Genomic DNA, 121896 nt, shown 5'->3' on the forward strand with positions numbered 1-121896 from the left:
AAAACAAAACATAAAACTTCAGATAAAAAATATAATCCAGGGACTCCCTTCTCCTGCACCTTGATTAAGGAAAAGGTTTAGGAAAGCTGGTCATATATGTTCATCCATTTGTATTTGACAGAAATCACCACGGATTAACTTTTTCCAAGGAAAAAAAAAATAAAATCACCCTGCAAGACCCCAGAACTATAAACTTGTGTCAGGATCAGTTAAAGATGTGCTAATAGGGTTACTCTGCTTATTTACTTTTTCTTTATAGTGCTGATCCCCACAGATGAAGCGAGAGGCTTGTCTCCAATGCTTCAATGGATTCTTATATCTGAAATAAGGGTTAGCAGGTGTTTCCCTGTGGACTTCTGGACAGCTGTATGAATTCAGCTGTCCTTGCTGAATTGCACAAGGTTCCTGTTGGCCCCCCACTCCAGCCTGTCTAGGTCCCTCTGGATGGCAGGCCTAGCATCGAGTCCATTGACTGGTACCACCATCCCAGTTTGGTGTCACTGCCAACCTTGACAACAGAGTCCTTGTGCTGGTTTTGACTGGGGTAGAGATAGTTTTTCTTCACAGTAGCTAGCATGGGGCTGTGTTTTGGATTTGTGCTTAGAACAGTGTTGATAACACAGGGATGGTTTAGTTACCACTGAGCAGTGCTTACACAGAGCCAAGGCCTTTTCTGCTCCTCACACCACCCCACCAGCGAGGAGGCTGGGGGTGCACAAGGAGTTGGGAGGGGACACGGCTGGGACAGCTGACCCCAACTGACCAAAGGGATACCACATACCATATGATGTCATGCTCAGCATATACAGCTGGGGGAAGAAGAAGGAGAGGGAGGACGTTCGGAGTGATGGCATTTGTCTTCCCAACTAACTGTTATACATGATGGAGCCCTGCTTTCCTGGAGATGGCTGAACCCCTGCCTGCCCCTGGGAAGTGGTGAATGAATTCCTTGTCTTGCTCTGCTTGTGCGTGCGGCTTTTGCTTTACCTACTAAACTGTCTTTATCTCAGCCCATGAGTTTTCTCACTTTCACTCTTCCGATTCTCTTCCCCATCCCGCTGGGGGGGGGGAAGCAAACGAGCAGCTGCATGGGGCTTTGCTGCCAGCTGGGGTTAAACCATGACAGCTCTTCACCACTTCCTCCAGTTCACCGATAATGACGTTAAACAGGATAGGTCACAGGACAGACCTGCAGTACTTGCTACCAGCTCCCAGGAAGAAGGTACATGACCCATTAACCACGACTCTCTGAGCTCAACCATCCAAAGAGTTGCTTACCCATTTACTTGTCCATCCAGACTACAAATTCCCAGTTTAGATGTATGAATACTATGGGAGACAATGTTGAAAGCCTTGCTAAAGTTGAAGTGAACAGCATCCATCTCATTGAAGTTGAAGGAAATGAGATCCAGTGCTCTCCCCTCATTCACAAATCCAGTCATTTTATCACAGAAGGCAAACAGGCTGCTCAGGTATGATTTGCCCTTGGTAAAGCTATGCTGAAGGCATGTGCCCAGAAATGTGCTCCATGGGGACTCACTCCATGATTTTCCCAGGGTCTGAAGTGAGGCTGACTTACCCATAGTTCCCTCGATTGTACTTTTTGTCTTTTTTTAAAGATGATCATATTGTAGAATCATAGAATTGTTTAGGTTGGAAAAGACCTTTAAGATCATCACGTCCAACCGTTAACCTAGCACTGCCAAGCCCATCACTAAACCATGTCCCTAAGCACCACATCTGCACGTCTTTTAAATCCCTCCAGGGATGGTGACTCAACCACTTCCCCGGGCAGCCTGTTCCAATGATTGACAACACTTTTGGTGAACACATTTTTCCTAATACCCAATCTAAACCTCCCCTGGCACAACTTGAGGCCATTTTCTCTTGTCCTGTCACTTGTTACTTGGGAAAGAGACCAACCCCCACCTGGCTACTCAGGTAGTTGTAGAGAGCAATAACATCTCCCCTCAGCCTCCTCTTCTCCAGGCTAAACAACCCCAGTTCCCTCAGCCACTGCTCACATGACTTGTGCTCTAGACCCTTTCCCAGCTCTGTTGCCCTTCTCTGGACACGCTCCAGCACCTCAGTGTCCTTCTTGCAGTGAGGGGCCCAAAACTGAACACAGCACTTGAGGTGTGGCCTCACCAGTGCCGAGTACAGGAGGACAATCACTCCCCTATTCCTGCTGGCCACACTATTCCTGACACAAGCCAGGATGCTGTTGGCCTTCTTGGCCACCTGGGCACACTGCTGGCTCATATTCAGCCGGTTGTCAACCAGCACCCCCAGGTCCTTTTCTGCCAGGCAGCTTTCCAGCCACTCTTCCCCAAGCCTGTAGCATTGCCTGGGGTTGTTGTGACCCAAGTACAGGACCTGGCACTGAGCCCTGTTGAATCTCATACAGTTGGCCTCAGCCCATAGATCCAGCCTGTCCAGACCCCTCTGTAGAGCTTTCCTGCCCTCAAGCAGATCAACACTCCTGCAGAACTGGTGTCATCTGAAAGATGCTAATAAAAGACCCTCCAGCAGCTGCTTGATGCAGAGCAGAAGTGCTTTACCTGTATTTTCAATGGAGGGAATCTCTGCTGTCCAGAAAGATCAGGTGTAGGTCCCGCATACAAAGGAGCAACCCGCGCTGGTAGCATATCTGAGTCTGTGTCTCTAGTTTCTACTTCAAGCAAGAAATTGATCTAAAAAGCCCTACATTAGAAAGGATGAGGTAATGAACCCTCCTAAAGTTAGATGAAACATTTAAAATAAGGTTTACATCAGCTTTAGCAATAAAAATGCACCTCCTCTTCTTGAGCTTTGATCCAAACCTTTTCAACTATTCCTCCAGAAGTTCGTTTTCACCTTTTATACCCTAGTAGCATTAGATAATAGATCTCTTCACTTAATGCCTGAAATATTTCCTGAAATATGAGCATCTGACATTTGCCGCAATTACCTGTAAAAAATACTATTGGTTTACTCATGGAAGTTAATAATTGCGCTTTTTTGAGAAACTTGCTTAGCAATTGCTTGTCAGTGAGTTGAGGTCATATATAAATTTGCGTGCTTCTGCTCTGACACAGCAAGTGGGTCCTTGGCCTCTGACTTGCACAAAGAAGATTCTTTGGCTTCCCTTTAAACCTCTGTGGACACAGGTGATACCTCCTGGCCAGCGGTACCTTCTGTAAAATAACATCCGTAGATGAGAGGACACTTTGGTAACCCACTTCTAACAGTTCTTCAATATTGTCCCGTATGGTACGACACAGTTCTGGCTTTGCAGAATTTTACTACTGCCCTTGCACGTGACAGTCTCCGGTCCTCTCAGCAAAACTAAAAGTGCAAAAGTGTCACATATTTTGTGTTTAACTTTTTTCGGAAATGTGATGCTCTATTTCCCTTGAAGCTACTTAGATAGAAATTAAATCCTTTAAATCCTTTATGGCCCAGTAAGGATGACTTTTGATATCAAAGTCCAGCTGTTTACTTTGGTATTGTAGCCTTACTTCCACTCTCTCTCTTTTCTTTGTGTTGATTCTAAGGGCTCAGCACAAGGGAGAACTCATGACACCTTCTATATTCCCAGGAAAAAAAAAAAAAGAAGAAAAAAAAGAGAAAAAAAACAAAAAAGAGTGTGGATAATAAAGATTGAGAGCAGTATCGTTAATTTTAATTTAAAATTTTGTCTTCTTGAGGCTGTCTCCAATCCAAGCAGAATACGGTCAGCAGATAAAAAACTGAGACAAAACATAAAATCAATCAAATTCTGATAAAGCATGGAAATGAAAAATCAGGGCATCCAAACAATCATATTTCTGTTCTGCAGTGACACGATGCCAAAATGATATGATCCCAATCAAAGTTTTTAAGTAACTGTGACCATAGATTAGACTTGATTAAAGTTTAAGACATGTTACATTCATTTTCTTCTACTTGCAATGTCCTTCGGGGACACCTACAAACTAAAGCATGCAAACTCAGGGGAGTTTTCTGAAGATTTGCCCTTAATCTTTTAGTTGTTGAATAAAATCACTCTGCGGAACATGTATCTAACAATTCATCTTTTACTGGTACGGCTCTCGATAAGTTGTCTGTTCCCAGAGTTATAAGACTGAAGAAGCTATTATGAGAACGGAGCATTTTATTTCAGGTGAAACCATGCAAATCTCAAGGAGAGAGGAGGCTGGCAGAAAGAAAAGTCCCCTGATATATATCTTTTAATTAACATAGCAAAACATTCCTTTCTGTATGCAGGTAAATCACTTACACACAATTCACTTGGGCTTCTCATCCTTATCACTAAAAACCTTGTTTTTGCTAGTTTGATTTATTTTGGGGAAAAAAAAAATCGAACTAGTGAAGTGTATTGTGTGATGAGGGAGTTCAGGATGTATGGCATCAAGGGGACAACAGTCATTTAAATTGCATTAATTCTTCCACAAAGTGAGAGTATAAAGGTTATTCTATCTGTCTTACCCAAGTTTTACAATATTTGCTTAAAAGATCCAAGTTTATTTTAAGTACATATTATTATTTTTGTTACGATGCCGAGTTACCAGCCCTAGATATGTTAATCTCTTAGGGCCTTACCTGACTTGTCAGCAAACAAAATGCAAGAGATCTCTCCGTTTTCTTTGCATCGTGATCCTTTCCCCAAAGCATGAAGCAGAAAGAGAAGTTCAGGCCCAGCTCAGCCAGTGCCCACGTAGACAAATGACATACCACCAGTATGAAGTCACCTACTGCCCGCACCTTCTGCGGCTCCCCGGGAGTCTCTTCCAGCCCTCAGTCTTGGCTGACAGCCGTATAGGAAGCCTGACTTATTAAAGTAAGCTATCGAAAATAAAAGTCACAACTTAAAGCAGCTTAAAAGTGAACGATACTGGACTACATTTGATCAACAATCTGAGGAATTGCCTTGAAACACTTTGAGGGGACGGACTCAATGCACAGGCGCATGGTGCTCACAGCAGACTTGCATATAAACCCGAACTCCTGTACTGCAGGGAATTCTGCCATTACAGACACGTTTTTTTGCTCCCTGCTTCACTAGTTACCGAAAATTTGGATGGAGGTTATATTCTCACCCCAACAACTGAAAGGAATTTTGACTTCTACAAAGCGTCCATCCATCTGACTGGTGTTATTTCCACGCCCTCCGTTATTGCAGCAACTGAGAATTCATGATCTCAGGTTAGATGGACAGCACGCAAAGCCTTTACAAATGGTTATCTGAACTACCAAGCTATTTTGGAGAGGCCAGCAAAGCCAGGAGTCCTTCTCAAGGATGTTAAGCCACAATGTTTGCTTACGTTTCTCATGTAAGAGCTGGAAATTTAAACGCTGGTGACAGTTTTGAAAAGTTTGGTATCAAGCACCTTCTGTCATGTTCTGGCAGAGCTGCAAGAGCGGTGAGGTCCTGCAGAGGGGCGAGGGATGGTAACACCACCGTTGGCAAAGCTGCTTACAAAGTGAACCCAAGGACCCATTTAACCCACCAATCGGGCTTCACATATCAACAACTGGAAGCCCGCGACCGGGGAGAGCCACCGGCCCTCCACGCTCCTGTCCTGGCCACTAACACGGCTCCCCTGCTGTGAGGAGGGACAGAGGTGCGTTAGTTATTTTGTACTACTGACAACAATAAACGCTTCCTGGGAAAAGTAATCTAGGCATCCTGAACTCAGGAGAAAACCTTAATACTGTCTCTCAGCTTTTCCTGTAGATACTTCATTTGCTCCAGTGCTCTTCATTGCTGCGTCATTCCTCCTACTTGTTTCATTTGACACTTCAGTAATACCTGGGAAAGTAAGAAGCTGCGCGAAGCATTATTAGCTTGATTATTTTTTGACGTTACATTGAACGCTCGCACTCCGTTTGATACTCAAAAGCAAAAAATTATTAGCTCTTTTGAGCTATGGGTAGCACAAGGGTGGATTTTTTAAATGTACACAGAGCACGTAGGCCGTGAGGATGGTAAGTTGTCTAACTAAAGCAACAGAATGCACTCCCAAGGATATTCAAATTTTTTGAAGCACTTCTGAGAACTTTTTTTGTATTATATTCTGTGAAACAGCTTACAATATTTTGTCTCTCTCTTTCATTGTTATTACAATTTAAAAGATTAACTAAAAATACCCTGGCAAAAAATGAGACTGGTGGAGCAGTCCAATTCAATTGTATTTATTCTGCATGCTCTACGAAATTAGGACACACTTAATCAGCAACTGTGCTTAATTAGTAAGAAACCTATTTAATCCTAATGATACACATGGCCAGGGTTGCTGCTGCTTAATGGAGACAGTAGTTCTGCTTAATTGGGATGCTTTCAGGTGATACAGTGGTTGAAACTGATGAATCACCATGAGATTCAGATGTTTTCTCAAACCTGCAGATGATGTCCCCAAATCACAGCACTGTCACGCTGCTGGGCACTATAAGGGAACTTGTAAATTAGCTCATCTATCACACAGAAATAACAAAAATTGGCTCAAAGGATGGCAGTTTCTCATGACCATTAAATTCACACTGAATAACTAAGAAGTTGTAAAGACATTTTGTTAAGACAGTGGTTTAGACAAGACACTGAAGCCAGAAGAAAGTTTGCACGGTACGCAGCGCTTGGCAGTGTGTTAGCACAACATCAGATGGCTTCACTTCCATCAACAGCGAGCTTAGTGCCATGGCAGACTCCCTCGCATCCAACTCAAGTAATTAATTGTGCCCATCGACTGAAACTAGACCTGCCAAACGGTACCGTGCCCGTCCCGTCAACCCTCAGGGTCAAGCAGCAGAACAACGCTGCAGCCCTTAACAAAGGGAAGTCGGAAAATAACACAAGTCTTGGGAAAATGCGGAAAGTGATGTAACTCCAAACTGCTTCACAGATGTCTTTTGCAAAAAAACCCCTGAAATATGGGAGACCACAGCCAGCCTTCAGTAGGTGGAAATATATTAAGGGTGATACATACATCGCTCTGCCGATCCACCTTTAGCCAAACTTTCTTACCATACTCCTTTGCACCTTTGTTGTTTTCTTCTGGCTTTTCACATTCAAAATGTCTTGCAGAACCGAGGCAGAAATTTCATGAAAAAGGCTACAGTCAGAAACTGTGCCTGCACTAGTTCCTATACAAAGTTTCACCAGGGTTTCACAGGTACAATCCTGCTAAGTATGGATGTTCTCAGTGTAGGCTGGCAGGAGGACAACAGAACGGCTGAGGCAGAAAGGACCAGAAACAACGGGATTAGCCACAACAACAGCAAGTGGAGGGAGGGAGGCAGGAGCAGGAAAGACTGGTAAGTGCATAGGGAGAATGGAAAACGAGAAGGCTTTAGAGAGAAAAGAGAAGGGTAATAGAGAAATTACACACCAACCCTACACCACCTCAGGAGCAGGAGACCCAGGTTTGGAGCGGCCGTTTGCCCAGGGCAAAGGCAGCTCGGTGTAACATGACAGTCTGTAGCGACTGGAAACACGCCTGCACGTGCACACACACACAGGGTACCTACTGAGAAGTAAAACGGGACTTCTGCTTGTCACTGTGAGCGTGTTTGTCTGGCAGGGAGTATCCACGCAAGGCGATGGGGCGCATCTTGTCGCTGTTCAGTACATCTTTAGAAAACACTGAGCCCCTTCAACTGGATCCCAAACCTTGTCTCCCCTACTTCCAGCAGAAGGACCTGCTGGAACACATCGGGGAAAAAGCAGCATCACTACAGTGGTATGGTGTCACTATCCAGGAAGCAAACCACACAATTATAATTAATTAAAAAAACCAAACAACCAACCACCCAGGTCACCCATATGCTTACAAGACTCCTGTTTGACCACCAGATTTCACAGCCTTCGCTTCCACGACCTTCCTACTGCTGGTCCCATCTTCTTCTCGCTCGCAGCCAAGGCCCGTGGGGGTTGAGGCCAGGAAATCAGCTCAGCCAGGACGTCGGCCCCTCCAGCCGTGCAGGTGAAAGAACGGCCTGCCCAAGCTTTGCTGGGAAGCTGAGTGACACAGGAGCCAGATATCTGATCTAACGCACAGCACCTTGGGCATAGCTAACGTATTTCTGTATGAGGCGACCATGAAGAGTAACAATGCCTACCCTGGAATGGCTGCAATACTACTTTGAAAATGTAACACAAGAGATCTTTCTGCTGATAACAAACATGGAATAATTTATATCTGTAGTGTAAACGCATGAAAACAACTGAACAAGGCCAGCTCTATACTATTGATTTTTAGACAAATGGCCAGGCCTGGCAGTGACTGCAAGCACAAAATGAGTAGACTGGGATGGAAAGTTAAATGCTATTTTGGCTCTCCTACGACCCTGCTGGTCATAAGGTCTATGAAGATTCATTATCAGACCTGTAATTTGGTTACCACTACAACAGTTTCAGGCTTGCTATCAGCAGCTTCCTGGAGCTGCTGAGATTAAAGACAAAAATTATTTTTTTTAAGCTATATGAATGATCATTAAACATGATTGCTAAAGCAGCAAACCGTCAAAGTCGTTTCATTTATTTCTTAATATCACAGCTGTACAATTTTCATACATACAGCAGGAAATGCACATTGGTTACACAATGGCATTTGGCTGCATTTCCAAGTATAATACAGTAAGTGCAACTCCACTTAAAAATGTACATTTATACAACTTAAACAAATTAAGGATTGCTACGCTACTATCTGTGACAGTATAAAGCTTCATTTATGTTAAGTCTCATTACTAAACCACTTCCTGGTTAAATATAAAACATATTCAATCATTTTAAAATGGCCCTTGTGGTACTTGGCCAGCATATAAAATATTTGCTGTGTAAAATTTAATGATTAACTTTTTTCTTTTTTTTTTAAAAAATAATCCTCTAAGCCTATTTAAACATTTGCTATTGAACTGTTATACTGACACTTTGTAGCAGGAACCAAATTTTACCCTCCTTTTTTTTTTGCTCTTGCACTGCTTATCACCGAAAGAAGTTACAGTTGTAATGTATTGCAGCTTTATTCAGATACAACCAGATGGCTCAACTATTTAACAATTTTTGCTCAAAAGGTAAATAACATTTTTCATTAAAGAAAACGAAATTACATTTCAGAGATAGTTGTCATCAAAATTTTAATGGGTAGAGTGCTACCAGCACTGAAAAAAAAAAAAAAATATTTTATCTTTTAAGATAATTCAGTTTAAACTCTTTATAACTTTGCTTTTGGAATACATTGGTCCACAGACCACATTCTTGTTACAGTTTACCAAATGAAAAACAAAATCGCTTATTGCCGTCCCTATAACAGGAATGGTTCAGTTTTAAACCTCCTTTAAAAATATACATTTTACAATCCTTTCACCTCAACAAAGGCGACGCTGACAATAAATACACTGGTTTGGTGGTTTTATTTTCTTCGCTACGAAAAGTCTACAAACTACCTGTTGTAGGCCCTTTCTTTTTTAGACTTCTCCAATGCCTTGTCCATAGTTTTCTCGTTTTCTCCTCTACATTTGGGGCAGTACCATTTGCCCTTTGGTTTATGATTGAGTCCCACGCAGGAAAAGTGAAACCACTCGATGGGGCACTCATCGTTATCGCAGCCTATCATTTCTCCATAGGAGACCTGGTTGCACAAGCAGTATGTTGGCTCATTAGGGTCAATGGGAAGGTCTGGGGGAGAAGCTTCCCGCTCTGCTTTAGCCTTGGAGCGTTTCTTCTTCTTGGACGTTTTTGCTTTCTTCTCCTTTGGAGTTCCTGAGGTGATGTCATCATGATCATGATTATTTGAAGCGTTCTCTCGATTCTCATTATTTCTTTGCCGCCTCGATCTCTTATTGTTGGGCTTTTCGGCCTGCGTGATTGTCTCGTTCTTTGACTTGTCCTGGCTGGCTTTCCCGCTGTTTCCAGTGGTATCATTAGTCTCTTGACAAGTCTCAAACAGTTCCACGTGGCTGTCCACTTGCCTGGTTCTGTTCTCAACCAGCTCTACCATCTGACTGACGATTTGGATCTTCTCGTCCCCCAGTTCCTGACTCCGAATCAAGGCTCTCTGTATGCAGTGCAACATTCTTCTCTTTTGCACTGCATCTGTCTCTCGTTTAAATTTTTCATAGTAATCATCCAGGTCCTTCAGAATCTCTGCAAGGAAGAAACAAAAACCTATAAATATTTTCAACAGAATGGTGAAACAGCACCTTCCCATAGCGTTCCTTCCTCACAGCAACACCCTTTTTTAATGTACAAAGCTGAGCAAAGGCAGAATCCCTGAAGCTGCTATCTGATAAGTGGCTCATGACTCCAGTGGATTACTTTTGTTCTAGTCAGTCCTGCTGGAACAGAATGCAAACGGTGATTCAGGGGGAAAAAAAAAGTTATTAAATATAATTTTGTGCATGTTGACACTTCTTCCATTTTAACTTACCAGTAATTAAAAAGAACTAACTAAACAAATACATACACACCATCAAAAGTTCCAAAATTAATTGTAAAATTAGAGGGGAAATTAATACATTGTTTTCCTGAACATTTTCTGTATAACAACATTAATATTTTCAGTGAATGACTGAGAGTGGGAGAAAGAGAGTGGGAGAGAAAGCAAACACAAACCAGTGTAGAATTCAGATGCTGAATTACTTAATAATCACTATCATATGGCAGAAGAACTCCAAACTTAGGCTAGACCCTAAGCCATGGCAAGTTTCATCTGATACTGCCGAGTTATTTTTGCTGAAAATGTGAGGCCACTTAAATCCCTAGGAATACAGAATTACGATTACAATATCCAAGATGTCCAGATGATTTTCTCCCTAGACTTTCTGTAAGAGTCCTGTTGCCTACTTTTTAAACATAGAAATATAATCTCCGTTAAATATTTACTGCAAAGAAGGAGATGAAAAGGTTTGAAGATAACCTTAAAAATTATATGCAACAATTGGAGCGGCTAGAGCTTCCAATTTAAAATGCTAACACTGAAAATATGTCAGATCTTGAATTGCACCTCAAGGATGGTTTCAACAGCGTATAAGAAAGAACACTGTGCAAAAGTGTTTAATGTTTCAAGAATAGTTCTAGAAACATATTTTTAAGCAGATGTTTTTGAGTTTCACTACGATACTCAAATCAACTCAACCATACAGGACACTCAGCAGTTCCATACCAAGTCCTCAAAAACGTGCAGAATGTTTTTCCTGCATCTCCTTTCTTCTCTGATTTTTTTCTTTTCTCACAGGTTAGAACATTCTGCCTTAGAGAAGCAAAATAATCTGAGATATAAAATCTAACCTCAATTCACCTAACAGAAACCAGGATCTCATGTACATGCCAATGGCATTATCAAAACTGTCTCTGAATTTCACAAGTATGAAGTTACATTTTTAAAACTTTTTAAAAAGAAAAAAAAAAGAAAATGTGGTAACAGCAATTTATATATGCAACTAATAGTTATCCTCTGATTCAGGTTTTGTCTTGCCTGGGTAGATTTTTTGAACACACACACACACATTCCAAATTTCTTGTGAAGACATGGAAAGTTTATGCAAGTTTTACTTTAGTTTTCAGAGCTGCAGCCTTTGCTTCTAACACCAGTTAAGCACAATCTGTCAACAGGTACTGCAATATAACCTATCTGACCAAAATCAGTATTTCAATGTGCTATTAACTATCTCAAGCAAATGCCTTTTTTTCTAACTAAAAAAAACCACAAAACAAAACCCATGCACAAAAAAACCCAGCACTGAAAAATCCCCCAAAACACCCACCCAAAAAACCCCATCCCTACCACCACCACCAAAAAAACACAGATGTGGAGAAGATTAAGCAGATTAAGCATAGAAAGACTAAAAATCCAGTGTTAATTATTTTCAATGGCTGAAATGCATAAGTTTTATGTTCTAAGCTTTGACACTTGACTGATGAATCTGATATGTAGGCATCTTTCATGCAGAATATTCTCTCTCTCGATAGCACAAAACAATTCATGACATTGACTGAAGTCAGGCACTACGAAAACTTCGATTCTAGTACTGCTTATACACATTAACACTACAGCACCACACCACCTCCTGACACTGCTGGATTATGCAGGAGAAATAGCTGGCTGCAACAGCCTTGAATTCTGCAAAGCCCTGCTGAGCACGTCCTGGGGCACTGACACGTTTAGTATGTAAGACGCCATGCGAGATGTGCCTTTTCACAGATGCACGCCATCAGAAAGGGCTGCTTAGCATCGGTGTCAGAAACATGTTATTCAAGCAGTGCACTGAATAGAAGAAACAGCTTGACAGCTGTCTACTACAGCTTGGAGGAAGATTGCACCACCGTTCCTCATGTTCAGCTGAAGTTATCCGCCCAGAGGAGGCTGCGTGTAGAGGAATTTCAGAAAACTGCTTTCCCCTGGCGGGCTGTAACAGAAAGACCAAAAAAGCAGAGTTTTGCACGGTTTGCGCGTTATGCAATTGTTAACCAGCTGTGAAAGCACACGCCCAACATCACAAACGTCATTCAAATAACAACAATTAAAAAAAAAAAAAGGTGCCGTGTGTCGTGAAAGCTTTATTCCCAGAACAGTTCCGCAGCCCACACGGGGGCCGAGACACCGCCGTAATGGCTGCATGCCCACGCACCCCGGGAGCCCCCTTCCACATCGCCGCCAGGCCGGCCAGCACAGGGCAGGACAGCCGGGACCCCCGAAGGGACGGCGGGGGCGGCAGGCACCTCCGCGGGCAGGAGGGGCAAAGCCAGGCCAGGACGTCCGCGCTCCGCCGGGGCAACGGCGTGCAGGACACGGGTAGCAAGCAGCTCTCCCCGCCGGGGGAAGGCCCAGCACCCGGCCCGCCCCTCTGCGGCGCCACCCGCCGCCTCCGGGGCCGGTCCTGAGCTCCCGCCCCCGCCTCGCCCCGGCGGCTCCGCCCCGCGCCAGGCCCGGCAACCCGCGTGCTCCGCGGCTCGGGGAAGGAGCGCGGAGAAGGGAGGGCACCCGACGCCGCCATTACGGCGCGGCGGGCCCTAACGATCCTAACGTAAGGCAGCCCCTGCGCGCGCGCCCGCACACCGCCCGCCCAGGAAACGGCCTCCTCGCGCCGGGCCAGGGAGGCCGCCTTCTCCTAGCAACCAGCGCAGCGGCAACGCCCCGGAAGTGACGGAGCAGCTATTGTTCTCCGACAGGAAAACGGCGGCCGTCCCCCCCGGTTCGCAGCGTAAGAGGGGAGCCAGAGGAAACGGGGGAGGAGGGGCGTGGGAGGAGGCGGCCCGCCCACCTTCGCGCCTATCAGAGCCGCCGACGGGGAGAGCCCGCCCTGCTGGCCCGGTGTTCCCAATCGGAACCAGAAAGAAAAAGTAAAAAAAAAAAAAAAAAAATTAAAAAAAAACCCCAGCCAATCGCAGCGAACAGAGCGACCTTGCGCCCGCCCCCTCCAGCACCAGCGTGCCATTCACGAGCAAGAGGAGGCGGGAAGAGCAGCGGCGTCCATCCCGTCCCGACAACACGTCAGTCACACTCCGAACGCACAACCTTGGCCCGCCCGCTGCTGCCGCCGCAGCCAATCGGAACCCAAAGGCCGGGGCAGGCCGAGATATTCAAATCAACCCCACAGAAAAGTTGCTGCTGGAAACGTCACGAAGGGGCAGGACACAAGGCGGAACGGCCCGGCCCGAAGACCAATCGGCGGGAGGAGGCGGGCCGCGGGCGGCCCGTGGGGAGGCTTCCTCCCTATCATCCCCGCCGGGGGCGGAGCTAGCCGCGATATGCTAAGGCGGGGCGTTGATAAAAGCAGCAACGACGCTGAGTCCCCAGCAAAGCGCGGAGGCGCCCGCTGGCCGCCGCGACGTGTGCCCGGTGCGCGCGAGACGCGAGCTGTCCGCCCTGCCCTGCCCTCTCCTCCGCCCTCCCCCCCCCCCGCCAGCCCGCGCCCCCCGCGGCCGCCCGGGGAAGTTTTACCCGGCCTCTTCCCTCCCCGGGAACCACCGGGTTCCCTGGCGGGCTGCCCGACTAGGAACCGGGGGAATGGCAGGGCTCGCTGCCCACCGCCCCTAAGGCCACATGCACGGGGGCGCAGGGCGGTGCGCACGCCGAGGGACAGGGGGTCCTCCCCGCCCGGCACCCCGGCTGTCACCGCTGCCGGCGGCACCGAATAAAGCACTCCCCCTCCCCCCTTCCCGAGCGGACACCGGCAAGCAAGTGACAAAGCTGCCCCGAGCCCCGCACAAACTGGCCCGGCCTTCCCTTCCCTCCGCCCGTGGGGCATGGGGACAGCGTGCCCCGAGTGCCGGCAGCAGGGAGAGGGAGGGGGCACTTCAGCTTTCAGCCCATCCGTAAACCCGACCGTATCACACACACACCCCCCCCCGCACACCCCACACTGCACACGCCAGTCCCGTCCTCCCCCCGCCCCACGGAGCAGGGCTGTTTTACGGGGTGAAACGAAACCCACCGAGGAGGGAGCGAAGAAAGCACACCCTGCCCCCCACTCTCGCCTAACCCCCCTCTCCTCCCTCCCTCCCTCCTTCCCTCCCTCCCTCACTAGCTGCCTCTCTCCCCTACTACAGCCATAATGAATACTGTACATTCCTAAATGTTGTGCTGTAATCTCTCCCTGTCTACCCAGCACTTTCTTTCGTACCCCCAAACCCTTCCACCTCAGCCCCACGGCCGGGGACGGCCCCCCTTTGTGCACCGCACACCCCACTTCCCTGCCCCCGCCTTCTTGGCCAGCAATTTACACAGAAAAGCAGAGTCCTTGCTTAATAAGAGAAGCTGGAGACCTTTTGTTCCGCCCCATGACAAGAGCTAACGCTGCAGATCAGCCCCTCTCTCTCCTCGGATCTCTCCTCCTGGCTTTCTCCCTCCTCTCACCTCCCAAAAATAAAACTACCATCCCCGTGGGGTGCAGAGGGGCAAACGGAGCCGAGGCTCAGCTCTGAAGAAAAGAAAGGGAAAGACACCCTCCCCCCCCCGAGCCCCACACCACACACACGCACACACACACATATAGAAAGCACTTACCTTGATATTTGGCGTCAATTTCCCTCATCAAGGAGACATTTCTCTGCAGATCGAAGGGCATAGACTCGATGGAGTCCAGATAATCCTCCACATAGTTCACTAGGTGAAGCTGGTCTCCGTTTGCAGGACTCAACATTTTCATCCGGCAAAGAAAAAAAAAAATATCCTTCCCCACACCTCTCTCTCCCTGTGCGAGAGCAAGTGCTGCTCCCTCCAAAGACGGTAACCCCGATGAACGGCTCACTCCCTGCCCACCTCTCTCTGTAGCTCCCCCCCAAAAAAAACCGAGAGAAGCTACATCTGACTCCTCTTGTGTGAAACGGAGAGGGAGACACACACACACCCTCCGCTAGTCCCCTACAGCCAGCAGCAGCTGATTGAATGGCTGTCGTTGTGGGTAATTCACGAAGGAGGTGGTAGGAACAATCAGAGGGATTTGTGTGTGTGTGTGTGAAGGGGGGGGGGGAGGAGGAGGAGAAAGGAGGGGGGCTTAAACCAGCTCCTCCGAAACAATCTGGAAACAAAATGTGCTCTGCAAAGTGTCTGTCAGAAGCAGCGGCAGCCCCTCTGCATGCGCCAGCGCCGCTCTGCTCCGCTTCTCCTCCGCTCCCCCCTTCCCCGCTCTCCTCACCGCCGCCGCCGCCGCTGCTCCCCGGTGATATTAACGCAGCCTCCTCGCTCCTATACGCCGCACTTGATCCAACGTGGAAAACCCAAATACCAGTTTCAAACACTTGGGAAACATTCAGCCCCGCCACGCACGGCGCATGCGCACCCCTCCCAGCGCTGTATACACACACACACACACACACACACACACTGGCACACTCACCGCGCACACACACTCTCCCCCTCCCCCTCCCGGAACCGCGGCGGGGCGAGCGCTTCTCTGCATATTCATCGTCCCTCCTCCCCTTACTCACGTTTGGGGAGGGAAGACGGCAAGGATGCGGCCGTAGCGAGGGGGTGGGCGGCTCGGTGCCGGCGTAGGCGTGGGGAAGAAGCCCCCGCGGGCGGCCGGGCGCGGGGGGGGGCGGCTGACTGGGGGGAAAGGCGGAGGCTCCGGTGAAGTTGAGCGGACGCTGCGAGGAGCGGCGCGCAGGGAGGCTGAGGGGAGAGTGCACGGCGCGGGGCCGGCGGGCTGCCGGAGCTTGCGAGCGGGACAAGTTGGATGCTTTTGCGGTAGGGCACGGACTTTGGAGGAGTCTCTCGCCTATCTGCGAGCTGGTGGCGGAGACCGCCCTCACCCCAGAGCGGAGCAGCTCCGAGACCTTTCCTAGGAGGGACTCAGGGGGGCACGGGGAACCATGCGACGCCACGGCGCTGGCTGCGCTGCCACCCCGCTTTGGGGGCAGGGCTGTACCCGGCGCGGCGCCGGACGCTGAGGAGAAGCGTTGCCTCCCTCCTCAGCAGGCAACCGCATCAATCACCCCCGCGGCGGGTGACACCCGCCCCAGCCAATCACCTCTTCCCTTCTGTCCCGCCCCGCAGCTCTCTCGACCAATCCCCGTTAGGCGGGAGGGAGGGCGCTACGGTGACAACGCTGCCTGGGATACCGGCCGCGGCAGAAGGGGCGGTAACGCGTTGGCAGGGGGAGAGGAGAGTAGGGAGGGGAGGGAGGCGGGCACGCGCATGCGCACTGCCCGCAGCGCGAGGAGAAAATGGAGCCGTCGGAGACGACAGCCAACTACGTTTCCCAGCGGCCCTTGAGCAGCTGCGCGTGCGCGCTGGCAGGCGGGCTGACCGCGGTGCCCCTTCCCCCGCTCAGCGGTCTGCGGCAGGCGACCGCCGGGGAAGGGGTAGCGGCGGAGCGGGGACAGCGACTCGGGGGCGCTTGAAGCTGCGTTACGGCGTAGCCCAGTGGCGGGTTGCCGCCGCTCCGCCTGGGCGCCCGGTGGAGAGGGCTCCGAGCGCCTCCGGGGGGGGGGGGGGGGGGAGGAAGGGGTGCTGGGTGCAGTCCCGCGCCGCTCGAGTTCTGCCGCGGGGAAGGGCCGCTGTGGGAAGGCGTGGAGGCCGTGCGGGGGTTTTTTTTGAAACCGGCGGGTTCCTCCTCACCCCCCTCTCAACGCAGGCTTTCAGGCTACAGTAAATGGAGGGGGGAAGGGAGGCAGTCTCCGCCCCGCGCTTGAAACTGTTTCAAGCTGTTTCACAAGGCTGTGAAGAGTCACGTCCAGTTGTGCTTTTCGTTGCAATTTGCGATTTGACTTCAGCGGCACCTGGGATGCCACGAACCTGCCGGCTGAAACCAAACCCCGCACAACAACGTGAAAACAAACGCACAAAGCGTGTTCCAGCTTTTGCAGGGACCGCGGCGGCAGACGGAGGCGGTCTTGTGGGACACCGCTGTCGGTCACCTTTCCCGGGGCTGGGGCTCGCCGGGGGCCGCCTGCCTTTGTGTCCCGAAGTTGCTACTGTGGCGGTTCATACCCGGCAGCCGCCCCGCCGCCGGCCGGCCGGTAACGCCGGGGAGATCAGATCCTCCCCGGGCTCCTCCGAGCCCCGCCCCGCCTTCCCTTCCCGCGGCGGGGCGCCGAGAGGCAGCAGGCACACCTGGGGGGAGCAGGGCGGCGGTAGGGCCGGGAAAGCCCTCCTCTGCCGGCAATGCCTAGCCCTGCCCGCCCCGCTGCCTCTTCACTCAGCGGGGCTCCGTTCCGGCCGCTCCGCGCTCTCTCCCGGCGGCGGCGGGAGGCGGGGCGGGCGCTGAGGGGAGGCGGTGGCGGCCCAGCCCCAGGGCGGGCTCTGGTCCGGCGGGGTGAAGCGTTGTTGTCAGCGTCGGCGATTTTATCTCGTCCTTCATTAGGGAGATGCGCTGGCGTTTACCTGACGTTTCCTCTCGCGAAGTCCCCGGAGCCCGCAGACTCCCGCCGGGATCGGGGGTGTCGGGTAGCGAGGAGCCCGGCCTGGAAAACCTACCCCGCCTTCAGCGAAGCAAAACAGCGCACCCTCTCTGTTTTTCTTTTTTTTTTTTTTTTTTTTTTTCCTTTTCAAAACGTCACTGGCAATCCCCTAATTTAGGGGAGACTGACTCATCATTTCTAAATGCTCAGACTTGCTGGTACAGTCGTTGTTTATTGAGGCACTGACGTTCTGCTTCTTGTAGGGAACAGAGGGAGCAACGGCCTGACTAAGGACCTCAGCATCTGAACCCCATCTAAGTGTTTCTGCCGCTGTCATCAACTTGGTGTCTGAACGCCCGGAGCCGGGTTTTCAGGGGAGCACAGGCAGCTCTTTACCGATCCCTCCAGTGGGAGCCAGGCACCGAAATACTTCGAGAACCCGAGCCGATCTTCCCTAGCATAGACTAAGCCCATTTTGAACAGCCTCTGCCCCACTCCTTCGGGCAGACTTCAGAGGGCAGTTGCTCATTTCTGACGATACCTGTAAGTTCTCTGTTCTTTTCTTCCCCTCATTTTCTGCTTCTGTGAGTTGTGCTTGCTGATGTAAACCTCGAAAACCTAAGATCTTAAGTATGTAAATGATGATGAGTACTACAGCATCTAGGCAGCGCTCCAAGCCAGTGGTTTTTGGACCTGTGCACTCTGGTTTACGGTGGCATCAAGATGGAGTTGTGTAAAGGCACCACCAGCCTGGGAACACCTATTCTAAACTGTTGGCACCACCTGGGTAGTTACAGCCTGTTTTACACTTCCCTTGAAGAAGCTGAGCTACTTGTCAGCAATTAAAGGTAGTTAACAGTCCCCTGGCTAGTGTAAGAACTCAAGCCAATAATTATGACTCAGTAGAGGCAAGACATCTGAAAAGAATGCAAATGAGTCCCAAAAAGAGCCATTCTTGCAAAAAAGTTAACCACCATTCTAGACACACAGTAGTAATTACAGATACAAATAAGAAATCAGTTTGTGAAAGTACCTGCTAATTTACTAAACAAGAACTTCTGTCCTTCCTTATAGACAAAAAAAAAATCAGGTGCAACTTTCAAGCGTAGTTGTGGCCTGCTAGGCTTCAGTAATTTGCTCAAAGTATCGATAGGCTTGGAGGCACCGAGGATAGAGAGCTTGGTATCATCTGCCCCTTAAAAGTGCCATCAACTAGATCTTCCTCTGTTAACCTCTCATATGTTGCCAGAAAAGTGACAGGAAAGAAACCATCATCAGACTTTGCGCAAGTCCAATGGAAAGAGTGGGACTGAGCTCACCTGAGAATGCATCTGGTGTACACTTTGAAGGTCCCCTTTCACAGTGCATAAAGATGATTCTCAGTGCTTTGTGTAGTGTCAAATATACCTGTACCCAGAAATACCTACTCTCTGCTCCCCCTCTAGGCTCAGCAGCATGTTACCCATCGTTTTAGGAAGCCAGGGTGGGGGAAGGAATCAGGTATATCTCCAGGTTGGAAAGTTTTGGAAGATGTAGAGCTGACAGCCGTTGCCCATCTCTGCTCTGCTTTCTTTTGACTTTGGTTTCTCACCTCTGAACTGCAGTAGGTGAGAGATGGGAGATTTTGAATGCAGTTGTAGTTCTTTTTCCATATCAAGAGCCCATTTCTTACTCTGGTGGAGCACTCAGAAGTAGAGGTGTAGGGAATGATTGTCATGCGTCAGAGAAGGAAGAAACTTGTGGGCTTCATTTTCTTCCTATTTTCTGTACTTGACGGAAGGATAAACTGTCTGACTGTCCTCCTGCTTCCAAGCCCCTTTGCTCTGATTACAAGAAATCTTTCCTGTTTAGAACCCCAAATCTCTGAGGTTTTCAAGAGTTTCTTGAAGCTGTTACCTTACTAAAGATCTAAACTCACAGCAATGCGAATCAAAGGAACCAATAACCAGATCAACTCACAGAATTACTGTGTAACATACATGTTAGGTATATATAACATTATATAACTTACACTTCATATAACACATAAATATTCCAGTAATTATGTTTATTTTAGTCATTATAGTTATTCCATCTCATCAGCATAAAGTTCAGTATTCTTAATATGAGGAACATAAGATCCCAAACCTCCAAACATCTTCTACAAATGCAGATACTGAATATATAAGGATAGCTGGTACAAGGAATTCTGGCTACCTCCTTTCTCTGCCTTAGTTGAAAATTGCTATATGAAATACTATGTAATTACTTACAGCTGTGTCTCTATTAGAAAAGATAGTGTCTTCTGGTCGTTAGTCATTATACTTTACAGGTACAGACAAATCAGATGAGTTACTCCTAATGAATTGCTGTTTCTGCACCATTTAATAGTTTAATCCCTCCCTTCTACGGTTACATATGGAGTTGGGTTTGGTGGGGTTTTTTTCTTGTTTATTCTTTATCAGACTAAATTCATACTTACCTGGGTGATGATGATAGAAATGTACAAGTCTATTCATTTTGCTTTTGGTTGAAGGTTTTGAAACAAAACTGCAAAAGGTTAACCTGCAAGATGAGCAGAGCTGAGGTTTGCCAAGTATGAAGACCATCAGAGAAGACACTTTTGTGCAATACGCATTGTCTGTGCAGTGGACAGTGTACACTGATTACAGTATTTGGGGCAGAAATGCCTGTTCATGTCAGCAAATGATGTGGGATTAATGGATTCTAAAATCTGGAAGACAAATCTAGCTGAGTTGGTCCTTGTGCTGCTTCCCAGTAAAAGCTCAAGAACTTCACAAACTTCCCAAACACTCACCTAACATAGGCCTGCCATTCTAAACTTTTTGTGGGTTTGGTTTTTTGTTTTTCTATTAAGTCAAGTCCTACTTAAGAAAATGGGTATTTCACTGGATACAGCTCCTCATCTCTTCCTCTGCTTGTCCTGAGACTATTGCACTCGCTGCCTCTTTTTACAGCTGTTTTCTGGCTGCTGCCATCTCTTTCTTGCATCTACTACACCTACTGAGTTTAAACAGTGCTGGCATTGAAGCTGAGCAAAACAATCTGACAGGAACTAGTAACTGTGCCTTGCAGTACGAGGCCAAGGCAGAAGTACATCTGAGTTGTCCCAGCATGGAGTCAGCACAGATCAAGGGAAGCTTATTCTACGGGCTCCACATTCCCACAATGAGTTGAAGAGAGATGCACCTCAACAGTTGGAAACCACTGATGAAGGCACCAATCTGACCCCAACCAAATTCATACCAACCCTCAGGCTTGTTTCCGTAAACAGTGGTGCAGGACCCAAACACTTCTACCAGGTAGCATTTGTTGGAGCAGTCGATGGGTAGGTTGCTTGAACAATAGTAGATGGTGTTAAAAACTCAGGTCCAGCCTACTAGGCTTTTGCTAACAGCAGAAAAGTTTATTTTGTTCTTTATGTCCACCAATGAAATTTCTTTGGCAGTTTTATTTCATTTCACCAGAATCACTCTTTTAGAATAGGTATCTCAAGATTATTTCTCTTTTATAATACAGAAAACATCTTTACTTTGTGAATATTTGGGGGAATGGCCATTCAACATTTACAACATATCTGAGTCAAGCATTTGTAATAAGCTTGAGACAACTTTTATTCTCCTTTTAAAAATTCAATGAGATTCTTAGACAAATGGATAAGCACCTAGGTTTTATAAAAATAAAAGGACTATAAAAGGTAAGTCAAAATGTGTCTGTTATTACAGACCACTGCAGAGTGCTAAGAGAAATTCAGTCCACTGCAGTGGATTTAGCTTATCTTCACTTTTGGTTTGTAGTTTGTCTTTACAACCTTTTTCCTCCTTACTTTCTCAGGGTCAGCTTCCTTACCAGGTTCCTGAACTAGAATCTGACAAGGGCCACAGATACTGGAAATGTGCTCTTGATAGGCTGCATTTGTTGTGTTTTCTCCTCTGTCAACAATTCTAAGATGGTGTGGTTTACTTTTTTAGAAAAAAAAATGCAGCACCTGTAGCACTAGGGAGAAACCTGTAAAACCTTACAAAGCACATATCTCCTAATAACAAATAGAAAGGAAAAATGAAATTTTAGCTTAATTTTTGTTTATTTACTTATGACACAAAACATGCTCTGGGATTTGCTCACTGATCTTACCTCTTGGGGACAGATCTTGTAGGTAGTCCTGGTCTGAATAGCTGGGACTGGAAATATACATGAGGAGCCAGGTGAGCCAGAACCCCCAGAGACCCTCCCTGCCCACCCTAGAGGTGTTGCAGAGCTTCTGGTGGAGAGCACACACAGAGCTGTGCTTCTGCCCGATTCTCCCTTTCAATCAAGCCTGGAGGGTAAATGTTGCCTCTTGCACATGCAGATAAAAGGCATAGAAAATACATAAACCCATTCTAAGGCGTTCAGGACTCACCTCTTTACCTTAGAGCTTCAGTTTTTAGTTAAAAATACAAAGTTTTAGCCTTAATTGCTCCTCAGAAAAATGTGAAAAGATGACCTGACAATGTCAAATACAGAGCACTGGAACAGGCTGCCCAGAGAGGCTGTGGAGTCTCCTTCTCTGGAGATATTCAAAACCCGCCTGGACGCCATCCTGTGCGACCTGCTCTGGGTGATCCTGCTCTAGCAGGGGGGTTGGACTAGATGATCTCTAGAGGTCCCTTCCAACCCCTGCCCTTCTGTGATTCTCTGTGTGTCCCCTTAAAACAGCAGTTTACCTGAAGCTTGGATAGACACACCTCAGCGGGACTTTGACTCAGAGCCATACCACTCTGCAGACCACATCTCCTGCTAGCTATTCAGCAAAAAATACAGAAGTAACAGGAGTACACCAGGCCCAGGCCTGGTATTGATTTGGTCTACCCTGGCTTCTGCTGCTGGCAACCTCTAAAGGCATCTTCTGCTCCAGGTGGAAGCAAAGATGAGTCTCCTGACAGAGGCAGAAAAGCCTTTACTGCTATTCTGGCTCCCCGGTAAAGGAGCATGGTCTCATTCTGCAGGTCCCCAGCCAGGAATACGGGTATCAGGAAGGGAGGTAGTTATAGGTGGCATAAGTAGAGGTGTGCTTACAGCCACAGACTGTTTATTTCTGAGAATGTTAGTATTTTTAAAATACATAATTTATGGTTCTAATCCATCAAGATTAGTATTGCTTTTAATTTGAAATTATATTATTTTGGTACTTCAGTGCTTGTAAAATACTTTTCACTGAATTTATTCTACTGCATTAAAACAAAATTCAAGTGTGAACGATGTTAACTGTTTATTTCAGGCATTTAATAATATCTGTGGCTTTTCCTATCCTCAGAAAAATAGTGTTTTATAGCAGGACACAGAGGTTTCAGGACTAAATGCTGAAAGCCGATCTGGAGAGCATAGACACTAAGCCTTCTGAAACCAGAGGGGAAAGAAAAAGCTCCTGCATTCTTCTGATCCGTTTCATCCATGATAGCTAAACCTGGAATTACGGCTAAAAAACATCCATTGTTACTTAGTATTGATTTGGACTCTCTCAAAGTGCTTGGCACTGTGCAGAACAAAGAAGACAACAGAGTTAATGACAACTCTTAACAGGATGTGTGTTGAACAGCAAAGACATCAAAACTGGCTCACTATGGAAACTGAAGTAATTGGCCTGTGAAGCTTCCCGAGAAACATATAAAGCAAACATTTACAAAGGTTATTGGATGGTATCTTCAGTTTCATCTTAGCTAGTCTCAAATTAAGCAAGCCTATAAAATAAGTTTCTTATTTGATCAAAAAGTTAAGATTGTTAAATGAAAAAATATTGTGGAATGTGTGTATTAGGAAAAAAAAGGTAACATTTGTCACTGGTAGGGCTTTATATCTGATACTCTCTAAAATAAAGCAAGGTGTAGACAGACATCTGTTATTATATAAAAGCAATGATTTTAAATGATCATATTACATGTGAGAAAAATCTACCAAACCTGTTCCCAGCAGATAGAAGAGGAAACAACACAAGGACTTTGGTCAGGCAGTTCAGCACAGGCTGACCTATTCCCCGCAGCATCCAGTCAAGATCGATACTGCGATCCCTCGGTATTACCTTCCTCCCAGAGGCCAACAAGATGCTTTAGCAGGCGAGTAACGCCGCGGTCGGGGAGACTCGAAAAGGCTCCGCTCTGAACAGCCTGCTTGGAGGCTCGTAGAGGGGAAGACAGTCAGGAGCAGGGCAGACAGCATGCGCTGGAACTGATGGTTCACTCTGCGCGTACAAGAGCAAAGGTGGTCGCAAGCTGGAGCTAATGGGCCTCAACTTCAATATGTGACAAGAGGATGCTTCCTAAAAACGGCAGCGGACCTATGGTACTCCTTGCCAAAGGCTGGAGTTGATGTGGGTTTGCAGAGGCTGGGGAAATTAATGGTAGAGCAATCCAGCGAGGGAGGACAAAAAAACCAAGTCCAAAGCATTCAGCTGAGGAAGTCATCTGGTCAGGAGCTGGGAGAGTAGCAGGGAAAATATTACATATGCTTGTAGAGTTCTCACTTGTTTCCTTGGTACCTGCTCATAGTTACTTTTGGAAACAAGATGCTAGTTAAAAAAGACTTTTGGCACCCCTTCCGTTATACTTTTATTCGCTCTAGTTAAGTAGCTCATATTTTCCAAATTGGGTCAAGGCACTGCAGCCAGTTAAGCTCCATTTCCTTTGTATGCTCTGAAAGGAAAAAAAAAAATCCACAATGAGATGAGAGAAACATCATCATAAAGCACATGCCCTGTGCTTGCCCTGACACGGGAGAGGAAGCGGACCTTGACGATCAGCTGGCTAACGCACAGGGTACCTCACCCAGCACCTAGCAGCAGTTCAGGTCAATATCCCAGTCGGGTAGGATAATACACAGGGACACAGAAACGGGTGCAGAAGCGGTTTTTGAGACTCTATCAAATCCAGCTAGGGAACATCACACCACATTTTTCCTTCGGAGGCTAACAGGCTGCCTGCCGTTCCCTGACCTGAAAAGCACTGTAAAATAGATTCACCCCCGTTTGACCAAATCGACTCGACACAGCAGAGACCACTTTGTTAAATTACCACGTACTTCCTACAAACATCCCCACTAAAAACCTCGTTAGGAAGAAACCGTGCACTGATGCAATTAAACCGAAGCACAAGGCTGGGTACCCACACCCGCGCGGAGCGGAGCCGGCAGCCCGGGCCCACACACCCCCAGGCTCCTCAGCCGCGCCCCAGCCCGCCGGACTCACCGCGGGGCCGCCCCGAGGAGCGCCGTCCGCCTAGGCCGAGCTTCCCTGGTAGGCAGCGCACACAGAGCCGACCCCGCGCCCGGCAAGAGGTAGCGGCAGCCCGGCCGCGCCCCCTGTCCGCAGGCCCCTCCTCTTCCTGCCGCTCTGGCTGTAGTTACCGCGCTCGCCTGCTGTTTCCCGGTACAGGCGGCGCGGGTGTCGCGGCGGGTTGTGCTCCCTCCCCTCACTCCCTCCCTGCGGAGAGGCGGAGTTGCCGGCTCCTCGCCCGCCCGCGGCCGGGGGGGGGGCTGTAGCCATGCTGCGCGGAGCGGCGGTGGCGGCGGCCCGGCGATGCGGCCCCGGCTCCAGTGCCGTCCCCGGCGGGGGGAAGGCGGCGGCTCGGCGGTGTTGCAGCGGCGCAGCGCGACGGCGGGAGTGGGTGCCGCCGGCGGGGTGGCGCAGCGGGATCGTGGCTTACAACAGCCGGAGCCGGAGCAAGGAGCCGCTCGTACTGGCCGCGGAAGGAGTGGCGACCTGGTAGCGCCTCGCGGAGGGCGGGTGTGGGGCTGCCGGGCCGCGGGGCCGCGCCCGCCGGCCGGGCTGGCGGTGACGGGTGCGGTTTGCCTCCCCTCTCCGCAGGTACAGCTGCGGGCCGACGGTGTACGACCAGGCACACCTCGGGCACGCCTGGTGAGTCCCGGCTGTCCCCAGTCGCGGGGGGGGGGGAGGGGAGAGATGTCCCGTCCTGCGTGGGCTCGGCGCGGGTGGGAACCGCAGTAGTGTGTCCGGGTGACAGACCCCGTGTCCGGGTGACAGACCTCGCTGGGAGCCGCTGCGGCAGCGCCGGCACTTCGCCTTCCTGTTCCGTGCAAAGGGCAAAATACTATTTGGGTTCCTCCCTGCAACTCGCACCCCGGCCTCAGGAATCACGGATGGGGCTGTTGGTGCAGCTCGTCCAGAAAGAGACAATCGTGGGATGGAAAGTACGAGGAATGCGCACTTTTTTGCTAGGCAGGGGGAGATACTTCTAAGTGTATCGGCGTAACGTGACCTCTCGTGTAGAGAGGAGTTGGGGGCCTGGAGCAGAGCCTCCTGTCCCTGTGAAAGTACAGTTTTTGCCTCAAATTTAGTTTGGCTACTGTGTCAGTACCAAGGAAAAAGCTGTTCAGGGTTGACTATTTAAAAGATGCTTTTAAGGTTAACAGTTAAAATGGCAGTTCTTAAATTTCAGAAAGCCCAGGTAGCTTAAAGGCTTTTTTGCATAGTAACAGTTCAGTGGGTTACCATGTTTAAAAAAAAACAAAACAAACAAAACAGCTTTTTCTCTGTAGGTCATTAGGGTAATTGCGATAATAAATGAGCTTCATTATAAGTAATCTTGGAAAAAAATACTTTAAATATGCCAGAGAAGGTTGCTGCCAGTTGTTCTGCAGCACACCTGATGAGAAGACGTGCAGGGTGCCTGCAGGCTCCTGTGAAGCTGAGGGGAATTGCAGCAGCTCCTCCTTGGAGGAGCAGGGGTTTCTTGGATAATTACCACTTGCGTGAAGATCCGATGCTGTGTGTTTGAGTAATTCCATTTTAATTTAGGGCTTTTCACAGATTCTGGTCCTGTCTCAGCTTCATTCAGAAACTTGTGTGGAATGTTGCTCAAATGTTGAACCATCACAGTACTGCATAACTAGTTTCTGTAAAAGCGAAGTTTTAAAATACCAATCATGTAAAAATACTGTTGGCAGCCACTCCTTAAACGCTGCTGTACTGTTGTGTGTATGTGGTGGTGTCTTCTTCCTCCTTGCTTTTTTCCAGTCTTAGCAGAAAACTAACCTAACTTTTTACTGGTGATCTAAAAATCAAGAAACCACTATCTTGAATTATTTTGTTTGTACTTAGTACCTTCAGGGGAACTTTAAAAAAAAAAAGTCATAGCAATTTGTGTATTTAAATTGACAGTTACTGTAATACAGGCTATGTTACAGTTTGCCTTGAAATAATTGCAATTTAAAATCATTGCTTGAGAGGAACTATATAAAAAGATGCTAATACGTTTCTTTTCTCCATCACTCAGTTGAGGTTCTTCCCTGATGTGATGTAACAGGGGAGGGAACTGCAGAAGCGCTCCTGTCCCTTGGGGACAATTGATTGGTGCTGTAAAACTTTTTTGATCTTGTGATTTAGAGTTTGTGTGGAGAAAGACACTTCCCGAGACTGCTGAGCAAAAGGCAGTGTTCAGTGCCACAAGGAGCAAAATGGAAATAGGGAAACAGCATCTGCAGTGCGTTTCCAGTATCTGTCCTCTCTGGACGTGTGCGTGGTGCTCTTCTAACGTAACATTTCACTAATCAAATGTCGTACTGAGGAAGGAGAGATAAGGCATCTCCTTGCAGCACCCCGGGCTGTGGAGTAGAGTATCTTGTAACACCTTTGGGTGCTCTGCCCATTCTTCTCTTTGCTACATCAGCTACTAAGGGGTATCGTGGATCTAGAGCACAATGTTCATAGAGGTGGAGAATTTCACCTTTCAGTCTTGCATCTCTCTGTAGCTTTTGAATGTCTGGTTTTGTCAGCGGTTCTCCTTGTTCCCCTGCGTTCAGGCTCTTTTGATTAGCGGAGGGAGTAGGAAGGCCTTGCTCACTTTGCCAGTTCTCTCACCCATCTCTTCTTATCCTGTGTCTAAACTAAAAATTTCAAGCTTTCCTGATCTGGAGGTTTGGCATACGTTTGTGCCACCTGGGTTTGACCTCTTTACTTGCTGATTTAAGAAAGGTTATGGCTGAATATTGCCTTCGGAGTGGTGTATCATGCGGATAAGTCACTGTGGTAATACTCTTTCTGCTGCCTCTTTACCACCTTCACACGTTGTTCCTGTAGCACTGTTGTGCGGCAAGACACCTGAACTGAAGACCTTCCTCTCTTTTTCCCTCCAGTGTGTCAGAAGTCGGCTGTTCCTGACCACTGTCTGTGGTCTTGCACATGTCACTGTTGACGTCCTATTGCTCAGCTGATGTGTTCAGGATGGTGGAGTGCTCTTAATTTTCTTTTTTTTTTTTTGAAAATTTTTTTTTCCCCTCCAATAGCTAGGTCTAACTGTAAAGCTTCTGTAGGCCCAACTGAAGTGCATGTTGCTATGGGGGTCTACAGGCCAGGAAATGCCCTGAGAAAGAGTGTGAAGTCAAATGGAGTGACGGCTGTTGCTACGGTGCCGCTCTTGTAAAATACCATTGTTTTGTCACAGTCTTGCACCATGTTATCATTAGAATTCCTTTTTTCCCTTCTTTTTTATGTTTGACTTGTGGTAGGCTATAATGCAGAAATGAATAATGGAAATGAGCTTGAAATCCTTCAGAAGAATTTGAAAATAATGGCGTTATTCTTTTTTCTCCCTTCCTCCTTCCCCTGCATAAGGATTTCTTATTTCTCAAAGTAATCCAACTTTCTTTTTTAGTATGTTTTGCTTCCAGACTTCAAAACAGGTGCTCTGTATGCCATGATACAATATCCAAAACTTATTCTGTATGAAGAAAAACATCAGACCGGCAGATAATGTCACCTTTTCCCTCAGTTCTAAGGCTGGCCTTGATGTTGCTGGTGTGAGCTGCAGCCTGGTTGGCATCTGGGTTCCTGGCTGAATACTTGGAAATAAGAGTAAATCCAAGCATGAAAGGAGATTTCATTCAGTCCCTTGTGCCTGCTCTGTCACTCCCCTGATTTTTTTACTGGTGGTGTGTTGTGTTTTGTTTTTTTTTCTTATCAGTCCTGAAGTGGTAAGGGCGCTGCTTTCTGAGGTGTCAGGGCATCTGCTCTGGCTCTTGCAGTGTTTCTTCCATCCATTCAGGTGGAAAGTCAGAGAAGAGGAAACAGTGCAAAATTTGTGTCTGCTCTGGGAACGGGCACTGCAGGGCTGTAAATCTAATATCAAGCTTTTGATGCTGGCATTGTTCCTCTGAATGGGATCCAAAGAGCAATCTAATGTTCTTACGGAATCGTGTCACCACATTAGATGATCGTTACTTCTAGTGAGCTCATTAAAAACTATTTCCTTGGCAGCATGTTCCGCCTTTCAAAAAACCTTTTTCAACATGGGCATGGTGCAAACAACAACAAAAAGTATTTTTCTTCATCAAGATATTACAACATCCATAAATCTGAACCTTAATGCCACCTGGTCCCTGCAGCTAAGGGGAAGGATACAAATCCCTTTCCGGGGTTTGCTTATGCTGCTTTGCTCCGACAGCCCCGGGAGTCGCAGTTTGTGCGGTGCTGTGGGTGAAATAGGAACCTGTAGGTCTGTGAGTCTCCTTTTGGGCTTCGTTTTCTCCAAAACCAGCGCAGGCTGAAGTTTCTCATCACCTTGAAGGGCAGACCCAGAGCCTCTAGTCACCTTGTAATACCTCACCTAATAATTGGGTTTTACTCAATCAAAGCATGTTTTGAGAATTGCGAGTGGAGAGTCTGAGGGGCAGAAAGGGTTGGCACAGCCCTGTGCAGCTTGTAGGTACATCAGTCTAGCAGCATTAAATACTCTGTTTTGTGGCGAGGAGCCTGCATAATTTTGAAAATTTATTCTCAAGTGTAAATAAAACAAAATAACCCCCAGAGCAGCTCTTCTTTGCTATCAGGGAAAGATCTGTGGTGGTGTGTGAATTAAATAGTTTAGTGGTGGTTGGTAGCTGTAGTTGTTACTCAACCCCAAGCAAAGTTCACCTGAACCCTGTTTTATTTCTCCCTGTTCTTTTGCCCTGTGGCTTTTGAAAACCTGTTAGAATATCCAAAGCCTGAGGGATGTATTTCAAGAATATCCATCTGTCTGTACTGTTTGCTTTGAGAGTCTCCTGGCTCATGCATAGCTTCTGACGTGCTTCAGTGCTTGAATAAAGAGATGCAACAAAGGAAAACACTCAGAAAATTTGATGTAATGTGTCACTAATGCCAGAAGAGGGTAGGCCAGTTCAAGGGAAATTTGCTTGACTTTTGTGTAGGTGGTAACTGGTTTTGGAAAAGTACTTCATGCACTGAAGACCTCTTCATTACAAGTCTTGGGGTATTTAGATTGTCCCTGTGGCTGTTGGTTATTTTTGTTTACGCTTATTCCTACTCCTGCATGTTTAAAAGCTCATGGTTGGTTTGGTCTTTTTCTCTTCCAGCTCCTATGTTAAGTTTGATATAATTCGAAGGATAATGACTAGGTTTTTTGGAATAGAAGTTATCATGGTGATGGGGATCACGGACATAGATGACAAGATAATAAGAAGAGCCAACGAGGTAGGTGTTTGCTGCAGTCTTTGAAACAAACTTTTGGTATTTTCTATGTAGGGAAATTAACCTAGGTTTGTGGTTTGGTTTTTTTTTTGGTTTTTTTTTTGTTTTTCTTGAGTCGTGTTTGTTTTAATTAGTAGATAATACATGTTGAGATTTCTGGTCCCCTAGCATGGCTGTCATGGGGCTGGGCATCGAGAGCTGCGTGGAGGTCAATGGGCACAGAGCTGTGTGGTGGGGAGGGCTGTGTTGCAGCACCCACGGCCCAGTCCTCCTTCCCTCACCTCCTGCCGGGGAGGCCAGCGGGGAACAAAAACCCCGGGGTGAATCCTCAGCACGGTTAGAGAGTATCTTATCCCCAAAGCATCTCAAAACTTAGCAGCTAGAAGGCTTCTGGCTGTGTTCTGGAGAAGCGTTGTGTGCCCGTTGATGGTTAAAGGCAGTAAGTACATGCAGCATCGCCACATGTGAGGCGGAGGGTGGTTCCCAAAAGGTGCCGAGCACCATCTAGCTGCAACGTCTGTGCCTTGGAAAGCTTCATCGGGCTTGTCAGAGTTCATCGCCTACATGACAATTGATGTTGAGTGTATGGATAAGACTTGGTAAGAATGGGGCCTGGTGGCTGGATTCATGTGAAAATGATAGAATAAAAAAAACCCCAACAACCAGCGCAACCAACCCTTTCACTGAATTCTCAGGGTTGTTGGCATGATTAAAGGTTTTATGCCAATAAGTGGCTCTCAGCTGGATTTTAATCAAACCTTTTTTACCAGCGGAGCTTAGTGAATGATTATTCCAATTCTTCTCTTTTTTTCTTTGTGTTTTTTAAAATGCTTTTTGGACTCTGAAATGCTAGGAATATATTCTGTGTTTTGAATATTTTTTGTCTGTTTTGTTTTTCAATTCTATGAGTCATGTCTTCTCGATCATAAATGAATGTAGTGGATCAAATTGCAGTTGCAAGCTTTAAGCTAGTTTCTTGGAGCCGGAGAATTTGACAGCTGTCACTTTTATTTAATCTTTAAGTAAACAGTTACTATTGCAGTCAAATATAGGGCACTGCATTCAAACCAATACTAGCACACTGACCCTGTAGAAATACATGTGTGTTCCCTTAGTCCATTTACTTGCAGTTTTCTAAGGCAATAGGCCATCTTAAAAAAACCCAATGAAACAAAAAACCCAGGCATTTTAAATCTGTATGTGTGCATTGTAAATTTTTTTCCTTATTGTCAGAACATTATGGTGACTTTATGGTTGAGGAGGGGGGGATGACATGATGTTTTAAAATAATTTGTGTTTATTTACTGCATTGTTCGGTTGTATGAAGTAATCTTTTTGTGACTTTTTTTTTTTGGTGACTTTTTGAAATGCCTGCTCTGCTCTGCACATTTTGTTTGGATGGCCAAGGCCTCTACCTCAGCAGTCTGATCTTGTTGTTGGGACCTCTGTACCCGAAGCATTACAGTGGTGGGATCAACATGCCTAAGGCTGTTCCCCACCCTCTGGTGGGATTCATCTAGTCTGAAAGTTGGGCATCTAGTGTACAGTGAGCATGCTGCATGCCCTCAGTGGTCCTTTAAGAGAGAGATGAGTCTCTTTGTATTTTGAACATCTGTCTGGAAGGGAGGAATTTCCCCATCTTGCTCTTCTAGGCACCTTTTGTCTCTCTGTTGATCAAGGAAGCAGCTGAGCTGTCTATGGAGATGAGTCCTGTCGCTGGGGTCTGGAAGAGCACACTCTGGTCTGTAGGCAGAAGCATGCCTTCATTTCTCAGTGCTGAGCATCTTCCTTCTTTCATTGCTGGATGAGTGTCTGGTCTGTCTTCCCCAGAACTCCTGCCTTGGCCAGGAGCTTGTCCAAACAGTGCGCTCCAAAAATCAGACCCCTTAAAGATACTCCAGTAATGAATTGGAAGTGATGAAACTGGATTTCTTTTGTTAATGATTCAGTTACCTGCAAGCTGGAGAGACTGCCAGTATGTCTCCTCCCCAGTAGGTTCTCCTCAAAGAAGATATAAAAGCTCGCATTTGAAACACTTTGATGTCATGCTTTTGCTTGCTAGAGCAGGTTTTGCTGTCGTGCATCTTTCGAGCCCTGGCCTCTTCTGAATATTTGAGAACAAGCATCTCGTCACGTGCAAGTTGTCTCTTCCCTTTTGGGTTGCGCTTTCTCGTTACTTCTGCGAGGATCCCTGTTCCTGCCCCTCAGCCTGTCAATGAGAAACGCGGAGAAGGTGCTTGACAAGTGCCGCGCTTGGCAAAGCATGGGACTGACTTTCAGTCCATTTCCCCTGGTCGTACGGAGATCTATGAGTAACCACGATCATCTGAAATAGCTTATTTTTCTTAATCACTGAAAATTAATATCCTGTCTCATCCTGCAAGTCTCTGATCTGTCTTTCTGATGTGTCGGTGGTATCGGCGTCTCCTGCCAATAAGTCAAATGAATTTCACGTCCTGTGTTCTGTAGTATATCTTGTTGCTGGAAATGGAAGACCCTCTCAAGAGGAAAATAATGAGGGAGGGAAGGAAGGAGTTTGTTTTAATCTTCGGTTGCCTTAGCTTAGAAGATATGTATTCATATTTTGGCAATTCAGAAGCATAAATGAAATACTACTTTTAAGTTATAAATAACTTACATCTCTTCCTCTATGAATGTTGGATTAATAAGCCTTTCTGACTCTTTACCTTGGGGGCTCTGTAAGTCTTCCAATTAGCTATTAACTGTCTGATAAAAGATTGCAATATTTTATATTATTACTTTGATTTACTAATCTGTTTCTCTTTTTTTTTTTTTTTTTTTTTCAGATGAATATATCGCCAGTAGCTCTTGCTCGTATTTATGAAGAAGACTTCAAACAAGATATGGCTGCCTTAAAGGTACAAATACTTGAGCTTCTAAATTTAAGAGTCTTTTAAAGCAATTAGTTTGGTAAGGAATCTGACTTTGACAGTTTGATCTGAAAAAAATGAATCGATTGCTTGTGTGATAGTGTTGCTTGGAAACTGAGTGCTGATTTACTTTTTCATTCTTTTGGGAAGATATTGCACACTTTTTGGGTAAAGAAATGGAGGAAGATGCAAACTCTAGATTTGGAATGAACAAGTTAAATGTCTTTAGGGACACAAAATTTTTTTGCTCCATGCAACAGAGCCTAGTTTCACAGATCATATATATTTACTACAATGTAGAAATAGCCTGATCTAAAGCGTATGAAACATCAAATAGTCTTTTATTGACTTCAAGTGTCTTTGCTTCTTGTCCAAAAAACTTGTCAGAAGCAAGGAGTAAGCTACTGGGAGAAATGAGTGGATTATTTTTTTTTGCCACACCTGAAAGTTTTTCTTTTTTTTTTTTTTTGGTGTATTATCTTGAATTCTACTCGTGACTTTTTTATGGTACTTGCAACTTTTTTTTTTTTTTGAAAGTTAAAATTGAGGACAGTGTTCTTTAAAATTTGTTTCTTAGAGTGAAGGGACTTGTTAGCAGTGTATTCCATACAGGCTAATGAGATGTTACTCTTTCTTTGTTTTAAGGTCCTTCCTCCAACAGCATATATGAGAGTGACTGACAACATTCCTCAGATAATTTCCTTTATAAAAACAATAATTGCTAGTGGACATGCTTACGCAACCTCGCAAGGTAAGACTCGCAGCAAGGCAACTCCTTGTTCAGCACATGCACAGGAAATCTGTGCTCTTAGTAATCCTGTTTTGGGATCAGATGAGATACTCTGTGCCAAGCTTTCCTTCTGTTGATTAACAGACAGGGTGTGAGCAACTTGTTTGTGATGACATGAGTGGGCAGAGCAATTATTACTCAATTTCTGAGTTAAATGTAGCTCATTACTTAATATAATTGTTTACTGTAATGAGCTGCTATCTAAGCTCCTGTGGGGCAGTCTTGGCCTGGCATCTACAAGAGAGCTGGGGGAACCTCTTAACTCTAATCAGGAGGTGCTGTAAAAGATGTGCCTGCAAAGCACAATGTGTTGATTTTTTTTTAATTTTTTTTTTTTTTTAGCAGAGCTGGTGGTTGTAGAAGGAGTCGAGTGCATTATAACTGGAGTAGTAGTAGGCTACATTTCAGTCAGAGAGGGGGAATGCCAATTGTGCATGGGAACCTGGGGAGATCTGCAGAATACAAAGTTATCCTATGTGCAGAGTGAGCATGTGCAGCAAGGTTACTGGGAATGTGGAAACGTGCTACTACTACTGCAGTATTTCTGAATTTATAAATCAGAATTTCAAATGGGAGTTGAAGGGTAGTTTGTTTTGCTTTTAGGGAAATGTTCCCTTGTCATCATGAATGTGTCCTGTCTTTGCTGTAAAACTAAACATTTCTTTGCTTTTAGGCAATGTTTATTTTGATGTTAAGTCTTGGGGAAAAAGGTATGGAGTATTAACTGCTATTTATCCAGATACCCAAGCTGAAGCAGGTATGTTCATGACACCAACTGATTTGTATTAATGCATTGTCTGAACTCGTGATGTATCTATGCATAAACCTTCATTGAACAGTCTGAAACAGTTTTCTAACCTGTTGGGTATAACCAGCTTTTTGGTTAATGAAGACCTAGGGTTTTTTTTATTTTTTATTTATTTTTTTTTAGTATTTATCAAGGCACTCACTGTTGCTGGTGCAAGAGGAAACTTGTTGGTCTCTCTTCATACTTGGTTCCCCTTGTACCTTTGTTCTGGTACGCTAGAACAACTAAGATTCTTAATTTTATTTAAATACTTGGGAGTGGTACATACAAACTTCATAGTGAGGCGGTGGTCTCAGCCGTTGCAACTAGCCAGCAGTGAGGTAGTCAAGGGTAAATGCAGGGAAACATCTACTGTGTTGTCGTGTGGACAGTTGCAGCCTTCTGATGCACACTAACTAGATGAATTTGGCTTTTTCATTATTTACCACTGGCTGCTACTGCTAAGCAGCCTATTTGTGTGAGGATGAGCAACCTCTTGATACGCTGTGCTGGAGTGTGCCTATACCCTTGGCTGCAGTTGTCCAGCTGCTGAGCAGGGTTGCTGAGCCGCTCTGTAGTTTCCCTGCAGGTCTCCTGCATCCTTTGCATGCTGAAGTTCAATATTTCTTCATTGAAAAAAATCTGTTTGCAATTACTGAAAATGCCTGGCATGCTGATGCTCAGGTGAGTCGCAGCCAGAAACTTCTCACAGCTCTACTCTGGAGTTGTTTCGGCGTTACAGCTTGCAGAGGGAATGTGTTTTGTCGGCAGTTATTTGGAGGTAGTTACTGACTGCAGAGGCAGCCTCCTGGGCCGCATTAGGAAGAGCATTGCCAGCAGCTCAAGGGAGGTGAGCCTTCCTCTCTGCTCAGCGTGAGGTCAGGCATGCCTGGAGCGCTGGGTCCAGCGCTGGACTCCACGGTACGAGACAGACATGGACATACTGGAGAGAGCCCGGCAAAGGGCCATGAATACAGTGGAGGTGCTAGAGCATCTTTCATATGAGGAAGGGCTGAGAGGGCTGGGACTGCTCAGCCTGGGGAAGAGAACGCTCAGGGGCATCTTACTCATGTGGGCAAATACCTGATGGGGGGAGTAAAAAAGATGGAGCCAGCCTCTTCTCAGTGGTGCCTGGTGACAGGACAAGAGGCAATGGACACAGTTTGAAACACAGGAAATTCCATTTAAAGCTAAGAAAACTTTTTTTTTTTTTTTTTTTTACTCTGAGGATGGTTAACACAAAAACATGTTACCCAGAGAGGCTGTGGAGTCTCCATCCTTAGAGATATTCAAAACCCGCCTGGATGCCGTCCTGGGCAGCCTGCTGTAGCTGAGCTTGCTCCGAGCAGGGGGTTGGACTAGATGATCTCCAAGGTGCCTTCCAGCCTCAGCTCTGACCAATCAAGTGGTTTATCTGTTTTTGCCTCAAGTCACTTGCAACCAAATCTACTGTTATTTCCAAAGATTTTGCCTGTTGTTTTGCTTATAACAGAGAAGGTGAAGAGCGCTTTTTTTTTTATAGCAGTATACTCACCAAAAAAAAAAAGGATTGAGTAAACAGATACTGGTCAGTCAGAGCTTGGCAAACTAGTGACAGAGACAGAATGAAGATTCAGTAGATAAAACTAGGGTTATATTTCTGTGCCTTTATTTCTTAGCAATTTTGAATGATGAAGCAGGTGTAATGGGTTTTTGTAATGTGCTTCCCTTAATATTGCATGACGTTCTGTATAAGAACTCTGTATAATATCAATAAACTACAAGCGGAATGGCTCAAGAAAAATGACCATCTAATAGATTTCCCAAAATAGCTGTGAATCATCATTAAAATGTATTGATACTGGAATGCTCCAGGGATTGGTTCAGACCCAGCAATACACTGTGGTTTTGTTAGTGATCTGAAAAAAGTAGATGAAAGAAGTAAATCTAGTGTCAGCTGCTGATAAAACAGATGAGCAGTGTTAAATAAGGAAACTTGAGTTGTTTGCAAGCTGGATCCCTTCAAGCCGAATAGGTATATTGTTCTGCATCAGTCAAATATGAGGTCGTGTATTTGTCAGCAAAATAAAAAAGTCCAGAACTCTGTTCTGCCACTCCTGCCGGGGAGTGGCGTGTATCTGACTGGAGGTTAAGAGCCAGTGGCGATGAACCATCCTCTGTGGTACTGTGGCAAAAAGGACTACATCCTTGGCTGTGTAGTGAAGGAAACAACAAAGATAGCTGGGCAGGAGACATTTGTAGAGAAGCCATTGGTGAAAATGGCACTGGAAGGATGCTGTTATCCAAGAATAGTTTTGATTCTCATGTCCTTGCTGCTCTTGGTTTTATAGATTGTGAACCAGAAACTATTTGTGTCCCAGAGAAAAAAAAGTGGGTGTTTTTGCTTGGGTTTTTTTTGTCTTTTTCTTGTTTTGTTTAGGTTGTTTTTGTTACTTTTGCTGCTGTGGTGCAATCAGTTTGTCCTGGAGAAACTGGCTGAGAAGTAACTAAATGAACGATGTGAAAACAGAGAAGGCCAAAAGAACTGAAAGGATAGGCTGTATTAAAGAATCTTCAATCCATCTTTTTTAGCCTGCAGAAATCTAATTCAACATATTATTTTTTCAAATGCTTGATTGAGAAACTGGAAGCCCTGTATAAGAGGGAAGGGAGGAAAGTTGCAGGGAAAAGTTGAGTGAAATCAATTAAAATCAGAGTAGCTCACTAAACGCACCTTTCAACGTGATTTCATTTGCTCATTTTTTAAATTTTTGTTCTTTTTGTTTGAGACATATCCCACTAACAAATCACTTACTCTTGGCAGTTGATACTGACAAACGACACAGTAAAGATTTTGCCCTGTGGAAGGCTGCCAAACCTCAAGAGATATTTTGGACTTCTCCCTGGGGAAAAGGAAGACCTGGATGGCACATTGAGTGTTCCACAATATCAAGGTCAGATTTCTTGGATTTTAAATCTAGTGTTGGTTTTAGTTTTCAGTCACAGTACAATGGTAGCAGCAGTATTGAAAGTGGGGTTTTTCTCTTGATCAGTAGAAAGCACCAGTTTAATGTGAATACTTCCTGCAATTTGAGGTGTTACGTGTGACCCAAACAAACTCTGCTCTACTTTAATGGTGTAGCTGTCTTGCTGTGTTTTGGCACTTTCTCTTGAGACAGACTTGAGTATTTAAAATATGCTGTGCAGGATCATACAGTTGACTAGCAAGTCTTTTGACTTGAATTGGGTAACCAAAGTTTTAGTGAAAGAAATGACATCAGTATCATAAACCTCCTTTCCACTTCTTGCAGTCTCCATCAGACCTAGTTTAGCATGTTGTGCTGTGTCAGGAGGCCAGGGTATGGGATTCCATCGTGACGCCAGCGAGCATACAAGATCTTGCTGGCTTTATCTTAACAGCAGTTGTAGATATTCATGTTAATCATCTAAGCTTTATTCAGCTTTCCTTAAGTCAGCCACGGTATTAAATATTCTGATTTCTCTGTGGCAGTATATTCTGTGGGCGCGATGTGAATTGTGCATGGCGGCATTTTGCTTGTAGTTCGTTTAAATTAATTTTGCTCTTAACTTGAAGTTTTATTTTCTCCACAGGATGGTAGTACTTTGTCCCACACTGTGTTAACTTATGACCTATTAATTTGTATTTTTTTAAAAAAAAAAAAAAAAAGAGACTTTACATCTTCTCTCCTGGAAGATTGATAGTGGTACTTAGTTTTGCATCAGTCTTAAATCTTTTTTTGGAAGCTATTAACAAATTATTTAGATCTGTCCCTGTTTAACTTAAGTTTTCAAGCCAAGCTGAAAGTAGGTGGAAGAGATGCTTGAGGTTTCTCTTTCATATGCTTTGCTGCTGCACCTGGGGTTGTTAGTCATTACTACCTGATAGTGAAAAACATTTATAAGGGTGATTTTTCTGCCTTTAAATAGCTTCAGCACTGCCAAACAGTTCTTAAAGCAACTGAAGTGCACAAAACCATGCTGTATTTGAAGTGCAAACCTGTGACAGCATTGCACAGATAAGAAATGCCAGCTTATTATAAAATGGCCTGTCCGCTAATGCGGTGCTGTTTATAGTCTGCATTTCTTTGTGTAAAAACTTATTTTGCTGTGGCTGGATCAGGCTCCTGCCATGTAAGTAAGAGTCGACGCATGCAGAACATCAGTTTAGTAATCTTGGACTGTGAAAAATGGAGACCGTATTTTTGGTACGTTACTTAGAACATTTTGCTGTCCCAGTCGGCTGTCCAAAGCCCATTTTAAGCAATACCGACTTACTCATCTGTTTTGCCAAAGGTCTCAAAGCACTTTAAGTAGGCTAGGTGAGCTAATTTTGGCTAACCCACCCTGTTCCTGGGGATGGTGAAGGAGGAGGATGTTGGTCTCTAATGCAGCCCTGGAGGAGGGAACGACCTGCTGTGACTTAGGTCTGATCCCCTCTCTGGAGTTTCCCTTGCAGTGAGATGGGATGCTCCTCACACCCCTCAGCTGTTTCCAGATCTGTCTCTCTCCTCTTCCCAGCTCTTAATTGGGAATTAAGTTGGAGGAAGCAGCAAGTGGCCAGTGCTCCTCTGCAGGTGGTACAAGGGGACGGCACGAGCCAGGGCCACAAAGATCTGTGCTTAAGCTGGTTTTGGAGCAGATGGGAGGAAGCAGAGGGGCATGAGTTTGGGAAACGGCAACAGCCAGTCTTTCTTTCCTCTCTTTTCCTTGTTTTCTTCTCTTCCTGTGCCCCAACTGCTTCTGCAGAGCCATCGTGAACCAGGGTGTTTTGTCCCAAAAAGGGACAAAAGTATTATTTAGCCAGCTACGGGGAGCAGCTTGTTAACGTGACGTGTGGGAAGACTGTGTGTGTTTGTACACACACGTGCATGCATGTGTGGGGCTTGCCTTTTATTTTCTGCTGTGTAGACTTTGCATCTTCCCCAGCTTGAGTGTCCCTGGTTTTTGTGTAGTTAGTGCTGATTGACCTCCCTGTGAGTAGGTAAGTGTTGTCTTTGTTTAACAGATGGGCAAAATGAAGTTATTCATTTGCCCAACGTGACCTAGTAGGGACTTGCTGGAACAGTGGACAGAGCGTAGCAGCCTTGACTCCTGGGGTAAAATCAGAAAACGTCTAGGTCTGTCCTATAGATTCCCACATGAATACATTATTTCCAGCCACCAGTATTTGCAGAGAGGCCTGTGCTGTGCAAGCCCGTGGGTGACCTGCACAGATACAGCCGTGCTGTTGGGATGAGAGGAATGGCCTTGGGAGGTCAGAGGCACCGACATTTTCTCTTGACATTGTAACAGTATAGGACTAAGCATATTATATCATGACTGCGTACAGCATTGCCTGAATCCTTACAGAAAAGGTACAAGATAAAGAATAGTGAATTTATAGAAATGTTCATCACTTTGAAGTTGTTAGGCTTGCAGATGAAGGCAGCTGTCTGATAATGAAACGGTAGCAGAACAAGGAAAGGAGATGTCCTGCTTTTCTAACTTAGTTAAGTTAGAAAAATAATTGCTCCTACTAAGGAGAATTAATTGCGGGCAGATACGGGTCCCATCCGTACAAGTTCTGCTGCAGTTTTGGTATCCAAGATCTGTGCAAGCCCTTGTTTTAAAACTGCAATCATGAAATTGTACACATAAACTTATGATGTTTCATCTTATTCTTTTCTGTATTTCTTCTACAAAAGGCTTTTGTAGTGTTCTACTTACTGAACAGGAAAATATTGTTACAGTGCAGTGTTTGGAAAGCAGCTGGACATCCATACCGGTGGAATAGATCTTGCATTTCCTCATCATGAAAATGAAATTGCACAGTGTGAAGTGTATCATCAGTGTGAGCAATGGGGAAATTACTTTTTGCATTCTGGTGAGTAAAATACTAATCACCCAAGAGGCCTCTACAAATATAAGGGTTTGGTTTTTTAGGTTGGACATTTATATGGTAGGAAAACAGATCCTGTACTACAGTGACCAAGTTCCTGTCCTCACTAAGTGAAGAAATATAAATGAGAGTGAATCTTGAAACTGTAGAATGAATGCCTTTATTAATAGAAGTAGTTACAGTGAAATATTCTTGAATTTCATCTGGGGAAATCTCCAAATAACAGTATATGCATTGCCCATGTACAGTGTTTACACCTAATTAAAAATATGGAAAGAAGAATTTTTGCTGTAGAATTTCATTCCCTTTCATTTGAGTTTCCTCAAAATTTGAGAGTACTCTTTGTAATAGGCTTTCTCTTTTTATTGTATTTTGGCTGCAACAGTCCTGCAGGAAGGGGATGAAAATAGTTGATCTTTTCTATATGTGTTTATGTAGTCCTCCTAAAACCAGAAATTCCCACTGTCTTAGAACCAGAACCCACAGTATCTGAAGGCGGGGACTGGAGTTGGCAGGTGGGCAGGTAGCTGATTGTAAGGTTTTAAAAGCATTGCAAATAGGATAAGCTCATCTGATTCTCCAGTGTCTCTCAGCACCACTTGCTTGTGGGCCTAAAAAAAGTTTTCAGTAGCATGTGGAATCAAGTAGCCTGTGTTTATAAAGACAAGACATCTGTACTGCTGGAAGATGATAATGGAGGGAATGCTAAGGTACATGAACTGATGATCCAGCAAAGCTCACAAAGTTGTGATCTGCAGAGAAGTGTCTGAGCTGGGATGGCTTGTATGGTTTGAAATGTGAGGGAAGCCTTGCAGGCAGGCACTCTGCAGCAACTAACCACTGGACGTTCTGTGTGCATAATTCACATACCTGTAACTACTTACCTTCTCCTCCTGGGAAGCCTTTTTTTATCCACCAGTAGCATTATGCCTAGTGATGGATGTGAGAAACAAGACCAAGTGAGTCAGGTGCTTTGGTCTATTCTGGTCAGGCATGGTCAATGAGAAGTACAGAGAAGGAGATCTGTGACTTGTGGGCCACATAAAATCATGGAATGGTTTGGGTTGGAAGGGACCTTAAAGATCATCTAGTTCCAACCCCCCTGCTGCGGGCAGGGACACCCTCCACTAGACCACATTGCCCAAAGCCCCATCCAACCTGGTCTTAAACACTTCCAGGGATGGGGCCATCCACAGCCTCTCTGGGCAACCTGTTCTAGTACCTCACCACTCTAACAGTAAAGAATTTCTTTCTAACATCTAATCTAAATTGACCAAGTCACTCATTCATCGGCTCTGGAGATATTGAGTCTCATCACTATGGTCCCTTAACGCTCTCTGGTGCTCTGACCAGCTTCAGTGTCTCTCTCCTTTCCTATGGAGTGACTTGGTATTGGTGTAGCCCATAGACGTCATAGACCCTGTCTCTTCCCCCAGAAGTCACCTCGCTGGCTATGCCTGGCTAAACTGTACCAAAGTGCCTCCAGTGCAGGATACTGCCTGGCATTATGTAGAACTGCTCCTTGCTGCCTTTGAATGACTGTGCTTTGGTGAAGTTTGTGTTGTACAGTGCTTTGAACTACGTCGTTGTCTGATGGTAGTAGCACTGTTCCCGTTAATGGAAATTGTGAAACTTGTTCTTCCTGTTGCAGTCATGGTGGTTCTGGATGGTCTCCAAAGAACTGAAGACAATAGAAAGTCAGGTTCAAATCTGCAGTCTTTCTTCTTGTTGAACAGTACTTTGTGCAAGATGTCTTGGTGAACTCTGAGCTCCTTCCTTGAGTAAGAGATGCAGAGTTAAGCTTGTGCTATGCTCTGGGAATTACTTGAGCTTTCTTTTTATATGTATTTGAATTGAATGGGGTGAATATTGAATTCTAGTTTCGGTTTCCAGTGTAGAGCCTGTTCTAAATCAATAGCAATTGTCCAGAGGCTGGTGCATCCTCCAGGGTGTGCTTTGCTTCTGAAGTGCTGGGTAGTTCTCTGCTCTTCCACTGAGATGCACTGGTTACTGCCAGGTGGAGCCTTCTGTTGAAAACCAGTCAGTCTGACTTTTCAAGCCTGGAATTGAAACTATAGGGGAAATATTCTTTGAAATTAACTAACTAAAGAGGAGTCATTTTTTCTTTAAAAAAAAAAAAAAGAAAAGGAAAAGAGCTTAATTCCAAGGGCAACTTGTACACTGAGGTTCTCTAGGAGCTGACAGATTACATTCATTAAGTCAAAAAACTTTGCTGGAGGACGATAGTGTGAATTATTTAGGGCAAATGAATCAGCTTCAGAAACAATTTATTCTGGTAACAGACTTCAGAATTTTAGCAGGCTTAGAATTGGAGGAGCAATCCCCATTAGAGGAAGAAAATCCCTGCACTGGGGATAAATCTTCTTATAAGGACTCTATTTTTAGACTACTTGTATTCTGGGAAGAGTGCCAAGCCAAAGTTATGAAAATCCTTGTATTTTGTGATTCTTTAATGAAATCCTTCTAACTGCTGAAACTCTTGAAGAGGAATATTATTTCAAATTCAGATGTTACCTGTACCTTATTGGGAACACACAATGAAACTGTTTTAACCTTGGCTGCCTAAAGTTAAGTCAGTCAATATTCAGGCACGCTTGCGAAAGAAAAAAAATAATAATCGTACCTAGGCTCTTCCCTTTCTCCCAGGAGAAGCTTGTCTGTGGGTTTTATTTGAGTCGCAAGAGCCGCAGGTGTCCAGTGCCTCTGGCAGCCTGAATGTTCTTGTTGAGGGCCCCGAGTTTAACCACGCAGGGATGAAAATGGCCTCGCCTGCTAGCAGGCAGGACCAACACCATGAAAATGAGACTTGGGGTTGATTGTAGATTTCTGCTGTAGCTGGTTCTGGATCCATAGATCTCTTGGTTATTTCCTACCCTTGATAGAGGGTGTTGTGCGAACTTAAATTTCCAGATGGTCGGGATAGGAGCAGAGGTAGCCTTCTCATGGAGAATCCCTATTGTGTTGAATTATTGTCAGAAATAGCCAAGAAGTGAAACCGGATACTTTTCATGCTCGTTTACCAGGCCTGAACATGTTGCTTATGTATCCAGGCAAGCGTAATGGGGATTTTATCTGTTGCGGGAGAGAGAGGGTGTCAGGCGAGGCCGCAAAAGCAGCGCTGGATGGAGAGTAGCATAAAATCCAGACAGCTGTTTAGGCTGCTGAGCAAGAAATGCCACCTCTGCCACCACCTGTAAAAGCAGAAGCGTGATCGTATGTTGTCCAATTAAGGCTTTTAACAACATTTCTGAAATGATGCTGAGTAGTCTTTTATTGGCTACGTGTTCGGCACCTCTCTGCTGCTGTGAATAATTGATGTTTTCCGTCAGTGGTGGTGCCGTGGCTAGCACAGACGAGGCCCGGGAGCGTACAGCCTGACGTTGCCCCTCTCCTGTCTTGCTTCAACAGACCTTCCAGTCCTGAAGCCGAGCTCTACGTACTTTCCTAAATGCAATGGAGATAGTTACTGCCTCTTTCTTGTACCACAGCCCTGCAAACCAACGGTCCATGGTTATTGAAAGCTCTAGCAGTGCTCACGGATTGCATTTTAAAATAAGCTGATTGAAATTAGACATCATGGCTACATCCCTCCCTCTCCCTTCTTTTTCAGTCTCCCAAAGTCTGGAGGAATAGGGAATTTGCAGAAAATTGATTTTACGTGTAAGGTATTTTTTGAACCAGCACAATAAACTTTTGGCCAAAAAAAAATGATGTAACAGCCACCAGCAAGTAATAAGTACAGAAAAATTGTTTAGTTTCAAGAATATTGTAATGCAAGATCACTGGACGATCTTTAAAGGTCTTAAAATATTTCTGAAAAGTCAAGAGTAACAGGTAAGGTACTCTTCTGTAAAGGCTGGAAAGGGTTTGCTTGCTTGTTTTTATCAGTTTATTATGAATTCTCAGTAGGGAGACACTTCTGTTTCTTTCTTATTAATGTCTCTGCTCATGGTGGTGGTGTTTTGTGTTTTGTTGTTTTGTGTTGTTTTTTTTTTTTTTTAAAAACCACATTTTCGTTTCCTATGTTTTAAAATTCTCCCAGCAAAAGTTGAGGATGGAGAGGTGTGCAGGACTGTAGGCAAAGCTATTGAAAAAATATGTTGCATGTTGCATTGAAATGGTGCATATCCATCACAGCATATGCTGCCTCCAGCGTTTCCAGTGTCTCAGTGCAGTCTTTCTCATTCACTCCCTGTTCAGAGCACGCTCATTTATACTGATTTTTTTTTTTGTTGTTCTAGGGCATTTGCATGTTAAAGGAAGTCAAGAAAAAATGTCCAAGTCATTAAAAAACTACGTAACAATTAAGGTAATCTAATTCTGTGAATTGAAGCAATGTATGTTTGTAATACATGTAAATATTAATCACAGCTCTCTTTTGAAAAAACTTTGGAGCGAGTGCTTACGCTGCAGCAAAAGACCTGAAGCAGAGTGTTTCTCTAGTGCTGGCGTACCTGCTAGTGCAGATCTGGATGTAGGAAACCCCCTTGGAGTCGGGGTTTGCTTATAGCATGGATCTTGCTGAGCTGAGAGCATTTGTAAGAACAGCGTTTGTACTCAATACCAGCCTTCTGCATTGTACGTTTATGGTTGGACTCGATGATCTCAAGATTCTTTTCCAACCTAAATGATTCTGTTCCATAGTGATGGGTTCTTGTCTGTTTGCTCTTAATAGTGTGTGTGCTTTTGGGACTTGGAAAAGGGTGGACCTTTTTCCTTGTTCTGCTTTAAGTGAAATGGGGCGTAGTGTCAGCATTTTGTCAGGAAGCCATTGGGTGTCCTGCAACTGCACTATCAGAGAATCACAGAATGGTTTGGGTTGGAAGGGACCTCAGAGATCATTTAGTTCCAACCCCCCTGCCATGGGCAGGGACACCCTCCACTAGACCAGGTTGCCCAAAGCCCCATCCAACCTGGCCTTGAACACTGCCAGGGAGGGGGCATCCACAGCTTCTCTGGGCAACCTGTTCCAGTGCCTCACCACCCTCACAGTGAAGAATTTCTTTCTAACATCTAATCTAAATCGACCCTCCTTCGGCTTAAACCCATTACCCTTGTCCTGTCACTACACTCCCTGATAAACAGTCCCTCTCCAGCTTTCCTGTAGGCCCCTTCAGGTACTGGAAGGCTGCTATAAGGTCTCCCTGGAGCCTTCTCTTCTCCAGGCTGAACAACCCCAACTCTCTCAGCCTGTCCTCGTAGGAGAGGTGCTCCAGCCGATCAGTCTCTCATATTCTCCTTTATTTTTACATGGTGACCTTGCAACATTAATGTGTCCTGTTTTACTGTGCCCCAAAGTTTTTGGTGCAGCCCAGAGCAGGGTTCCTCTGCCACGCACGTGGGATACAGCTGTGCTTGGCACTAGGGTGGCTCCCGTGATGGCTGACACCTACCACTACAAGTGGGCAATTTCCCTCCTTTAGACAAAGCTGGAGAAGCTGTTTCAGCACATATGTTCCCCTTTGCCCTCTTGCAAGACTTAATTAAAATCCCTTTAAAAAGGAGTTCAATATGAGCTGCTTTTATTCTTAATTCTCCTGATGCTGTCTGGGTACAGTTAAGCCCTGTCTCCCCCAGGAAAATTACCTGTCGCTCACAATTTTCACAGCAATTTTCCAAGTCTGGGTGGAGAAACGACCATGAAAGCAATGCATGCAGTTAAAAGTAACTTATAAAAACATTCCCCTCCACGTCTGTGGTGAGACCTCTTTGTGTTGAGAAAACAAAAACTTCAGGCTGATCTCTCTTCCCTTGTGGGTCTCTGCTTTTAATTTCTGCCCTTGGATGTGGCTAACAAGTATTAGTCCTTTCCTGTAAGTGATTTTTCAGTCCAGTGAAACAGATTTCTTCCTGTACAGCCTTCCTGCATCTTGAAAGTTAAGCCCTATGTGGAAGTTTTTATTCCCCCTCCGAAAGAGGGGTGGCCTGTCCGAGACCTTCCCCTGCTCCTGCCACCGGCTGCCTGCATGCCAGGCTGTCACCCGGACACAGCCACCCTGCATCCTCCACATCTAGCTGCCCTGTTTTCCCTCCCCCGTGTCCCCTTCTATGACTTTTTTCTTTTTTTTTCTTTTTTTTTTAAAATAGCTATTAATTCTGACCCCCGAAATCGGGCATGTTGTGATAAAGCACGGCTGAGCAACCTGCTTTGAAAGAGCTGTGATACTTTTTCTGTACTCCCGTTTTTAATGAAATGCAGAATTGTTTTTTCCAGTTCAGATGGTCCTTTCCCAAACTCGAATTTATTTCTATACTTTACTCATATTGTTCTACCTCTGTATATTAGCATAAAGGTTCTAGGCACAGTTATATAGAGTTTATTTAAAAAAAAAAAATCAAACTATATCACTATCTATTTTTTTTATTTAGCTTGCCCTGATTGCCTCAGTTATTTCTATTTACACGAGAGACAGCACATTGCAGATGCTTTGCTACCTTCAGTGTTCAGACTGGTTTGGTAGCAGAAGCTAAATTTCAAAATGTACATCTTTAAGCAAATGACATTTTCCGTATTTTTTCACTTGTACTGAGTTCTCCTTATGATTTTCTATTTCAGTGGCACTTCAGTGTTACAAACTTACAATCACCAATTTGCAAATTAAAAAACGAATAAAAAACCCAAAACAACAAGAAAACAAAAAAACCCCAAACAAAAAGGCAGGAATACAATGTTCGCAGTCAATCTGCCACAGTGTCCAGCCTTACTGAGAGCAGAGTTGGAAGTGATTGAGTATTTTATTGGTGTACCTTCCAAGTATTGAAATAGTTCTTTATACTATTAGTATAAATTAATTACACTAGTATTAATAGCAATAACTTACTATTTACTGCAGTAAATTATTTGTAAAACTAGATAAATACTAGGGTGAAATTAATGAGGTTTCATAATTAACACAGATAAATTCTAGCAATATTAAACATATTTTTGTTCACTCTCTGTTTTCTTTCATATGCTAATCCTGCAGAAATTGGATATTTATTTTCTTGTTCAAGAATTTTTTTTTCCCATAAAATTTGCAAAACTCAGGAGCTGTCCTTTCCTGCAAGGTTGCATCTCAATATTAGTCTGATAATTTCAGTTTGGTTTTTTGCAAAGGTCTTTATACAGTGTATGTTTCATCATAATTAGAAAGTACTATTCACTGTTTCATATTTGCCATTGTATGTATATTTATGTCTTGTTCCACATAAGATAGATATGCGTGCATATCTACTACATTTCACTTAGTTTAGACTTTAAACCAGTGCTATAGTTTAAAGCTTTATGCCTATGTTAAACTACAAAGATGGGTTATTTGTCACACTAATTTGTCTGAAATATACTGTGAAACTAGTGTAAGGGGGTGGAACAACTCCTGAAGGAATTGTGTGATACAATACTAAAGCTGTCTCTTTTGTGGGTGGAGCTTAGGATTTCTTGAAGAAATTTTCATCGGATCAATTCAGGATGTTTTGTTTGCGCAGCAGATACAGCTCAGGTAAGGAGAAACCCCTTTATTTGCTGAGGCGTGCATGGCTTTCCCCGCACCGGCGATGCGGTGCCGGGGCGGCTGTCCCGGCAGTGCCATGGACTTCCCCTCGGGGGGTGCAAAGGTTGGCAGCCCTCGGCGGGGCTGCTCTTCTGCTCTTGTTTAGAAAAGCATCTTTACTGAGGCTAGTACTTAACCATTTGTCTAAATACCTTCCTGAGCTGCAGGTAACTGCAACTCTCAGTTAATTGCACTTTCAATTAATGAATTACCTCCATCTCTGATTTGCATCTGTCGCAGTCACTTGTATTTCAGTCACGATTGGCTGTTTTTGGAGATGTATCTAGGTAGAGCTTTGCCTTATGTTCCCGTGGGCTATGACAAGGGCTTGCTAATAACTTTTTTATCTCCCTGCTGTTTTATCATTTTTGTCCTGTGGAGTTACTGAGCATTCAAGCAGTTCTGTGGTGCAGTGCAGGTCGCTTACATCAGCGCTTGATAACCTAATGATCGTCTTAGCCTGGCAGAGGCTGCTGGTGGGAAGAGGTGTGGGGGTTCTGTCAGCTTCCCCGTCTACACCGCGGTGTTTCCAGCAGGCAGGTGCTACTTTGAACTGGAAGAGGTTTTCGTGTGGATAGTGGTTTAACCAGTTTATTGGCCTGCCAAAAGCAGATGGTAGCTCCCTAACCACTGCGGGGTCACTGTTGGCTGTCTTGGCACAGTAAGGGAATGGTGGAGCACAGGGAGACCCCTGCTGTGTTATTTCTGTGGGCCTCTACCTGCCTCGGATGAAGCACCTCTAGCAGCATGACTGGGAGAGCTGGTGTGCTTAAGGCTCTGTGGCTTTGCTAGTGTCTGTCAGTGTGCAGTCCTTTCTAGACATGCCATGATTGGACTGAGACGTCTTTTTAATTGTTAATACCTCTAGCTGCTTGCAGGAGCTGCCTGCCTGATCGTCCCAGTGGAGCCTCCCTCTCCTAGGCAGCCGAAGGCATTGGGAATGCCATGTATTCCTGAAGTATTTTGAAGCATGGGGTAGTAAAGAGACTGCTGGTTATTAACTGCTGACCCCCACCATGATAGGAAGGGAGGAGTAGATCCAGGTGGGAAGTTTGCTGCAGTCCAAGGCCCCGTTTGGAGCAGGACGGGGGGCAGGCAGTGGGGAGCACTGCCACTGTGGGGCGAGGTGGTGGGGCAGCGGCATGCCTGGCTGTTTTGGGGTGATGCCGCACGACAGTGGCACGCCTGGCTGTTTCCTCTGGGTCTCTCTGTCAGGAGATGAAATAAGTTGTGCACATATCAATGGCTCCCTGGCTGCAGCTGGGGGCACTTGGGAGTCTTGAACAAATGTGTATTTAAAACAAAAGAAGAAAAAAGGCTAATACTTACAACACTATCATACATATGTTTGTCCTGTAAACAGAAGCAGAACGGCTGGCAATTTCTAAGCTTGCCTCAGGGCAAGGAATGGCACTGGAGCCCTGCAGTGGAGGGCTGCCTGCACGCCTTCTCTGCTGCTGCATGTCAGCTGGCTGCATTTGAACCTCTGCGAGAAGGACCTGACCCCTTTTTCTTTTTTTGCCTTACTTCTAGGTTCCTGTGATTAAAACCAGAGGGCTGCCTGTGCAAATATAGGTGGCTTTGAAAGGATACGGTGGTGGTATGTCAGACCATAGTGCCAGTAAGCCAGCTGGCAGATAAGGATTGCTCGGAGGTCTGCTGTGCTTGCCACCTCCACCTTCTGAGGTGGGGTGTGGTTATTCGCTGTCCGAAAAAGAGCTGGAGTTGGGCTCTGCTGAGCCAGGCACTTCCTATGCAGCCTGTCAGTTTGTGTCCCTGCTATCAGTTCACTTAGGTCTAGTGTCTGGGGACAAACACGACTCCAACTGCCCCAGCCGCAGAGGGGCAAGGGCTGGAGGGGTATGTGCAGGGAGATGGATGTGTTTTGTGGGAGTGGAGGCCCCCCTCCCGTGGCATCATTGTCGCAGAGAGGATAAAGCTGGATGCCTTCCTCATGAGGAAGAGAACAGTTAGAGGGAAGGGGCTTTGATGCAGGACATCACCCTTCCGTAGCGCATCTCTGCAGGGGTCCCTCTGCTCCATCACCCTCTCGATCTGCTCAGGCTGGCAGGGTGATGCTGCTCAGAGTTAAGCTGAGCTGTGGGGCAGTGGTGGTGATCTGGGCCTTCTCTTTTGCCTGATGCCTCTGGGTGTCCCCTCCCTGGCCCGAATCACCACCCTTCAGCCCACCTGGGGCTGTTGGGAAAAGGTGTCTCCTAGGTGCCACGGGCAGCGGCGTGGTGTCCCACCACCAACGTGCCTGCCAGGCTGCCTCTGGGTGCAGCTTAAAAGGACACGTGTTGTCTCTGAAGCCCTATGGGACCCCGTTGTGAGGTACTGCTTTTCCTCTTGCATCTCATCAGCAGTGACTTCGCTTTATGCAGTTAGGTGGAAGGGCTGTGAGCCTGCTGCAGGCAGCGGGGTTCTGTCCCCAAAATGCTCTCCTGGTCACCAGAACCTCTCTGGTGATTTTGTGAACCTGAGTGAACGCTTTGGTCGCTCTGGTCTTTAATTACTTGTTGGTGCTAATAAACTTGTGTTTTTCTAATTTGACGATGTGGCAACGATGCCCTTGGTGGCAAAGGATGGAAGGAGTAGGGAGTACAGTGAAGATTTATAGAGCCTGTGCCGCGCTGCAGGTTTGCAGTGGCTGCAGGCAGTGGTTTAGGAGAATGCCATGAATCGGGGAAGAAGAATGGCTTTAATCGAAGCGGGCTTCATCAGGATAAACTTTCATCAAGTATTCCTCACAGAGTTCCTGTAACCAGGGTAATCAGTTGAGTAATCTTAGTGGATATAAATGATCTCTTTCAATACCTCACTGTTTTCTAAAAGTCTGTACATCTGTCTTTTTTAAAAGCTGAGTAAAGCTTAATTTTAAAACCAATGTTAATGAGGCAGTAATGCAGATTTTTAATTACACACAAGTGGAAAATCTGACAAATACAGGTCCAGGCTTACGCCTTAGTTTATACTGAGGTAAATCCAACGGAAAGTCTGTTTAAACAGTTAGACTTCTTTGGAATTTAGGCTAATGGAACCAAGATCAGCTATCACATCTGGCTGCTTCTGCCCTCTTAGATCTGTCCACTTGCTCAATCTGTCTGCTCTAAAGAGTCGGTGTCTGGGCAGCGTTGGGCAATAGCACAAAGCAGTCGGCTGTAACATGCTCAGGACAAGAGGTGAGATTGCTGTGGGAACTACAGGTGATGCTCGGTGCTGGTAAGATTAGGAATACACTGCAAGCTGCAGTTTAGATGTACCTTAGTGCAGAGGTGAGGCGTAAAACGTTGGAGCGATATTGCACTGGCTACGACTGGCACTTTGATTCAAGTAGTCAACTCTGGTGTGATATTGTGGGAAGGAATGCGTTTAAACTTAGGCCTGTCCTTGGTGGACACAACTTCCACCAACGTTGGGTGAGCTGTCTCGTGTGGGGTCTGAGTGCTGTTCTACAGAAAATTGGGTGTTACTGTACAAATGAAAAAAATAAATTATCTCTTGCTGATGGCAGCTCGCAGGGCCCAGTCCAGCACCTGAGGGCATAGGCAGGGCGAGAGGAGCCCGCTTAACCTGAAGCCAGCAGGAGGGGACGCTGATAGTTCCCGGAGCGCCATTGCAGGCTGCGGCTGGAGTCCCGCTGCGTGCAATGGGGGTGTCCGTGTGTGTGGGTGCCCTGTCAGGCGGGGAGATAATGTCGTCTTTCCTGTTGGTGGAAGAGAAGCACTGTAGGGTTAGGGTATAGTAGATCTCATCATAAAGCAGAGTGCTGCTTAGGATGCAATGAATCATTTACCTTAAGGTTTTGTCTGTCTTTCCAGTGACTGTAAAAAGCTGTCCTGGTTTTGGCTGGGATAGAGTTAATTTTCTTCCTAGCAGCGGGTCTAGTGCTGTGGTTTGGATTTAGGATGAGGATAATGTTGGTAACACACTAATGTTTTAGCTGTTGCCAAGCAGTCAAGGACTTCTCAGCTTCTCATACTGCCCTGCCAAGGAGAAGGCTGGGGCAGGGGGCAAGAAGCTGAGAGGGGACACAGGTAGGACAGCTGACCCAAACTGGCCAAAGGGATATTCCACACCATATGATGTCATGCTCTGTATATAACTGGAGGGTTGGTTGGGAGGCGAGGCAGCTCAGGAACTAGCTGAGCATTGGCTTCAGGTGGTGAGAAATTTTGCTGTGCATCACTTGGTTTGTATATTCTATTATTATTAATTAATTAATTATCTTCTTTTTCTGTCCTATTAAACTGTCTTTAACTCAAGCCACGAATTTTACCTTTTTCTTTTCAATTCTCCCCCCATCCCAGTAAGAGGGGGAAGTGAGCGAACAGCGGTGTGGTTGTTTTCGTTGCCTGCCGGGTTAAACCACGACAGAGGCTTAGGTGCGAGCGTGATGAATCCCATCCCAGACGTGCCCTTACGAGTTTAAGCAATTTGTGTTTTCTCTAACAGTCACCTTCCAAAATTGATACGGTCAATTTAGTTTTGATATTGTGAGGGAACTGTATATCTAGTGCAGAATCTAGACTGCAAATTTTTAGGTCCGTCTAGATTTTAGGTGCTGGTGAAGCAGCCCTTTAACTAGAAGTGCCTGTATTCCTCATGGATTCAGTGGTGAGAGTTAGGTCTCTTTGTGGAGGTCTCCAAATACAGATCGTGTCTACCTAAATTAAAATAGGAACAAAATTAGGGGTGAAATCAAAGGTATGTCTTGCCAACTGAAATCTGGGGGATGCTTAGAAATATATCTAATCCAAATGCTTTGGAGTAATAACCTCACAGAGAGAGTCAATAATGAGAAGAAAAAAAGTCAAGTAGCTATTTCTTCAGTCAGCTTCCAGACACCGTTTTGAATTAGTCTGATACCTTTCCAGTAGGTTATACTTTGTCATATGTAATGATTGTCTCTTATATTGATTTAATTCACCTAATGTGCATGAAGAACAGTGTTTTTAATTAAATATGCAATTAATTTTGAGAAAGGTTTGGTATGACAAATAACAACAAACTTTTCCTGGAATGACTTTGTCTCAGAATATCGTTCCTGTGCATGACAGACAACATCCTCTCTATTTTAACAGCGAAATATTTTTTTTTCTTAGGAGTAGAATTTAGTGACGAGAGCATGGATGATGCAAAGCACCTTCTTCAGGCAATCTCCTCATTTTTTAGAGATGCAAATGCTTATATAAAAGGACAGCTAGTATGTGACCCTGTCAGAGAAGACATACTGTGGGAAAGGTAAGTGCACCTCCTGTATCTTAAAGATTGTGATTGTGAGCAATAGTTTGCTGACAGGCTCAGAGGGCTGAATCGTGTTCCAAGTTCTGTTTAAGGAGCAAGACAAGAAGAAGGACTGAGAAGCAGTCTTCCCTCCAAGGGCAGGGTTTTTTTTCCTCTTTTTTTGCTCTTTTTTTTTTTTTTTCTAGCCAACTGCTTTTCCTCATAGTCTGTGATACTTAATTGTATTTTTTAAAACATGTGTTATTTATCTAGTGTGCCTGTCCTAACACAGGCATCTTTGCCCCTCTTGAGTGATGTAGAAGGCAAAGCTATGACCGAAGTTGTCAGGCTACCTGGTTCTTAAGTAGAAGTGTCCATTAGCGACTGAAGAAGAGGATGACTGGAAAGTAATATGCCTGAGGTACGTGAGCTTGTAGTCAAGCTGGCTGGCACTGTGGCGAGCAGCAGAGGACAAAAGGGGTTACTAAGAAACTGGCTGGGGACAGAGATGTCACAGGGAAAGAAGAAATTATGGTGGCTGTGACTGACAGCGACGAGGGGAATCTTCTTTGGAGTCCTTCAGGAAAACCAGGTCATCTTCCAGGAGAGAGATGTGCTGTGTGTTGGGTGCCAAGCTGAGAAGATGAGCTCTGGAGTTGGGGTAGGAGGGGTGTTGAGCGCCCTAAAGCGACGTACGTGCGGGCAGCTCCAGGCTGTAGGATCAGAGGGGAAACAGCCTGCACTGCGGAAGCGAGAGGCAGCTTCCTTGTGGTGCGGGCACCTCGCTGTCAGGGAGCTTGCAACTGCACCGACTAAGGCTTGCAAGGCACTGGAGCAGTGTTACAGGGAAGTGGAGTGGAATTAACTAGTTGTGGTATTTGGTAAAAGCAAGTCCTTCAGCAGGAGGCTGCAGGAGACTTGTTGGTGAGAGATAAGGCTGAGAGACACAAGGCACATGGGCAAGTTGAACTGGATTGTCAGTGAGGCACATGTGGGAGGGCAGAACTTGTGTACTGCTAGACGTAGAAACAACCAAAATGAAATGGAGCCCTTAATTGGGAAAATGGTAGAGAGGGAGAAGCTTGCAGGGAAGAGTGTTGGGAGGAATGAGTTAGGGCAGCAACCACCTGCTATCTGAGGGGAGGCAGGCATTCCAGGCAAAACCACTCAGAAACAGGCACAGCTGGGTTGAGGAGAGCCCGAGAGACACTAGGACAGCTCGAGGTTCACCAGGTAATCCTCCTCCCTGAGCTTTATCATGAAACAGCATCCTCGGGTCAGCACTACTGAGGTCTGGTTCACCTGGCTGCGTACAGGAGCCCGCTGCTGGTGGCTGGTTGCAGCTCACGTTTATTCCTGCTGCTGTCCTCATCGTCCTGCTTGCAGCAGCTGCGGTGGGTGGCACTGGTCCTGTGGTGAAGAGTGCTGGCTGCCTCCTGGCTTCTGGTGCCATTACATGAGCGGTCCCACCAGACTTTTACGTCTCAGCTAAGGCAAGTGGAGTCCTAGGGCTGGGACTGGGCTCGCCTGGGAAATGAGGAAAGCCGGATCATGCCAACAGGATGCCTGACCAACCCCCAGTCAGCTCTCTTGCCAGGCACTGGAGTGATGCACGTGGTGTGGCTTTGGAAGAGAAATGTGCCATTAGCGTGGAGAGAAAAGAAAAAAAAAAACAACCCCAAAACAAAACTGAACTTAGCAAAATCCTTAGCATGCTTAATATAACCTCATTTTCCATCTGTTTTTAAATGATTAAGGCAAGCCTTGATCTGCTGTTGTTGGTTCCTGTGATTTAACAATGTATTTACTGAACGGACGTAGCACTCTGGATTTTGACAGGAGTCAAGTTTTTCCCTTCACAGCTGAAAGATGTGTTCTCGTTGATCAGCCTAGCATCACCCATCATAGGACAGCTAGGAAGGAAACAACAGCGTCCTTTCGATGACTCCCTCTGGCTAAATAGCTGATGAATTCAGCGTACTGCTGGCATCTTGTTTGTCTTATCTTAAACGTTACCTTTTCTTCTTGAAGGCTAGCCAACACAAAAGTAACCGTGAAGGCTGCGTTTGCAGATGACTTTGACACCTCCAGGGCTGTTGCAGCAATTATGGACCTCATTCACCATGGCAACAGACAGCTTAAGGCTGTTACTAAGGTAACCCATTAGGATACAGAGATCAGAAAATGACAGCTGTCCACTGTCCTACTGTTTAATGCAGACAGATTAGCTTATTGTTCACATAAGAAACCAGCAGAAACAAAGCTCCATAAATTGTTCACCTTGATGGTGCCCATTTGTCCTGACCGTATCGTAGGAATTGTGTACGGCTATTGTTTTGTGCTTCGTTGTGTCCAAAGGATGTTTCTTTCCTCCTGCTCTATATTATTTATACCTAAGGTTTTTGAAAGGCGTGAAGCCATTGTGGCATGCTGCTAATTTTACGCTAGTTTTATGTTCTTACCCTGCTTCTTTGCTTAATACCCATGCACAGAAATCAACCTAAATTGGGAAATAGGGGGTGGCGGTTGCTGCGGGAGCATTGGCCGGCAGTCCCAGGTGCACGGGGCAGTCATGGTGGTGAGTTCAGCTCTGGGGACTGAGCAGCTTCTGTTGTCAGCAAATTGTAACTGTGGCCTCAGCATGTCTGTGTGACTCCATCTTCAGATGGCTTTTGGCAAATCGAGGCCCCCGTTAAGATCTCTTGATGCTGACACAAAGGAAGAGTCTGGTAAGGACCAGACCTGAGTAATAAATACAGTCTGAAGCACTTCTGGCTCTCCTTGTACCAACAGCTCCCTTTCTTGGTCAAGGTGAGCAGCTCAGCCTTGTTGCTGTGCTCCTGGATTGCTGGTGTCATCATGTCCACCATCTCTCTGCTCTGAAAGAGATCTGGAGTAGTAGTAACAACTGAATTGGCTCACTGGCTTAGAAATCCTCCCTCCTCCTGGTCTTGTTTTGGTGCTGGTTTTAAACTCTGTCCTTAGCCTTATCTTTCCCTTTTCTTTACTAAATGACTCTCTCAGCAAATCCCTGACTTGAGCCAGCTTGCAGCAGGGTTCTGTAACAGTGTTATCATGCCTTAAATACAAGTAGCCTCATTTTGCCAGTTGTTTGTTTTCCCTGAATTCCTCCTGTCACTCATTTTGCTAAGAATTGGGTGGTATATTTGCGGGACAGCTGACTCGGATTTCTGGTTGCGGTGGTGGAGCTTTTCTGGGCGCAGCCCAGCTGTCTAAGCATTACCTCCTACTGACTCTGCATGGACTTTTTTTCCATAAGAGTTGTGAGTAAATTCACATAAACGTAACTACTCATTCCTCTCTTTAATCTTCTTGCTGTTCTTGCCTTAGCTGGCATGTTCCTGTTTCTTTCCCTCAGCAGTCCGCTTCAGCTCCTTCCAGCTCAGATTCTTTGCAAACTTTAGGTTATGGCTAGTGTCAGGCCCTAATAGAGATGTCACGTAAAATCCAATACCAGCTGCTAATTTGGTTGTGTATGTCGTCACTCTGTTTTTAGGCAAGGGTTAGTCCCTTAAATTGTTTCTCAGTCTGTCATTTAATCTTGATTTTAATTTTTTTTTTTGTGAAATAAATATTGAGGAAAGACATAAATACATCTGTTCTTAAAACTGCTATTCTGTCACTGCTGCTGGTGATTGCTGGTGCTACTGGGGCATGACAAAACACCATAAGCTATCTTAAAGCAGTCTTCACTTTGTTTAAATCAATAAGACACTGAGAAAAGGGTTTGGGTTTTTTAATAATTTATTTCATAGGTGCCCTTGAAGCTGGGATTTTGTTCTCTTATTTTGTTTTCATACACACAGCCCTTTCATGCCCAGAAGTGCTATTTTTAGGCCTAATTTACTGTGCACATGTAATGCATGGCAGCTTTATGCATCTCTTCTCCTCGCTGTGCATGCTGGTAATAAGCTCTTTCCCTCCTCTGTTTACTTAAATCTTTTCCCTTTGTGTTGTGAGGTGCTTTTATATCTCTGTAGAAGTTCGTGTCTGGGCAGGTGTTAATGGTGGAGGTAGATCTATATAATTAGTAATAGTTTTCCCTTGTGGACCTAGGCTGCAGAGAGATGCTGAGTTCTGTAATACATATTGACTGGACAATTTCTTTTGAGTGTTTTTTAAACAGGATGCTGGATCTCCTAGAAGCTCTGTTGTGTATGGAAGCATTATTTCCTATATAGAAGGCTTTTTTAATGCCCTTGGGATGTCCTTTGGAGAAAGACAGGTATGAAACATCTCTTCTATATGTACTAATGTATGGTAGCAGCATTACATTTTATAGAACACTTTCCAGAAGTGTCAGATGTAATGAAGTTATGTATGGCTTTAGTAAACCTTTCTGCACTGTGTGCAGTTTCTACCATGATGTCTTAGAGATGTGAGGAGGTAGAACAGGAGAAAGCAGAGTGGGCTTTTTTCGTCTCTGAGATACTCCCATGTTGCTTCTGCAGCAATTATGCGGTGGAAATGAATGTTTGAGGAATGAAATGAGAAAAAAGCATTGGAGGCCTTTTAAGTTGGTCCTGTTATGTGTCTGGCTTTTTCCCGGCTCTTCCTTTTCTTTCTGATGGTTGCACCCAGGCTGACTTCGCCAGCCTTAACAAATGTTTGGGCTTGTGACCTCCCCGCGCAGCAGGAGCCAGGGTCCAGCTCCTCCGCACAAAGCCGGGGTGCGGGGAAAGGGGCTGCTCCGCCTTGACATGCGGTAGGGCTCGGGCAGGGGAGGGTGCAGCGCAGGGGTCCCGTCATTTGAAATATCTTACATATCCTCTGGTGCTTGGAAAGGTAGGAATGAGGAGAGGGGGGAAAAAAAAGGAGAGAAAAGCCCAAAGCAAAGTACTGCACCAGGGAAAGAGCAATAAATACAAAGGCGATATCCTGATGTATGGAAGGAGGAACATTTAAAAGGACACAAGATATTGGAGATTAGCGGGCTGTTCTGTACTTCTCTTCTGCTCAAATCTGGAGTTGAATACCAAGAAGTTGAAAACTTTCTTTAGAGAAACTGTTCTGCAGTTTCTTTTGGGGGAAGGGGAGAAGAGGATGAGGAAATGTAACTGGCCTTCCTCATACTTTGAAAGTCAGGCAGCATAGCAATAAATTCATATATTTTCTTTGCCTCTTTGTGGGTTTTTCCACAAAATTTCTTTCAAAACAGTGGTTGGATGTGATTTGGCTGTGTGTTACTCCTGATAACCCATGGTTTGTCATGTTAATTTGTTAATAGTGACATACTAAACTTACATATGTCCATAAGTTGGATGTCAAAGTCATTCCTCCAGATTCTGGGCTGTCTGTATGCAGGTGCCTGCCACACCTTTATTTTTGCTGAAACAAGTATCAGAATGCTTTTCTTTTTTGCGTGCTGTGCTAGTTTCTCTGGGGCAGCAGGGTCAGCAGAAGACCTTGGCACAAGGAAGGAAGGAGCAGCACATTGGACCCTTCTCTGTTCCTCTGCCCTTTCCTTTCAGCTTCCAGTAGATGAGTGAATCAAAATCTTCATCAGAAAGGTCCGTGGGCTGCAGGGATTGTTCTTTCTCCTCGAGACAGCCACAGCAGCTCAGTGCCCAGCCTTTGCTGCTCCTTAGCCAGGTGGCCCTGGGCAGGCAGCTTGCCAGGAGCAGTCCCTGACCACCATGATGGGTCCCGGCATGTGGGCTGTCTGGAGAGGGCCAGCTGGCCTGGCCACCACTGCGCTAACAATTTCATGTAGGGGCTGTGGGGACCAGTGTTCAGGCCCTCTTCGTTTGGATGTTTGCATATAGCCTGTGGGCCTGCCTCGCTCTTAAGATGGGATTCATCTTTGCTAATTAGTTTTACAGTCTAACGTAACTGCTTGTGCTTCTGCAGTAGTCAGTGGAGAGAGAAAGGCACCGCTAAGGGACGGTTTGTCTTAGTCTGGTGGTTGTATAAAGTACAACTGGCTGTCTTTCTCTCTCTGCATTGGCAAGAGAAGGAGCCTGGACAGCCACAGGCAGGTCATGTGAATCCATCTGAAACTTCCCCGGTGGAAAAGGACCTGGGGGTGCTGTTTGACAGCTGGCCGAACATGAGCCAGCAGTGTGCCCAGGTGGCCAAGAAGGCCAACAGCATCCTGGCTTGTGTCAGGAATAGTGTGGCCAGCAGGAATAGGGGAGTGATCGTCCCCCTGTACTTGGCACTGGTGAGGCCGCACCTTGAACTGTGTTCAGTTTTGGGCCCTTCACTACAAGAAGGACACTGAGGTGCTGGAGCGTGTCCAGAGAAGGGCAACAAAGCTGGGAAAGGGTCTAGAGCACAAGTCTTGTGAGGAGTGGCTGAGGGAACTGGGGTTGTTTAGCCTGGAGAAGAGGAGGCTGAGGGGAGACCTTCTCGCTCTCTACAACTGCCTGACAGGAGGTTGTAGCCAGGTGGGGGTTGGTCTCTTCTCCCAAGTAAGAAGTGATAGGACGAAAGGAAACGGCCTCCAGTTGTGCCAGGGGAGGTTTAGATTGTATATTAAGAAAAATGTCTTCACTGAAAGGGCTGTCAAGTACTTGAACAGGCTGCCCAGGGAAGTGGTTGAGTCGCCATTCCTGGAGGCGTTCAAAAAACATGTAGATGTGGCACTTTGGGACATGGCTTAGTAGGCATGGTGGTGCTGGGTTGATGGTTGGACTTGATCTTAGAGGTCTTTTCCAGCCTTAATGATTCCATAATTCTAGAAGATAGTGCTAACCAGACAGAAGTCTGGGGAAATGTTTCTCTCTTAGGCAACTTTACTACTTACTGCCAGGGAGTCTTGCTGGTGGGTGGAAACCATTGTGCCTGTTCAGAGCTGAGGAGCAAAGGTGAGGGCTTTCATCCTGCTGAGGAGTGCTGTATTGCAGGTGCAGCCAGGGGCAAACAGGTGATCGATCGCCTGTGGGGTGGGCAAGGGTCAAACTTCCACATAAAGCTTCTTATGAGCCTTTTGAGTTAGTTGCACTGCAGAAGAAATTAGAGATCAGCCCTGAGATGCTACACAATGTTTTACATGAAATAGGATTGGTTCATCTCTAAAGCTGCCCCTCCTTTTAGAGGATCTTGCCTTTGTGTCATGAGTACATGCTTGGTTTATACTTTGGCAGTGGTGTCTGTAGATGTTTCTTGCTCCCCTTACCATTCGTCTTTCCTCTCCCTTCTGTATTTAAGCATTTATCCTGCTCTTTTCCCTGCCCCAGGTTACAATGGAGCATTTCTGGCACTCGGATTTATTACCTTCTTTAGTATGTTTACATGTTTTGAAAGTTTGGGGAATTCGCTGCCTTTTGTGGAGACACTGAGCATCTTGCACTCTAGCCCTTTGATAGCTTCCCCCTCACCTCCTTCTCCTCCTCTTTGTTTGCTTCAGCCAGTGACCTCTGAAACTACTTCCTTTCACTTCCATCCTGCTGTTCAGTGACTAAATACAGTCCCCTCTGGCTTTAATTACTCAGCTGCTCCTCTGCTCCCAGTTGAGCATCGCTGCCAGCGACTTGTCCCCCTGGCCCTGATGTGCGTCTCACTGCTCCATTGTCTGCTCCCCCTCTTGTGTCTTAGTGATAAAAATACTGCAACAGCATTTTGTTGCTTGTTGGAGGTTTGTCGTTTTCCTCTCCCTTAGGAGTTTACCCCTAATGAGAAACAGGGAACGTTTCTCTGCCGAGAGCGAGCCTGAGAGCCTGGCTGTGCCAGCGCCGAGGAGTGGCCTTCCTCTTCCGCTAGCACCAGAGCTGCTGTCCCGGCAGCTGTTGGAGTGGGACCCTCTAGGAGGAGGGAGGCCATTCCCCTGCCCTTCCCTTCCCCCAGTGAGACTTCTGCCAAGCCAGAGGAGGCCAAGGAAACTTAGAGCTGGCTGAGGGGAGGAGGGGGCCAGGCAGCATCTGTGAGCAATGGCTGCTGCTCGGTCAGGTCTTGTTGGGTGGCTGGAACTGGATAAGGTGGATCAGAGAAAAGTTCTGCAGGTGCAAGGAGATAGGGTAGTCTAGAGACTTTAAGCCAAAATACCTAATTTTCCTGGTTTGTCATTCTTGAAGAGAGTCTGGAGCTTGAAGGCGGAGTAAGGGGCTGGTGCACTCTCTAGCTCTGCAGATGTTTATAGCTGAGGGGCTGAGCTGGCAGCTGGGCTTCCCTTGCTGTGTCAGATGGCTGTTGCCAGGCCTTTTTTCCATTAATTTGTCTAATCCTTTTTAATTTATGCATGCTTCTGGCATCTAGGAGGTTTCCTGTGGCGATGAGTTCCACAGTTGGGTTATGCAGCATGTTATGTTCACATGAGAGCCCTCTGCTCCAAGATAGACATTGTCCTGTATAGGAATACACTGAACTACTTCCAGGTATGCCTGTACTGTAACTTTTGTCCAGCATTAGTGAGCTTGCAACATTTTAATCCTACCAATACTGTGGAAGATGCACAACCAAGAGAGATGATGAGGCCTCAGTGTATGCTACTGAGTTGGGGTCGATTTTTTTTTTTTTTTTAATTGTTCTTGGATGTTTGTAAAGTGACTTGTTTGATTTCTAGGTGGCTCTGGGAGGAGGCAACTCAGCTGTGCTCTCTAATGTCATTGATGAGCTTGTAAGGTTTCGCACAAAGGTTCGTCATTATGCGCTTGCTCTGCCGGAAGAAGGAGCAGAAGCTGTGCCAACGGAGGGTGCTGTGGGAACTAAAGCAACAAAACAAGAACAGAAGCAAAAGAGGCAGCAATTAATGCAGGAGAGAAAACCCCTCCTGGAGGCTTGCGACAGTCTGCGTGGAGACCTTGCTGCCTTTGGAATCCACATAAAGGTAGAAGACAGTGACCTTCTTTGTGAGACTGTTAGTCACTTTTTAAGATGCTGTTTATTTTTGGCCTTCGTGCCCCTTTGGCAGCTTTCAGCGTTGTGCCCTGCTCCCTGTACAACTGTAGTAGCAGGAGGTGAAAGTTACGCCCCTGCCTGGCTGGACTGCTGGCTTTATCTTCTGCTCCCTGTCAGCCTTGTGTCTCTGTGCAAGCTGTAGCTACTTCTGCAGTTACTAAGGATGTCTTATTTAGCCTCTGGAAATCCTGTAATGTTCCGAAATCCCTAAGTTACCCAAGTTCAATCCAGAAGGAAAGGTATGAGTAATATGTTCAGTCTTTAAAAATGTAGATTGAAAAGGAACTAGAAAGCAAACTGAGATGGCTTATGAAAATAATGCCTTCCCTCTACCCTCCCCGCATGCCCCCACCAAAAATGGTAAGTCCTCACAAGAAAGCCTCTTCCATCATCAGCAGCTCCATTCCTGAGCCGTAAGTTTGACTGATTCCTGTACCACTCCTCTCTCCACTCTGCTTTCTACTTTTAGCCTATACCTAATGCCACTGTTCTTTCCATTTTCCATTACCTCAATGGTGTCTTCTGCTCAAAAGAAAATCCCTTCATTAGCTTACTATCTCTTCCTGGTTTCAAGGTGCTACGTTACTTCTTTAAGGGGTGCTGCTTCTTCCAGTTCCTCTTGCTTCACTGCACTTCTCACCTCAGCCGTAGCCCTTGTTGGGTCAGTGTTGCTCCTTACGTGAAGAATAATCCTCTGCTTTGTCTCCAATGTCTTTCTCCCTCCAGTTCATGCTGCTCATTTTTTTTCCCCTCGCTCTGGAATTGAGCCTTGTGTTGTCATAGAATCATAGAGTCATTTAGGTTGGAAAAGACCTTGAAGATCGCCAAGTCCACCACTAAACCATGTCTCTAAGCACCACATCTATATGTCATTCAAATACCTCTGGGGATGGAGACTCAACCACTTCCCTGGGCAGCCTGTTCCAATGATTGACAACACTTTTGGTGAACACATTTTTCCTAATACCCAATCTAAACCTCCCCTGGCACAACTGGAGGCTGTTTTCTCTTGTCCTATTGCTTGTTACTTGGAAGAAGAGACTGATCCCCACCTGGCTACAACCTCCTTTCAGGCAGTTGTAGAGAGCGAGAAGGTCTCCCCTCAGCCTCCTCTTCTCCAGGCTAAACAACCCCAGTTCCCTCAGCCACTCCTCACAAGACTTGTGCTCTAGACCCTTCCCCAGCTTCGTTGCCCTTCTCTGGACACGCTCCAGCCCCTCAATGTCCTTCTTGTAGTGAGGGGCCCAAAACTGAACACAGCACTTGAGGTGCGGCCTCACCAGAGCTGAGTACAGGGAGATAATCACTTCCCTACTCCTGCTGGCCACACTATTCCTGACACAAGCCAGGATGCTGTTGGCCTTCTTGGCCACCTGGGCACACTGCTGGCTCATATTCAGCCGGTTGTCAACCAGCACCCCCAGGTCCTTTTCCTCCAGGCAGCTTTCCAGCCACTCTTCCCCAAGCCTGTAGCATTGCCTGGGGTTGTTGTGACCCAAGTGCAGGACCTGGCACTTGGCTTTGTCAAACCTCATACAGTTGGCCTTGGCCTATCTATCCAGCCTGTCCAGATCCCTCTGCAGAGCCTTCCTGCCCTCAAGCAGTCTCCCTCCATCGTTTTACCAGTAGGAGGATATAAAGCACAATGACATTAGGGAGTGACAGCATTCATCCTCTTTAATTGCTGAATGTGAGAGCTGTCATTTGTCAACACACCTATTAAAACCAAATTTGACATGTGGTCAGCTGTCCCGTGATCTCAGATGAAAGTGAGAGTGCTGATACAAACTGAGGTGAGAGCAGAGTGCAGTGGTGGTGAGCTGCAGCTGGGAAAGCAAAGGAAGACTGTGGGAAGTTGGAACACCTGCTTCCTTAACTTGTTTGTACAGAGCTACATCCTTGCTCCACTTATCTGTCAAGAAAGTCTGCAAATCCAAACACCTGCACTGAGACAAAGTCCTAGAGAAGAAGACTCCTTTTTCATCTATTTGGCAAAACAGCTGCAGCACCACCCTTTTGAAGATTTGTTTTCAGTTGTTTATAGGGATTTAGAGACATTAAATAACATGCTAGAAATTGGTCTTAGCCAAGATTCAGCCCCTTCCATTTATTTATTATTTCTTTAATAACCTGAAGCTCGGCATAATCTGTTGTCCCAGAGTAGTTTGCTCCCCAAGATGAAGCACACATACATGTATGCATGCACACAGCATGTGTCCAAAGCTGAACTCCTGCCTTTTTTTTTTTCTGCTTAATGAGTGGAAGTATCTGAAGGTGTGCTGTGAAGGTTGCCCAGCTCTTGCCTTTGCAAGAGGTCCTGCAGCTCTGTGGTTCCTCGCGCATGTTCCTGGAGCCAACATGTGACAAGACCGAGCCCTACCCAAAGCAGGGCTCTTGCCACCCTCGTGCTCAGCAAGTGTCTTCTTGGCTGGGTTGGCTATTGCCAAAAATGCCATGGTAATGCAGCGCCTAGCAGCTGGGTCCTGCGTGCCTAATAAGCACTTGAGACAGTAATTTGAATTTCTCTTTTCTACCCAGCCTCTGATTTCCATGAAACTTTAATGTGCCCCACGATACGGGCATAGTAATGCATCTGCTAATGCACTCTCCCTCTGTCAAGTGTGGCAGAAGTCAGCCAGCAACTTCTCAAGTCTGTGTGCGGGAAGAAAAGCAGCAGAACAGACGAGGCGGACGAGCCTCATCTCCACCTGGTGCAGACTAGGAACCCCTGGTGTGGGGCTGGGCAGGGAGGGGTTCTGAGGAGTAACTTAATTCCCTTAAAAATCAGCTTTGTAGAAAGGGTAACTTCTCCTTTGGCTGTAAGCTTCTGATTTCTGTACACTGGTTTCTTCTCTCAGGCTGCTCAATGCAGATGATGTTCTGTTGGTCTGAAGTTACAGAACTTGCAACAAACTAAAATATCTACTGGTCTTTTCATGGCATTAGAGCTGCTTGAAATGCAAGCTCATCTGTGCTACTAAGTGAAATGTAGTAATCAGGTATTTACATATCAAGAAAAGTTTTCACTTTAATGTAAAGAAAATTCTACATTGTATTCCAGCCTCTCGTGGGAGTCAGAACTCATGTAACATTGTCCTGTTTCAATATTCAGATTAACTTTATATTTTCAACAACTGCAGCCAAACAGCTAGATCTTAACAGTCAGAAGGGCTCAGTTTGACTGTCATATGTGACAGTATTGCATTACAGGTGCTTACAGGGGCAGGCTACTATCCTAAAATTCAGGAGATCAAATATGTTAGGCAGAATATTCTCCTGTGTTGGCCATTCTCCATGTACATGAGCCATTTAAAGATGAAAATTGGATTCCTCAAGTTTAACAGCAGTTGCTTGTGTGAGAGAGGCCACACGCTGCTGCAGCAGCCCACACTACGGAGGGGACGTTTCTATTACAGTGGGTTGTTTTTCCTTAACTGGGAAGAATTGTCTGGGTTTGTTTTACAACTTCTGAGTAACAGTGGTGTTGCTGTGAGGTGGCATCCGCACCTCTCTTACCTACTGCCAATTAATGGCTTTGCTGTATGAAGCTTGGTTAAGAATGTGTGCTTCCAAGTACGTACAGATTTGATATCTGTGTGATCCGGAGTGCTGGGACTGACCCACTTACTTCTTCCTACAGGACAGAGCTGCCATTTCGACCTGGGAAATTCTGGAAGGAGGGCAAGCAGAGCAGCAGACTGAGGAAAAAAGCTGATCCTTCTGCCTTGGACTCTTTTTTTTTTTTTTTTAAATAAATTTTTCTCAATTTTTTAAAATTTTTTTTTTTTTTAATTTCAGCTGCTTTGGCAACAGTTGTAAATACTAAGACTTCCCAAATAAAATCTGTGGAACAGGATGGCTAATGAGGATATAATACAATCTGAGCAGAACTGTTGACATTACTACTAGGTAAATAAATACAGGTGTGTACATGGTGCAGGTGGTAGGAGCAGCTGCATTGTCTGACCAGTGCCTCAGTAGGTTCTTGTGCAGGAACTGCCCCAGCCTCAATCACGACGTGATCTGCACTTTGTTTGCTGAGCTGGCACTGAGAATTACAACAGCGTGACAAGAGAGGCAAGAAGTGAGGCCTGGCTTGAGGGTGAACACACTTTGTTTTATGCCCACTGGCTTAAGCAATTTGTTTTTCTCAGGCGCAGGAGGCAATGCTTTTGGCCTTGAAGTATTCTCTTACTGCAGTGGTGCTGGTTTGGTCCTCTGAAATATTTAACCACAACATGATGGTACCGAGTTACCCCTAAGGCTTGGTGTTTTCACAATTCACAGAATACGTTCAAGATTGCCCTAGTGCTGGGAGCGCAGCATGCTTCAGCTCTCTCCAGCACAAATGGGAAGAGAGAATTAGTATGTTTAGTTATTAATCCCCTGCAATGTAAGTAACCTGCATAAATTTCAGGATCAGTAATGTGTCAGTATTGAAAATAAAATGGCTGTTGTACAGGGTAGGATGAAATTCTTTTACCATGTTTGTGTTAAACCCCTTGCTATGGATGGCGTGGCTGTAGGTAGATGGAGCAAGGCTGCCTGTATTCTAGCGGCAGAGTTTACACAGGGCTTGTGGGGTATTTTAAATGTGCTGGCAGCTGTATATATACCAGCTGTAAACTATACCAGCAGTAAACTAGAATGAATGGCAGGTCAGCTTGGCTTCTGTGGGAAATGTGATCTGAACACATGAAACAAAGTACACGCAATTAATTTGCTATTATTTTTATTTCCTACCAGAAGAAACTGCTACATTTCCAGAATGTTTAAAAATTGTAACAATTTGTATACATTTGTGAATAACAGTTACAACGTCTGTGTAGATTTAAAACCAACGCGGCAGGTTGAAATCTGTACTGAGCTCTGTTAATTGATTGACTTCGCCTACAAATGCCATTTAGATTATAATACCACTGATGTTCTAAATACAAAAAAAATGCTCATTTTAAAGGAAATCCAGTAGCTGTTTTAAAATCAGTTTAAAGTTTCTGATTTTATTTAAAAGGAGTTGGGCTTCTCAAATAGTTTTAAGGGGGAAAAAAAAGTAGCTTAGTTTCCCCAGAGATGTTGACAGTTTACAAAACTGTTTAAATTAAACACCAAAAACCCATCTCTTATGAGTAGACGTTGCTCTAATCTAAAAAAAGTCCGTGAACCCTCAGAGACCAAAATGCGCAAACATTTAAAAACCTATTTTAAAAATAGGTAACCACTTCAAAAAAAAAAAACCAAAACCAAACCAAAAATGCATTGGGGTGAGGTAGTATTCACAGTGCATCCAGAAATATCAGTGATAAGGGCTGAAGGGAAATACTTGGAGCAGCCTTTCTGATTCCAGGTGCTTTCTGCAGCAGCTACTGCAAGGTAGGAGAATGCAGTCTGACTAGTAGTCTAGAGCTAGGTCACTGGCAAAGAGTGGCTGCAATGAATATATAACATCTATTGCAGTAACTGTACACATTATGCGCTTGTTCCTGCGCTTTAGTGAGTATATATACACTCGGAGCTAGCTTGTAGGTTTAAGGGCAGTGCCCACTTCCAGACCTTACAGGAAGTTTTGTAAATGTACTTTGCACGAACTTGCCCTTCTCTCCAGATTGGTTCAATCCCTACAAGCTTTGACTGAATTTCCAAAAATTTAGGAAATGATACTGTGCAAAATTCTACACACCTTCCCCTTTATACCCAATCCTGCTCTGCCAATGAGCCCCCAGTAATAGGTAGGGCCCATAACAGTAGAAGTCCTGTCTGTCTTGATAAGGATCGAGCAAAAAGCCCCTAAACCGTGTCATCTGCCTTTTGCTCCTTCAATCCATATTCCTGCTGGTTAAGAAACAGCCAGCTCTGTACCTGTACGCCCATCTTCTCAGAGCTCTAACTCAGCAGGTAATCTGAGATGTAAAAGCACTTTGCTCTTCCATGATCACTGCATTTGGCCAGCTCAGTCTGGTAGCACTAAGTTTCTTACCCTGCCTAGTAGCTCTCCAAATGATAATTTCACAAAGTTCATCATAGCAAGTTCTAGATGAGTCAAAGCCAGCTAAAGGAGTAGAAAATAATTTTTTTTCAGGTAAGCATTAATTACTGTATAATGCTAAGATACCTACAGTATATCCTTATTCTGCAATTGGGGAACCTTTTAAAACAAAAAAGACCAAGACGTTGCAGGAAGGGGTGTCTTGTCAAAATGAACACTGCCTCTGGGACTGGGAATGGGAAAAGGCAACTAATTACATTCAAAATCTACAGCAACTCTCATGCATTCCCTTTCCAAAGAGGCTTACTTTTTGCTTCTTCATACACTAGCATGGCAAAAAAATGAAGTGCAATAGCTAAATCTAGACAGAGGGTCTAAGAATGAAAACGTGAAAACCTCGGTGCAATCCAAGAAAATTCAGTTGAGCTGGTGGAAGAATTTTGTATCTAAGTATCAAGTGCATTTTTATTTTTTTTTTGCTGTTCACACTTTAGTTATTGCTCAATAACTATCAAAAAGAACAGAGGAATACTTTCAGTTTAGTTTTATTATATTATAACAGATCTGCAACTACAGCTTATTTCAGCCAAAACATTTTTGTATTCCAAACTCTTAAAAAATATCTACATTAATCATATTTTTCTATTCTTAAAAATAAAAAAAAAAATCTACCTAGCATACCAATGCTGCTACAGCACTTGAAAGGGTGCATTACTTTTGTAAATTCTACGGTAAATGTAATTACTCTTGCAGTCATTGTTCTTCCTTTTCTTCCTCTCAGCTGCTTTGGCTTCAGGTTTCAAAAAGTTTGTTAAAAGCTGTTCCAACTTCTGAAACCATGTCCGAGGCAGTCATTGAACGTCCAAATTTTTGAAAGGCTTGGTGGTTAGACTGCCTCGTAAGAGAGCAAGCTCCAAATGCAGCCACTAGAAATGGATTTTGACTAAAAGGAAAGAAAAAAAACCCAACAACAACCAACATTATAAACAAAATCTGAACACTCTTGTGTAATTCCTAAGGTAGTGGACATACTCTTTGTACCCAGACATGTTTGTCAGCACTGTTGGGAAGGCCTCTTAAGCAAAAACACCTGTGTTTCTCAGGCTCTTGCATTGCAGAGCACCTTTGGCTGAATTTTTTTTTTAACAAATACATCCCTTCCCATGGCACAGCATACGACTGAGTGAGAAACAGCACCAGAGCTGAAGGATGCAAAAGGAAAACCTGCTTAAAGAGTGCGTAAGAAGGTTGTTCCCGGTCTAGTTTTACCTATGTGAAACTTCTTCTGTTCCTTCAGAGGAAGACTGCAGTCTCACCTGGCAGCCTTGTTGCTCCCTTTCCTCCCCCCTCGCTGGGCAACTCTGTTTAGTTTTGGGGGGCAGGGGCTAGGGGAAGGACATGGGGATGTGGACAAGAGACCCTGTTTTTAACAGGGCCATAGTCGCTGCTCTGGGGCCTTCATTAGATCAGCTTAAAAGGGGTACAGTGACAGCTGCAGACCGCAATGGAAACGAAGGCACACACTTCATGCCTCCTACGTGTTTATGAACTGTACACCTAAGGGACCATACCCCGGCCTCAAGCGCTAAACCTCCCCCAGAGAAGGCAGCACAGCCCTGCCACCTCCAGAGCACCTTTTCAGGGTTGGGCCACAGGAGCTGCTTCTGCTGCCTTGACAGCATCAGAGCAGGGGAAAACCACCGCAGAATAATTTAGCAGCCAGGCCTGGGCTCCACCTCACAACGCTCAGCGGTGGCTGGGACATAGCTGCCTCTTTGTCTCTAAGGTCCCATTGACTTCTGTGCCAAGTGACAGTTTTGTGAAGGATCACTGTATAAAGCACAGGCAAAGCAGAAAGTTCAGTTTACGACCAGGGCAGCTTCAAGTATGTCTTCCTTGAAAACTGCAACTTCATACACTCATCAAGGTGCAGGAGGGAGTATTTAAGCCATCTTGAAAGTCAGTCCTGGATACCCAAATACTGCTCTGAAACAAGAGCTGTGCACCGGCTTCTGGGCTCCGGAGAGCTGAAGCACCTATTCCTAAGGTTTCTGCATAACCAGTTCAAAATACGCTGTACTCCAAAGATACCACCTTAGCATCCCACGTACTTAACAGGAGAATCCTATCTGCTATTAGCAGCCCTGAAAGCCTATCTTAACATTAAGCCAATCTTAACATTTCAAAACCCTGCTCTGCACAGACCCATTCTGAAACAACAGAGCCAGGCAGAAGTGTGGAAGGACTGGCCGGACTGCCCGCAGCGCGGTCTACAAGCTGATGCCCTGATTCACGAAACCCAAAAAGCTCCTCCTTTCCTGAAACACACGAGGCAAACAGGATCTGTACAGCAGGTGTGTGAGAAGGGTCACCTTAACGCCACCACAGGAGACACAACATATTGCTGATGCCAATTATGCTCTCTCACTTTTCCTTTATCTATAAAATAAAGGAGTTTCTGAGCAAGCTGTTTGGAAAAGCCGCAGGAGCCCAAGTCAGGAGAGTCTGAAGAACATGTTCTGCATTTGCTAATGTCTCCAACAATGTCATACTGGTCTGTTGTACACCATGCAAAAATGACGTGAACCAAAATGACTCCTTTAGTGGCAGCTACAACTTCAGATAGATACACATTCTTTGGTTTCACTGTTCATTCTGGGTATGTTCGATTTCAGAATTTTAAAGTCCGGTTCAGCTGGTGCCTCACTCATCCTGGGCGACCCAGTGCAGTGCTCTCACAGTAACACCAGCACAGACCAGCTAACTCCCACAGACGTCTAACTGTGTGCATCTGCATGGTGCCTCCAAAAGAGTACAAAAGGTCTCATCTCCTCAGGCTTCAACAGCTCATTACTTACTGGGAAGAGGGACTGTTATTCCCTCACTGCTTATGTCAGGGTTCCTTTCAACTTTATTTAAAGCAGCCACTTTCACCGAAGGACTACATGACTCTGTGGACCAACTAGTAGGATAGGAATTGACATCAATTCACAGAAGAGCCAACAGCCAGCTGCCGGTGTGTGGCTGTCTGATGTATGACCAAGCTGGACTGCCACTCGGCTCTAAAATGGCCACCCTCTCGGAAATGCTATTTTATTTGCAAGTTTCAACTTACCTGAATTACCCCACTGAATTACTTAGGTCCAATGTAAGAGCATTCACCAAATTACAAAAACAAAGCTAAATAACACATTTTTTTGAATTACAGAGATGTTCCTGCCAGTGACTACCACTTATTTATTCTTCATACTTTCTGCCTAGATTCAGTTGTTTTGAAAACGCATTCCCCATAGACACATATATGGCCTTGGGCCTCGATCCAGGTTCACACTCTTCTGCCTCAAACTTGGGAGAAGTTAAATTACTGAAAAGTTTGTCTTATGAAAATTCTAACTATTATGTAGACTTTTCTAGAACACCCTTACATTTTTACAAGTACATGGATACCTTAGTCCTAATGACTCCAATTTCATTTGGAGAATTAAGAAGTTATTAATTAATATTCATACCCATTCGTTTTTTCTGCTCCAGCAAGAAATGCCCAGTGCGCTAAGACTCCAAGAGAACCAGAAAGGAGGTCTCCCTGTCCACCACATCTCCGGCTGCTTCCTTCGTGACTGCATACAAGTACTATGAACAGACAAACCAAAAACAGTCGTCATGTGCATTTTTCTTCTATTTACAATGATATCACCGTAGCTGTGAGGGTTAACCTCTGAGGCACGCAGAGATCGACAGGTAAGAGATCAACCACAGGCAGCAGCATATGCTGAAATACACTACTCTCAAAAAATACATTGCATTAACATTTAAGACATACTTTTCTAATTACTTTTCAATCCTTTACAAGTATCATTGCACAATGTATACACTTTCTCCACTTCACTCAGCCTGCACAGAAGATCTGGTCACTAATGAGATGAGTGATTGATGCAAACTGATGCTGCCAGAATGATCAATCACCCCAAACTGGACCAAAGCTACTGCACAAATGCAGGTCTCCAGAGTCTCTGACCTTCAGAATCTACAAATGTAAACCAAGGTGTTTTACAAACAGCAAATGCAAAATAGAACCAAAATCTGCAATATCTTCTGCTATGCCCATCAGAAAGGTATTTTACTGAAAACTGCCTTTTCCTTAGGCTTTGTAAAAACCATATGCAAAGAGTGACCTCTTTTTCTGCCAGTGAACTGTCCCCTCAGCATCTGTGTATGTTTCTGTCAGCAGTGTCACTGTGGATAGGCTCTGTCGGAATATCAGATGTTATACTTCTATTTTAAATATACAAAGGACCTTGATCAAACGGATCTCTTTGTGGAGCTTTAGCTAAGAACATGCAAATGGTTTCACTAAATTTAAAACGCCTTTGTTCTCCACTCTCAACAAGCCCAAGTAGGAAGCCTGAAGGATACCTAAGACACACAAAAAGAAAACAGCATCAGTTCTGCTGCCCTTCTCCAAACTCTCTTGTGCATATGTATCTATCCTTAGCTTTCCTTCTTGCTAGGCTCTGGAAAAAAAAAATCTCAGGAAAAATGTATTTTCCTCTCCTAGGAGAACGTAAGAGCTGGCAGGATCACTGGTGGCCAAGTAGCGATCCTTAGCATCTCCAGTCAGCTACTGCGGAGCTACGCAGGTTCAGGACTACACGCACAATGGTTTGTGTGCTCCTCAGCATGCCAAGTACACAAGCAAAGTATAAAGCAAGACGTTGCTCAGACAACAGCTCTTACCTCAATTTTCTCAATTCACTTGGGTTGGGTTTCTCCAAGGTGTATGAACAGAGGAGCCCAAGTGTTTGAGAGAGAGTAGTATCCCTATTTTTAAAAGCAATTTTTCTCTTACAAAATAATGGGAAAAATCTGGACGAAATTGAAGGACTTGCAGGTAAACCTTCTTAAATAGCAAGATGTAAAAAAACTACTTAGCACAAGCAAACCCTTTCCAGTTCATTTGCATGGTTCATTTCTGCTTTTTGTTACTTGGTGCAGCAAAGAATTGTACTTCACTTCTATTTCCTACCGATTCTTCCAGCAGTAATTGCTGGGCTCATGAGGCCAGGCAGTTGTGCATTTTTGCTGCCACTGAGAGGGCAAAGATTCATTAGTCACCATGAACACAGCAGACACTGCTGCAGCGTTGCCAGCAGTTAATTTTCCCAATCACTCTTCTCCCCTCCCCCCTCCCTCCCAAATTAAGATTCTGGACGTGTTTCTCAGGGAGCAGTAGTTAATGTCCAATTTCACAAGTGCAATGCTCTTCTGAGTTAGCGATTTGAAAAAGCTACGCCTTTTTAGGTGGCGTGGTTTATTTTATTTTATTTTTAAATACAGTGCTTTGGAGAAATTACCTCTAATTCTGCTACTTTGAAGATGGTATCTCACAGGATTTTCACTTTGAGGGCTTGAACTCCTGGCAGGGGGCAGGATGGAAATCCTCTGTTCAAAAGCTTTGGGGCCTTCTGACTGACAGCTGAGCACAAGCCCCTGCTTATTAGCTGTATGTCACCATCTGCCACCATTCTCTAGCCCCACAACCTTCCAGTCAGTTTTCAGCTATACACGAAAGCAAGATCTCCTCAAACTAGGCCAATTATAATACCCCACTACAAAAAAAAAAAAAAAAAAAAAAGTGGTCTTTTGTTTGTGGTTTTTTAAAAAGTAAGTCTCAAATATGTGCAGACTACCTCACAGGCAACAACAAAAGCAGACCTTTGTACTCTGCACAGAGATGCTGCAAAACAAATCCACGCAATAGCTTCAAAGAAGCAGAACTACAGGAAATTCACTTGAATGAGGGGAGAAAGGTATAACGCTCAGGCAATTCTTGCGCAAAAGCTCAGTTCCTCAAAGAATATCTCAAAATAAAAGGATGATGAACATCAGAACAGGTGATGGGAAAAGGAATGAAAAACTCCTCTGAAGTATAGTCACCGTTAAGAGCTTTTAAAATAAAAGCAGGAATCCCACACTACCATCAAGACAAACTGGCATACTGCCAAATCCACAAAGGACAAATTCTTCCTGATGCTTTTCCCTGCCTGCTCCTGGAAGAACAAAAATAAAACTGCTGTCTTCCCACTCCCCCAGTCCAACATCCTCCACTACACATCTGTGACCCGCTGTGAAGACAGCTCAAGCAGTTCTTTACAGACCACAGGGGTGACATCCTTATATGCTGCACTGAGCAGTGACAACCACTGGCAAATGTTACAAGACCTCGATTAGATGGACATGACTGAATAGCCAGTGACGATGCCGAGAAGGCAGGCAGTTCTAGTCCCTGGAGAGCTGCAGAATGATGTATTTACACAAGGATGAAGTATTTTTCAGTCTATTGCTCAGTGAGGCTATACCACCTTCAACTAGCGATGAACATGTAGATCGGAAAGCCTACAAAACATGGTTCTTGGAACAGCTGAGGAGTCCAAGACAACTGGATGCTGGACAACAGGGAAACTGCAAAGACTGAAATCACCACAATGTGTCATCCTTAACAGGCAGCAACTGAGGCCACTTAAGGTCAATTAGTCTGACACTAGTCCCAATCAAAGTAATGGACAGGTTCATCTATAGTTCAGCTGACAGTCCTTAAGAGATAGAAACACATGACTAATGCCAGTCAAATTGGCTGCTGGGGCTGGGTGTCTTGTTTTGGTTTTTAACAGGTCTGGACAACCAAATCTGCTGTCATTATTTCACAGGGTGATGAGTCACACCACCCCACCCCACCCCCCCCCCCCAAAAAAAAAACCCCTCAGTATACTCAGTATAATTGATAGACAGCCTTTTAATGAAAATTGATTTATGCTAAGTAACTTTCTGGAAAAAACCACCAAAACCAAACAAATCCCAGCTCCCTAGCACTTACCCATGGGGCATACATATACTATCATAAGAAAAGGCTAAATGAAATAAAAATACTATTGTTGAAAAAATCGCTGTATGAAGTATGGCAAGGAGATCTGCTAGAGTCAGAACAACCACAGCCCTATTCAATAGTTTCAACATAATCTCAGTGATTAAATAGCACATAAATACTGCCAGAGCTGCACACAGCAAATGCAACACGTCCCTCACGTATAGTCACCCAGATTTCTTGCGTACCTAAGTCCATGAAAACAATTTGTACTGAAATATGAGTGCAACAGCAACAAAAAAAAAGAAGGTTGTCATACTGACAGAATATTGGAAAGTAGACATTCCAGAGTTTTAGACTCCACACAATTCAAAACTCTGCCCCAGACTGCCTGAGTAACTATGGCCAAGTCATTTAGTAGCTCTATGTTTAATACATTTCAGGCCACAAAATAAAAGTTACAGTCGCTCCCCCTTTTCAGCAGTCCTTGAGGATAAGATAAACATTAGCATTTGGGGAAGCACTCAGATCATGGTGTCAACTTTTAACTATACCATTGCCAGCAAGTTTTAAGCTCAATGAACTGCCAGCCCAAACTCTGCTGGCAGATCAAAGCCCAGAAGAATGATCCATTTACGTGTACTGTATGCTTAATTAAAAAACCCAATCTGTTATGTAACTGAAAATAGCTGTCCTCTCTTTGAAGGAAAAAAAAATAATAAAATTTAGTAGTTTTGTTGAGATCAAGCACTACGAGTGAACTGGGAAGCACGAATTTTGACGTGGCTGTGCACAGGCAGCCCTACTTACACCACTAGCTCCTAGACACATTACAGTTAGAAAACCAAAGGCCCACATAGTATAAAAAGTAATCTATGTCTGTGTGTTCTTGATTCACAATATTCATAGTAGTGAAAAAAACCCCCACAAAACAGGGATTAATCTTTGATGTTTTTGTTTAGAACACAGAATGTGAAATATGGGCTAGCTAAAAGCTAACCACATAATGCCAATGATGATAAAGAAGGCCAAAGAGCCTATGTGAAACATCACACTTATTGAGGCTGCAAATCAAAAGCCAGCCTGGAGATAAACTTTTAATTCTTGAACCTCAGATGTCCTGAACAAGTTCTCTGCACTTGTCTTCCTCTTACAAAGCAGGAGTATTACACTTATCCTAACGCGCTTAGGGATCTGTGCATCAAAGGTACCACCATTCTGACTTCTGATATGCTCCAAATGGATTAGATCAGCTACCATCAGCTACCCCACAGAACAACAAATAGTCTTGTTTAATTAAAAGGCTTAAGATTTCAATTTTCTATACAAAATAACGTAGCTATCAAGGACCATTTTGCTCTATCAAATGCAAGACTCAGGTTTAGACCATTATCAGATTTGAGTAAAATCTTTTAGCAGTATACATCTCTGAGCTGGCAGATATTCATACTAGTAAGAAATTTATCTTTTTCCTTTTGCAAGTTAGTTCACAAAAGTACATAGCTGGAGATTGTGGACTCCCAGAAACATGTCCCAGAGTGCATACAGACAGGGAAACCAGTATTAATGACTTGGGCTGGAGAAATCACTCAACTGATGTGGAAAATGTAAGTTGGCTTTTATATAAAGGGTGCTTATACTTTTATATTCCCTAATCACACTTTTAAAACTTAGATAGGTCCTTGAGTGTGAGACAGCAGGCAATTTAAGTTAAAAGAAATTAATCCAAATTGTACATTACTTTTCTTGGATTGGTGCAGAAGCCAGGGGACGGATGTGATGGTGGATGAGCAACACTAGGGAGACAGCAGGCTGGGCTGAGCATGCAGCGGAGAGCACAGGCACCGTGGACTGGAACCACGACCTCCCTGTTTTGCTCACTCTGCAGAAGCAGGACTGGAGACAAAGGTACTGTCTCTCAGTTAAAATCTTGGCAAAATTTGCTGGGCAGCTGGACACCGTAAGAGCTTTTAGCTAAGTGAGCTAGGGACTGACAAGCACTGAATAGCTTCCTTTCCGGCTGTATGGGGAACAAATGGCAGAAATTCTAAGTACTGCTTGGGGATTTCTGGCAAGAGCTGGCTTTTTACTCCATATTCAGTATTCAATAATCCCTCTCACATGCTTCTTTGCTTCTCTTGACCATAGCTGCAGCTGGGCAACTGGAGAGAAACTATGTTTGGCTACTGGCTCCAGCTGAAAGTAGTCACAGGCAGCAGCGTGCTGGTTACCCATAAACTCTGCCTTTTGAAAGGCAGGTGCAGGGGAAAATACAGAAAAACTCATTATAACATTTAAAAACAAAAATCCAAATCCTCTACTTCAAGGACCTAACCAAATTTTAAACATGTTAGGAACTAAGACTGGTATAACCACACTTTATTATTGACCAGTTCTCCAAAGAATAATAAAAAGAAAACCTTAGAGAGCTGTGCCATAGTGAATAAAAGCTGACTTACCTTTTACCCACAGGCTGAGTACTCATTCCTACCCTGGTCAGTGATGGCACTGATATCACCTACCAAGAGCATGGTGAAGCTCATCTTTGTAGAGCAGGGAATCAACAACTGTAGACCAAGCTATAACGTGAAATTGCAAAAGGAAAGAGAAAAAGAGTATATAAAACTTACTTTAAAACCTTGGTGATTATGTTTACAGGGCAGTTGGCAGCTCATAACTGAAACGGAGACAGATTTTAGAAAAACCTCCTTTGCAGTGTAAGACTGCTACTGATTTCAGAGAGCCCACGGACATGATTCAGTACTGATTTTAAGGCCATAAGAAACCACCTGCATCATCTAATCTGATTCATAAAAACAAACATGAAAGATGTCCAAGTACTTTACAGTTTGGGACTCTGATGATCAAAATTCTAGGTATGTTATTGTCACAGCTAAATTTGTCTGTTAATAAAATCTGCCTTACTTTTAATCTGAATTTATTAAGATTCAGCTTCCAATTCAAATTTATGGTGCCTGTCCTGCTTAGATTACAGAGCTATCTGCTGACAGTAATCCTTCACCAACAGCTGTACTTCCACCCAGCTCACTATCAAATCACCTCATAACCCTTTTTGTCTTCAACCAACAGAAGTAAATTGGCTACTGAATTTCCTAGAGACTCACGAATAAAAGTATTGTGAAAATAACCATCATAATCACTCTAAGCTATAAAAGTGTTCACCAAGCCAGTCTTCCTTGTTGCAAAATTCTGCATTCTCTGGAAGCCTTTCTTCCACAACAGCCAAGTGTTGAACACTAAAGCTACATTGTTAAGTTTGCAATTTCTCATTTTCTTGGAGAGCATTGAGACTTACTTTTTTTTTTTCCCCTCCCCCAGAAAGCATGCATGTAGTATATTCCCAAAGGAGAAAGTTTAGAAGTGATATATGGAGACTACTGCATCAGTGAGCTAAGCACATGAGCTCAAGCAGGAAATGCCTGAAAATGGGTATGGCTTAAGCACTACAAACAGATGATGATATGAAAAATAAAAGGCAAGAGGAGTACACAGATCTTTTCATAATATTTGACTATGCTCAGAAAACATTGGCCTGAACTAATGATCTGGATTTCCCTCACACTGGAATCATCATGTATGTTGTCTCAGCTGAAAAAAATAACATCAGATCAAAAGAACAGACAGGTGAAAAAAGCAGAAGTTAAGAGCAAAAAACCTGGGAAAGAATTCAAGGTCAGTGACATGACAACTTGTTCTGTGTTCAGGCACAGAGCAGACGGTAGAATCTCCTTTCTCAATGTAATTTTGCATTTGAGAAGCTTTTAAAAAATTGACTGACAGTAACTCCCAGATCCAAAGAACGTTCTTGTTAAAAGGAAGCTAAAGTCTATAGTTTCTGCAAAATTCTAAGGAACCTTCTTGCAGGCAACACAAACCCTAAAAACAGCATTTGTAACAGACATTATTAAACCTGTATTAAACCTGACAGCTGCTTTCTTACAGCTCAGCAATGCTGCCTATAATGTCTGTAATCCAGGAGAGAGAAAGCATCGGTGATAGAACCAAGGTAAGAACAAGAAAGCAGCCTATAGCTGGACATCAAATAACTGCTATAAAGGCACAGAACTGTTCTTATTTCAAATCAAAAAGCCACTTAACTAAGAAAAAAAAATATCAGAACCCAACAGAGACAAAGAACAAGGTGGGAAAAAAATTAAAACCAACGAAAAGCCCCAAAAGACATACACCAAACTTGTGCCACACCTGAACATTCAAAATTGAAATGGGAAAGAGTTTCAGTTGTTTCCTGGTTTTTGAATCCTGCGTGACAACAGACAACGGTGACAGACCGTCCCCTCTCTCCCGCAGTGGTGGGGATACACTTATCTCAAGAATAACAGCTCAGAAGGAGAACAGAGATATACTAGGTAATGTCCTCAATCTAAAGCACTCGCCCAGTTTTCCCGACATTCATAAAAAAAGCAACAATCCTGCATAAAAAGAACATGGTTGACATAAAAACAGAGGAAGAAGATACACTACAGTACTCTAAAGCTCTCTAGCTGGCATAAACCGGAGCCAGGATATTTAATCCTCTGGCAGAGTTCATCCTCCCTTAAGCCTGGCCTGACTGTCCAAGATTACAAATCAAGCCTGCTATGGGTGCAAGAATGACAGCAGACTTCATGCAGGCCAACTTGGGTACTATATGACCAACCAAAGTCCTTCAGCACACGGGCATAACTATATTGCTTCCAGGTCCCAGCTTGTTTCACAGTCTGCTGTAGTACCTGTACTAATGGGGGTATGTGGAAGGTGGCTCTGCACAAACCAGTTGCCTTATTGCATCTGTTTTTCTGGTATAAAAGACTCCCATGGCTCCTAATAATGAAAAATTGACTGTATATACCAAACGGTTCTGAAGCAGCATAAACATTTATCAGAGAGATTAGCATTTCAAGCAATTAGAGGCAGAGCTGCGCCTTGTTATGTGTGTGAAATAAGACCATGCAGTGAATGCACTCATGAATTAATTTTATACTGATCACAGTAAATGATCAGTATAAAAAGCATCAGACAGGCAGCTAATTTTATTAAGAATACTTTAACCATATTTATAAGTGACTCTTTTAAAAAGTTGTAATGACAATCTAGAGTTAATTTGGTGGGGTTTTTTTGGTTTTGTTTTTTAAATTGTCAGGGCTAATGTACAAGTCATATATGTACATGCTAATCTACAGCCCCATGGCAGACAGTATGAAAGAACTGAGCAGCTCATGAACCTCAAGACATCTTCACTTTTCACACACACCGATATATGGTGAAACAACAATATTAGTCTGCATTAATTTAGCAACAACATCGGCACTTATATAGACCATCTCAGCTAAGGATTTTAGAACAGTTCACAAAGATTAAAAAATTAATGTCTCAATACCTGTGTAATGTAAAACATAAGTTATAGCCATTTAAATGAGAAATAAAATCAGCAACTTTTTTCAGCAAATAAGTTGCACTCTTAAAACATCAATTTACACAAATCATCTAAAGGTGATCTGCAAAGACAGTCATACCTCGCCTTCAGTCTTCAGGGGAATACAGTCAATCAATTACTATATAGTCCAACCACTGGACTATGACTGAAAGCAAACAAAACAAAAAAAAAATCACATTGGTAAAAGCAAAAGGCTTCACTTACCTTTCTCTCCATCTGAAATAAGATCTCTTTCTCCCTTTTGAACAATTGTCAAATTCCCCATGGCTTGGCTGAGTCTTAATACACATCCATGATGATCACTACTGTCTACGGGGTCTCTAAGCTATAACACAAGAATTCCATACACAGTACATATTTTACTACTAGAACAACATACTCTAACACATGCTACTTCAGCATATGGGCAGGGGGAAAGGGGGAGAAAAAAACAAAGCAGCAGTATCAGTCTTTCCAGGTATTTTTTTCTATACCCTCTGCAATGCCAAAAAATGCATAAGAAAAGGTCGTCTTTAAAAAAGAGCTCTGTTTAAGAATATGCATTGTTGTGGTGATTATCCCATGGAATAAAACCCCAGAGAATGCTGCTTTTCCATATAAGAAACAGCCCATAACATTTAAGCCAGTAATAAGTTGTTTATTTTTAAAGACTAAAAGACTAAACTTGCATGTACTTAAATATCAAAAAGGAAAACAGCTCACCATGGCTTCATACAGTCTACTAAACTCCATATAGTTTGGAGTAAGAATAGCTCGCTGGTAGCCTTGAATAAGAGAAGGCTGCTGGGAAATGAGCCACAGTCCATCCTGCAAAAACCAGTAAGAAGAACATTTACTGAATAGATTCTTAAACGTGAAACCACTGACTGAATCAAGAAAATACTTACGGCATCAATAATGATAGGAATTCCTTTCACTTTTGATTTTTCTATAATACCCTGCAAAAAATGCAGATAACCTTAAGATACTTGCTAATTCAAATCTCGTAAGATCCAAAACAAATTCATGCAATAAATTTGGTCATAAGTTGTTTTTACAAAGTAAGATACAAAAAAAAAAAAAAATCCGTTATATTCTGCAAACTAACATAAGACATTTTCATATCAACTGGTAATTTTACAGTTACATTGTTCTCTCCCTGGTTCAAGTACAAGAAGTGTGAATAGGGTTTCCCTAACTGATGTCGTGGTGTTGATATGCATGCAAGCAAGCAATCTCACCTGCTCTCCTTGGTGTTGGAGGCATGCAAGGTCAACTAAGTCATACATAGTAAACATACATCTCCAATTAAAAAAAAAAAAATCCAAATGAGTATTGCCATGATAGAAATCTATCAATAACTCCTGTAACACTAATTTTAGTTGCTTTTCTGATGATAGTCCCCCTGCAGTGTTTGACTTCCTTATATACTAACATCCCAAGACAAGCAGTATGTAAGACATGTCATTTCACTCATGGTCCTGGAGGTTTTACACTTTCAAAGTAAAACCAAGGCGGCCCAGACAAGAGCCCATTTGCAAAACTGTTTTTCAGCAAGCGGTATCTACCAGCAGACCGTCTGCCCTCAACCTCTTTCCTAACTGAGCAGTGGCAGTGACTGATACTCAAGCTTTTTTAATGGGCAATGGCTGACAGTCAAGTTTTTTCAGTGTTGGTCATTACTAACTTGTCTTTGAAGCTGGAGAGTTTATCTTTCTCCTGTATAAGATAACAGAGGATGGTATCGATCCAAAAGTCTAATTACTTTTGAACGTTATTAAGCTCTTCAGAGTAGCTATCACACAGCACTGAGCTCCACAGGTTAGCAAGACATTACATAAGGAATAAGGAAGCAGTTTTTAATTAATGTTCACAGTATTGAATGTACCTCTGATCTTGTATTGTGGTCAAAATAAATACCACCCACCTTGCTTTCTGTAAATTATTCATTATGGCATATACATATCCTCACTAACTCATTCCTACCCGATTCTGATTTTTCCAATACCAGCAGAAATCTTTCCCTTCTATTTTCAAATGGATGACCAGAATTTAGTGGCATGCTTCAACTCAACACTACTTTTGTTTGTTTGGGCACTGTTTGCACATTGTAAGCGTGAGACTGAAACACTACCCACTGCTCCAAGCCTGAGGACTTGTCTCAACACACAGTTGTGGCTCTGTTAGAAGCCACTACAGAATAAAAACCTTTCCAGGACATACACACGCTTGCACAGGTCTCAGCTTGGCTGGGTGTCACACATTGCCAGGTGCCCAGCCTCCTTGGGATCCCAAGGAAACACCACAAGTCTTCTCTTACATTCATCTACTTAAATAACTTTGAACCAATAGCAAGTTTTACACAACTCATACCATTCAGCTACTAATAAATTATTCAGATTTATGAATAAGTATATTTAACAGCTGGGCAAGGACAGAATCTTAAAACACACCCAAAATTAGCTGTGGTGTACTGAAAACCAGAGAGCTTTACTTTCAAAGATTTTAAGAAATTTATTAGACAGAGTCATTCATTTATTCATTACTGTTAATCTGCACAGATGTGCACAGCTTGGTTTTCCTTCACAGAAACTGGACTCTTTTGCCCCTCCTATGTTAAGTTCATTAACAGTTATGTTTAATCTGACACACTTGGTTATCATAAAATAAGGCTGTAGATCTAGCAACCAGGTTTATATTTTTTTTCCTGTATAAATCAATGTCATACATCTAAAAGTCCAATTATTTTTGAACCATACTAAGCTCTTCTGATTAGATATATGGCACTGAGCCCCACAGGTTAGCAAGATATTATGTAAGAAAGCATTCAGATCATGCTTCCCCAATTTTTGAAGATACAAATACCATTTACTGCAACCTCATTTTCTATCTGGTTTTAATTAGAATATTTTTGTACATTAGCAATTTCACCAAACTCCTTCAGTACACTTAAAATTATTACTGCTCCACTTCCCACTAATATGAATCACCAGTTTATTCTAGTATGTCAACTTTAGTAAGCCAGTCTTTCATGACACTTCATTTTTTTTAAAACAAAAAAAAGATTTCCCCAACAGATTCCATAAGGAAGTCTGAAGGAAGACACCAGATCTCAGAAGTCCTTATCCTTCCAAACTATTCTCTTAAATTCATTATAAGCAATCCAGGGAACTAATTTTGCCAAAGTTCTGTTCCCCAAACAGTTAAGGATTGGCTGTTGCTGCTATTGTTTGGTCCCTTTTCATGTTTCCACATAATTGTCCTCGTGACTACTATTTTTGTCTATCTATCTAACAACAGGCTAAATCAAGAATCCTGAAGGTGCATTGTCCACCAAAAGAATGTAAATACAAGAAAAAGACTTGTGGAAGTTAAAAGCATGAAAGTATATGTACAGGTAAATAGCTTCTGGAAGGCTGGGTCACTGGTACACTTCAGAGAAATAAGGCATTTTTTCCTAATAATGTTTTGAGTTCCTACCTCTCTAGCACATCCTCCACAATCCTGAGACATTTGACCTCTGCTCTGAAGAGAAATTTCATCTTGCTAAGTAAAATCTACTGGCCAAACAACTTTATAGTGTACCAAGTCTCTGAGGTATCAATCTCTAATCTAACATATTGAGTGATCTTTGCTTTTTCTCTCTCTCCTTATAAAACACACAATCAAGGGATACAAAATCCTTTGCTTTTTGTTTTTTTAATAAAAAATTAGCTTTCTAAATAAGACAAACAACTCTACCCTAATTACTTTCCTTACCTCTTCATTCCTTAAACCCAGAAAGAAACTGCTTGGAGACAGACAAGGAACCTCAGAAGAGAAAGTTTGGGGGCGGGGGGGGGGGGTAATCTGACAACTGTGATAAAGCAGTAACAGGGATAAGCAAACCCCCGAAAGACAACCACACGTTTGAAGGACACAATGTTCATTGGAGAACCTCCATTTCCTATTGATTGTGGACAGGACCCATCTCATCTGCTGCCATTTAAAGGTCAAATGGCTCACCACTGGAGAGCAATTCATTCCATGCAGCTTAGACACCGCATTTAGGGTGGGATGAATCACCAACAGACATACCTGTCTCTCCTCAGCTATCATAGAGGGAGCAGAGGTACTTTACTGCTTTATTTTTAGATACCAAGAATTAGGTGAGATGAAGTCCACTTTTAAACGCTCTATTACCGCAGATATTGTATAAAAAATATTTGCCTAAGACGTGTTTACAGCAATAACAGCAACATCCTCTATGCACAGTATTTTGTTCCTTGAAGCAAAAATCATTTTTCAGCTGAATCTATACCTCTATATTTGGCATGGTCTTTCCTGATTTAATACTTGTAGCATACAGAAGAATCTTCATTGTTAATTGAACAATTAATATAGCTCAGACTAACTTTACTTTCGCACCACAGAATCACACAATGGTTTGGGTTGGAAGGGACCTTAAAGATTATCTAGTTGCAACCCCCCTGCCATGGGCAGGGACACCCACTGAAACCTAATTAACGGCTTCTGATAGGATTCTATAAGCAAGAACCATCTGTCCAGCTTTACCCCATGTAACAATTATTTATATGGGAAAGGATTTAGAAGAGAACATTGCTAATTAAAAGTACTAAGAAATGTTAAGACAAGACCTGAAATCCAAACACCAATCACACAAGTAAACAGCAACATTACAGGTATCAATGTCAAAATCAAGACATTGCCCTGTCCCTTCAAACAACACTTTGAATATTAAGATTTTGGAAATTCTAGCTCCAAGATATCCCTGTGGACTATTTTTCTGTGCACAAAATGTATTATACTACAACAGCAGTGGTTCAACTTGGTGCAGACCAAGGCAGGAGCACTTCCTTCACTCAATTCCTAAGCACTTGAGAACGTTCAGAAATGAAGGATTGGACTCAGGGCAACCTTGGCACTAGTCACAAAGCAGAGAGGACAATGAGGAGGAGGAGACTCTGACAGGCTGCTGTCATCCAACCTCATGGCCTACAGCCACACTGGTTGGCTAAGATACCAAAGACTGAAATTCAGATCCTTCTTCTAAGATATCACAGCCAGTTCCAAATTTCAGTCTCCTACAGGCTTGGGGAAGAGTGGCTGGAAATCTGCCTGGAGGAAAAGGACCTGGGGGTGCTGGTCGACAGCCAGCTGAATATGAGCCAGCAGTGTGCCCAGGTGGCCAAGAAGGCCAACAGCGTCCTGGCTTGTGTCAGGAACAGTGTGGCCAGCAGGAATAGGGGAGTGATTGTCCTCCTGTACTCGGCACTGGTGAGGCCACACCTCAAATACTGTGTTCACTTTTGGGCCCCTCACTACAAGAAGGACACTGAGGTGCTGGAGCGTGTCCAGAGAAGGGCAATGAAGCTGGGGAAGGGTCTAGAGCACAAGTCTTGTGAGGAGTGGCTGAGGGAACTGGGGTTGTTTAGCCTGGAGAAGAGGAGGCTGAGGGGAGACCTTCTCGCTCTCTACAACTGCCTGAAAGGAGGTTGTAGCCAGGTGGGGGTTGGTCTCTTTCCCAAGTAACAAGTGACAGGACAAGAGAAAACAGCCTCAAGTTGTGCCAGGGGAGGTTTAGATCGGGTATTAGGAAAAATGTGTTCACCAAAAGTGTTGTCAATCATTGGAACAGGCTGCTCAGGGAAGTGGTTGAGTCTCCATCCCCAGAGGTATTTGAATGACATATAGATGTGGTGCTTAGGGACATAGTTTAGTGGTGGATGTAGCAGTGTTAAGTTAACGGTTGGACGTGATGATCTTTTCCAACCAAAACAATTCTATTCTACCTTTCATGTAGAGAGTCCTAATAATGGGGGTTTGGGCAGTCTCTTGCTAGAGATATTCTGGTTTGTATCAGTTGGCTAAATACTTGGTGGGTCTCTGAAACAGTGATTCTACAGCCCACAACGTTTGGATGCGAAAAAGGAAACAGGTTCCAGCCCACTGTGATTAAACTCAGTGATGATGAACTGTATTACAAGACTGCAGGACTCATGCTAGAACAAATCTGCAACAAGTTTCCTCTCCTAATAATTGAAGGCCAAAGTTTAAGTTTCTACCCTAATTAAGCCAAAGAGGAAATGACCTGGGATTCACACATCCCGTGAAGGTTCTGTATGGGACAACCTCCCACACAGTAATCATTTGTAAGCAGCACCAAATACTTGACATTTTGGATTGCCCAAAATAATATTTCAGTGATTGCAATTTTTGTTGGAGGTGGTTGAGGGGAGGAGAGCCAGAGGGTGTAAAATTAACCTGAATCTACTCCCACTATACTCTTGAAATACACAAATTGATTTTTGAACAATCTTTGCTCTAACTGGATATCCAGGACTTCTATACAACTCAGTAAGAACTGAAAAACAAGTTGTGTCACAGTAGAAACCATATACAGGTGCTCTACATGGGTAAAGGTAACCCTTTAGTGCAATTCAGAAAATATAAAAAGGGTGAAGAATTTATGTGTTTTAATGAATTCTTTTATTATCGTGGAAGCTACTCCTTGAAATGCAAAGCATTAATTTTAGTAGAAATCTGTGTTCTCTGTCCCAGCTTTTAGATGGGAATTTTAAAATAGTTTCCCAAAACCAAATTCCAATGTTTTTTTGAAAAAACAACAACAACAAGACCAGCAGGTCAAGGGAGGTGATCCTGCCCCTCTACTCCACTCTGGTGAGACCCCACCTGGAGTACTGCGTCCAGCTCTGGGGGCCCCAGTACAGGAGAGACATGGAGCTGTTGGAGCAAGTCCAGAGGAGGGCCACAAAGCTGATCAGAGGGCTGGAGCACCTCTCCTATGAGGACAGGCTGAGAGAGTTGGGGTTGTTCAGCCTGGAGAAGAGAAGGCTCTGGGGAGATCTTATAGCAGCCTTCCAGTACCTGAAGGGGCCTACAGGAAAGATGGACAGGGGCTGTTTATCAGGGAGTGTAGTGACAGGACAAGGGGTAATGTGTTTAAGCTGAAGGAGGGTCGATTTAGATTAGATGTTAGAAAGAAATTCTTTACTGCTAGAGTGGTGAGGTACTGGAACAGGTTGCCCAGAGAGGCTGTGGATGCCCCATTCCTGGAAATGTATAAGACCGGGTTGGATGGGTCTTTGGGCAACCTGGTCTAGTGGAGGGTGTCCCTGCCCACAGCAGGGGGGTTGGAACTAGATGATCTTTGAGGTTCCTTCCAACCCAAACCATTCTGTGATTCTATGAAAACACAAAACCCAAAACACACTGAAACCAGAACAACACACATACAAAATCAAAATCATTCAGACTGGAAAGGACTGCAGGAGGAAGAAGCTCAAAGGAATGAATGGACAGGCTACTGCTGAAAGAGGGCACAGTAATGCAGAAAAGCATGACACAATTTATCCATTTGATGGCCTGCAGCTGTGCTACGAAACACAAGATTCACCTGCATCGCACTAACAGGGACATCCAGGACTCTTGCACACTTCCACAATTATGGAAAAAGGGAATGGCCCGAGATGAGCCAGTGCGAGACACTGGCTGCAAAAAAACATCTAGGAGGGGAATGGGGGGAACATGTCAGGGAGAAATAAATTGCTATGGAGCTCCTAAGTACAATCAAAGGGTATCTAATCAGTCATGGAAGTCTTCATAGAGCAGCTACCCTGAGGCACCAGAGGCAGACAGCAGGCGGTATACTCATAGCGAGCACCCACAGCCTCGAGCAAAACTCTGCAGTCAGTCTGGACTTCTCCACCCAGGTCCACAAGCCAGCAATAACACACACAGCCTATTTACTCTGCCTGTACAATAGCATACAACCTGGTTCTCCACGGCTCCTCGGAAAAGACAATTATGTACAGTTTTGCCCACACCTGACTTAGATATACTTTTCAGCTTTTTTAATTAGTGTGGATTGGCAGCAGAATGACTGCAATGGCTTTTAACATATTATTAGTTGTATCACTATTTGTGTTTTTCCTGATGAACTGGTTTAGCTACAAAATAACTTTGGCATCCGGTGTTTGCAAAGGGAAGAATCAGGAAATTAGAGCTAGTGGTTTTAATAAAAGATTGAATTTTAATGAAATAAATAGAAAACCGCATTAGCGGCGTATATAAAGCAACATCTATCCCACAACAGTAATTAATTTTCACTATGGATGCATCACATTGTCATCCTTCTACCTTGCAATGGAAAGATACTGCGGGCAAAGTTTCCTTTACCGACACCAGTGACCAACACTGCATCTCCTAGGTCTCTTTGTCATGTCTTGGCCTACTCATGGCAAAATTCCTTACCCAAGTGCTCAAAAAGAAGTTCAAGCTTCAGCATTCTGTAATAATGGACAGCACCAAAAGCGCACTCTATTGCAACATGCAAATGCCAAGTATGTAATTACATCTTCTACTAAGTGTTCCAAAGTAAAGTTTTAAAAAAAAAAAAAAATCTTAGGTGAGCTGCTGAGCAGGTGAAGTGCTTTAAACAAGTGTTTGCACCCATAAAGCTTGTTAATAACTGGATTTCTAAGAAAGACTAATATTCTCGCTTGTCCAAACAGGTAACTGCCAGACCTCCTTGGCATTTGGGCAGTATGTGCCTTGCCAGGGACACACCATGCCCACGTTCACACATCTAAAACTCCGGTCACCTGCAGAGTAAGTCAATGCTATCCTATACTGTACTTCTCCAGCAGGGTAACCAGAGGCCTGCCTGTAGCTGGGAGAGGTTAGAAGGCCCACTCTGTAAAAGCTCAAATACTACCTTCTGGAATGCTGGCTATATTAAGGTGACTGACGGCGCAGTTTAGCTCCACTGCTCTAGCCTGTGCTACTGATTTGACAATACTAGACTGACACAGGCTCCTGGCTGACTAAGCTGGAGCCGCCAGACTCAAGGCAGCAAGAGTGACTTGCTTCTGGTTTGGTAGAGACATGCAAATGTGGATAACCTGGCACTGGTTAGGTCTCATGCAACCTTAAATAATCAAAAAGGAGTGGCAGCCCCTTTTATTAAGAAAAAGTACTTTTTACTGAAAGCTAGGATCAGAAACTGCTGTTGAAATGCCACCTTAACTGCTTGTATTTTTTGCATGGATGCTGCTCCCATCCAACAATCCTGAATCCATGGTTTTGTCTGGAACAGAGATATAAAAGGGAAGAAATAGCCACAAATTACCTTGTAAATGCCGCAGCTGAAAGCATTTCTGCACACCCCCATCCCCAAGGTGCCTGGGAGGAACAAACAAGTTCAATCCCAACACGCTGCAAACCAATTCCTACAAACAGGCACTGAAAACCCTAGGAAGCATTTCTGCGTTCCTTGCTTCAAGCCTGGATAAATGCAGAGTTAGCAGGGACTCAGCTGCACAGAGGTCAGGATGCAGCTCTGTGGCAGAGATGCTTGGAAAATGGGCTTGGCAAGCAGAAGTTTGTAATCTTGCACAGCTAGAGGTGGGCAAATATCCCAAGCTCAGGCTGTGCTCAAGGCTACAGTCAGGGCTGGTGGGGGGAGAAGCTTCCCTAAATAAAATATATTTGATACAGGAGGTTTTGAAAAATGTTAAAAATGGAGTTCCACTCTTTGAGATTCTTCACATCAGAGCCATATTTTTAGTAACTGGTTTTGTTTTTTTATTTACCCACTGGTGGAAACATGCAGTTAACACTGAAATTTGCTTTCATTAGTTCCCACGAATTGATCCAAGAACTCATCCTCCTCTCGAAACTCAGCAATGTCAATCAAAATCTCACTTTGTGCACAAGCTTTATATAAATCACATTTAACTAGCCTAATTGCCTCAGTTTTACTTTATATATTCCTGTATGCATAACTATCGCTAGCTCATTAATCACTGCACTAAGCTCTCAAACCTCACAGAAGAAATGATTAACTACTAACCACCACTGGTACTACTTGAATACAGAGTCACATAACAGAGACGAATATCCTTTCTCTGAAACAAATAGCTGCTTTATCTCATCGTTTATGTTCTATTCAATTCAACTGGGTCTTTTGTCTTTTAACTGTAGTACCACATGGTAGGCTCTATTTAAAAAAAAAAAAAACCACAACCAACATTTTCAGGTGCATAGGAAAACACTTCATTTAAGCCAGGCAGAGGTTGATAAGGGCTCTAAAGAGTACCTCACCACATCATCAAGCTCATTAAGTGCTCTGGGAAATGTTAAAAGCTGTTGTTACAACTAACAAAGCTGAAGATGCTGTAGATGGCAGCTAATCAAAACTGTTCTATTCCATATTAAAAAAATTAAAAAAAACACAACAAAAACCAAAAAAGAGAGGAGAATGATCCACTTGTAGATTCCCTCTTTGAATTCAAAGTAGATCACTTGCTGTCAAAGTTGGAGGAAAACTGCAGCTAACAGTTTCTTAATATCTGTCTCAATCATATGCTAAATTCTTAGAAGTGATATAATCAGAAGTAATGCCTGAACATAAGGTATACAAGAAAACAAAGAAAAGGCCTCTGAAATACTGTCCCAGTTATGCAAAAGAAAAAGCACTCCTTTTTAGGTATCCCCCCCAAATTAACCAGACATCACTTGAGAAGCTACATTTACACACTTCCATCCCTAAACACATCCAAATCCAGTTTAAGCAATAATCCTGTTTACTTCAATCCAAAGTAAAAAAATCTAAATCAGAATAAATAAAGGCACAAAACTTTCTCAGGCTGTCTCATTCACCAAACATTTGCACTCATAAAGCAAACTCCACAAGGTTTCCAATTTATGGTTGATTATGTTAATATCAGATTTGGCTTAAGACATTCATGGTCCGCTGTTGGCATTTTGTCTTAAAATGAAACAAACAAAATGAACTCTGGAATTTATCACTGCCAACTTCTTTTTAGGGTTTCTAGCTGAATGATGCTCAGATAGAGTTGAAAAGGTATCCAATTCCAGTGTTTTGCTTACAAATGCTTTTAAGTATCAAAATCAAGTTAAACAACAATATAAGCCTGCACACAGAAAGCAAATGAACATCCCACTTCACTGTGAATGACTTTCATTAAGATCCATTACATATATTGGAAAATAAATTCTGCTTGCAAGCTGCATAAACCTGTATTTAAGGTCCTGTTAGCATATTTTCAAACACTGTTTTTCTGCTCAAGACATTTGTGAGGAAACCACAGAATACTAATAGTTCTTAGCACAACCAACAATAGTTCTTAATGTAACCAAGAGGATCTCTCTGCCTAGACCTGGCGTTCCCAAGCTGTATCCACATCAGTACCACCATCACAGAGAAAGAACTGCTCCCCACCCCAGCAACCGCCTCATCTTAGGTGAGGATGTCCACAAATCCTGACTCTCATCAGGCTGTTGGAAAGCAATGAGGCTTGGCTACTAAGAGAGTCGTTTTTCACTGGATACTACTTGTGGTATATGCATCAGTCTTGGAGGTTGGGTGAGGGCTGAGAGAAATAGTTTACACAAACATTCTCAGAGCGAGTACACGTACGTGCCCTCTGGTTTTTGCCGCTGCAGTATCACAGGCACAAGATCTCATCCACCTCACCTCCTCCTAACTGAAGGCTGAGAACAAAGTTGCGTGTCCTTGTTGCTACTTCAGTTCCCTATGAACTGCTGAATCCCCACAGCAGGAATCTCCAGAGGAGATAAACAGGGCAGGAAGCAAATGAACATGTGACACACACTGAAGAATGAAGATTCTGGTAAATAATTTTTCTGCTAACTTGAGTTGACACGAGCAGTGATTCCAAACAGTTGTTCGTGTTCATACACAGTGGTAGGCATCACAGACAATACTACTAACCTATCAACTGCAGCACTAGCCTGGGATGCTTCTCAGGTGTCTTATACTCAGTACAAGCAGAACACAGGGGGCTGCTCAGGTAGCAAGAGGAAAATGCTTCTCAAAGCCCATAGAGGCAGATTTAGCTTTAATGGATTGCTATGACAATAAAGGTGGCTCTGTATTCTGTAGTCTTCTTCACATTCCAAAAACTAATGCAGATAGTGTACTGAAGCACTTGGTCCCATTCTCACAATTTATTAAGGCTGTGAAGTGCTGTCTAAATCCTGAAGACATGAGGATCGAAGCAGGGGAAATTATTCCAACTAAGCAAAAACAAACACAGAAAGGCTGATACCTCAATTGAAGTGGAGCTGAGAATCCATCTGAAAGAGAAAACTTCTAATGGGCTCTCTCTGGGCACACTCGATGGAGATGGAGACGACCCACGACAATGGCCCAAACCTCTCCCACCCTTTGCTAGACGTTAACTACAGCCAAGACATTTCCACACAATCTTAAGATTATGTCACTAGGGGTGGAAAATGAAATTTCTGAAATTTATATCCCAATAGAGAGCAGAGTTCTTTAAGGGCAAATGATGGGCTGAGGGTAGCGTTGCAGAGTGAGGGGGCTGGGGGGGAGAGAAACAGCAACAACAATGGGCAGAAATGGTGGCTAGGCAGGGCCTCAGCTGAAAAAACAACAACAAACAAACAAACAAAAACCCTAGAAGAAGAACCCAGGCTGGTATTCAGGACATTTTCTTGGAGCTAAAATAAAGACTGAGAATTGAGCAAGAGGAACAAGTATGCAGTTTGAGAACCCAGTCGATTTTACCATGTAATCTGAGTTACGTTCTTGCTATTAATCATTACCTCTCTTACAGGAGGGAAGCAAGCATGCTCTGCTGAAAACACCAATCTAACTTAGCTGCTAACCAATCTAACTTAACATGGCAAGACTGGAGTGCCAGAGTCCAGGATTCAGTGCTGCCACTTCTGGGAGAGAGTTAAGGAACCCACTGACAATTCAAAGGTCTTTTTTCAGTTAAGGATAGGGCTCTTGATAAGGATGACTGCTTTTCTTTACCTGATCCCAACAGTAACTACTATTGCACCAACAATTCTGTATCAGTCCATTTGATCACAAAGCCGGTAATGTACCCAATAAAGATACACCAAACTCAGAAGCAGAAAATTCAACAGGAATATCAGATTCATGCCAGAAGGAGTAGGAGGAGAAAGGAGATGACAAGATGCTGGAAACTGATACAGGACACAGGTAAGCCCATAACTGCTTAACTGCTGGGCAGCAGCAGAATGCAAAACACCCTGGAGCATTGGGTGGCATCATCTCCTCTCCCAGAGGGCTATGCAAGGAATAGAATATTCTTTCCAAAGTCTTCTTGGGATCTGCACTCATCATCCTGCAGGAGAGCAACTTTTTTCTCTCACAAACCTGAGGAACAACTCTTGATGGTACAAGGCAGTGATTCCCCTACTTCCCAGCCTGAGGCTACAAGAAAAATCAAATCAGAGTAAGACCTGAAGTGCCAACATCCCTGGAAGAGCTAAATGAAGAACACTGTGCTGGGTAGATATGATAGGGACATAACATTGCTGCTGTGTGAAAAAAGAACATCCAATAGCTTTGGAAATATGCTGCTGACAGAGGACAGTTGTAGGGACCTTGGCCTTGCTTCCACATGGCAGCTAAATTCTTTCTCTACCGAGTCTGAACCACCACCGGCAGAATACCAGCTGAGGTGAACCCAGGGAGGTAATGGTGCTGTCATCTCTGGCCAGATTCAATCACGGACACTGAAAGGGAAAAAAAAGATGGCCTAATGTTGCCTACGAGGAAGCTGGCTGTGGTGGCCAAGTTCCACACCAGATGTGGTAACAGTATTTCAGAAGTTTGAAGTAGAATGGGGAGCAGAGATGCTTCCATCTGCACACTCCAGAACTGAGAAGTGGTGCAGAAACGTGGTTTTCGTCCTTTTCTCTTGAAGAGAAATAGCTTGGACTGCTTATTTGCCCTGGCATTGGAGGGTCTAACTAGGCCAAGACTAGGATTGCCACATCTGCATAGGATCCAGCTGCACAGCTATTAAGACACAACAAATGCTTTCTTTAGGAGATTCTTCTGAAGCTGCAGCTCCTGGTCCTGCAAACCCATGGCTAGAAAGCTCTGCAAGAGCATCAGCCCTCACCCAGGCAACTGAGAAACAGCATGTGAAGGTTTTGGTGCAGACTCACACAAGTGGCATAGGAGAGAGATATAATTTGTAGAGTGGCTTCTTGTAACAGGACTTGTAAATGGAATTACAACAAAAACCAGACAATCACAGTAAGCCAGTAAGTATGTATTGAAAGAGTATTGCTACACTCTCAAGAAACAAAAAACAACAACAAAAAAAATCAAAGGAAACTGATCACAAAGTGATCATTATCCCTTTTCCATCACACTGTTAAAAGGACCTGAAATGCCACAGTACATACACTGCAGGTATTAAGCACGCGGGAGGCAGGTGATAATGTAAAGAAGCTGAGGAAGCAAAGTATTCTCTGGTCTGGAGAGACAAGATGCACCACCTGGTCAACAAGTACTCAGGCTATTCCACAATAAAACAGCATCCATGGGCTGTACACCAGAAATTGCAGGTTACTGCATTAGTATCTTAATTTCTCAATGCTCAGAAGAGAGAAGCAGCCCTGACACATGACTATTTGGACACACACAATCGTTGGCAATGTGCTGGCACAATACTCACAAGAACCGACATCAGAACAGCATCACCGAGGTGACAGACCGCGACGCCTCAGCACTTTAATGGAGCAGGAGGAGAAAGAGGGGAAGCTTTCTCCCATCCTCACTGCCACTCTGATACAAAACCCTGACCAGAAAGCAGACACTAATCTAACATCTCAGCCCTCTATTCATATGACAGCATGCTGAGGTTAGCTTAAAGGGAAAACAGAAAATTATATACCCAGCCAGCCTCCTATAAAAGTTTAAAATAGCAACGCTATCATCACTTGCTTTTTTTTTCCTTGAAGGTGAAGAGTGACACAAAGCTTAAAATTCACTGTTGAAGCAAGAGGGAGACTCAGGCTTTCCTCAGCACAGAGAAACACCAGTCTCCCTCAAGCAGGCAATCAGGGTTGTTCACTTGTGCCCAATTACAGGCACTTATTAAAGCTTTTGGCTGAACAAAGAATTTAGAAGATTATGGTAGTTGGACTAAAAAAAAAACAAAAAACACAACACTGGGTAACTAATGAACAGTTACATAATTACAGTGAAGACAAAGAACTTGAGCTTTAATATGACTTGAAATTAATAAGGTCAGACCCACAGCTCATATCAACGTGGCCTGAGATTTTAGCCTTAAGTAACTTCTGAATGCCTTGTCTTCATTGGCCAGGTTTGTTTCTCTAACTTTATGCAAGCTCACCCAGGATGGCTAGGTTGAAGTAAAAATATGCTTGTAATTCACTAGGAAAGCAAAATTATTTTTAGCAATCATGAAAAAAACGAAACAAAAACAATCAAGGAATCTTCCAGATACTTCTGTAATACAGATAAGCACATTGTCAGATATTTATAAAACCCAAATGGAATTCTGATATAAAAGAAGCTTAAATAGTTTTCCTTTAAAAGATAAACCCCCTTAGATTTAAAAAAAGAAAAAAAATTGCCCAATTTTTTTTCTGTAAAAAGAATTCTAAAAAAAGTCTTAAAAAAAAGAATAAAATCTCTGCTGATTTTTTTTCATTCAGAATAGAATTTGATTTCTTGATCAGCTGTAATAAATGTCTTTTTTCTTTCATTCTGAATTCACGTTCTTTATTAGTTTTGCACCTCTGTATCATAAAACATTTTTGAAACCAGAAGGAGAATTAAAGAGCAGCTCCAATAGCAACTTTCTCTAACAAAAGCCTAGCAAAACCTCTCTCCACAGCTCTCAAGGTATTCTAAACTACTTGGATAGGGCAGTCTCCAGTCTCTTGCCTCTCCTGTTTTGCAATTTCACTGTGTAACTGTCAACATTTCTGTAAATTATATTAATTCTACTTGTTAGTACCATTGATTAATTCACTAATACTTCTCAGGAAAAAAAAATTAAAATTGCACGAAATTAAATTGACATTAGACTGAAAGATATACCTTGAACATACAAAGACGTGTTGACAGTAATACAAGACGTCATCTGGAAGACTGTATAAATGCATATTATTTAGAGTACAGAACTATCTAAGCTCTTGTTTTCAGCTCTCCACTAAGGCTTGACAGAAAATAGGATTACCTCTTTATCCAGAGTAGAAACCTGCAACATTTTATAATTAAGAGTATTATTTCTTATTGCAAGGGGACACAGTCACTGTTCTTTGGTATCTCTCCTGATACAAGCTGTCAAATATGGTTCTGAAAATTAGGAACTCAAATTCATATTTATGTTCTTACAGTACAGGTGCTTTGCACCTAATGAAACACAGAATTCTTTATCTAGAGATGCCAACATCTATTCTTTAATTAGAGACTTTCACAATCAAAACAACCCTATGGGTACCTAAAATTCAGAGCGATGCTTACAGTTTAATAATGAAGACCATGACTAACAGCTGTAATTGTCAGTCAACAATGTTTTATTAAATTTGTTATTTAGTAACCCTATCAAAAACATTTGCGTAATCATGTAAAAGATATGAAATTGGTTAATAAAATTCAACATAAAGACACAGAATAAAATATCAGTATACACATTACCTTAGCATTCTCAAGTAGAACTTCATCTCTACCTAAGCCAGGTCCTATGACAACCGAGTGCAGTCGTGGTAACCACTTTTCCACCTCATGGACAGCATTGGGACTATCACTAAATGGAATTGGGGAAAAAAAAAAAAAGACATAAAGTTCAAAAATGCTTCATTTTAGTATTCTCAGAATCTGAGTTCCAGATGCAAGCTAGAAAGAGATACTTCCTATCTTGAGTGTCAGGCAATTTTATCCTCCAAACTACCAAAAGTCTGTGACACAGGAAATATGGAATGGTTGTCCAAATAGTTAAAATTAAACATATCTCTCGATCCATTCCTCAGGCGATATCACACAAAAATGAGGAGATAATTGCAAGTATCCACTATATTTGTAACAAAATAAAAAAATAAAACCTAAGCAGGAAACCAACAATTCTTACAGTCTGTCACAATTCCCTATTTAATGCTTCTTTGCAGAGATTACACTTCAGAGAGAGATCCACCATCTGACAGGTATGTACTGCGGTTTGCTGGAAATGATGCAATTATTTATTACCCCGCGTGGCAAAATGATAAATCTACTCATATACTTTTTTTGTCAGTTGCTTCACAAGCATTTGTTCCAACTGAATTATGGCCAAACTGTCCCGTTTCCCCAACAGGCAACAGAAGAATCAAGCTATTCAGTAAGGCTATTATCTGCTTGTAATGCTGAAGATTTCTGTAGCATTCAGGTTTTGTCTACATTGGAAAAATGATGAGAAAATACACTGCCAAATATAGCTGCCACAATACAGCATTCAGCTGCTGACCAGAACTGTTTATTTTGTTCTGATCAGTTTTGTTGTACAAATAGGTCAGAATATTTTGAAAGCACTGCCCAACAATATGGTTAATCCTTACTGACAGTACGGAGGGAAAATTTAGCCTCCCTCCCTCCCCTCCTCTGACATAAATGATGATAATAAATGAACATTTTAACTGACGCATGGGGGGAAAAAAGCTCCCTATAGGCTAAGCAAGCTACCATACTGCAGCAACCATACTGTATGATAGTATTACTCAGAAAATTTTGAGCTTGCAATACTTCAACAAAGCTCTATTATTACGGATGAAAGCCCTTCCTTTTTTTTTCATAACCAACAGCTGTACTGATGGGACGCACCACTTGGGAACAAGTGTTTAGCTCGCGTCTGGCAGAATCAGCAAATTCCACAACGATTTCTGCAAGTGCCAGGCAGGAGCCCAAAGCTTTTGCAGCTGCACCGAGCAAGGCAGCCCGCTCAAGGCCGCAGGGATGCAGTACCCCGCGCCTGGCTGCGGCCCAGCAGCCCCTCCGCCAACAATAGCCGCTTCAGAAATCCCCTGCTGCAGCAACGCCGGCTCCCCAAAGGCGTCCTGTGCTGACACCACAAAACAGCTCTGTCAAAACAAGGCTGCTGAGAGGAAGTGATGACCTGCTGCAAGGGCAAGGAACATGATGAACCACGTGAGGACATCAGTGTCCCTGAAGCAGTCCCTCGCTTAGCCAGCTCAAGTTGAATTTCCATTTGAACGATGCAGCTCCCCCCCTTCTGCTCTAACTCACAAGGAAACAGTCGTAGCTTGAGAATTGCCAAACAGCTCACTTCGCCCCCCTCCCGGTACAACCACCGATCAATTTATGATGTAGATACAGGCTGGAAATAAAAATTATTCAAGAAATATTTAAAGCACTATTAAAAAACTAGCCAGTTCTTTTATATGTGGTAGGTTGAGCATGTGAAAAACTGTCTGTGGATCAAATTCTAATAAAACGTCACCATTTCTGAATGCAGACCTTTTTAATTACATACTGAAACTGATTTTATTTGTAGAAAAGCAGCATTTATATCTCAAATATATATATCACATATATATCAATTATTTTTTACATAGATATATATAAAATACTACTATATTGATAAGGATATCTGAAAGGATTGGATTCAAAATACCTTTGGACAGTAGAAGCCAAATACATTAAATAAACGTTCCTTTAAATGTAAGCTAGAAAGAGAGCCAAGATAGGACCGTAACTGTCTCTGCTCTTTCCAAACATCTCATGCAAATAATCTCAAGGTAGAAAGTCTGTCAATTTATTTATATTCAGACTTGAAATAAGATAATTTTGTCTTCAACCCAATTGATAATGTGCACTCTTCAAAACAAAGTCATCTCTTGGGAAATGAACAGTCCAACATTAAGCCACTCCTGCTCACTTTGCCTCTGGTAATAATAAAAGCCTACTGTAGAGCTTTTCATCTTCAAAGCATTTTACAAACATTACGTTCACATAACTTCTTTGCAACTTCACATCAAGAAGCAACCCAAGGCACATGAAGGGCCATGAGATTTAAAATGGCTATAATGACTATTACATTGTAAAATCGGCTATAAAAACATGCTGAAAAATAACTGATGGATTTTGATTTTTCGTAAAGTAGAACAAATACCGCCTCAGAGAAGCATCATGCCAACTTCACTTTAAGATACTGGATGTTCACAACAGCTCTGGCTCTGCAGCTAGGGACACCTTACAAATATCCTGTATCTACAGCTTCTCTGAAAGTGGAAGGGCTATTGTGTCATCTCACAGTTTATTCCCACACACAGACATCAAAGCAGTAGCATTTTAAAGCCAATAGGGTACAAATGATCAACATGTAACTTTCTTCAGGAAGGGGTGTCACCTTGAATGTTCCTGATCATGGTATTTAGCACAAAGACAGAAACTCTTCTAGCTCTTCACAGCTACAGTCTATACACAACATTTAAACATGTCCAGAAGAGTTCTCTGACACTGGAATAAATATTCACTGGCAGCATTTAGTTTATTACTACAGAAAAAGCCAATGTGTATTCTTGTTTGCCTGTGCATCAAAAAGAGAAAAAAAAAAAAGAAGCCAAAATACTTTGGAGGCACCAGTGCAGAACACAAGTCAGGTCCTCAACTGTTTGCTGTGTACGACACTTACACAAATAACGTGGTTAACTTCCTTTGTCCCTTCATGCCAATTTCTCCGCCTGATTACTAACTTGACTTCAAACCTTTTCATTTATCACCTCCACTGTCCAAGACGTGCACGCACAACCGAAATTAGCAGAGTATTTTTTTAAAAAGTATCTAGAAAGCTATGAGGTATGAAGAAGACTCCCCTTGATCAAGAGAGATGCAATCTTCAGGCTTCAAGGGATCAAGTAAGCAAGAATCATTATTGCCTTTAGAGGTGCAGAGCCATATGATACACAACTTGGCTTTTTTTCCAAAACAGGAATCACAAATACAATACCCCTACTCTAAAGCACCAAGCTATTATTAAGAGGAGTCAGAAAATCTCCTGCAAGGCCATGAGAAAACAGCACTTGAATTTCTGAAAAGAGGGTAAAAACCTCTGAGAGAGACTTTGATTAACTAAAAGTCAGGGATTTCCCCAAATAAAGCAAGCTTTTTTTGGAAGGTGATGGGGCAAGAGATTGGGAAACAGTCTGGCTTTCCCATAATTTGAAAATATGATCTCTGCACCATGGATATACACAACAGGAATAATTTGGGAAGCTGAATCCAAGCAGTAATACCTGTAAACATGGAGACTGAACTACAATACCACTGTGCAGACGTGTACAACTAAAGATTCTGGTGACAGACGACAGCTGTAGATTTGCAAGGAATGAACAGATCTTCAAACAGCTACGTAACTTCCAGCTAACCGCTACGTCTTACGTGACAGATTATCAGATGCCATTCTGCTGAAAATCTAGATTATGACAGCTCACTGTTGTTCAATCAAGCAACCAACCAACACTCCTCCAAACCTCAAAAGCTTCCTCAAAGTCTTAGCTTGTCTTCAAATCAATTGATAAAGCTCTGACTGCATACAGAAAAGAACTACCACAGGATAAACACGTAAATAACAACTGCAAGACAACAGAATCATTAATAAAGAAAACCAAAGGAGCTTCTGTAACTTGTCTCATACCTGTGAAGTCTAGTAGGTATGAAAGAGTCTAAAGCTAATGTCAACAATCATTCAAGCAACTTTACACATCATCCATTAGTCAAAGCAGATCTAAACAAATAAGCAAGCACACAGAGAGTCTCACAGGGAGGCACACTCTGAAAAAGGACTGTTTACCTCATCAGCTTTCTTGGCTATTAGTGAGAGGTAGGGGAGAGAAACAAAGCTTCGCTCAGCGGAGGCTGAGAAGACTGTGATCTCTTAGGAAGACAGACACAACAGCTTCAATATTTTCCTTCCTTGAAGGCCCTGTGTAGACAAGGCCAAGGGATGGTGTTCAGCATCTTGCACGTTTATCTTATCACTCTTTTCTGCCTCCAGAACGTATTGAGAAAAGTACTTTCCACTGCAAAATCTACAAAGATTATTCAAATTAAACAGCACTGAGTCTCTGAAATGGCAAGGACAAATTTTCTTTGTGAATTATTGGTAGCTTTAGGTAACTTCTGCCAAACTCAAGTAGTTCCCAAGCACGACTACAAGCTGAGTGGAGAATGGATTGAGAGCAGCAGCAGAACTTGGGAGTGTTGGTTGATAAAAAGCTCAACGTAAGCTGGCAATGCACACTTGCAGGCCAAAAAACCAACTGTGTCCTGGGCTATATCAAAAGAGGTGTGACCAGCAGGTCGAGGGAGGTGATTCTGCCCCTCTACTCCGCTCTTGTGAGACCCCACCTGGAGTACTCCGTCCAGCTCTGGGGGCCCCAGTACAAGACAGACATGGAGCTGTTGGAGCGAGTCCAGAGGAGGGCCACGAAGCTGATCAGAGGGCTGGAGCACCTCTCCTATGAGGACAGGCTGAGAGAGTTGGGGTTGTTCAGCCTGGAGAAGAGAAGGCTCTGGGGAGATCTTATAGCAGCCTTCCAGTACCTGAAGGGGCCTACAGGAAAGATGGAGAGGGACTGTTTACAAGGGCATGGAGTGATAGGACAAGGGGTAATGGGTTTAAGCTGAAGGAAGGTAGGTTTAGATTAGATGTTAGGAAGAAATTCTGTACTGTGAGGGTGGTGAGGCACTGGCACAGGTTGCCCAGAGAAGCTGTGGATGCCCCATCCCTGGAAGTGTTCAAGGCCAGGTTGGATGGGGCTTTGGGCAACCTGGTCTAGTGGAGGGTGTCCCTGCCCATGGCAGGGGGGTTGGAACTAGATGGTCTTTGATGTCGCATCCAACCCAAACCATTCTATGATTCTATCAAAATCAATACATCCTGAAAAAATTCCTCTTGTCTTGCCACCTCAACTATTTTTGCATACAAGAACAGCACTGGTTTGGTTATGGTGCTTATGGCAGTAATTGCTGGATTCAGTACTGCTCAGTCTCATTGTTGCCTCTTGACCTAATGCACAACCTCACAGCCTCTTATAATATCTTTTAGTTTTGAAAAGCTAATAAAGAAAATAAAACTTTTAAGTCAAGCTTTTTGCTCTTCAGGACTCTTCTGTATTTCACTGTCACACAATAAAACTTGACAGAAAACACAGTTCTGTAGATCTTCATCTTGGTAAGAGCTTGATGTAATAACCTTTTCAAAAACAACAGAGTGCCTGAAAAATATGGTAGCTACTGCCCTAAGATCACCCACAGTTTCTAAACATCTTCCAGAGCAGTCTGTAACATATTTGACAGGTGCCATCTGCTTGAAAGTCTGCTCTAGGCTGGTCACTGTCCAGAGCAGGAAGACACTTGACAGGAACAGAAATGCAACTTCCATCTCCAGCCCCTCCAAAAGACGAACATTTTGCCGAACACTGCATTTTATTCAAAGACTGGCTTTCATCAAATGATCAAAACCCACCAAGGCAATAGCTTAAATTATCACAGAAAGCTCTAAACACAGCAACTTTCCTTATTCAGGGTCAATGACAGTTACTGTCATTGCTTTGTCAAAGAGGGAAAGGAACAAAGGTGATAAGGTGCAGCCTTGTCAATTTTTACATGGAAACAAGAATATGTGAAGCGAAATCAGTATGGGTATAACCAGGAGCTACAGAAATAGTAGATAAGCGTGAATGACAGCACAGACAGGAAGCAGCAGGACTGCAGCTCTTCACGTGTTTTAGGCAGAGCTGGAACCACCTTAATAATCAGAGATGTGATCTGGATGTCACAAAACGCCAATCAGAGGGACCTCCTGATACAGAAGAACACAGGACACAAGCAAGACTGCCATCATCCAATCAACTATATGGCTCCTCACTGGAGAGCCTATTTTTCAAATTCTGCTCATTATCTGTGCACACTTGGTGTGACTGAGGCAACTGCAAATGCATTAAAATGTACCGTTGCAAAAGTCTGTTACGTAAACTCAGACAAAGCCACTTTAAGTGGGCAGTTTCAAAAGCCAACCTAGAGTCTTATCTTCAAAGGTGGGAAAAAGCCTCTGATCTGAGGATGAAAGAGTTTTGGTTTTGTTTGTCCAAGCACTGCAGGTAATTATATTAATGTGAATCAAATGTTAGACCTGCTGACATTTAGATCCTGTCATGTTATACAGTACATCAAAAGAGCAAAAGATGGGACATAATGTGTAGCTCTAGAATTTAAGTTGTTATCTCAGAAAGCTAATTATTAACTATTGTGGTAAACCTTGAGTGAGGTCATTATTGGAAACTGGGTAAATAAGATAGGAAGAGAGATTATTCTGGAAAGGTGAGTCAAAGGAATTAAAGGCAAAACCAAATGGTGCAAAAAATGTTTGAGCATAAAATTAAACTAATCCTATATTCCAAGAATAGCTATATTTGTCAATGATTAAATCATCATTCTTGTAAATTAACTCCAAACTTCCAGAAGCCCAAAGGCTTGGGGCAGCCTTTTTCAGCCCCGTGAACAGAACTGGAAATAACAACTTATTCTAGAAAAGCTCATTGATCCCATTATCAACTCATGGGTCTCTCACCAAGTACCTCAATCAGGTAGAGCAAATCTCAGTGGTAACACAGTGGCATGAAGTTGGCTGGATGCAATTAGAGACCAAAATGAGATACATTTAATAAATTAAGATTAGTATATTAAAATGCCGCCCCAAAAATTTATAAGACAAAATGGTCATTTTCACCTACCAGGCTGTTGAAAGATCTTTGAATAGTGTTTAATCTGCAAATTCTGGGTAGACAATACCTATTTTCCTGCTACAATCTGATTAAATGACAGGGAAGAAAAGGAAAGAAAAACAAAGGTCCTAATGAGAGGGGGATTCAATACTATTCAGATCAAGTGTTCCATGTCAGCCATTGAATAAGTTAATTTAGACACCAGAAGTGAACCTGGTAGGCTTCATCGGAATATTAACAACACAGCAGCAAAACAGCAACCCATCATCCAGGAGAAGCACTGGTGTCACAAGTTCATAGCAAGAGACTGCTCTTAATATGCAGACACGACAGTCTTTACTTGCTCCATATTCTACATTCAAGGCAGTGAGAGTGTGAATGACTTATTGAGGTATGCATTTAGAAAAAATGCCATATTTACAACATTTTTTATATCATAATAATGATGACAAAACCCAAAATGTTTTCCACAGCTGCTACTTGGGCACCAGACTCTCATTTAGGTATCAGATCTTCTGTTTCACTAGGAATTGGGGTGTCAAAACACTACAGGCATCAGAGTCAACAACTACCTCTTTAATAACGAACCCAAACGCATTATACAAATAGGGTCACCTCTCTTATGCAGAGCCAAGCCTCTCCAGGATGTGAGAAAGAGCCTCAAAGGAGAAGCAGCTCTTGCTTGACTCTATTTTCTGAAATTTCTCATACAGACATGACAACAGCACTCAAGGTCAACCTTATCTAGCCTTGTAAAGGTACCACAGGTATCAACACAATCATTTTACAACCTGCATAACCAAATACTTAAAGCAGTTCTAGTATGTTTTGATCTCAATCACATTACCAATGCACGTTATGACAATCCCCCCGACAGTATAATGAAAACCAAATGTCTTGACCTTGTATTTTCAGAGTTCATGGAAGGGGTCTTGACCTATTAATATTTCCAGTGAACTGACTTGATAAGGAGTCTGTCAAATATTCTTCCAAACAGACTGCAATCAACCAAAAGTTGTGACTTTGAAAATGACAAAATGAAGTTAAGATGACAATGTAATTTCCCTCAGAATGAAACAGACTTAAAATGTGCCTAGAAAAACTAATGCACTTTTTTTTTTTTAGTGTTAAAACCAATGGATAAAGCAACAAGCTTTTATCACATCGGTACCCCTCTCTAGTTTACATTCAACTCTTAAGGCACAGATGATAGTTGAATCAATACCCAGAGGGCTAGAGTACTTCAAATCAGCTATGGACACATAAGAAGACAGAACGAGTCTCAGTCTAAATATCTGCTTTGCTGATTGTCAGCTGGGGGGAAAAAATATTAAAAAAACAAAAAAAGAGTGAGACCCTAAAACATAATAATAATAATAATCATCATCATCATCATAATGTGCAAAAAGCAAATCCCAGGCATGCTTGCCTTCACTCAAATTCACGAAAGATTAAATACCAAAGAAAATTAATCCTGGTGTCAAATCACAGCAGTATGGCAAGTGTTCAGGAGGAGGAATTTGGCTAGGATCTAAATGGAATAAAATGCTCCTGCCCATGCATACATCTCGTTCTGACATACCAGAAAGCAGCAAGAACAGCAGCAGTCCCCACAGTGATGCTAAACATCTTTGGCTACTTCTTGCATTTTGAGGAGGGGGCAAAACCTCTGTTACTATGACCTGGGATAAGGACCTCTGCAACAATAGGGAGGAAAGGGACTATAGTATGGGGTGAATACACCTCCTGTCTTTGAGGCATATAGCAAAACAGCAGCAGCAGCTTTTTGCCAAGAAAGCTGGACACAGGAAACAAGTCCATAAACAAGTTTTGTCTGTGGCACTTTACAACAGCATTAGAAACAATTTAAGTATACTTACGTACTGACTTACAGCACATACAAACTGACTTTTATCTCTCCCTAAGTACTTATGAGGAAGTTTTTGGTTTGTTTTTTTTTTTTTTTTTCCCCCCCGCAATTCCTAGCTAGGCTGCTGCCTAAATGAGGTTTGGGAGAAAGATCATAAAGTTTATGCCTGCATCTTCTCTGCAGGTACAATATGGATCCAGCAGCCAAGTCACTTGGGAGGCAGCTTTTTGGTAATCGGAGCAATCTGTACTTTCTCCTTGACTTTCCCTGGTGACAAGAATTCTTGCACTTCTTCCAGCAGCTGATTCAAAAGAGAGGTTGGTCCCATGTTACACAGAAGCAGCGTTTAATAGCTATCCTAACGCAACTAAAAGGTATGAGCTTCCTCCCACAAAAGACCAATGTTTTTGAATCTCCTCTCCACATAATGAATTAGAAAGGGCCAAAAATCTTAAGATTGCTCCTGGGCTTTCTTTAAGAGACTTGGCACTGGTTAAAAGTGCTCCAATAACTTATCAGGAGCTTGCTATCCATGATTCACTTCCATGATTTTTTCATATCATCAAAACATAGGCAAAAATCCAATAAAACTAGGTAAAATATGTTCATGTTTCAGTAATTCTGGCAATCTTTCCTAGTCCATATAAACCCATAGATGCAACCAGCTGGGGAGAAGGTATTAGTTCTCAATCCATGCCTAGTTCAAGGTGACTTTTTTGGAGATAATGGAAAAATTATGTGACTTCTTCAGGACCACAAGAAAATAATGACCTGACATCTCATCCTACTTCTCTGATAAAACTCTGATACTCAAGGAGTATATCAAATATTGACTTTACAAATTGTCTGACAATCAGGTTACAAGTGAGCTACTCAGTAGTATCTTGATCTTTTCTGGTCTACATAGAAATAAAAACTCTGTAAGGTTATGAAAAAGTCCTTGCAAGAGAGGAATCTAACACAATAGGTTTATTCTCTCTTCTTTTAAAATATAACCAGCCGGGTTCCTATAGCTCACTTAACTCTGTGATCACTTGCCTATCAAGACAGGATAAGCTAACCCAACACAAGTATCCAAGAAGTCTATTCAACCTGACCTGCACCAGGGAATTAACATGGGGAATACAAAAAAGCCCCTGAAAACTGTTCTCTAGAAGGTTCCCAATACTAATGCAAGAAAGTATGTAGACATCTACAGCAGAAATCCACACAGAAAACGTCTGCAATAAAACTTAACAAAATGCTAAAGCTAAGTTTTCTCTTGTCTGTGTAGAGTTTACAGTAGGAACGTGTTAGATGAGAAAACAGAAAAATGTAGCACAAACCAGGGGTAGTGCTGACAAGAGCAAGGCAGCTATGACCAAGACTCTGTACACTCCACTATTCAAAAGACCCTGATTTCTGCAATACACACTTTTCACATCTCCACAGGAAAGCAAAAAGTCAGTCAGCAAAAATATTGAGCTGGTTAGTTGGTCAGCTTTTAAGTAATACTTTCATTAATACCAATTCATCGTGAAAGGTGCCATAATGCATTTGACAGAATCCCTGAATAATAAGTAAAAGCTACTATTAATAATATTGACTAGTCATGGCCCCTAGACACCCAGCTATCATTATTCAGCTCAGGTGGTGACGTTGCACAGAAGCTTCATCTTTCCAGAACCCAGGCTGTCACATGCAGTCCCAGCTCTCTTCATTCTCTGTTCCTGTGAGTGAAGGTAAGTCATGAGACAACAACCACAGAGAAAGTTGCGTTACGGGCAACCCCAGCACGGGATGTTACGCCAAAAGGAATCCCAGGATGGTCTGCAGCTGGGGCCACATGGAATTGCCTCGGCAATGCTGCAAGATGGATGCCCATTTTCATAACCTTCCTTCTGCAATCCTACTCCATCTTTCTCATATAACACTCCTCGCATCCTTGAAGTGAAAGACATTTGCCAAGGACCTGAAACACAACAGTGCAACTTCTAGCTCTCACATACCTTCGCTAGTCATGCCGTCAAAGATCCGTGACAGCAGCTCTAATGAGCCAGAAGAGCCCTCACATTCAGGGGGCAGCAGCAAAAAAAGAGCACGTTCTTCCCTTGAGGTGATCCCTCGTGAGGTGAAGGCAGTAGCGAAAGGTAGCGGCAGCCAAGTTGCAGAGGAGATGATAAAATGTCAGACTCCTGGCAGTACAAAATGGCAGCTGAACCCTGGCAAAATGCCAAGCTGTTCTAACAGTGAATTGAGGAGTACACGGGGCCATAATTATGATTAGCATAATAAGAGAGTGGTACAACAGCTACCTAGTTACTCTGAAGGGTCATGGAGAAATCATAACAAAGCAAAGTTTTAAGGACAGACACAAAAGAAAACAATGACGTAGCTGCTCGGTGGGTTTTACCCGGAGGTTCTTCCATGCGTGAAGTGCGGCCCCGGGAGAAAGTACAAAGACTGTTTAAGAGATCAGGCTCTGAATCAAGAGCAGCCAGCCGTGCCTGCAGAACTCGAATGGCTTCACAACGTATAAAAGATCATACGAAAAGTGTGACACTGAAGACAAAGGATCTGACGAGAAAAGTAGACTGTTTGTGTAAATTTGAATAAAACCTGGGCTCAATAGAGTCAGTCAAGATTTTTGTCCTTTCTAACCAGAAAAGACTGTTTTCTCTTTTCCTCAAATGAAGCAGAAGAGATAAAAATATAAGAAAATTTAACAAACAAAATCTGAACATTCTGATATTTGCATTTTTTCATTTCGAATGTCATATAAACAATATTTACAGATCCATTCCTTCATGCAATTAGCCAGCTGCCTGGGTGAAATTAATCAGTTGTAATAGAAATATTAAACACTGAGTTTCAGACTTAAAGCTATATGGATGTGAAAATTTCTAGATTCACTGTACTTTGTACATCTGGAGGAATTCATAGACAGAGCTGAAGTTTAAAATCAAAAGTTCTCTTTATGAATAGAAAAATCAGAGTTTTCACTGATATCTGTATTCCACATAAGACACTGAGAATCTGTGTGTAAAAAAACACCCTTATTTAGTAGGCACAGTCTGGTCCTCCATGAACAGAAATTTTACTGTTTGCACATTGTCACCTCCCTTTTTCCCTATGCTGCTTCTGTTTCTCCTATTAACCTTTTCCTTTACCACAGACATCAAGAACCTTGTGTACACAAAAAGGCAAGGTCAACTCCTTCCCATACATGATAACCATATGCTGTATCCCAAGCATCATCCATCAAAACGATCTAAGTTACAACCTAATACTGCCTTTAAGATTCTCTACCTCATTTGTTATCATATGATATCAGACAGAATATCAATTGAAGATGTGCCTTTTAGATTTTAGAGGCTAATGCAATTGGATTGGTAAAAACCCTACCCTTGCTTTCAAACATCGTTTTTTCCCCTGTCTAAAATCCACAAAGTCACGTGTTTCTTCTATCTTTGAAAACAAACAAAACCCAACCACAACCCTTGGCATCTGTCTATTTAACTGACTTCTTTCTAGGCACCTCTGTCTACACTGACAGGAAGGAAACCCACCTTTAGAATGTCATAAACTTATGGCTTCCAACCACAGGTGTCCCCATATTCTTCTTCTCAGACACTGAAATATTTCTACTGTCATAAATCCTTCCTGACAGCAGTATCTGACAAACATGATTTCAAATTATGCTTCTTCTAGCTTAATCACAGCTTTTTATATACACTAACAGACTTAGACACACACTGGTGTAAGCTAAGCTCAGGGACATATACCTAAGGCACACATCCTAATTCTCACTTGCAGTGCTCATTGTTAACCATTGTAACACCTAATTGAAACAATTTATCCTGTAAAAGTTCACCAATCAGTAACATATTTCAGAACATAAATTCAGAGAAGCATACACTAATTTTCCCAGTTAGGACAGTTGCTTATTAAACTTCCTGTTAATAAACCCTGTATTTTAGACCATTTTAAAACCATTTGTTCTCAGAAATAGGTGTGTATCTAATGCAACATACTTACAAAGAAAAACAAGAATCAGCATCTCTCTTGCCCAGCAATTTTGCATAAATGACTATATACAAAGTAGTGAGAGGAAAAAAAGATATGCTAGTGTTAAATACTATTAGGACTGAAGAAGCAAGAGAACATCCTCTACTTGCCTCTCAAATGCAGATTCTAAAATGCTGACTTGTAGTGATTCTTAGTTCTGGATTTTGTTGCTGTTCTCAGTTAAATGCATTACAATCACAGAACATGTGTCAGCAAGTAGTGGCAAGCAAGATATTTGCTCTTTAAAAAAACTGTACTTTGATAGCAATGAAAAAAATTCACAACTGCTATTTCTATATTAAATACCTGTTTGTAATGGAAGGACAAACCCAGGAGTTTTTGTAACCTCCAGCTCACCCATCCTGTAACTCAGGAATAAAACAATAACAAAAACTAATCAACTGTCAGACTGAAATGTTCAAACTAGTAATCCTGACTTGCTCATTTAAACGAAAGATAAGTCACTTACAGAACTGGATGAACAATCAGCTCTGGACTATATGATTTGATTACTGTTGCTGCATCTTTGGTACAAAACACATGGGATAAATCTGCACCCTAAAAAAGAAAATTTGCAAACAGAATTATCAGATTTATACTTAATAATAACTTTATCATTGCAAAGTTCACTCAGTGAATAATTCACCTGAATTCTTATTTCTCAGTAGTTAAAGCAAACTTTATTATTTTTTTCTATTTGGGCTTAGACTCTATGCAATGTTTTGGAGAAATTTTTTTGTCTCTAACTTCCAATATATTTTTTTTTCCTGTTTCTCACTGATAGTATGACTGAAAACACAGATCTTGAACTTTTACTCACTTGAGAAATGTTTCTCATTTGCAGATGAGCAAAGACTAAAATGTCACACATGCAGTAAGAAGAAAGGCAAAAGAACACAGCTGAACAAGAGACAAGCTACATTAGAGAGGAAAAATACTACTATAATATACTTGCCAAATATAGCTGTGGCAATCTATGAGTACATTTCCAGTCCTACCATTTTTACTCAATGGGCCAAATCCATACCAGATAAAAGGTATTGCTGAAATTGTGCCAGCCTTTAAGTTAAATATACAATAAATCCAAGGAGTTTAGCCTCAAGCTTCTGTTATGAACTCAAAAAATCAGACACACACACAAAAATTATGTAAGCAGTGACCAGAAAGCTTGATCTTGTATCCCTCTTGGATACTGAAATTTCCCAAGGTTAAGAAAGTGTCTCTTCTGCTTTACTACTATACATTTAACATTTCAAGCTACTAAGCAATGCAGAGATTTGATCCTATGACTCTTTACATGCAGATGTAATCATCTGAGTCCAAGTGACTTCAACAGGGGACCATCTAGTATGCTACTGTATTTGTGTGTATTTTATTCCAGAGAATAAAAGCTGGCTCGTCTTAATATCTTACGTCAGATCATTAAATAATATCATTTCAGTTTAAAATCCTTGAGGGATTGCATCCCGGGGTGGGGGAGAAGAGGTAGGTGTGGAAATACTTGGATTGGTTACCTACTTATTGAAACAAATCTTCAAAAAGAAAAACATACACAGTGAACTGAAAGTACTGACACACTATATATAGAATACTGAAAAGTATATGTATGATATAAGTGCGATTTGTTTACATTTGAATAATCACCACTGTCTTGATGTAGTCCGCAGTAAATACATTTTTAGCCAGTTAATATGTCATTAAAATATGAAAGTTTATACTTCTAGGAAAAAAGAAAGCTTAGAAAATACTTCTGCTAAAGATTATAATATAAATAAAATGTGCTATTAAAATTAAATTGAACTAATAATCTTCAGACTTACAACACATAAGAATTTTACTAGCCTAAAGCTGTAAGTTTTGAAGGAAAGTTACTTCGTTCAACACACTTATCAGGTTCAGAAAAAATTTCTAAAGAACTGACTGCAGCACTGAAAACATAACTTTAAAAATTGATCTAAAGTTATTTTATTGTTCACTGTTGGAGAAAATATTTCATCAAGTTTTGAAATTTCCTATCCAAGTCTCTGAAACTTTGTATTTTTTTACATATGTCTACCTTATACAGAGAAAATATTTACAGAAAACACAGCACATGACACATTTACAAAGCATTTCTACAAATCCAGGAATAAGGATTTTCTTTGTTAAACAGAAGACCCTTTAGAACTCAAATTTCATGGGCAGCACAGAACGAATGCTTTGAAAAAATGGCGCTTAGCCAATATAAATGATGGAAAGTTCATTTTGGATTGGTATAGAAGAACACGTACCACTTTGAGAGCTGTAATTGCAGCAAAATACGGTGCTCCAGTGTATCTAGAATGAAATACAATTTAGGTTAGGAAACAGATTCATGAGATCGATAATCTGGAAATCAGCCTGCAATAATGAAGTCCCAAATTCAAGAGCAAATTTTTAAAAAAGCTTTCTCTTTTGTTTGCTGTAAAAGAGAGATCAAAACTTGCTATATGAAGCCAATCTCAAACCTTGCTTTGATTTCCATGGCACAGGATTTCACTTTAGCCACCTAATCCTTTCATAGAAGCATTTATAAAGATCATGCCATAAACAAGCAAACTCTTCTCAGACAACCAACTTTAAAAGTTTAGAGACAAACAAAACAAAACAAAGAGTTGAGCACTGTTTGCAAGCCAAATCTGGGATCTGTGACCTGGATCAATCCCATCTGGTTTTAGATGCTTAACTGAAGTGTGTAAACTGTGGTTCCAGTTGCCCTAAATTCTCTTTATGAAAACTTGAGAGAGACAGACAGAATCACCCTCCAGAGGTGCCTACTTCTGCCAAGAGGTAAGAACCTAAGCCCATTAGACCAACATGAAAACTAACTGCTGGCTAATCAACCCAGCTATAAGACAGCACCTTTTTGCTCCTTATAGAATGTTTATTAATGGCAGATGTCCAATAGCAGATCTTTTTTTACAGGAGAAAGATGCCATCTCTATTTCAAAAGGGGAAAATGAAAAATATTCAAAGTATTGTGCAGATTACTGAACGTGGCCAAGAAAAGAGCCCATTTTATTTCTAGGTCAGTACAGCACTTCGCTGATTTATGCTGTATCTCTTTTTTTCCCAAAACATGCTATTTCTATTTTTCCAGACCATAAAACAAAGTATTGACAGAATCTAGTAAACACCACAATTTATCAAAATAAAAAGCACACAGTAAGAAAATATTCTATTCCTGATTTAAGAGATCTAGCTCCCAAGATACCAAAATATTAAAAAAAGAAATAAAATCAGATGTGCCACTGTCTTACTCTATAACTTCGTCATGCAATGGGAAAAGACTTAACACTGAAAGCAGAGAGAGTCTGGTGGTCAAAAAAGACAGAGAAGGTAGACACAGATAAAAAAAGCATTCTAAGTTTCAACCACATTCACTACCAAAATTTTGCAACACAATTTCAGGGAAGTATGTTCTTTCATAAGTAAGCACGGTCTTGATGATGGGTTAGTAAAGCTCTCTGGAAAATACTCATTTTAAATATAAGGTGAGTTTGAAGGCTTCTACAAGTACTTACGACATCCTCAAACTCTCTTACAAACAAAAATCAAATTTCTGTTTAACTTACTCTTGACATCCTCCAACAATGCCTATACGTCCATCTTGACCTTTATGCCTTTTCCCTGTTAGAGGGGGGATAACATTGCGCACCAGTTGAAAAATGTTCTCCATATCCTTTAGAGAGTGTGTTCTGTGCAGTGAAAAAGCTCTCTCTATAACTGAAAAGAAGAAAATAAGTGTTACTTTAAAGTATGTTCTTTCCTAAACCACCATCAGCATTTCTTTAAGCACTCATGAACACTAATAAAATCACCCAAAGATACACAAAGTGACATACTTCTAAAAACCAAATGCTTTGTCACTTAAAGGCCTTTAAGCCAGTGAGTAACTAGGGAAGGTGATTGTAACTAGGGAAGATGAATTTAGGGTCTGATGCAGAGAATATTCCCACTGACTGCTCACAGTCCTAATTTAGGGCTCAGGTACAGAAAGAAACAGCAGCCCAGAATAGTTATATGAACATTTTGTAACTAGAAATATCTTAGTTCAGCCTGAAATCCCTTCAATAATTAAGCTCAACTGAAATAGGTACACTTGGTAAGGACTAAACACATCCAAACACAGAGCAACTAAAACCACGTTTTAAATGTACACCCTACCTTATTTTTTGCTCCCCCTTAAAGACTTCCACCTCTTAGAAGTATCAGGGCCTATCTCACTGCTTTTTTATTTTGGCAGGTGGTTACAAAGCATAATGTAAGTCTTTCTCCAAAACTATAATCCAACACACTAGAGGCAAACAGTACAAACATCACACAAAGATCATTTTTAGCTATAATACAACTACAGATCTCTGATACAAAGCTACATGTCGTGCTACACATTAAAACTGCACTCAGAAGGCTATATATTGAAATTACTGTTTCAAAAGACTACAAACATTTAGAAGAAAAAAGTATTTCAGCAATTACAACTAAAGAGGTAAACCATTTACCTAACATGGGACAAATTTGAAGATCAGTACTTCTATCAACAATGTGTTTAACTATAAATTGCAGTAAATACACTAAAAGAATAAGTTCTTATATTTCAACAAAGCTCCTCATTAACTGTACAATTCTGGTCAGAAAAGTGGTTTATTTGAATGTCAGTATTAGTCTCCTAGACCGTAGCTATGCTTACTTTCTATTTTACAGATCTTCTCAAAAGCTGTCAAGGCACTTTTGTATAGTAATACATAATTATATAAAAAATAACTCCCATGACACTCCTTATTTTCAGCTGTATAAAATTTAGTAATCCCACACTCCAACTCCAAAACCTAGTGGGGCGGGGGGGGGTGGTGGGGGGGTGGTGGGTGGTTTGAAGAAAAAAAGAGGAAAAACGGTTCTGAAAATTTTGGACATAATAATGGGCAAAAAATGTAATAAACAAGAAGACTCCGCAACTGTGTGCTATCAGCAGAAATCATCATTTTCTGTTTACCACAGAATCTAAACCTAAACCAGACATGCTAATCTTCAATAATAAAATGCTTTAGTATTCAGTAATGATAAATACTCCTGGCTGATCTTTTACTTTTAAAATCCTTCTATAACACAGGCATCCCATTCCTATTGGGATCAAAAAGAAAAAAAAAAAGAAAAAGAAAAAAACACCCTGTTTTGGATTATGGCCAAAATAGCATTGCAGTGACCCAGAGGAGAACAAAACACTCATCTCCTCTGGAAACAGGGCAGATTATTTTCCTTAAATCACACTTCATACACTCACTGGTTTTCAACCACGAAAGAAACATATTTATATAGCTTGTAACCCTTAAAGTGCAACGTTGTTAAGAAGGGCCTCTGTTTCTTTGTTGCTGTTTTTTCTTTATATGTAAATATAAACGAGGAGAAACAGAATCATGCAAAAAGCAAATCTTAAGAGATCCCCACTTACCTACAGAAACACTAAGGCATACTTAGCTATAAACAACTGAAATCTTAATTCCTTAAAAGACGTGCTTCCTGAAGCGTTATTTTCACATTTTATTATAAATGCTTTGTTACACCTTCACCAATTAAAACATTAGAATCCCAAGTTGTTCTTGCTACAGTTAAATATATATAATGCATTTTTGCACAGTGTAATACGATTGTACACTTACGTCATGAAATCCAGCAAGAAAAACTGAACTTTAGTTTCATGCCTTTACAGATAATAAAACTCTTTCAGCAAAAAACCTTTCAGAAGCAATGGTAAGGCCTTGTAGGTACCATCACCCCAGCCTAGAACCTCAAATGATTCCCTAAGGGATTTTCTAAAACACTTCAGGTTTCTTCTTAATTTAGAAGTGAAAACAACATTTAAAACACAGAATCCATACATATGCTGTAATTTATCTACGAAAATCTGCTGCCATCGAGGAATTCTACAAACCGACTATCTAATCAAGGAGAAACACAACCAAGTCAGCCAGCCTAAACCCTCAACAGGCCTAACCATCCAGTCCCCCCTGCATTTTACTGGGAAATGCAATATGTAACATAGAACTACAAAGGCTCCAAGATCCTCGCAGGAATCAGGGAATGCTCTTTAGGATCTGGCATGCCGGATTATTATTCAACACTGAGGCTGGGTATTGTGGGTTTTTTTTCTTTTTTCTTTTCAAGCCATGCTTTTTTCTTCCAAGCAGTGTGAAATTTGGAATTAAAACAGAATGAGACTTGTTTCGTTTCCACACGGCAGGCTACAACCACTGAGCCCCAAGCTGACTCTGGTTTCAGCACTGATACAGTATCCCTGTTTTCCTCCTGCCCATGCAGTCTACCTCCATGTACAAAGAGACAATGATAAAGATAAATGACATGGAGCCACACATCCCGAGAAGTCTGTAAATGAATGTTAATATCCGATTATCAGCTTCTGGCCCACACATAAGGTACAGAAGGAAAAGTCTGTGTATAAATACCAATTCTGGAGTTATTACTTTGCCTTTTTCTTTAAATAAATTCAGATGCCCAAAGAATTTATAAATTAACTGGGGTAGAAGAAAAATAGATGCCAATATTTTCATCTTCTATTACACCTACTACAGTAATATGATGTTTAATTAAAAGGTAAGATTCAGAATTCTGATTTAAAGAAATTTACTTTACAGAAGCTGGATTTTAACATTTGACTTACTTTAGTGTAGGCAAAACTCCACTCTTTTCCCAACCCTGAAAAAACATATGCACAGCCTTAACTTCATACGCTAGGTTAGGCCTGTTAACTTCAACAGCAGTAGAATTTCCGCTACAAGGTACCTAATGTTTCCACATAGCTTCCAGCAAACGTGCTACTTGCCTTTTATATATAAAACTCCTAACTTCACTTTACAGAGACGTGAATGTGGAAAGAAGGTCCCGATATTTACAGGTTTGAAAGGTGTGATTTCGCTCATTAGAATTTGTTATAACTAATGTATCTATATTAAATAATCAGTACAATGGTACGAATGACGTTTTAATTTCATTTTACATCAGACAGACACCTTCACCACAATATTAAATAATTCCAGTTAGCTTTTATTTTCAAAAGCTACTTACTACCAGTGCTTTCACACAGAAGTTTAAAGAAAACCAACTAGCTTTTATTTATGCTATAGGAGGAAGTACCTATCGGTGGAGAAAGTGCTGCTGTCATAGCATTATAATTAAAGTTATCCCCATATGAACGATGGTTCGCTCTCTGAGGTGGACTCGCTGGTATAGATTGTGACCTTTGTGATACCGTAGAAGAAATTCCTGCCAACATCTGTCCCAACATCTGTAACATCTGGAGCTCTCGAGCATGCTCAGCTTCCCGACGTTTGTCCTCAATTTTGAGCCTCTGCTCTTCATACCGGTAAAATTTCTCTTCTGTATCCACGCTCTGCTGCAGGAATTTTTCCATCATTTTATCCAACGTTAAATTTGCATGGCGTTTTTTTGATCTTTTGGGCTGATTGAGAGGTGGGGTAATAGTTGGAGCATTGATTTCTTTAAAGCCTAAAATGAGAAGAGAGAATTATTTTTCTGAACAAAAATAATTTTCTAAGAAGAAAGTAGCAAAAAAAAAAAATCTCCCTGTGAGACGTGCACCTAATGCATCACAAAGTTTTTACACTTTTTCAGTGTGACTTGTAATTACTTCAGGTATTTTTATTTGAGAGTACCAAAGCAAAACCACAAGCTTCTACAAAGTTATAAAGGTAACACGAAAATCAGACAGGCATCTTTTAATTGTTGTAGTACTAAACTTCAACAATAGGAGTCTTTTTGATCTTCTAAAAAGGTTTAAGTGAAGACTATTAAACAGTATAGCCTCATTTGTGTATTGCAGGTAATTACATTAATCTAAATTGAGTTTCAGTCTGTTGGCATTCTGGATTTGCATTTCAAAAGAACATTAGTGTAAACAACTCTTTGATGGGGTTTATGTGTAAAAAGAAGGTTGGTTAAACGTCAACCAATTGGCTGATTCCTCAGTGATGTCAACCTCTGAAGACAGGTTCATGTTTGTATTAAAACTATGGCATTAATCTAGATTTAAAACAAACAAATAACACTGCCTCCCCACCTCCACAACACAAATACGGAGCTGAGGGTAAAGAACGAGCAAGGAAAGGACAGGCTTTATCTCAGGGCTGTTTCTGTCCACAAGCCCGCTAAAGTTAGAAGTGGTGTTTCTGAAACAACTCAAGCAATTAATTACGTAAAAGCTCTCCCCTAGCTTTCCGGCCCATCTGCAACAATAAGCAGGTTTTTCAGGTATTATCGTCATCACTGTTTTAATACCGATTAACAAAACTGCACATACTCTGCAGGGAACGGGAAAATCCTCCAGCGAGAAGGGCACCTATTTTCTTGTACAGCACTACCTGACACTTTGTCTTGATAACCTCTGCGCTAGTTTTCTATTGGTTTTCCCATTGATAAACACTGATAAAAACTCACTATGATCTCTGTCCCCCAGCATCTCCCACTACCCGGTTTGCAGCATCCATTCCCCCCCCCACTCCCCGCAGCAGCCTTCGCAGCGGGGGGAAGCTTTCGGGGACGAGCAAGGTGCGGGGCGGGGGGGGGGGGAGCATGGGCAGATTTCGGAGCGCAGAGGACGGAGGATAAGGCAGAAGCCCCTAAAAGCACGCTAGCTGGAGAGGCGCCGGCAGTTAGGCTGCGAGAGCCCCGGGGGAAGGGGGGGGGGGGTCGCGCTGTCCGCGGGGTGAGGGGAGGACACCCGGCGCCGGGAGTCCGGCGGCTACTCACCGTCGCCCGGCGGCACGGGGATGGCGAAGGGGGGACACTCCACCTTGATGGGGTGGTCGGCGTAGGAGGAGCACTCCCCGGAGTCCTCGGTGAAGTTGTCGCGGGGGGACTCCAGCTCGGCGTCCTCGTCCAGCTCGGCCTCCACCTCGCGGCTGTTGTGCGGCGTGCCCGGCGTGGGCGGCCCGGCGAGCGGCCCCGCTGGCTGGGCGCCATCGGGCGGTGGGGCCAGCGGCTCGGAGGCGCCGTCGGGCCCCCCCCGGCAGCTGAGGATCCGGTCCATCTCGTCGTAGTACTTGCATATCTTGCGGGCGTGACCGTTCTTCTTCAGTCCGTCCCGGGCCTGGTAATACTGGCGCTTGAGGCCCTTGATGCGGATGCGGCACTGCTCGGGGGTGCGCTCGAAGCCCAGCTCGGCCAGGCGGCAGGCCACGTCCCGGTACACATGGCTGTTCCGAAAGTTGCCGTCCAGCGCCGACTGCACGTCCGCCTCGCCCCAGATCTCCAGCAGCGCCCGCGTCTCCAGGTCCGACCACAGGAAGCCCCGCGTGTTCGTGATCATCCTTGGCCGGCCGGGGTCACTGCAATGGCCGCGCACCGGGGAAAGGGAGGAAGGGAGGGAGAGAGCGAGGGAGGGAGGGACGGACGGAGGGGGGCGGAGGAGGGCGGCGGGGAGGAGGGAGGGGGGTTTAATGCCCGCACTCGGCTCTCCCAGGGGGCGCCTACGCCAGCCCCGGCAGCCGCGGTGCGGCGGGAAGCGGCGGGCAGCTGGGCCCCGGGCCCCGCATCCCAGCCCGGGCCGCCGCTCGCAGCCCGCACGCACGCAAACAAAACTTTCCAGGCGCCGCTTTGCGCTGCGGACACCTGCAAAAAAAAAAAAAAAAAAAAAAAAAAAAGGGAGGGGGGGTGTAAAAGAAAAAAAGCCACCTTCCTCCCTCGGCTCGCCCCCCTCAGAAAACGATGATAAATAAAAAATAAACCACCGGACTCCTAGCACGGAGCCGCAGCCCCCTCCCCCGGGGCAGGGTGCGCCGCCACCCCGCTCAGATAGTCATCCGTACGCGGCCGCTCCCCCGCCCCGGGCTCCTCCGGGAGCGGCAGGACGACGGCGCTGGCTGGACTCGGAGGCCCTGCTCATCACAACGCGCCTCCCTCCCCGCCGCAGTGGAGCGCGATCCCTGCACACACGCACACACACACGCACACACACACACACGCACAGGGCACTGCAGCTCGGCGCACGGCTGCCGAGAGCCCCCGGCTCCGCACGGCGCCCTACCTCACTCCAGCGCTCCGCCGTGCCGTGCCGCGCCGCGCCAGCACGGGCAACAACATCCCTGCCCCCTCCCCAGGGCCGCCGTGTCACTCAGCCCCGGGGCAGGCAGCCAGCCAAGCTCCCGCACGCACGCACTAGCGCACACACGCAGACGAGCGGTGCCTGCGGCGCGGAGGAGCCCGAGCGCAGGCGGCTCGGCTCGCCCCTGCAGGCCGCCATAAAAGCCCACGGCTGAGGCTGCCAGAGACGGCGCCTCACGGGGCCCCCCGTTGGATCAGACAGCTCCTGCCCTCGGCGGACCCCTGGGAAGGTGCTGGTGGTCGGGTTTGTGTGCGCTTGCCCCCCCCCCCCATCCCCACAGGCCATCCCTTCGCAAGGCAGGTGAGCGGCCCGGCCGGCCTCCCGCTGCAGGTGGGGGTGGATTTCATAGTGCCGGGCTGCCTCCGGGCCCCACTGCTGCCCACACGCTACTCCTGCCCTTTCGTTTTGCTTTTGCTCCGAAACCGTTCTCCTGCGGGAGCTGCGGGCAGCGGCACCAAGCCCGCTTCCCCGTCACGGGGGCCCGCCACCGCCTACCCTCAGGCCCCGGCCCAGCCCCCCAACGGGGCAGCCCGGCCGAGGCCCCTGCCCGGCAGCCTCTCCTTCCGCGGGGAACACCCGCCGAGGGTCTTCCATGGCCCCTCGGAGAGTAGCCCTCGGCGCCCACCCGCCCGGCCTGGCCCGCCCCCGCCTCCCCTCAGGGGCAAGCCCCACCCCCTCCCCGCCAGAGCCCCGGTGCAGAGATGTTTATACCTTCATCACACCGCAGCCAGAAGGCCGCAGCCAAGGCTAGCGCAGCCAGGGCGCCGGCGGTGACAGTGCCCCGTCCCCACATCCTCCCGGAGGAGAAAGCAAGGACTGTGGCCGGGTGGGACCCCGCGGCGTGCCGCTCCGCGCTCTCCTCTTACCTAGCCACAGCGCGGGGCTCCCGACACCCCCCGCCAAGCGCGCAGGCAAGCGGCGCACACAACTCATCGGCGCGGCTTCCGGCTCCGCGCCGGGCCGGGCACGGCAGGACAGGGCACGCAGGGCCTACGCGGGCGCGCCCGCCCGGCACCGCTCCGCGCCTCCCCGCGGCGCGCCGCGGCCTCCCCCTCACACCCCGCCGGCGGCAGCCAATGGCGGCACGGGGCCTGCGCGGGCGGGCCGCGCTGAGGTGGCGGCCGCGGTTCCTGGTCGCCCGCGGAGCCGGGCAGGGGCCCTGCGGCCTTTTCCGGCGGCGTGGGACCTAGTGCCCTCGGGCGTCCTGCCGCCCTCGCCGCTGGGTCTCGGGCGGCGGGGCGAGGAGCGGGGGTGGGTGCGCAAGGTGCGCTCCGGCAGCGCGGGCTGGGCGGCTGTGTTGTGTGGCAGGACCCTGCCCGGGAGGCGAGAGGTCGAGCCGAGAGCGCCCGTCCCGACGCTTTGGGGCTACCTTCCCGGCCCTTTTAATTGACAACAATTAAAAACTCCTCGGAATTACCACTTATTGCTTCCAGCATTTAGAAGTTTTTCACGTCCCTCACCTCACCAGGCGTTTCTGGGCAAACCCCTGATTTATGAGCGTGATTAATTTCTAAGCTGCTATTTCTAGCTCAGATACATCATTTTAGAGCAGTATTCTTGTAATATTTTCTTTTACCCTAAAACACACCAGAGCCGGTGGAAATACCAGCTGATGTTTACCTCTGGTCATACAGCACCTTCTTAATCTAGACAATAAATCAAAATACAGCATCACGCAGGA

The 121896-nt window shown here is 43.8% G+C and overlaps 3 protein-coding genes and 1 long non-coding RNA gene across 15 annotated transcripts; 2 read left to right on the plus strand and 2 right to left on the minus strand.

Annotated features, from left to right (window-relative positions):
- Window positions 1–9061: 9061 nt before the first annotated feature.
- Window positions 9062–15826, minus strand: ING1 (inhibitor of growth family member 1). Of its 2 annotated transcripts, none has more exons than XM_075740165.1 (2): window positions 14985–15826; window positions 9062–10123 (listed from the first exon to the last, which is right to left on the minus strand). In XM_075740165.1, exons 1-2 carry the CDS (start codon window positions 15124–15126, stop codon window positions 9420–9422), a joined length of 846 nt encoding a protein of 281 aa, XP_075596280.1. In that variant the 5' UTR covers window positions 15127–15826; the 3' UTR covers window positions 9062–9419. The 2 variants fall into 2 exon arrangements, with proteins under 2 accessions (XP_075596280.1, XP_075596288.1); XM_075740173.1 differs by lacking the exon at window positions 14985–15826 and adding an exon at window positions 10212–11693.
- A 771-nt stretch (window positions 15827–16597) lies between these two features.
- LOC142599457 (uncharacterized) lies at window positions 16598–20602 on the plus strand. The gene is made up of 2 exons (XR_012833012.1): window positions 16598–18364; window positions 20337–20602. It is a non-coding gene; the product is annotated as an uncharacterized LOC142599457 (long non-coding RNA).
- A 4592-nt stretch (window positions 20603–25194) lies between these two features.
- CARS2 (cysteinyl-tRNA synthetase 2, mitochondrial) lies at window positions 25195–66117 on the plus strand. 4 transcript variants are annotated; one of them, XM_075740124.1, is made up of 15 exons: window positions 25196–25556; window positions 25659–25709; window positions 30164–30281; window positions 33086–33157; window positions 33815–33920; window positions 34633–34716; window positions 37550–37679; window positions 40476–40609; window positions 44887–44954; window positions 48057–48123; window positions 53283–53418; window positions 55432–55555; window positions 57548–57646; window positions 61925–62188; window positions 65900–66117. In XM_075740124.1, exons 1-15 carry the CDS (start codon window positions 25336–25338, stop codon window positions 65972–65974), a joined length of 1749 nt encoding a protein of 582 aa, XP_075596239.1. In that variant the 5' UTR covers window positions 25196–25335; the 3' UTR covers window positions 65975–66117. The 4 variants fall into 4 exon arrangements, with proteins under 4 accessions (XP_075596247.1, XP_075596239.1, XP_075596266.1 ...); XM_075740151.1 differs by having other exon boundaries at window positions 25204–25556; window positions 53280–53418; XM_075740132.1 differs by lacking the exon at window positions 57548–57646 and having other exon boundaries at window positions 25195–25556; window positions 53280–53418.
- An 857-nt stretch (window positions 66118–66974) lies between these two features.
- NAXD (NAD(P)HX dehydratase) lies at window positions 66975–121356 on the minus strand. Of its 8 annotated transcripts, none has more exons than XM_075740067.1 (12): window positions 121082–121356; window positions 118862–119722; window positions 117230–117601; window positions 113656–113806; window positions 112333–112378; window positions 110532–110620; window positions 97067–97175; window positions 81444–81494; window positions 81259–81363; window positions 80761–80881; window positions 71752–71872; window positions 66975–69185 (listed from the first exon to the last, which is right to left on the minus strand). In XM_075740067.1, the coding sequence occupies exons 1-12, from the start codon at window positions 121146–121148 to the stop codon at window positions 69035–69037; spliced, it is 2244 nt and encodes a 747-aa protein (XP_075596182.1). In that variant the 5' UTR covers window positions 121149–121356; the 3' UTR covers window positions 66975–69034. The 8 variants fall into 8 exon arrangements, 7 of the variants coding, with proteins under 7 accessions (XP_075596182.1, XP_075596203.1, XP_075596175.1 ...); XM_075740088.1 differs by having other exon boundaries at window positions 118862–119439; window positions 121082–121337; XM_075740060.1 differs by lacking the exon at window positions 121082–121356 and adding an exon at window positions 120927–121075.
- Window positions 121357–121896: the final 540 nt, after the last annotated feature.

The sequence above is a fragment of the Balearica regulorum genome, chromosome 1 (genome assembly GCF_011004875.1).
Source record: "Balearica regulorum gibbericeps isolate bBalReg1 chromosome 1, bBalReg1.pri, whole genome shotgun sequence".
NCBI classification, from domain to species: domain Eukaryota; kingdom Metazoa; phylum Chordata; class Aves; order Gruiformes; family Gruidae; genus Balearica; species Balearica regulorum.

Bases quoted from the DNA above. Each gene is read 5' to 3' on its own strand.
- ING1 (XM_075740165.1), bottom strand. From the start codon at position 15,126: ATGAAAATGTTGAGTCCTGCAAACGGAGACCAGCTTCACCTAGTGAAC. The intron at 10,124-14,984 runs GTAAGTGCTTTC...TCTTCCTTGCAG, and splicing joins AATTGACGCCAAATATCAAG to AGATTCTGAAGGACCTGGAT.
- CARS2 (XM_075740151.1), top strand. From the start codon at position 25,336: ATGCTGCGCGGAGCGGCGGTGGCGGCGGCCCGGCGATGCGGCCCCGGC. The intron at 40,610-44,886 runs GTGAGTAAAATA...TTGTTGTTCTAG, and splicing joins AAATTACTTTTTGCATTCTG to GGCATTTGCATGTTAAAGGA. The intron at 44,955-48,056 runs GTAATCTAATTC...GGTGGAGCTTAG, and splicing joins AAAACTACGTAACAATTAAG to GATTTCTTGAAGAAATTTTC.
- NAXD (XM_075740060.1), bottom strand. From the start codon at position 121,008: ATGTGGGGACGGGGCACTGTCACCGCCGGCGCCCTGGCTGCGCTAGCC. The intron at 113,807-117,229 runs GTACTTCCTCCT...TCTTCTTTTCAG, and splicing joins AGCACTTTCTCCACCGATAG to TTATAGAGAGAGCTTTTTCA. The intron at 81,364-81,443 runs GTAAGTATTTTC...TGGTTTTTGCAG, and splicing joins TTCCTATCATTATTGATGCC to GATGGACTGTGGCTCATTTC.